Source organism: Symsagittifera roscoffensis, chromosome 1, assembly GCF_963678635.1.
Source record: "Symsagittifera roscoffensis chromosome 1, txSymRosc1.1, whole genome shotgun sequence".
Lineage (NCBI taxonomy): Eukaryota > Metazoa > Xenacoelomorpha > Acoela > Convolutidae > Symsagittifera > Symsagittifera roscoffensis.
The window spans coordinates 35820412-35964590 of record NC_087062.1 but is presented as its reverse complement, the minus strand read 5'-3'; the positions used below and the strand labels follow the sequence as shown (position 1 = coordinate 35964590).

The following is a 144179-nucleotide window of genomic DNA, read 5'->3' as shown; positions in this document are numbered from 1 at the left end:
CCATTCTCATGGCGGGAATACAGTCAACACGTTATAAATCCAAAAGGAGTGACCGCACTCTGACTGGAGCAACCTTAAAAATGGAAATACTCAGCCAATGTGGAGAGAGCACAATGAAAGACTTTAAGCCATCTCCCATGAATAACGGAAAGGGAAATGTCACAGGACAACTAGTACCCGTGGAATATAGCCGAATGACAGTATCAGAGGCTGTGTCGATAGATGAACCGGCAGGTGGATACATGGAAATGTTAAAGTACCGAAACTCGGCTAGAGGGTAAGTGATGGCTCTGGAAGACAAGAGTGCCATGGAGGGTTATCTAGAGACAATGTTGCAAGGCACCACCCTCAAGCAGAAGGCGTACGGGACTTTAGCGTCGTCTGAGATACAGGCAGAGACGATGGAGCAGTTGGTGAGCCTTCCATGGAAAGCAGTGGTATTAAGGTACTTCGAAGAAGAGATGAGGACTACGCCAAGAATACACGCTCTAATGGCAGTACCTTACGTAAGAACAGAGTTACAACTGAGGTTTGCCTGGTGCATGATGGGTTTGACTCGCGAGGAATATGATTCAGAAGAAAGGAAGAGGTCAAAAGAAGAGAAGGTTTCCCTTATGACGAACCTGAGGAATCTGATAGTCCAAGAGGGAGCAGCAGTAGCGTGTGCGAAGCGGAGAGACGCTCTCTGTTTCATTCGATTCAGGATAGAGCAGATTTCAGTACCTGCATTGAACACTTGTGTTAAGATGCTGAGGGAAGGCGATGAGCGAGCGAAAGCCTTACTCTCGCTAGCACTGCTGGATATGCAGCAAAGCAAACCGATGAGGGTGAATATGAAAGAACCCGAGGAGTTAGAGCCCATGAGAAAGATAGACGAAATCAGGAGATTCTCAAACAAGGAGCTGAGACTCACTAAAGAATCTATGGGGGCATTGCCGAAATCCAGTGAATACTGCGGACCGATCAAGAAGAAGTCGTACAGCTACGTGTCCGGAATCATAGGGATAGCGTACAACCCTTTCCTGAGTGAAGACATACGCGATTGCTTCTTCGACTACGAGCAGGCAGTGTTACTAAGATTCTGGACGTCGAAAATTGTAACAATTAAGAGCACTAATAATCCACAGACCAAATTGGGACTGGTCTTGGAAGAAGAGGTGACTGTACCTTCCGTACCAAAATCTGACAAAAGAGTGGAGTTTGGGTTGGGATTCTCAGATGAATTACTGAGAACGAGCTTGATGGCTGTGTGGGAATTGATGAGGCCATCATGGTGTCCTAGTCCCAACGCTGACTAGATATTACGGGCGACACAAGACGTGCAGAGGGAACTGAATGAAGACATCATATATAATATATATATATTAAATATTAACATCATATATAATGTGATGATAACGGCCTCTAGGAGCAACGGAGAAGATAAGGTGGAGTTGCCTGGCTGGGGACCAGAAGACTGGGTCAAACCTGGTAGCTGTCTGGCGGAAGTCTATGGACTGGAGGGTCACGTTTGTGGAGGTCTGGACTTTGTGAAGACCCTAGAGAAACAACACAGGCAATTGACGATATTGTTTGGAAACGTCGTGATGAAAGCAAGAACGCAAACGGAACTGATAGCGGATTGTCATGGAGGAACCGAGGTGAATCTAGTGACTGCACTAGGATTCTACAGCATGTTTGGTTCTTTAGAGTCACTATTGAATCTAGAACAGAAACATGAGATGGTCACAGCCATCAGTGTAGAAGTGTTCCCAGGAGTTCTGCAAACCGAGCAGAAATACATAGGAAAATGGAGGGAAGCGATCGAGACGGAAATGAACATCAGACACAGTGAGACTTATTGTAGACCATCAGGAGCACGATATTTGGTGGGCTCGACATTGGCTCCAATGTGCAAGAGCAGATACCCGGTACATTTTGTAAACGTGGATGTAAAGAGTACGCGAACGATCGTGGATCAAGCCTTCTCAGTGCTGAAATGTGTGAGACTGGCGAGAATGTCCAGAAATCTTACGAGTTGCTATGTAAGATGTTCTCAGCAGTTCCAGAGAACCAAAGAAGAGTTGGAATCGATACTAGGAAAGAAGTTCATGGGATACGTGAGCGGGAACTTCAGTGACTCTGAGAGGATCAACTGTTACAGATTATAATACAGTAGACGAGAATGATGAAGTCCACCGGGTGATGATGGAAGTGGAACCATTACTGGAAGCTTCGGGAAAACGTAACTGGAGGAGCATCATGTTGACACATGACGAGTTTCCCTGCCACTGCTTGCTGCAGACCTGGTGGTATCCCAAGCGTAGTAATCTGGTGTTGATCTGGGACTCTGGAGAGCTGCTCTCTATGGGTTTACCAGACTCATCACAGCCCATAACAATAGTGATAGTGGGAGCTATGATGGCGATACGATGGCTGGAAGCTGACGTAAGAGAGAACAATAGACAGGAAACGCCAACGAGAGAACAGTTGCGGAAATTGGATTGTCTAAAAGATTTAGATCTTTTTGAGACAATGTGCAAAATTCTAAACATTCCGATGGAAGTGAAGAAGATATGGGCAAGAAAACGATTGATGCCATGGTTCAGAGCTAACATGACTGCATGGTTGTACGAATATGCTAAAAACCATATGTCGAAGCACGGCAGAGTGTACAGTGAATATCAGCTGGACATTGGAGCAGGAGCTTTCAGGCGAGCTCTCGTGACTCAATGCAGTGACCACCGCTGTGAAGAGAATTCCCAGGACAAGTGAACGTAGTGGAAAGGAGAAGGAAGAGATGTTAAAGGAAGATTTGGAGAGAAACAGTTTCTGCAGGAACAGAGAATCTAACGTGGATCCCCTACCTTGTTGCAAACAGAGGGTAGAAGAGCAGAAGTGTTGGAGGACGGCTTCCAACAGCGTCAGGATAGCTAACGACGTGTTGCAGGACACAGAAACTGAAAGTGCAGAGTCAGTATCACAGGAGGAAGAGATGGAACATTGACGAATGGCCGAAAAACGAGATGCAAAAAGAGACGAAATTAGAAGAATTTAGAAGTTTTAGAACTTCTAAACGACGAAAAAAGAAGAAAACAAAGGAGTGATGAAGAAAAAGTTTTATTTGTGTGAAAAAACTCAAGTGAGAAACCAAGCAACCAAGTTGTTTTTTGAAAACTGAAACATTTAGTTGAGTTTTGAAATTGTTGCATTTATAAATTTGCATTTTGATTTTAATTAAGTGGTTTCAGAGACACTTACTTACTATTTATTTAGAAAAGCTTGAGTGAAGGAGTATATTTAAATATTCAGGCCTGCATGACTGTTTTTAATCAGCTAGGAGAACTGATCACTTTGTGGTGGCATGGAAGGCTTGGGTAATCTCTCGAAGAGGGAGATTGTTTCATTGTTCTTTCTAACCACCGAGTTTCTTAGTTTTAATATTCAGGACAATAACAAGCAAGATTTCCGAAGGGAAGAAGCATAGTAGGATAATTTTAGCTTGTTGGTTGGCAGGACCGTCCTGCAAACCAACACCTTTTAAATCTAGGAGAAAAGAAGTTTTAATCAGGACATTGACATTGGAAGTCAGAAAAGATGTTTTTATCTTAGGTCACATCCTCAATGTGCAGATTAATGAAAGAATTTGAAGGCTATAGTGATGTAGTATGATGCCATTTATATTCTGAAGTGAGTCGATATGACGTGGATAAAAGTAATTTCGTGCATTTTGTAAATTCTGTTCGATGACACTGTACCTATTTTACGAACGTTGCGAGATTCAATGAGGACATTGACCGGACTGTCCGGGGAGTATGTGACATTCGACCAGAATGGATCAAAATGCAGATTCAGCATATTCGAATTTTTAGCAGTGAACCTTCCGAGTTGGCGATTTTGAAGGAATAAGAGCATTATTGGAACGATTGGCCAAACGGTGAGGGCTAGAATATTCTGGTATTTTGAAATTTTAAAATTCGAATTATGACGTCATATTTCTGAGAAACGTCAGAAACGGCCATTTTGGGCAGAAAGTCGAAGAAAAAAAACAACGATAGTTGCGCTGACGATAACAACGAAAATTGTGATTGAGAAACAACAACAGATTGCAGGAATAGCAGAGACCGTTCCGAGTTGCAACTATTGTGTCGCTACAATAGTTGCAAGGCCGTTGCGAACAACGGTGAAGGGTGGAAAACCAGCCTTCAGGAAGGAAGATAAGAGCCTTATTTCCCCGGATTCAAGAATCCGGAGGGGTCTCGGGACTGAAACTTTTATCGACTTATATAAACTTTTAGCTTCCCTGATTTGAATTTAACTAACATCTGAATTAATTTTGCTAGGATGAGAAGCTAGGAGTTGGGGGAAAGGGTTGATCCATCTTCGATGGAGATGATGATTTTTATCTACTGAACAAAAACAATAATAATTCAATAAATAGTAGTAGCCCTGTTTTTAGGAGTGACCTCGTGGTCTGGGGATACTGAGACCCAGCCATGAGCTCACTATTTCTGCATGTAATCTAGTTAATTTGAGTGTTTTGACCGAAGCCGAAATGTGACATTCGACCAGAATGGCCAAAATGCAATTTGTGCAGACTTCGAATTTTAGCAGCGAGCCTTCCGGATTGGTGGTTATTAAGAATTAAGGACGTTATTGGAACGATCAGCCAGACGGTGAGGGCTGGAATATTCTAGTATTTTTAAATTTCAAAAATTCGAATTATGACGTCATATTTCTGAGAAACGTCAGAAACGGCCATTTTGGCAAAAACGAGAAAGAAAAACACAACAACTTTATCTGCGATAGCGAACAGGACGAAAATCGAGATTAAAAACGACAACGAACTACAGAATAGCAGAGGACGTTCCGAGTTGCAACTATTGTGCTGCTACAATAGTTGCAAGGCCGTTGCGAACAACGGTGAGGGGTAAGAAGACAGCCCTCCGGATTAGAAAGAAATCAAGATTAGCGAGCTTGATCCAGCGGATTCATCAATCCGGAAGGGTAAAGGAACCGAAACTTTTATCCTGTTGCATCAACTTTTAGCTTCCTGTCATGTCCTGACTTGAATTTAATTAATATCTAGATTCATTTTGATAAGGATGAGAAGCTAGGGGTTGGGGGAAAGGGTTGATCCATCTTCGATGGAGATGATGATTTTTATCTACTGAACAAAAACAATAGTAATATAATAAGTAGTAGCCCTGTTCTTAGGAGTGACCTCGTGGTCTGGGGATACTGAGACCCAGCCATGAGCTCACTATTTGCATGTAATTAAGTTAATTTGAGCGTTCTGGTCGAAGCCGGAGAACAGTAACGTTTTTGTCGACCCGATGTTGGAAAAGACCACCGAAAAGTACTGGCTTGGTAGAGACGGTGAAAAGCATGCAAAGCTCTGTTTAGACGCTAGCCAGTCGTCTTAAGACTTAGTTTTGTTTTCCGTCGATATGTATCTTCCGGGCGAATGTTACATACATGTTTTTATGGCGCTCCTGGGTGTTATTCTTTTTAACATCATGACCGGCAGAACCGTTAACGAGCACTCCGCGCCGAGCGGATGCTCACATTAACGCCCTTATTAGGCCTAAGCCGCCGGGGCGGAGGGGTGGTTCGGAGCGCGGAAGCCCTCCGGATTACCGTGAATAGCTTTTTAACTTAGTTAAGACCGAAAATTCACGAACCAGGAAGGGTGGGGGGATAGGCCATTCCCTCATCCCCTGAGTGGTTTGTGACCAAAAACACTTAAAGATATAAGTAAAACCAAACAAAAAGTAGTATAGTACCCAAGAAAAACAAAAAACATAAAAAATTGCCGAAAAAACCAAAAACAGTAAAAAAGTAAAAAATCAGTAGAAATCATCCCACCAGACAAGATGTGATCCGACCCCCCCGTTTGTTGTTGATAGATATATTGTTGTTACAGGCATTTATATCAGTCAGGATTGTTACGATCAGTTTTGTAGCCCGTTTGTGAGGCTTGTACTGTAGGGTAATTTGAGCATTTAAGCACGTTAATGATAAATTGCGCTCAATCCGGAAGGGTCAGCTGATTTGCGCTCAATTCGGAAGGGTCTTGGGTGAAGACCGATCCGGCAAGCAGTACAAGGAGCAACAAGAAGGGGCTCAACGACAACAACAATCGACTGTTGGGTATCGTTAACAAGTTTTGTATCCCTTTTGGTACAAAAAGTGAGATAGTAATCTGTGGGGGGCTCGACAGTGCTGCACTGTAGTGACCCTTCACCGAACTGCGAATATCCGAGTTAAGCACCTTAATTCGGATATTAAGGAAACCCGGAGGGGTATAGTATTACTAATATTATTATTTATATAGCCTATATTAATAGTCTTATATCGTTTTTCAGTGAAAAACAACGAAAACAGACCGGTTTTTAGGGTCAAAATAGCGATATTTTGATCACCCCACAAGTCGCGATTTTTGAGATATCGATATTTTTTCAAACGGAAAAAAGCGCTAAGTTAGTGTGTTACATCGTAACTGCACTACCACAATATATAGAACCGGTTAAGTTTAGTTCGGAAGTGGTTGGAACTATTTTGGAACCAAAAACCGAATTTTCCTGATTTTTGAGAAAACGAAACACTATAAATTTAGAAAATTTTTTGAAATTTTTGAGTTACAACAGTAAAAATAGTTGTTCGGACAACGTCCACTAGTGAATCTACAAGTTTTAAAACCCGCTACCCGAAAGCCTTCCGGGTTGCAGAGAAATCGGACATAACGTGTTTGATTTGGTGGATTCATCAATCCGGAGGGGTCCAGGTAGCACAGTTTTTCGCAAATTTTTTCTAAAAAAGCGTTTTAGATCGGGTCTTTTGCATTGAACTAGAAGAGTATAGGCCTTCTGAGCTCGGATCAATAAATTTCAGGTCGAAAGGACCAGATTTGCGGAAAAAGTTAGGTGGAACCTATAAATGAGAAATTTTTTGAGTTTGCAAGAAAGACGTTTTGGCTAATAACTTTTCGACAACTGGACAGTTCCGGTTAATCTTGGTACCATTAGATCAGAAATTAGCTGAATTTACTAGTAGGAAAAAGAATTACTCGAAAAAGCGAGCGAGAAAATTTTTGGAGATTGTTTTTAGCAAATTACACAAATCCGGAGGGGTACACCCTCATGTTTTATACATTTTTCTGAAAAACCCTTAGACCCCTACCAAAAAGTAATAGCGGTTGAATAAAGTAACTTTAGGCCATTCTAGACCAAAAGGGAGGGCTAAAGGCACAGCAAAAGCTTAATCGAGCCGAAGTTAGGCCAGCGATAAGACCCTTCACCGTTGGTGTGAATTGTCAAATAAGAAGCTTAACTTCAATCCGGAAGGGTCTAGGAAGGTAGCACATATCCTTCCCAGTTAATTGAAAGAGCATAATTGCATCGGAGAACGTATCAGGAGGGGTATAGGTTGAAAAAAGGAAATCTCCGAAAAGCTACTTTTTACAAAACCGGAGGGCTCCCAATCCGGAGGGGTCAAACATTTTCAAGTTAGGAGGGGTCCGAATCCGGAGGGGTCCGAATCCGGAGGGGTCTTATAGTTGCTAATTCGGAGGGGTCCAAATCCGGAGGGGTCTTCTATTAACCAACTCAGAGGGTCCAAATCCGGAGGGGTCTAGATTCTATCAATCCGGAAGGGTCCTATTTGTGCCAATCCGGAGGGGTATTATTTTATTAAGGACTTAGGTAGACGAAAGAAAGACTAAAAAGTGAGAGGTATTAGGTTATTAGCACACAGGCTAGGTATCAGTGACTGCACTGGTAACTTGCCTTTCAATAAGAACCAGACTAATACAGAACAGGTCCGAACTCGGATATTCGCGACACTAAGTCTAAATTAAAAAGAGCGTGATTCATTGGTGTGGATTGAAACATAATACGTTTTTGGGAAAAGTGACTGCCCTGAGGATTTTAGTAGGTCTAGCTCGGGCAGTCCGAAGGCAGATAGGTAACACAGTACTCGGTGGGTGCAATAGACGCCCACTTGAGAAAATTACTGCCTTCAAAGTTTTGTCTGTTTGGTGCGGCACCGAGCAGGGAAAGCTTTTTCTTTAAAAGACAGGTTCGACTATTGTACTGCGACCGACTAAGAGTACAAGACACATACGTTTTTTTTTATATATACATTCATATTGTGTCAAAATAAATTATTTGTTTTTGATTTTAAATCAACGTAAACTGTGCTTGATTGGGTAGTGAGTACACTATCTTTTAAATTGACTGATAACATCATATTGTGCTAATTTCGAATAAATTTTATACAAACTGTACTCTGACAACATACAGGGATTCGTGGTCACTATTTAATAGAATCTGGTGAAATTTATTGTGTTGTGTCATTATTATTGTTAATAAAACTATAAGGTCTCTAGCAATTGAGTCAAGAGTAGGCATTGGAAAGTGACAAATAGAGAATGAGTCTAGACAAGTCAAGGATACCAAAACGAGGTAATAGCTCTAGGAAATTCATACCTGAAAAGCAAAGAAAAACGATGACCGATCCTTTTGTGGATTGGATCAAGCGATCCCGGTCTGGCAAAAGGGGGACGGTTTCAGGCAGAATGGTTGAAACGAGAAGTCAGAAGACCTCAGAAGAGCGAAGAGAACTGTTAGAAGTGGAGGTCAATACGGACCAGACCATGAATGACAACCAGGAAGTAAATGGACTGGAAGGAAGAGGCAGAAGGCTGGCGAGTGAATCTACCCCGGTAGAACAAGGCCATGATTTTGCCACTTCCACCGGGACATTGGATCGGGAAGAGATGTCGGAACTGTCCGACATCTCAACTGAAGTAGCGGCAACGAGAAGATCTCCGACAGACAACACTATGATGGCAGGCGGAACTGGGAAACAAACAACGTCATCATCGTTCTCAGAAAGAATGAAGAACACCTTCGGAAACATCTTTCCATTCACCATGGGAGGAGGCGCGGGGAACGAAGTTGAAACCCAGGAGGAAGAGGATGAAGAGGAGCAAGGGGACTTTGGATCTCAAGTCAGCCTCAATAGTTCGATCCAGGAGAGTGAGACACACGTCGGAAGAGAGACTGGAACCATGGACAAATTTGGTGTAGTGACAACGATAAGCAAAGAGGCAAACACACCGGGCCAGTCAAAGGACTTCGCGATTAGGACAAGTTTGGAGCCACAACCTGGAGAGAGTAGAACCAGAGGGCTCGGCAACGCGTTAATGGATCCTGAAATAAATCATGAAAAGATGTTGAAGCAGAGAGTCAAGGCCCGGATCTCGACAAGCACGAAGTTACCTGGGACCGACAGGGTTACACCACCACTAGTGACGCCACTCATGGATAACGGGGCAGCACTAGAGGAAGCCTTAAACAACATAGTGGACAGCTTAGGAGAACAAAACGAGCAGATGTCAATAAGGATGAGTGAACTAGAAAGAGCAGTTCACATTGAAAGAGAAAGTCTGCGGGAAGAAATAAACCCCAACAGACAAGAAGTTGGCAGGAGCGAAAAACGCTTGAAAGAAAGAACGGACGAACATATGACGAGGAACTTGTCGCGAATGACAAGAGAGGCGGAACAGAGGGAGTTACGCTTTAGAGCCGACATGGAGAAGTTAAGAATTCAGCAAGAGCAGTCTCTTGGGACTCTTGACACAAAGATAGACGCGATGATGGAGAGGCGAACTCAGGCTATCATGGATAGGTTGGAAGGGCTACTAAGCAGCAAGAGTGGACCAAAAGAAGGAGAGCCGAACTCGGGAGGTCCCAGCAGGGAACCGAGGGTGAACTTCAATGAACATCAAAGGAGGAAGACGTATGAATCCACTAGAGGCAGGGGCAGTTCATCAGGCTATGCCACAAGGGGTAATGCAGCATGGGGCCCGAGCAGTAGAGCAAGTTCAACGGGGAACAGACAAACCTCTAACGAACGACCAACGCAAAGCACACATGCGACTGGGAGAAGTGATTCCGGCAACAGGGGGCGTGCAAGCCCAAGGAGGAGTCATGTGGGCCAAGCGGGAAGCGCTCACGGTGATTCGGATTGCAGGGATGCACCGCACACAGAGCCTTCGACGAGGTGTGAGGACACTCAAGCGGGACACTCAAGGGATGCTACGGCAATGGCCACAGCATTTGAACCCCTGAACAGGTCTTTGGAGACATTCCTGACGCGGTTATCTAGAACCAATGAACGCAGTGAGAAGTCCAGAAGAGTCTTTAAGAAGCCAAGATGCTACAAAGACGAATCTGATGGCTGTATTGATACCTGGATAGAGGTAATGAAGCTGCATTTCGAGGAAGAGGACTTGCCGGAGAGACAGGAATGCAGCGCGCTCACCAGCAACTTAGAAGGGACAGCCCTGAACTGTGTCATGGCCAAGAAGCAATATCAACGTGACACTGCTGAAAAAATCTTCGAAATCTTGTTAAACCGTTTCGGATCAGGGGTGCAGGGGCACCAGGCGATGATGCGCTTCGAGAAACGGAGGCAACGAGAGGATGAAACCATAGACAAGTTTCTCGATGATTTGGAAATGCTGAGACGACGCAGCCAACCGGATGAGTCAAACCGAAGGATGAACCTGGCCGTAGCCTCAAAATTCATCGATGGTGTGAAAAATGATGAACTTCGTACGATGCTAGCAACGCATTACACACCACTATCAACTAATGCGCCAACACCGGAGGAGTTGAGGCTCAAATCAAAAGAGTATCTTTTGTTGAAACCTCCTTCGAGATCTGGATATTACAAGAACAATTATGGAAATTTTAACAACGGACCAGCAAACCAAGGGAACAATTGGCACAAACCGAGGGATGATATGGACAAGAGACGTTCTTGTGCTAATTGCAGTTCAACAGACCATCATGTGTCAGCATGCCCAGCTTACACACAAGGCATGAAAGCAATAGGCTTTAGCCTCGAGGACGAAGATGCGTCAGAGTTGGACCATGAGGATTTCATGAGAGGAGTAATTGCGAAATTCGGCCCGAGATGTTTCTTTTGCAACTTGGAAGGTCATTTTAAATCAGATTGTCCGCAATTCTGGGATGCAGTGGCAGACATCAAGCATCCAAGAAATGAAGAAGCTTTGTCAGGAGTGAAAGCCAGCAAGGCTCGACTTTTGAGTGAAGCGGAGGCACGCAGAAAGGATAAACCTCAAGAGCTGGCGGCAAAGAAAATGCAAGCGGTAGCAGGGGAGACACGTGAGCCGGAACCGGCAACTGCGGCTGAGGACTTCAAGATCGATTATAAGGCAGCCGCAAGGGATGCTCTAAAAAGAGTACAACAGGAATTGGTGACGAAAGAGATCGAACAAAAAGTGAAACTTGAACTGGAAAATGAAAAGCTTCAGGAGCAATTGAATACCTTCGAAGCAACGGAGTTCGAGGAGACGAAAACACCAAGCAGTTTAGACATGAAACTTAAAGTGATCTCCGGTAGGAGGTTCGGCATGATGCCGCAAGGAGGCAAGATACAGTCGATAATCTCAGTGGCTGGACATCAGGTGATCAGAAATCTGAGTGAACCATCCGAGTTCACTTTGATGCATTTGGACACATATGCAGATTATCTGAGACAGGTGGAGCCACGCACCGAGTCGAGAGCTGTGCGAGCACTTCTAACGACGGGTGGCCCTCGCATGAAGAAACTTCATGGACGCTACCTAGAGGTCTATGGGCCGTATCAAGTAATGCTGAACGTGGATGGAATCAGTATCTACACCAGGACTTATGTAACAACAGATGATGACCAAATGGGGCAGATCTATTTGGGAGAAGAGGAACTCAAGGTCCGCAGGATAGGCCATGACGCCATGATGGAACAAGACGCAGTACACATTGGATATGAAGCAGATGTGACAGCACATCTGCTCGACACCAACGGAACAAAAATCGGAGTCACAGGGCTTCTGGACACAGGAGCGGTGGTGAGTGTGATGCCGATAAAAACCTGGGAAAAGATGGGCTTCACGCGGGAAGATCTGATTCCTACGAATCTCCGACTGGCCGCCGCAAATCGAGGAGCCATCTACGTAGCCGGAAGAACACCGATAACGGTCCTTCACATGGGAGGACGAGATCTTTGGATGAGCTTCCTGGTGGTAGAGAATCTGGACGACGCCGACCAATTCATCTTGGGCAGAGACTTTGTCAGGAATTTTGACGTGATGATTGACTTGAACAACGGTCTAATACGGATTAGAAACCCGGACCGAAAGTATGTTAAGAGACCAATCAATAGGATAATAACAGACGAAAATAAGGTACCAGTTTTTTTTGGATAGAAAAGTAAAATTACAACCAGGACAAGCTGTAGTAGCAATTTTTAGAATGAGAAATTTAAATTCGTTAAGTGATAGTAAACAGGTTTGCTTAGTACCGAATCCAAATAGTCAGAGTTCGGTGATTTTAGGCCGGAGCTTCTCGGTAACGCGAAACGGACTGTGTGTCAGTGTGTTGTTGAACACACTGATCACCACGGTTTCAATCCAGAGCGGAAAGAAGCTTCGCTACGCTTTGCCGATGAGGACCGACTATGAGGAGACACAAAACTTGAAGAAATATAGTGTGAAAGACTGTCCTTATCATGCAAATAAAGATAAAATTTTAAAGAGAATTAATGAATTAAAATCTATTCATAAATTGTTTTCAATGAAATCCGAAACGGACGACGGCTTATCAAGCTGCTCGAATTTTCCGGAACGCCCCTCGTCATATGAACTAGATTCTGACAAACCGGTTTTGCCAGAAATAGAACATTTAAAAGGGAAAATAGGTGAGGGAGATTTTGAAAAATTGCGGGACGTTTTATATCGGAACGCAGATGTATTTTCGAAACATAAAGCGGACATCGGTTGCTGTAACTTCGTAGAACACGAAATTGAGCTGGAAGTAGGTGCCGTTCCGCACAGAGAGGGCGCGAGACGAATGACGCCACACAAATCGGAAGCGTGCCGAGCGGAAATAGAAATGTTGCTTGAATACGACATGATAGAACCCTCGAAATCGCCATGGGCTTGCGGGGTAGTAATGGCGAAAAAGAAAGGGGCAGCTTAGATTTTGTTGCGACTTTTGTTACTTGAACGCGGTAACGATAAACGATGCGTACCCGATACCGCGAATAGACGAGAGCCTCTCTAAGCTTGGTGATGCCAAGTTCTTCACCACATTGGACTTGGGTTCTGCCTTCTGGCAGGTCCCTCTGCGGAAGAAGGATAGAGAGAAAACCGGATTCGCGTGTGAATTGGGATTGTACCAGTGGAAGAGGATGCCCTTCGGCTTGTGCAATGCAACGGCCACTTTACAAAAACTGATGGCTCAGGCTTTGACGAGAGTGACCAAGAAGTACGGGAATCTCGTGATGTGTTACGTGGATGACGTAGTCATAGCGACACCGACCCTGGAAGACCACATTGATAGGCTCGATGAGGTCTTTGGATGCATGAAAAGAGCAGGATTGAAGTGCAAACCATCGAAATGTGAAATCCTTAGGGATTCGATTAAGTACCTGGGAAGAATGGTGGACAGGCATGGTGTGAGGCCGGACCCGGAAGCAGTGGAAGCAGTGTTGACATGGAAAGCTCCCAGAACGGACACACAGCTCCTGAGCTTCCTAGGGTTTGCCAATTACTACCGGGAGTTCATAAAAGGATATGCGGACAAGGTGTATCCGATGCAAAAGCTGATGCGCAACAAAGGGAAAAAGTTCGAATGGAACGATGAGGCACAGGTTGCTTTCGAGAACATAAAGCGGGAACTGTGCGAAGCGCCAGTGCTGGGCATGCCTACAGAAAAGGGCATTTATGTTCTCGACACAGACGCATCGGTGGTGGCCATCTCAGGAATCTTGCATCAAGAGCAAGAATGGAACGGAAGAACGGTTCTCCGTCCCATTGCATACGTCAGCAAGGTCTTGAGTGACACAGAGATGAAATATGGAGCACCGAAAGCAGAAATGTTTGCAGTAGTCACCTTCGTGGAAAAGTACCGTGCATACTTGGGGAGCGCTCCCTTCAAGTTACGCGTGGACAACAGAACGTTATCCTGGTTGAAGACCTACTCGATGGATCAGAGTTATATTGGTAGATGGATAGTAAGATTGGATGGCTACCATATGATAATCGAGCACTGGATGCGTGATAAACACCAGAATGCTGACAGCCTCAGCAAGAAAACTGAGTTCTATGAAAGATTGGAGCAGAAGCAGGCCAATCAGGCGGAAATAAAGGAGGGATTCTCGTTTCTGGACAAAGAAACTTATGAAGCGCTTCCCTTGACGAGATGGTTGGATAAGTCTGGACATCCAATTCCAGGGCACCCTGAGCTACCTGTAGAGAAAGCAGCCGAGATAAAGATCCTGTCCAAGGAGGACCCGGTCCCCTTGGATTTGTTGCTGCGTTCGAACCTGGTCCAGCAAGAACTCTCTCGCATGAATATAAACAGCCTCTCATTATTGGATAAAACGGTGCAAGTCACACCACAAGTGATGCGGATGCTGGGTGGATTGTTAGAAAGAGAAGTGACCAGAGATGACCCCGAGTGGACAGCAGCAGTTACATCGCTAACAGTCAGTGAGAAGGTGAAGATCATGCCGTCCAGACGACAGCACGAAGAGAACGAAAGGGATTGTAGGACAATAGTTCAGCAACTAGTATCCTCAATACCCCAAGAGATTTTAACAAGTACTTCTTACGGACAGAAAGAACAGGGGAGCAGCAAGCGAAAGAAAACCGTCACTTTTGTGGACCGGGATTAAGAGGGTGAAGAGGTGGAACAAAATCTGCTGCAGGACCATTTGTCCGGGGAGACGGATGATGAAAAGAACCAGCGATCACAAGATCAATACCCGGGACAAGGAAATTTGTCCGGGGAGTCTGAGATAAACGAGAAAATTCCTGATGAGAAACAGGACCTAGAGAACAAGGTTTTGTCCGGGGAGTTCAGATGGATGCGAAGAAAGCACAGACAAGATCTGGAGGAGAGCGCAGTCTCCAGCACAACCTCTTCAACGGATGATGATTCCCGAAACTCAGGAATGGACACCTATTCAGACAGGAACTCGAGTTCGGGATCCGAACTGTCAGAACTAGCGATACACACGCTACTAGTGGAAACTCGGGCAAGGGACCTGGACAGAGAAGTGTACCAGGATCCTGACAGTGATCGCTACCTAATACCAAGCAAAAGAGTCTTTGACAACGCAGCGAATGACTTAGAAACGATAGCGGTATCGAAACGCTCGATAAGCCTGTTGCCGCAGAAAGAGGCAGTCAGGACTGATCTTCAACCGTTTCAGCAAGAAACACAACCGTTGGCGAAGATTTGGTGCGAAGATGGAAGAAGACACACATCAGCCCAACGAGCTGAATAGTCAGATGAGGGTCATGAAGACGTACTTGAAGGCGAGATACAGACTCTCGGACCTTCTAGGGGCGCAGAGAAATGATCGCATGACAAGCAACCTAAAAAGGTGGATAGAAAACGGTGCACCTGACAAAGGTGACCTGGAAGAAGACAGCTATAGGATCCTGAGACAATACTTCATGCAGAAGGAGGGGAGATTATATCTGAACAAGGACGGGATCGTGGCTTGCAGGAGAAGAGAAGAAGACAAGGTCTTATACAAATATAACGCGATAGTGTTGCCGCAACTCTATCAGACAGAACTATTATTCAGGTCGCATGATCAGATGGGCCATCAAGGGATCGACAAAGTGTATCAGAGGATCCTGAAGCGCTTTGAGTGGCCTGGAATGAAAAAGGCATGTGAGAAATGGGTAACAGCGTGCCTGTCATGCCAACAGGTCAAGGATCCAAGGAAATTACGATTTCCTTTACAATCGATTGAGTCGTCTGAATTCAACGAGGTGGTGCAGATAGATCACCAGAAGATATGCATGACAGACAGCGGTTATAACCAAGTCTTGGTCATGATAGATCACTTCACGAAGTATGCAGAGGCCGTGCCCTGCATAACTGCCTCGGCGGAAGAGACATGCGACCACCTGATCAACACGTGGATAGCAAGACATGGTTGTCCGATGACGTTTCAATCGGATAATGGAACAGCTTTCGTAGGAGAGCTTACGAAAGAGCTTATGAGACGCTCACAGGTCGCTCAGGCTCACTCCACGACATACCACCCTCAAACTAATGGCCTAGTGGAAAGACAGAATAGGACGTTAGTGTCGATGCTGAGGGTATATTGTTCCAGGTACATGACCGATTGGGACAGATACCTTCCACAGGTGATGGGAGCTTATAATAGCACGCAACACTCCACCACTGGAGTCAGTCCACACATGATGCTGACGGGACACGAGAAGTCTTTACCCTTGACATTCTTCTACCCAGAGTATGAGGGAAAGAAAACATCTCCACAGGTTTACGTAAGGGATGTGATCAGACGTCAACAGGAGTTGAACGATCTGTGCAGACGAAATACTCAGCAAGCACAAGCAAGGCAGATGAAAACATTCGACAAGAAAGCAGCTGGTGCAAAGGCCTACTCGGTGGGAGACTACGTATGGGTATTTCAGAACGTTATACCACCGAAAGGAACAAAGAAGCTTCTAAAAAAGTGGAGGGGACCCTTCATGATGACGGAGGTGCACCAGGAGGGACGTTTTTATAGACTGAGTACTGGCCGAGCCGCCCACTACGAGAACATCAAGCCACACAATCCATCGAAAGAAGACTGGTGTATACCTGCAGACATGGAAGAAGGGGATTATCTAATGAGGTCAATGAAAAAGGCACCAGGGAGAAGAACGATGGAAACGAAGTCGTAGAGGAAGGCACGGATTCACCATTGGACCTGGATCCAAACGAACAGATCGAAGCGGACGATGAAACCTTACCCTACGCAGAGGAAGATTGGCAGGATCCCGAACAGACAGAGATTCCCAAGAACTTGGAACCAGATCTTCCGTTCACGATGCAGACTCGTCAGAAGGACGGGACGAGACCAAGAAAGAAATACAATCCTTACGGTGACGACTTTGTAGTGGATAGGATAGATCTAAAGAATATAGTGGAGGAAGTAGTGGGTTTAGAGGAAATAACTGTGTCACAAGACATTGACATAGTCGATGATCACAACGATGAGTGGGTTGACGACTGGTCGAAACCCGAGGTAGAATTCGACGATGAGCAACAGCAGTCAAATGAACAAGACCTGACGAACCTGCGTGTCTTAGAGTGGCTGAACGAAATGACATCAGACCCTAAAGAGACCAGCGTTACGATTCAAGACGTAGATCGTGAAAGCGCGAAATACATTAAGACCGAACGAGATGATCCTTCCTGGGCTGCCCAGGAAGGATAACTTCTCATTCCAGCTTCTAACCTTGACTTGATATCAGGTATGCGATCGACGGGGACGCCGATGGATGTTTTTGTCCGGGGAGTGGGGGTAGGACTTACCCACACTGAAAACCTGATAATAAAAAAATTGAGAATAGCAAGAGAAACAGGAGAGTTAGAAGCAGAAACAGGCGAAGAACCTAAGAAACCTGACATAGGCAGGGTGGTTGAGTCATATTTTAACTTACCAAATGAATATTCAAGTAACATAATACTGACAGACAGTGATTTCATACTCACAAACAGACATGTGCGATAGCAATCACCGCAGACATGAGTTTTAGGACAGCGTTAGCGGCAGATTTTAAGAGAGAATACAAAAACGTGGAATTCCTTTGGAAGCAAAGACCAGGGATAGGGGGCGTAGCAGCCTTACCTCCGGCGCTGTCGCAGATACCGGGAAAGTACTTATGCTTCTTGGTAACGAGGGCGACGGAGAAGCAGCACGTGGACCCAGAAAACCTAGTCTTGTCTTTGACGAGGCTGAGAGACTTCCTTGTAGAAATGGACGTGAAGGAGCTCTCGCTTCCAGTGTACGATCCAAACAGAGGAAGACTGCATCCTCGGGAATTGTACGCGCTTGTACACGTGATATTCTCTGATACGAACATACAAGTATATCTACACAAGAAATATTACTTAAGTATAGGCTGAGTGATGTGCGAAAGAGTGTTAGGTCAAAGAATAAGTTGCATGTGATATGTGTGTTATGTTATGTTATTTGTTAGGTTATTAAGATCATGGGTAAGTAGGGGTTAGTGACCATGAACAACTAAATGACGATCTTGGGAATAGATCCAAAGTTTGGACTGTCCAATCTTAGGTCGAATTCCAAAAGTTTAGAAACCAATTGATTTTAATAAATTTTAGGATAAATATCTTTTTATCTGAACTGTCTTTAAGCAAATTTTAACAATATATGTTAAGGTGAAACTGACAAGTGTGACATTCGTGATTTCTTTTCTAGATCCTGATTGATCGTTTAAATTACTCACTCGAGTCAAATTATCAAATTGAATCAAATCAAACTTGGAAATAACAGTATGGACAATTTCAACCTGGATGAATTGATGGACCTGGCAGAGGCATATGTAGGACCGATGGTAGATGCGATCTATCGTCGGCTGATCGAACGAGACTTCGCTCTGGAGGACCCAGAGGTGGTCATGTTGCTGACCGCCCTGATCAACATCTTGGGGCACGACAACCGTGGGGACCGCCCCACGGAAGTCCTGTTGATGGCAGCATATGGAGAAAGAGGAGTACTAGACCGCCCGAACATGAGAATGATGAGGTGGAGAAACAAGGCTCTCTCAGGGAGTGACTTGGCGAATGAGCCTGGATTGGGAAGTTCTAGGACTTACCAACCAGGTGAGATGCCAATGCCCTCTAAGCCTAAACCTGGGTTGACGAGAATGCATCAGGAGATGAATAGCGAGGCGACCTCGTCTGGTTCACCACTGAGAGCAGCTGTGCCACCGAAAAGGGCGAGAGTAACACAGAAAGTTCAGACGAACCAAACCATACAAGATCTGGACGAGATGAACGATCAGCTGAGAAGTAGAAAGAGGACACATCGAGGTGTTTCCAAAGCTTTGGAATCTGAGACCCATTGACAAAACGAATGGTGAAATAACCAGAGTGCCTCGTCTCACTGCAGCATACCACAAGGTGAGAGAAGAAATGAAGGACTGGGGCGATTACAAGAAGCTACTGGAGGCAATCCCTGAATTCCCTATAATAAGAAGGATGTTGCTCGGAGCAGTCTCCGTGGTACAAACTCCTAGGTTGAGAGCATTCGAAACCAATGAAAGGAGAATAGGGAATTTCGTGGGAACGATGGATCCATACTTCGTAGGGAGAAATGCCGCCGTGTTACAGTACACACGATTTGCATACACGGATCAAGCGACGAGAAGGCGAATAAGCAACGCCGCTACTCCCAAGCCTGGAAGATTTGATGAGGAATGGAAAGGACTAGGCTTAGCTCCGATGAGAATGAGAGGCAGGACAGAATTGCCTGAAGCCTCATTAATCCTGACCAGTGTGAAAAAGGAGATGAAAGTGGGAGGAATATTGCAGACAAGAACCTTCCTAGCACCCTTCGGCTGTGAAGAAATCAAAGTGGTCCATGGAGAAGAGGAAGATAAATTGGCCGGTACATTGCTCATACCGAGATTCCAGGAAGAAGCCGACAATGACGAACAAGGACCATCGAGCTCGAACAAGGATAAGTCAGAAGGAGATGACGGACAGGGTGGAAGCCGTCAGACTGAAGAACCCATGCAACAAGATCAAGCTGGTGGGGAAGACGACAGGGCATCGACAGGAGGAACATCCAGCCTGGATTTCAATATCTTCAGTGATCTTGAGAATAATGCAGACACGTTGGAAACGACTGAGCCAGCGGATGAAGGCATCTCGACACTGGAACCTCCGTCAGCCTTTGAGGAAATGAAACGGAATTTGCCGGAGAGCAGCTCTACTGGCAATTCAAGAAATAACGACCAGAGAATCCTCATGGAATCACCACGGAGGAGAAGGATAGAGGCCTCAGCCAGAGTACCTTTCTTGGGAACGCTGCCCGAAGAGGAATGGGAAGTACATCACCGAGACCACGAGAGTAGGACGGGATGTAAGCTGGACAGAGTGGCGTTTATGGAAGAAGTCTGGACCGTGATTCAGAGCTATGGGACCCAGTCCATCCTCAAAACAGGTCTCAATCAACCCTTGATGAGAGAAGTACTTGACAAGCTTGATGAGTGTGAAGGGAGACTGAGTGAGTTATTGATCGACTCAGCCACTGATGAGAGTGAAGCGAAATCTCCCATCAAGATGACACCGCAGGACGATGAAGGAGAAGTGGTGTACCTGTCAAGAACCAGGAGAGGGACGATGCGATCGAAAATGGTGATTGATAAAATCAATGCGATGAAAATGAAGTTAGGCAGCAGAGTGATGCCGAGGAGAATTGGGAAGACGAAAGTGGATTCAGAAATATCGATGAAAGCTGGTAACTCAGCGAAAAGAAAACGAGTCGAGGAAGTCATGGATTTGGGACAAGGTGATTATCAATTGTCTGGCACAGGTAGAATATTAACTGATATAGCGATGGTGCCACCCATTCTCATGGCGGGGATAAAGTCAACCGGTTATAAATCCAAAAGGAGTGACCGCACTCTGACTGGAGCAACGTTAGAAATGGAAATACTCAGCCAATGTGGAGAGAGCAAAATGAGGGACTTCAAGCCATCTCCCATGAATCATGGAAAGGGAAGTGTTGCAGGACAACTAACACCAGTGGAATACAACCGACTAACCGTGTCGGAGACAGTGTCGATAGATGAACCCACTGGTGGATACATGGAGATGTTGGAATACCGGAACTCGGCTAGAGGGTATGTAATGGCCCTGGAAGAGGAAAAAGCCATGGAGGGTTATCTGGAAATGATGTTGCAAGGCACCACCCTCAAGCAGAAGGCGTATGGAACTTTGGCATCGTCTGACATACAGACGGAAACAATCGAGCAGTTAGTGAGCCTTCCATGGAAAGCAGTAGTATTGAGGTATTTCGAAGAAGAAATGAGGACTACGCCAAGAATACATGCTCTCGTGGCAGTACCTTACGTAAGAACAGAGTTACAACTCAGGTTCGCCTGGTGCATGATGGGATTGACTCGCGAAGAATATGATTCAGAAGAAAGGAAGAGATCAAAGGAGGAAAAAGTTTTCCTTGTGACAAATCTGAGGGATCTGATAGTCCAGGAGGGAGCAGCAGTAGCGTGTGCGAAACGGATGACGCTCTCTGTTTCATTCGATTCCTGATAGAGCAGATTTCAGTACCTGCATTAAACACTTGTGTTAAAATGTTGAGGGAAGGCGATGAGCGAACGAAAGCCTTATTCTTGCTAGCACTGTTGGATATGCAGCAAAGTAAACCGATGAGGGTAAACATGAAAGAACCTGAAGAGTTGGAACCCATGAAAAAGATAGACGAGATCAGGAGATTCTCAAACAAGGAGTTGAGACTCACTAAAGAATCTATGGGAGCATTGCCGAAATCCAGTGAATACTGTGGACCGATCAAGAAGAAGTCATATAGCTACGTATCCGGGATTATAGGGATAGCGTACAATCCTTTCGTGAGTGAAGACATACGCGATTGCTTCTTTGATTATGAGCAGGCGGTGTTACTAAGATTCTGGACGTCCAGAATTGTAACGATTAAGAGCGCTAACAATCCACAGGCCAAATTGGGATTGGTCTTGGAAGAAGAGGTGACTGCACCTTCAGTACCAAAATCCGACAAGAGAGTGGAGTTTGGGTTGGGATTCTCAGATGAATTACTGAGAACGAGCTTGATGGCAGTGTGGGAATTGATGAGGCCATCATGGTGTCCTAGTCCCAACGCTGACTCAATATTACGGGCGACACAAGACGTACAGAGGGAACTGAATGCAGACTGTAACCTGCGTGACCTCAACATCATATATAATGTGATGATAACAGCCTCTAAGAGCAACGGAGAAGATAAGGTGGAGTTGCCTGGCTGGGGACCAGAAGACTGGGTCAAACCTGGTAGCTGTCTGGCGGAAGTCTATGGATTGGAGGGTCACGTTTGTGGAGGTCTGGACTTTGTGAAGACCCTAGAGAAACAACACAGGCAATTGACGATATTGTTTGGAAACGTCGTGATGAAAGCAAGAACGCAAACGGAACTGATAGCGGATTGTCATGGAGGAACCGAGGTGAATCTAGTGACTGCACTAGGATTCTACAGCATGTTTGGTTCTTTAGAGTCACTATTGAATCTAGAACAGAAACATGAGATGGTCACAGCCATCAGCGTAGAAGTATTTCCAGGAGTTCTGCAGACTGAGCAGAAATATATGGAGGGAAGCAATCGAGACAGAAATGAACATCAGACACAGCGAAACTTATTGTAGACCATCAGGAGCACGATATTTGGTGGGTTCAACGTTGGCTCCAATGTGCAAGAGCAGGTATCGTGTACATTTCGTAGCTGTGGACGTGAAGAGTACAAGAACGATTGTGGATCAAGCCTTCTCAGTGCCGAAGTGTGTGAGATTGGCGAGAATGTCTGAAAAGTCTTACGAGTTACTATGTAAGATGTTCTCAGCAATTCCAGAGAGAACCAAAGAAGAGTTGGAGTCAATACTAGGAAAGAAGTTCATGGGATATGTGAGCGGGAACTTCAGTGACTTCGAAAAACAGAAACAGAGAGGATCAACTGTCACAGATTACAATGCAGTAGATGAGAATGATGAAATCCACAGAGTGATGATGGAAGTGGAACCATTGCTGGAAGCTTCGGGAAAACGTAATCGGAGGAGCATCATGTTGACGCATGACGAGTTTCCTTGCCACTGCTTGCTGCAGACCTGGTGGTATCCCAAGCGTAGTGGTATCCCATGGGTTTACCAGATTCATCACAGCCCGTAACAATAGTGATAGTGGGAGTTATGATGGCGATACGATGGCTGGAAGCTCATGTGAGAGAAAATAATAGACAGGAGGCGCCGACGAGAGAACAATTGCGGAAATTAGATTGTCTAAAAGATTTAGATCTTTTTGAGACAATGTGCAAAGTTCTAAACATTCCGATGGAAGTGAAGAAGATATGGGCGAGAAAACGATTGATGCCATGGTTCAGAGCTAACATGACTGCATGGTTGTACGAGTATGCGAAAAAACATATGTCGAAGCACGGCAGGGTGTACAGTGAATATCAGCTGGACATTGGAGCAGGAGCTTTCAAGCGAGCTCTCGTGACTCATCGGAATGCAGTGACCACCGCCGTGAAAAGAAATTCCAGGACGAGTGAGCGTAGTGGAAATGAGAAGGCAGAGATGCTGAAAGAAGATTTGGAGAGAAACGTGACGTTGTGTCTCCACAACAGTTTCTGCAGAAACAGAGAATCCAACGTGGATCCCCTACCTTGCTGTAAACAGAGGGTAGAAGAGCAGAGGACAGCTTCCAACAGCGTCAGGATAGCCAACGATGTGCTACAAGACACGGAAACCGAAAGTGCGGAGTCAGTATCACAGGAGGAAGAAATGGAACATTGATGAATGGTCGAGAAAACAAGAGGCAACAAAAAAGAAAATTAGAAGAATTTAGAAATTTTGGAACTTCTAAACGACGAAAAAAGAAGAGAACAAAAGAGTGATGAAGAAAAGTTAAAACTCAGAATTGTTTTATGTGTGTGAAAAACTCAAGTGAGAAACCAAGCAACCAAGTTGTAATTGAAAACTGAAACATTTAGTTGAGTTTTGAAATTGTTGCATTTGTAAATTTGCATTTTGATTTTAGCAGAAGTGGCTTTAGAGACACTTATTATTTATTTAGAAAGGCTTAAGGGAAGAGTATATTTAATTATTCCAGCCTGCATGACTGTTTTTAATCACTTAGGAAGACTGATCACTTTGTGGTGACGTGGAAGGCTTGAGTAATCTCTCGAAGAGGGAGATTGTTTCATTGTTCTTTCTAACCACAAAGTTTCTTAGTTTTAATATTCAGGACAATGGCAAGCAAGATTTCCGAAGGGAAGAAGCATAATAGGATAATTTTAGCTTGTTGGATGGCAGGACTGTCCTGCAAGCCAACAACTTTTAAATCTAAGAGAAAAAGTTTTAATCGGGACATTGACACTGGGAGTCAGAAAATATGTTTTATCTTAGGTTGTATCCTCAATGTGCAGATTAATGAGAGAATTTGAAGGCTATAATGATGTAGTATGATGCCATTTATATTCTGCAGTGAGTCGATGTGACGTGGATAAGAGTAATTTCGTGCATTTTGTAAATTCTGTTCGATGACACTGTAACCATTTTACGAACATTGCGCGATTCAATGAGGACATTGACCGGACTGTCCGGGGAGTATGTGACATTCGACCAGAATGGCCAAAATGCAATTTGTGCAGACTTCGAATTTTAGCAGCGAGCCTTCCGGATTGGTGGTTTTTAAGAATTAAGGACGTTATTGGAACGATCAGCCAGACGGTGAGGGCTGGAATATTCTAGTATTTTTAAATTTCAAAAATTCGAATTATGACGTCATATTTCTGAGAAACGTCAGAAACGGCCATTTTGGCAAAAACGAGAAAGAAAAACACAACAACTTTATCTGCGATAGCGAACAGGACGAAAATCGAGATTAAAAACGACAACGAACTACAGAATAGCAGAGGACGTTCCGAGTTGCAACTATTGTGCTGCTACAATAGTTGCAAGGCCGTTGCGAACAACGGTGAGGGGTAAGAAGACAGCCCTCCGGATTAGAAAGAAATCAAGATTAGTGAGCTTGATCCAGCGGATTCATCAATCCGGAAGGGTAAAGGAACCGAAACTTTTATCCTGTTGCATCAACTTTTAGCTTCCTGTCATGTCCTGACTTGAATTTAATTAATATCTAGGTTCATTGTGATAAGGATGAGAAGCTAGGAGTTGGGGGAAAGGGTTAATCCATCTTCGATAGAGATGATGATTTTTATCTACTGAACAAAAACAATAGTAATATAATAAGTAGTAGCCCTGTTTTTAGGAGTGACCTCGTGGTCTGGGGATACTGAGACCCAGCCATGAGCTCACTGTTTGCATGTAATTAAGTTAATTTGAGCGTTCTGGTCGACGCCGGAGAACAGTAACGTTTTTGTCGACCCGATGTTGGAAAAGACCACCGAAAAGTATTGGCTTGGTAGAGACGGTGAAAAGCATGCAAAGCTCTGTTTAGACGCTAGCCAGTCGTCTTAAGACTTAGTTTTGTTTTCCGTCGATATGTATCTTCCGGGCGAATGTTACAAAAGCAGTTACGTTCTTTGTCGACCCGATGTTAGAAGGACCACCGAAAGTACTGGCTTGGTAGAGACGGTTAAAAACATGTAAAGCTCTGTTTAGACGTTAGCCAGTCGTCTTAGGACTTAGTTTTATTTTCCGACGATATGTATTTTCCGGGCGAATGTTAAGTTCTGGTTAAATTGCGATGAGCATTTTTAGTCTCGTGTTTTCTAGCAAGTTTCTCGCACCTATCACTCGAATTTTCTGTGTGTCTTTTTCTCGTATATGCAGTTGTCGCGAGAAACTTGAGCATGATAGTCTCAATTCGAATATTTGAAAAATTACTTTTTCTCACCAAAAAGTAACGTTTAACGTTCAACTCAATGTCAAACTTCCAAATATGACCGATTGGCATACGGCTTACAGCTTCTTTTCGAGTCCTGCATCACCAGCCCGTTTACATACTGTGCCGCGATCTCTTGAAATGCATCTATCACCGATAGTTCTAAAATCGACAGAAAAATGAAGAATACACACAATTCACGGTATTCGAGAGAGGAACAAACAATGCGCGATATAATCACATAAAGAGATAAGTTTTTGTTCGAAAAAAATTGAAGAAAATGGGTCACACCTTTTACAAGGCATGATACCCGCACCGCGAGAAGGTAGTAACAGTCGCCCGACTCGTGAAAGAACCCCTTACTTGCTCCGCAAGATCTGCACGGAATCTTTCAAATATTGTTTTTAAATAGGTGCTCGTTTGTCACATTTTAACTCTTGTCGTTTTGTTACTATAGCACATTATTTTTAATTAAGGTTTCTTGTCTTTTGTTGTCTCTAGAGCTGTCTTTGCTTGACTTTCTCTGTCATCTTGAGTTTTGGGTTTTTCTGCCTAATTTTCTGTTTCGTTCCCCTTTTCTGTTTATTTCTCAATCTTAAGGCAACTACCTTAAAACTAATAGAACTGGGAGACTACCTTGTTGAAGTAGCAAAGCTGCTCGACTAATCCTCAGAGCGGGGTGAGCCCGTGAAGTGAGGCTCGGAAGAAAAAAAATTAAAACTAAGTTGAAAAAAAAATTTAATTAAAAAAGAGGTAAATTATAAAAGGGGCCTTCCGTTTAGATACGGTCGCGCACAAGCTGGATAGGGCCCATACCAGCATCATATAAATATATCAATGAACAATATTGCGTGAATTAAGTCAAGTCAGCTTTTAATGCATTGTATTTAAAAGTATTTTCTTCAACCGTCCCTCCATTACAACAGCACTAATTGAATTGTCTATGAATTGCGTCTTACGCAGCGATCTGCACCCCCGTATACAAAGGATAGTGCTCCTGATTAGCGCGAAGCTTATCTTAGTTCTTAAATAGTTTATTGTTTCTGAGTAGCTTTTATGCCTTTTTTCACTTCTGAGTAGCTTTCATGCCTTTTTTGACTTCTGAGTAGCTTTCATGCATTAAGTTGCAATATGAAATTAGCTTCAAATGTGCAAGTGTTAGTGAAATTAGTTTAGTTCAGCTAGTTAGTCCGTAACAAAAGCTGCCTTCCAACTTTGATTTTCTTTGCAACTGTTAATCATGATACGAGTCAAAATCTTAAATCAATCCAGTACTCCACAATTGTGCCAGTCGGTCATATTTGGAAGTTTGACCTTGAGAGAAGCAAAAAACACTTGATTTTGGAGTGAAATTTAATTTTTCAAAAATTCGAATGGAGACTGTCATGCACGATTTTCTCGCGATAACTGAAAGTCAAAAAAGAGAAGTCAGAACAATCGAGTGACAGTCGCGGGAAAGTTGCAAGATAAATCAGTAGGAAATTGCTATTCGCAATTTCCGTCACAGTAACAATCTAGAGTAGAGCTGTCCCATTCGAAACAGAAAGAAGCGTATTCCCACGAACTGGATTATTGTGACTTGACTGGAGTATTATTCTAAACTGGACTAGAGTGAACCTTCGGTGGAAAGGTGGACAGCTTGAGTGTCCCAATGGTTCACGAGAAACTATAGTCTAGAGTACAAACTTGTTCTTGTTGTTAAAACTGACAAACATTAAACTCATTTTAGTTACATTATTTAATTCTCGAGTTAATTACCGACTGAAGTACTTCCCTTTCTTGAGCGTGCTACAATGTGAGTACTAATTTAAATTTCTAGAGTGTGTTTTATGATTGTTATGTTGAGGTAAGGCGAGTTTTAGGTTGATCCATCTGAAATGGATCAAAGTTCCACTGTCTAAAAAAAAGTAACTTAACGGATTGTTCCGACCCGGTTTTTAACGGCGTTCATGTATTTTGGGTATCTAGAGACCTAAGTATGGGGACGTTCTTAATTCTAGAGTGGGGGGATATTTTAGTAGTAGCCTTTAAGCTGTAACGGGTCGTAGTCTCATGTCACAAACGAACCGAATTGGCTCCGACTGATTTGAGGTAGAAAAACACAAGAGATAGTGTCCCTGACTCTTGAGCCAATAGTTATAGGGCCTATTTTTCTTAAGCCTCATGTGTGACTGCAGTAGACGAATGTTACATAGTGTTTTTATGGCGCTCCTGGGTGTTTACGACATCAAGACTACGGAGTCGAACCCACTTGAGACAGCTTCGGGCTGAATGCCCATTCTAGAGTACCGGCGGTGCGGTTCGACAGGAACGTGCAAACCTTCCGGTTGTACCGTGATAGCTTTTTAAGTAAACTCGAGAAAACTTCCTGGTACGCTCTCCGAACGAGGCTTAGCTAACCGAGTAAAGGGGGGCAACTAGGGGGACAAAAACACGAGCAAAAAGACAATAAGCAAAACAAAAACCAAAAAAGAATAGAAAAAGGAACAAAAACAATAAAACGAAAAAAGACAGTGACTTTGACACCAGATTAGTTGGATCAAACCTTTATATTAATTAAATAGTATACCCATACTGTTTTACAAGTTCGATCGTTTCGATCAACCTAGTAATTTAATCCAGTAACCTTAATAAAGAGCCCAAGTGTGGGGCGTTGTCATGGGTTTTTAGATGGCTTGGAACTTAGCTGAACCAATAGGAGACTTGACTGGAAGAGGTGACCAGCCGAGTGGGAAAGTGGTTCAGGAGCACTTGAGCTGAACCAATAGGAGACTTGACTGGAAGAGGTGACCAGCCGAGTGGGAAAGTGGTTCAGGAGCACTTGAGCTGAACCAATAGGAGACTGGACTGGAAGAGGTGACCAGTCGAGTGGGAAAGCAGCCAAGAAGGATTTGGCAGTTCTCGAGTTCTCAAGTTGGGCAGAACGGGTATCGTTAAAATTCACATTACATTATAGGAAATAAGTGTAAAATTGGATAAGCGATATCCCCCGGTTTTGAGAAACGTTTTTACTTGAGCAGGCCTGGAGACAGGTATACGGTTTTCTCTTGAGAGGTTTAGCACCCGGCGCTTAAGGTAATTTTAGGCTTAAGAAGGGGGGCTAAAAAGGGGGGAGGTTAGAAGGGGGGCTGGTTAAGTTAGAGGTTGGCGGTTGTAAATTGTAAAAAGGGGGGAAATTAGAGTAACTAATTAGTCGACATCGTTGATTTAGTTACATTAGTCATTTACACGCGTTGGTCATAGGAAGCGGATATCCAAAATTGGAATAAGGTTAAGTTAGGTACCCTGGTCGGATCGGTAGGGGGGAACGGACATAGACAGTTTTTGTGTTACCCCATAAGATCGCTAGCAGGGGGGAAGGAAACGCGTGGCAATTAGGTACCAGACATTTTTTCGATAGAAGGTAGACATTTGTCACCTTTGAATTTTAGGTGGGCTCATCTTTCCGTTTTTATTACTTTTTCTAGCTTGGATTTTTGTTGCATTTTGGTGAGGATTTGTGTTTAGTTTTTATACGAACAGGTGATCACAAGATACCTGCGCACAGGTTTTGGTCTCAAGTTGCTTGGAATATTGAAAGAGAGGTAATTAAAATGAAATAAGAAAAAGGGGGGTCAGCATTTGGCTTTTAAGAGAGGGTTTTTGGGAAAATTTTACTAGAGCTTGAGTGGTGGTACAAGGTACAGTGAATCAAGAAGTCCCCATAACGAAGAAGAAAGAGGTCCCACCGCTCAGACACTTGTCAACAGTTTTGGGACAGTGCCAAAGAAGTCCTGGGACAGTGTTGGACCAGAACAGTCTTGATACAGTCTTGGGACAGTGGTCTTGGGACAGTGGTCTTGGGACAGTGGTCTTGGGACAGTGGTCTTGGGACAGTGGTCTTGGGACAAGGGTCTTGGGACAGGGTCTTGGAACAGTGGTCTTGGGACAGTGGTCTTGGGACAAGGGTCTTGGGACAGGGTCTTGGGACAGTGGCCTTGGGACAGTGGTCTTGGGACAGTGGTCTTGGGACAAGGGTCTTGGGACAGGGTCTTGGGACAGTGGTCTTGGGACAGTGGTCTTGGGACAAGGGTCTTGGGACAGGGTCTTGGGACAAGGGTCTTGGGACAGTGGTCTTGGGACAGTGGTCTTGGGACAAGGGTCTTGGGACAGGGTCTTGGGACAAGGGTCTTGGGACAGTGGTCTTGGGACAGTAGTCTTGGGACACTAGCCTTGGGACAGTAGTCTTGGGACACTAGCCTTGGGACACTAGCCTTGGGACAGTAGTCTTGGGACACTAGCCTTGGGACAGTAGTCTTGGGACACTGGTCTTGGGACACTAGTCTTGGGACACTGACGAAGTACTGGGACAATACCGAACAGTCTTGGGACAGTAGAAAGAAGCCTGGGACGGTACAAAGAAGAGTAGGGACGGTAACTGGAAGTCTTAGGACAGTATAAAAATTGAAGTAAAATTACAACAAGTTTTTTTAAGACAGAATTAAGACAGAACAAGACTAATTGGAACCCAGTACGGTTGGGACCACAAATAAAGAAAGTTGCTCGAAGATTTTAGAGAACTGGAACAAGGTTTTTATAACGTTGTATATTTTCTTTTAAGAATTTGTTTCCACAAAATTTTTTTTATTCTTAGAATAGAATTGTGTATATAATAATATTGTAAATAAGAGCAATTGTAAATAGAAATAATGAGACGGAGTAGGGTACCGGTGCTTGAAAAAAGGTCAAGTGGATCAAACACGAAATATAACTCGTCGCTGCGTGGAACGACATCAAGGGGCCCAAGCAAAACAAAAAATAACTTTTCAGTTAGCATGGTCAGCACGAGGAGTGGCACCGAGAGCAAGACGCGAGAAGATGCGAGGGAAAAACAGGTGGAGCCTACAATCGAAATCGACCTAGAGACACCAGACCAGAGCGTAGATGAACTGGAGAAAAAGACGACGGAGTCAACTCCAATGCTCAATGCAGAAGAACCAAACCCGAAACCCATAGAGTTCTCACCAATAGACAATGTGGAAGATGCAATAGGCAACACCGAAGAAACGGTGAAAGAAGACTCTCAAGTAAAAAAGACATCTTTTACAGAAAGGTTGGCGATGATGGTCGGAATAAAAACGAAAGAAAACATTACTGAAGAACCAAAAGCTGAAAGAGCACGAAGACATTTGGGACAGTGAGCACGAAGACGACAGAAGCCAATCCAAGAGAGGAACAAAATAAAGCAGAAGCTACGGCCGAAGACAGACCGACGGCTGACCATGAAGAGGCTACTATTGAGCTAGGTGACTTGATGGCGAAACTGAATCAGATCGACAAAAAACTGAAGCACAGCGAAGAGGACAGAGAAGTGATAAGAAAAAAATTAAGATACAACAAACACGAGTATCTGGATAGTTATTTTAACCTGGCTAAGGCAACAGATGAGAGACTCAAGGAGATGTCAGATAAGGTAGAAACCACCAATGAAGAACGAGATAAGAACATCAAAAAAGATATGCAACAGTTGAAAAACCGATATGATGATGTCAACAGCCAATTAGGTAGCCTGGAAAAGAGAATGGACACAATGAGCAAGAATCAGGCCGAAAGTTCATGTGCAATACAGACGAAATTGGATGCAATCTTGAGAAATTCTACCTCACAAGAAAGACCGGCAGCGGATCGCACGCAAGGCACCAGAGTTGACTTTGTGGAACCACAAAGGGGCAAACGGCAATCGACACCGTTGCCCTTAACCCGGGATACGGTGAGCATAGCACCAACAGCTGCTAAAACAATCATGAAGAATGGAACGTCAAGTACAACGATTTGCCCGGGGGACTCAACAGCTAACAGCAACGCAGGTCCTGATGCTATGACATGGGCAAGCACTTGGGAGATGATGAACAGGACTCTAGAGGCCTTCGCCACGAGGAACACTGACTCGAGCGATAGGAGGGACGGAAAATCAAGAAAAACTTTCAAGAAGCCAAAGGAATTCAAAGACGACTCCGATGGATGCATCGACACTTGGGTGGAAGTGATGAGATTACACCTAGAGCAAGATAACTTAAATGATGAAAGACAAGCATGCACAGCCATACTCAGCAACTTAGAAGGCACGGCATTAAAATGCGTGGTCGCAAAGAAAGAAGAAGAACGCGACACCGCGGACAAGATCTTCGAGATATTGCTGAATCGATTCGGGTCAGGCATGAAGGGTCACCAAGCGATGATGCGATTTGAAAAGAGAAGGCAGAGGGACGACGAGTCAATAGATCGGTTCCTAGATGATCTCGAGAGCTTGAGAAGAAGGAGTGACCCAGAGGAGTCGACAAACAGATGTTCATTGATGGGGTAAAAAGTGACGACCTAAGGACAATGTTAGCGACATACTACACATTGTCGAAAAACAGCGCACCAACCCCAGAAGAAATGAGACAGAAATCAAGGGAATACATGCTGATGAAGCCCAAGAAATACTCATATTCAGAAAACAGGAACACACAGGAGGGAGGCCAACCCCAGAGGTCATCATGGTACAAACCTAGAGATGATATGGACAAGCGCAGATCATGCGCGAACTGCGGGTCAGCGGACCACCACGTGGCTGACTGCACAACATACAAACAAGGCATGAAGAGCCTAGGATACGCACCGGATGAGGAGGACATGAGCCAGATGGAGGAACACGAGTACTATAGTGGCTTAATCATCAAGATAGGCGCAAGATGCTTCTTCTGTAACCAGGAGGGGCACTTCAGAATGGATTGTCCCTTGTTCTGGGAAGCGGTCAAGGACCAGAGTCACCCCAAACATAAGTTGGCATTAGCGGCAGTGCAGAATCAGCGGAATAGACAAAACGAGATTGAATCTAGGAACTTAGGAGCACCAAGCACGGAATTGCCGACGAAAACAGTGAAAGCTGTAACACATGTTAATGGTGCGATAGAGTCCGCTGCCAGGAACTCTCTAGAGATAAACTATGAGAAAGCGGCAACGGAAGCAATTGTCAAAGTGAAACAGGATCTCGCTGCGAAAGAAATAGAGCAACGACTGAAGCTGGAGATCGAAAGACAGAATTTCAATGAGGCATTAACCGGATCAAACCCAACACCAGAGGCTGTACCAGGCTCAACAAAGACCGGGAATTGTAACACTGTAAAAATGGTGACGGGAAAGCCATTCGGCATATCGAAAATCGGGGCTAGAATAATGTCGATAATCACAGTGGGCGGCCACGAGGTAACCAGAAACTTGAGCGAACCGAGCGACCAGACAATAATGCACATTGACGTGTACGCAGATTACTTGAGTTGTATAAGCCCACAAACGACTTCTAGAGCGCTGAGAGCACTACTCACGAGAGGGGGCAGCAAGTCGGTCCGTGTTGACAACAGGTATACTGAAGCTTATGGTCCACACGAGGTGATGCTAAATATAGATGGAAAAAACATCTATACCAAGACAATGATAACATGTGACGAAGACCTAATTGGGCAAATCTACGTAGGGAAAGAAGAGTTGAAAGTGAGATCGATTGGACACTGCGCTATGCTTGAAGAAGATGCGATGCACATCGGGACAGAGGCAGATGTGACAGGGCACGTGCTAGACATAAGTGGCAAAAAGACTCAACTACGTGGGCTACTTGATACGGGAGCAGTCTTGAGCGTCATACCAATCGAGACTTGGGAGCGGATGGGCTTTGACAAAGGTGATTTGATAGACTCGAGAATACGGCTGTCAGCAGCAAACAAAGGGGCCCTTCGGGTGCTGGGCAGGACGCCGATAATAGCCCTCAACTTGGGGGAACGTAACCTGTGGATGAGCTTTATCGTGGTAGAAAACCTAGATGAATCTGACCAATTCATTTTGGGCAGAGACTTCATCAGGAATTTCGACGTAACGATTGATCTAAATAACGCAATGTTCAGGATACGGAACCCGGATAGGAGGTACGCAATCAAACCGGTAAATTTAATAATGGCAAATGAAAACGAAGCACCGGTATTCTTGAGTAAGAGGGTGAGGCTAAAAGCGAATGAAGCGGCGATCGTAGGCTTGAGGCTGAAAAATTACAATGAACTAAGTGACAACAAGCAAGTGTGTGTAGTTCCGAACCCTAATAGTCAAAGTGCTGCTGTTTTAGGAAGATCCTTCTCGATAACGAAGAGCGGCCTCTGCGTCAGTGTCTTGTTGAATACCCTTGATATACCGATCACGATACAGAGAGGGAGGAAACTGGGATATGCTTCACCGGTTAAAACTCGATATGAAACGATCGAGAACTCAAAACAATATGAAGTTGTTGATTGTCCCAATCATAGGGACAAAATTTGTATCTTGAGACGATTGCAGAAAATAAAAGATACTTCAAGTCTTATTAAATCACTTAAATCAGAAACGGATGATGGGCTGTCGAGCTGTTCGAACTTTCCAGAGCGACCCACACTAGATAAAATGCAAAATGAAAAACCAGTTCTGCCGGAGATTGAACATTTGAGGGGCAAACTGAAAGATGAACAGCTCGAAGCCATCAAGGACGTACTAGAGCGGAACGAGGAAGTTTTTTCGAGGCATAAGGCGGATATCGGGTGTTGTAATTTCGTTGAGCATGAAATAGAACTTGAGGAAAACGCGGTACCACACAGGGAGGGGGCGAGGCGCATGACCCCACACAAATCGGACGCGTGTAGAAAAGAAATCGAGACGTTACTAGAGTATGACATGATAGAACCATCCAAGTCACCGTGGGCGTGTGGAGTAGTGATGGCCAAAAAGAAAGGCGACCAGTTGAGGTTTTGTTGTGATTTTCGATACCTGAACTCCGTCACGGTGAAGGATGCCTATCCCATACCTAGGATCGATGAGAGCCTCTCGAAGTTAGGTGATGCAAAATTTTTTACGACTCTTGATTTAGGCTCGGCCTTTTGGCAAGTACCACTAAGGAAGCAGGACAGGGACAAGACAGGGTTTGCCTGCGAGTTGGGTCTGTTTCAATGGAAACGGATGCCGTTTGGACTTTGCAATGCCACAGCCACGTTTCAGCGATTGATGGCACACGCGCTGATAGGCGTAACGAAGAAGTATGGCAACCTGGTAATGTGCTACGTGGATGACGTGGTAATAGCGACGCCAACACTGGAAGACCACATTGAGAGACTTGACGAAGTGTTTGCATGCATGAAGAGGTCGGGGCTAAAGTGTAAACCATCAAAGTGCGAGATACTCAAGGACTCAAAAAAATACTTGGGCAGGATGGTAGACAAGCACGGCATCAGACCTGATACGGACGCCGTGGAAGCAGTCCTGACCTGGAAATCACCGAAGACGGAGCACCAGTTGATGAGCTTCCTGGTTTTCGCTAACTATTATAGAGAGTTCATCAAAGGCTATGCAGACAAGGTATACCCGATGCAACAATTATTGAGACACAAGGGCAAGAAGTTCACGTGGAACAACGCAGCAGAAGAGTCATTCCAGAGAATAAAGAAAGAGCTATGTGAGGCACCAGTACTGGGTATGCCGACTGAGAAAGGGATGTACGTGCTGGACACGGATGCGTCGGTAGTCGCGATTTCTGGAATTCTCCACCAAGAACAAGAATGGAATGGGAAGACAGTCTTGAGACCAATAGCGTACGGGAGCAAAGTCCTGAGTGACACGGAAATGAAGTACGGAGCACCAAAAGCAGAGATGTTCGCGGTGGTTACCTTTGTCGAGAAATACAGGGCCTACATGGGCAGTGAGCCATTCAAGTTGCGAGTCGACAATCGAGCACTGAGCTGGCTGAAAACGTACTCAATGGACCAAAGTTACATTGGGAGGTGGATAGTTCGCCTGGACGGATACAACATGATAATTGAGCATAGAACACAAGATAAACATCAGAATGCCGACAGCTTGAGTAAGAAGACGGAGTTCTATGAGAGACAAGAGCAAAGAGAGGCAGACAGACCTGAAATCAAAGATGGCTTCTCATTCATGGACAAGGAAACGTACGACAGTCTTCCACTCACGAGATGGCTGGACAAGTCAGGCAAACCGATAGAAGATCATCCTGAATTGCCTAAAGAGCCTCCAGAGAAGACCATCTTGAAGAAGAGCAAGAGGATTCCGATTGAGATTATACTCAAGTCGAAGATCGTGTAGGAGACGCTCAAGGCAAAAGGCTATGATCTTAACCAGGTGGAAGCAGGAACTGCACAGATAGATGATGACTTAATGAGGTTGCTCGAGAAACTATCAGATGATAAGCCCGTGATCCAAGAGAAGGGTAAAGAGGAACCGGAAGTCACTATACTTCGGAGAAACGAGACAGTGAACGATACTAACTCATCAAGAGGAAGCGTCACTGACAGCAAAGATGTCGTGCGGTCACTAGTTGACAAAATCCCCGAAGACATTCTGGAGCAGACCAAGGTTAGGAAAAAGAAAGTGACGTTCAAAGAAGATACTGAACACCTGGGACTAGGTCAAGAGTCCGGGGAGTGTTCCAGGTTCACGGAAGAAGGAACCGGAGAAGGAAAATTGTCCGGGGAGCGTGAAGGATGGGATGAAGACTCGGATGAGAGCAGCGAAAACCAAGACAGTCTGTGCATGATATTGGCGGAAGAGAAGACAAGGCACCACGACAGGGAGTTACAGACGGATCCATCTTCAGGAACATACAACATGGACATACAGGAGATGCGAGGTGGTGAGGAACTTGAGAAAATTGCGGTTGCAAGGAAACCATTCAGGGAACTATCATGCAACTCAAACATCAGAACGAATCTGATGCCAGAAGATGATATGAAAATCGTGAAAAGGATGATATGCGTGAAACTGAGTGATGACATCCACAAGCCTGGTGAGATGAATGGACAGATCATGGCGCTAAAGGAGCATGTCAAGGCGAGATATAGGCTGTCAGACCTAATAAGAGCCCAGAAGAATGACAAAATGACAAGTAAACTCTCCAAATGGATCCAGTCGGGGGTCAAGGAGAAGGGGGAACTTGAGGAAGACAGCTACAAGATCTTGAGCCAGTTCTACAAAGAAAAGAAAGACTTACTTTATCACACAGCTGATGGGGTGGGAGCGTGCAAAAGGAGAGATGAGGAAAAGATATTACACAAACACAACCTCATCATACTACCACAATTGTACCAGACGGAGGTGCTCTTCAGATCACACGACCAGATGGGCCACCAGGGGATAGACAAAGTACAACAAAGGATACTTCACAGGTTTGATTGGCCAGGAATGAGAAAAGCTTGCGAGAGATGGGTGAATGCCTGCCTGGCATGTCTCCAGGTAAAAGACCCAAGGAAGATGAAGTTCCCCCTCAAGTCCGTTGAGAGCTCAGATTTCAATGAAGTGGTGCAGATAGACCATCAAAAAATCTGCATGACAGAGTCGGGATATAACCAGATACTGGTTATAATAGATCACTTCACAAAGTTGGCGGAAGCGGTTCCGTGCCAGACAGCCTCGGCCGAAGAGACATGTGATCATTTGATAACGCATTGGATATCGCGGTATGGTTGTCCAATGACTTTCCAGTCGGACAACGGCAAAGCTTTCGTGGGGGACTTGACAAAAGAATTGATGAAGAGATCGCACATTGCTCAAGCACACTCGACGACCTATCATCCACAGACCAATGGGTTGGTAGAGAGACAGAACAGGACACTGGTCAACATGTTAAGGGTGTACTGCTCAAGACACATGACGGACTGGGACAAATACCTGCCACAGGTAGTAGGAGCCTACAACAGTACACAGCACTCAACGACGGGCATCAGTCCTTTCATGATGATGACGGGCAGGGAGAGAGCAATGCCTCTGACATTCTTTTACCCGGAATACGAAGGGAAAAGGACGTCGCCTCAGGCATACGTGAAAGAAGCGATCAAAAGACAACAGGAGTTGAACGAGCTATGCAGGAGGAACACGGCGCAAGCGCAAATGAGGCAACGCAGGAAATACGACGAAAAAATATTACGAGCAAAGCCATATGAAGTGGGCCAATACGTGTGGGTCTTCCAAAATGTCATACCGCCCAAGGGAACAAAGAAACTACTCAAGAAGTGGAGGGGACCATTCATGATAACGGAGGTTCATCAACAAGGACGGTTCTATCGCTTGAGTACTGGGCGAGCGGCACATTATGAAAATCTGAAGCCTCACGTCCCGTCCCCAGAGGATTGGTGCATACCGAAGGACATGGAGGGTCTTGAATACCTGGTGGTAGAGCCAGCGTGTGAAGTGAATGAAAAAGGCACCAGAGAGAAAAATGATGGTAATGAGAACTTGAGTTTGGACGACAACGAAAAGATAGGAGGGGAGTCTGATGCAGAATCATTTGTAGAAGAAGACTGGAATCACCCGGAGCAAGATGAGGTGCCGATGTGGATGGAGCCGGATCGACCGACACCACCGGAAACCAGGACTGGCAATCGTAAACGCACCGGCATGAGGTACAACAGGTACGGGGATGACTTCTTGATCGATAAGATACAGCCAGACAAATTGGGCGAGGAACTACTGAGCGCAGGCGAACTGGAAGCCGGAGAGGAATGGCAGGTCATTGACGATGGTGGACACTACCCGCAGGAAGACCACTCGACGCCGGAATTAGAGACGGATCTCGAGCAGAGTGAGATAGACAGGAGGGAGAACACGAACTTGAGGATACTAGAGTGGATGCGCGATGTCAAAGACGAGAGCCACGAGGGACAAAGCATTCAACAAGTCGATGTATCAGCGGCAAATTACATGAAGACAGAGGACCCTCTTTTCGGATGGACGGCAACAGACAGGCCACTGGACATTCCTCAGGACAATTCAGACCCGACAACATCGACGGGGACGTCGATAAATATTTTTGTCCGGGGAGTGGGGGTAGGACTTACCCACACCGAAAATTTGATGATAAAGAAGCTCAAGGAAGTGAGAGAAACAAGCGAATTGGAACTGGAAGAAGAAGAGCCGGAGCCTACCATAGGTCGGAATTTCAAAACGAAATTTGAAATACCCAATGAGTACTCGGAGAACATCATGATAACGGATAGTGACTTCATCCTGTCAAACAGGACTAGCGCGATCTGCATCACGGCGGACATGAGTTTCAAATCAAGATTGGAAGCTGACTTCAGAAGAGAGTACCAGAACGTGGAGTTTCTGTTCAGACAGAGACCAGGACTAGGAGGGATGGCAGCGCTTCCACCATCAGTAGCACAAGTCCCGGGCAAATATCTGTGCTTCCTAGTGACGAGGGTCAATGACAGGAACACAATTGATCCCGAACACGTGATATTGGCATTAACAAGACTATGAGACTTCATGACTAAAAAGAGGAATAACGGAGGTCTCAATGCCGGTGTATGACCCAAACAGGGGCAAACTGAGCTCGAGGGAATTGTACGCTATCCTACATGTAGTCTTTGCGGAAACTGAGATAATGGTGTATCTGCACAAAAAATACTACTTGAGCATCGCCTGAGTTGGGGACACGGGGGTCTCGAGTTGGGTGTGAGGGAGGAGTCTTGAGTTAGGTACTTGGGTGCGGCACAGGTAAAGGGATCTTAAGACGTGATTGGCATGACAATTAAATTTTAAAAAGAATTAACGGTGCTAAAACATAAAATGAATCTGCATGTTTTTAAGGAAATTCCAATTGAATCGTTTTAAATAGAATGAAAATGATAAGATTTTAACCATACTGGTAAAAGGGGGGGTTTCTAGGTTAGGAGCATGACATGTTAGGTCATAATGTGGTTTCTGTTTTCAGATCAAGTTTGAAAAACAAAGTTGAAAATCCAACTACACTCAAGCGAGAGACAGAAAGAGAAAATCTTGATTGAACTCGCGATAATCGACACCTACAGCAAGTGTTTGCAAGGGAACATTTCTAGAGAATTCTTGAGTTGGGTAATACTTGAGTCGGTAAGGTAATTCTTGAGCTGGTTAACATATACCTGTATACATCCCGAAGTCACAAAGAATGGCAGACAGATTCTGGAAATCCATGCCCGCGGCCCTGAAGAAGCCTACTCTTGATGAGCTGTACAGACGCCTGAGGGACCTGGACTATACCCAGATAGACGAGAGAATGGCGGTAATGCTGAATGCCATCCTCCAGTTGGAAGACCAGGGTGAATGCAGGGAGTCTGCGACGGAGGCTGTCTTGATGATCGGCTACACCACCGAGGGTATATCAAACCAAGAACAGACCAGATGGTTGTCTTGGATTGTGGATGGAGGAGTAAGGGGCTTTGACTTGGCAAGGAATCCTGGCCTGAGTAACAAAACCGAATATGGCGCAGGGGAATTCCCACTAGCAACTAGGCCAACAGCAATATCTACAGGCCCAAGCTCGAGTAAGGTGATATCGATGATGCGAGCACAACAGACGACCGAGGCATACCCGGATCTTGGTGTTCTAAAGAAAGAGCTCGAGAAGACGCAGAAAGAAAGGAATAAGGCGAACCTCGATCGGGATCAGGCAAAGCTGGATCGGGAGAAGGTTCAGCTGGAAAGGGACCAGGCGGTCAACGAGCGAGATCAGACTCTGAGGTTGCTTGAGATGCTAAAGGCTGAAAATCAGCAGGAGCTAAGGGTGCGGGAGAATGCCGCGAATTGTGAACAACTGAAGTCGGAGTTGGAGAGAATAGAACAACGACAACGCGAACTTGACGCACAGAAGGGAGCCAAGCCCAAGGAGCGAGTGGTTACCAGCTCGAGACCAGAGTCACGCATGGAGGTGGATGAAGTCCCCAGAGCAAGAGCACGGTTCAACCTTGACCGCGAAGACCGGGAACACATGAGTGAAGGGTTGGAAGTCTGGATACCGAATGACGCAACGTCTTCCTTGCGTAGCCTAGAGACGCAACCCGTACGCCCGCTGATGGATGTGGTGCTGCCGGGATATACCCCAACCTCGACCTCGAGTGACAGTCAGGTGAGCGGCGGCTCATCGCGTCTGAAAGAGCTGGGCGAGAAATTACGGCAGAAAAGTCGTGAAAGTTCGGCAAGACCGGAGCTTCCCCCGACTTCGAGGGAACAGCCGGTCAGGAGCGTCGTGATCTCGAGTTATAAGAAAAATACAGAGAAGAGGTACCACAGGCACAATCGGCTGGATTGGAGTGCGGAAGAGAAAGCCAGGAGGGACTGCTTTCATGATGCAGCCTGGGTGGAGTATCTTGCGCCACCCCGTGTGCCAGAAGGTGCGGTCCACCTGATCATAGGGGACAGCCTGGTGCGGGTGTTGACCCGGATCCAGTCGCACTGGCAGACAGGAATCTTGAGTTTCGCTGGAGCTGCCACGCCACAGATGTTGGCGACGCTTGAGATGCTAGGGATGACTAAAGTGTACACGGTGACCTTGATGATCGGGACTAACGATGTATCAAGGGGAGAAGCGAGGAAAATAACGAGGCTGCAGGACAAGATGAGCTGCCTTCTTGAGGAGCTGAGGATCCAGATGGACCCCATCCTGTTGACGGTATGTACCGTCCCCTACAACATGATGTTTGACCAGCACGCCTTGGAGATGAACGAGAAGGTGCGGAACCTAAACAAGGTGATCCGAGATATCCACCGGAAAAGTGTACTCCCTGTCAGACTGTTGGACGTGGCGGAGCGCATGGAGAAAAAGGGATTCCCTGAAGACACCTCCAATGATGGAATCCATTTCGATAGACCAAGGGGAGCGGAGTGGCTGAACGATGTCTTCCAGGAACACATAAACACGCTAGAGGCGGACCTGCTAGAGACAGCCCAATTCACATTAGGACCACCCCCGAACCCACCATTCCTTGCCTCAAGAGCCTTGTCTGGTCGCTTGGGAACGAGAGTTGACACTAGAGACAGTTCGAGGAGCAACCAGACCAGATTGCAGAGTGTCACGCCAATGGAGTCGGAGGAGGTGACGTCATCAACACCTCCAGGCTCGGCGATATCCTCAGTGGTAGTGGCAGAGAACAAGCGGGAAAAGAGATCTATGGAGACCGCTCGCTTGAGATATCCTGAGAAGGTGAAAGAACTTGACCTAGAGGGTTTGGAATGCAGGCGAGAATTGGCGGAGACCCTGGGGATTGAACGAGTGTCGCACGAGGATTTAAACAGACATCATTGCGTGGACTGGTTGAAAGCTCATGAGGCACACTTCTCGAGAACGAAATTGATGGAGACCGCAGATCTGACCGGAATTCCCACAAAAGCGATCATGGGACCCATTAACTACAGACCTCTCAAGCTGTTGGGGAGTCCTGGACTCATAGTAGAACCCCCCAAACACCGAACAAGCATCGCCAGGATCAGATTGGCGACCCCGGCACAGTTGAAAGTGGTGGACAAGCTACTCAATCCGGGGGGAATGGAATTGCCAGATGCCGCTTACGAAGGCTCGAAGTTGGCGGAAGATCCCAGGTACGGGAAGCCCTGTGGCAGCAACCAGCTGGCCAAAACCCTGGCAGTTTATGATAGAGCAGATCCAGCTGCTGCAAGAGTAGTCATTGTGGCGGGGTCGGACTTCGAAGGAACGTCTCCTAAGTTGTTCTGGCCGGAGACTCTGATATACTTTTTGCCAGGAGCTGAATTAAACCAGATGTTAACTCTGGTGGTGGCAATAAAGTCGGAGATGCCCTGTGAGCCTGAGTTGCTATTGTTTGCAGGGATGAATGATCACCTGCACGCGATGGGACTTCTTGAGCAGCTAAAGGGCAATGAGATTCCGACATCGAGGAAGATATGGGAAGCCATTCAGGCGTTGTTTGCAGCGATGAATGAAGTGCAGGAGAATGTTGTCTCGAGATTTGGATCCAAGACGAAGGTGGTGTTCACCACATCCCCTGGATACGCGAATATGCCACCCGCCCTACAATTCGTGTACGCGGTCTTGATCCTAATGGCAGAGGGGATCGAATGGCGTATTCTAATGGCAGCCCCCAATCGGGAGTTGGAGCCATCGAACCTGAGGCTTCGCAAGTCAGAATTGGCGGCGGCATGGGCGGACATATCTCATGCACTGAGGGGCTTTTATGGACTAGCCGACATCCTGATCGTATTAGACGAGGTGCTCTTGCTAGAGATATCGAACTTTGCCAGGCAACTTAAGTTCAGCCCAGTCATCGGGGATGATCATCCGGCGATAAGCCAATTGACGGCCAGCTTGTGGTTTCGGAGCATAGATGTGAAGATCACAAATTCCACCAGCAAGTCTAGAGGTCCTAGTAACGAGAGAAGAAATGTGGCCGAGACGGAAAAGCAATCAGAATCGATGAAATATCGCTTGACGCAAGAGAATGGCTGGTGGCCATTTTTGACACCAAGGCTGGAGAACGCCAAGAATAAGACGAGGGAGGAAGCACCACCCCTCGTGAAACAAGTCTGGAGTTTTCTGGAGAAAAAACTGGAGCTGGCTGAAGTAAGAGACATGACGGTGGCTAGATTTGTCTCGGCCGCCAATGAAGTGACGATTGGAGGGTTTTGGAGAGAGCACGCCAAGGGTGAGCTGAGGACTAGGAGGGATCATGAGATTCTCAAGTTCTTGAGTCCTTGCTGGGAAAAGGTATTCATGGCAGGAATGTTCGGCACCACGGCGACTATCTTTGGAGCCTTCGTGCAGGAGATACTGGGCATGCCCATCAGCCTACTCTTGGCTTTGTACCTGGTCTACCCCCAGATACTTGTTCAACATGGGCCCAGCGTACATGTTTAGTCGAGGAGTAGAGACACTTCGAGTTGATGGGTATCTGGCTCTACTACTCTTGACCCATGGGGAATTGGTGTCGTTTCATCGATTGATGGAATATGGAGAGCCTCTGTCTATGGGGAGAGTCCATTCGAGCATTGAGACCTACTCCTACAAGTGTGCCGCAGGGTTGAAGACGTTGTTAGTGCAATACCTCATGATGCAGAATCGGCACATGACAGGTGAAGATGAGAATCCAACCTCGAAAGAAGAATGGAAGAAGATGAATAGGGGGATGCCTCTGTTGACGGACCTATGCCTGGCAATGAGGTCGGACCCTATGGGAATAATCCGGGGTCTAGAGGAGGTGGTGACCTGCATTTATGGTCCAGCAGTGACGTACGCATTCCCAGATCCCCTGGTGACAACGTATCGTCACTCTGTGACGCACTTGAGTCTTATCAGCATACTGGATGGGACGGCGCTCAATTGGTGTCAGCAGGAGGTGCTCAGAGCGCAAATGAGCAACACGGTACTCTTTGGAAAAGTGAAAGATGCCGAGCTGATAGTGTACAACTTCAGGGGGCAAATGCAATGTAGAATGGGAGGCAAGCGAGAGGGCCCCATCGAAACGTATCCCAAGTTTTGGAACTTGAACCCATTGACGGCAGACGGACGAGAGATCTTGAGGATTCCTGCTTGGAAGGAATGCTTTGCGCTGGTCAAGAGGGAGCTGAAGGCCATAATGGAGAAAGAGATCCTCCCAGCCACCATGCCTCAGTTCCCGATAGCCAGGAGGATGACCTTGGGAATGAACAGCCCCTTGGTAGTTCCCTCCATAATGGCGAGGATGACGACGGAGGAAATGCAGAAGTATTTCACTGATGGCTGGGACCCCCTGTTCATCGGCTACACGGCGGCGGTCTACTTCCATACTAGCGAGGCGAAGGTAAATTCGTGGACGACGCAAGCGAAAAAGATGAGAGGTTCGCAGCCCCCCGGATATGAGGTGCGAAAGGTCTTGAGAGCTCTTGAGCAGGAGGGACTTGAGAACATGCTACCCATATGGGATGATGGCAGGATGATCATGATGGAGGGGCACGTCGCATTGGTGGACGACATGAAATTTGCAACGAGAAAATACAGGGCACCCTATGGCTTAGAACAGGTGGAAGTGAGACAGGAGGGAAAAGAACTAGATGCAGCAGGTCAACTGCACGTAGCCCTGACGGAATACAAGAAATTGGACCCTACGGCACCATCACCACTGTCAGTGGACACGCCTGGAGACAAGATGAGTGGACCCGTTGAGGACCGGTTTAAAAGAATTCTCGAGAGAAGGAGACATGAGTCAGAAGAAGAGAGTATGGATGAAACTCTCAGTGAAGCCGGTGAAGACATGGAAGTGGGAAATACGCCTGAACCAGGGCCATCAGGGGAGGAGCTCACCACTCAAGAGCTGTTGAAAGACTTGAGCGAGGAGAATTGGGCAGATACTGCCACCCCACCTCTGAATCCGTCCCCCCGGAAGAATCTGGAATTGCCATTGGCAAATGAGACCTTCAATATGGGGATGATACTCTTGAGCTCGGAGGAAAGGGAAAAGAACACTTTCGAAGGGAACAGGGACATGTTCCTGGGGTCTCTGAAGGACGATGCTTGGCAGGAGTTCTTGGAAGAATTCAATCAAGAAGTGGGCAGCGAGACGACGCTGGACAAATTCAAGGAGGAACTGTGGGACACAGTCGTAAGATTTGGAGAACCGCTTCTGATAGGAACGGGCCTGGATGAGAAGGCGAGAAAAAATCTGCTGAGCAAGCTGGTAGAGCTGAAGAATTCACGATCGAAGACTAGAGAAGAAAAATGTGAGGACAGCTCTACTCTGAAACAAAAAACTGTAGATAGAATAGTTGATGATATAAAAAGGGATAAGGTTGGGACTAGTAATATGATTAAAAGTACTAATATCCTTAAGGCTCGAGCAGGGGGGAGGCAAGAGTTGGAAGGATTGGGGGTAGACAGAGAGGTCGAATCAGTGATGATAGCCACAACACCCTCAAGCAGAGATGTGAAGACTCGCAAGAGGAAGAGAGAAGTGGAGGGATTGGGTAGTCCTTCAGTGGATGCTGTTTCGGAAGGAAACTTGAGAGAGACGGCGCCCATGGTTTTGGCTCGATGCAAGACGGCGGCATACAAGAGCAGCTCGGAGCTCAGAAGACCACTTGAAGTAGAGAGGGAAATAGAGGTTTCCACCAGTTCGACATCGGAGGAAGACTTCAAGCCTCAGAAGATAAACGTAAAGAGAGGTTCAACGAACGGACAGACATGGGAAGTGGATGTCGGCAAAGAATGGATCTCGAAGGCACACCAGGCCATGGGCAAGCAAGTGACGAGTGATCCATTGGAGAGGAACAAGACGAGGAACACCTCCCGGACGTGGTGGGTGGCCCTCGAGACATTGAAGGAAATGGAGGACTGCTTGAAGAAATTGGACAGTGGAGTAGCTCGCAAGCGACGCAATTGGGCCACCCAGCAAAAATCCGAGGTTAATAAAATAGAAATGGCGAATCAGCTGAAGAGGTCCTGGCAGAACTTGTTGAAGGATCATTTTGAAGAGGCAATGAGGACATCCTCATCAGCACCACCATTAATGGCGAATCCCTTCGTTAGAACTGCAGGACAATTAATGTTCACCTGGAGTCTGGTGGGAATAGAGTTGGAGACATTGACCTCGTATGATAGGCTGAAGTTGGGAAGCAAAAAGCTAGATGTGTATCAAGCATTGATGCAACACGTGGCCAGGGACAATTCAGGCTTGAGCCTGGCTAGGAGGAAGGATGCCACATGTTTCTTGAGATGGATAATGTCAATGATGTCTGATAGTACCATCTTGGCATGCCACCAGAGAGCGAGCGGAAGTAAAACCGTGGAAAAAAGAGTCTCAACGATCATCTTAAACGTGTATCAGAGTACTGGTATAGAAAAAGAAGATGTTTCCAGATTATCCCTAGAGAACCACAGAAAGCTGGACGAGGTATGGAGATTTTATAATAAGAAGTTCGAAGAAGAGCATGATGTTCACCGTAACCTGGCCTCGTCAGAGCAGTACTCGAGACCCAGCGAGAAGGGGGAATACCAATACGTGTCAGGAGTGATGGGAATAGCCTACAACCCCTTCTTAGACTCAGAAACTGGAGGCGCTCACAGGAACCACGAGGTGGCGGAGCTACTGAAGTTTTGGACAGAAAGAATAATGGAAATAGAAACGGTAGAGAAAGAGGGGCCGAGCCTGGGCCTGATTCTTGAGAAAACACCAGAGGTGGTAAGCATACCGCGTTCGAACAAGAGAGTTGAAGTGAACATGGGCGATGGAAATGGCTTGTTAATCACGAACTTGGGAGTGGTATGGAAGCTATTAAGACCCTCCTGGTGTCCACATCCCCACGCGAGTCTGATCGAGGAAACCACCGAGCGAGTGAGGTTAGCACCAACGGAAGATGAAGATCTGGCAAAGTTGAGTGTGTTGCACAAGCTAATCTCACCTCAGACGCAGGAATCAGGCGAAAAGACGAGCAAGCTCGTGTCAGCAAAGAAGATGGAACCGGGTAGCTGTCTGGACTCGACGTGTGGGAACGGAGAGCACACCTGCGATGGACGGTCATGTGTCAGGATACTGTCCTTTCAAAAAGAAGACCTGGTCACTTGGTTTGAAGACATCACGGAAAGGGAGAAAAGTGAAGTGCAAATAGTAGCGGAGTGTTACGCGAGAACTACGGTGAACATAGCAACAGCTCTCGGATTCTTCTCGAGAATGTGTAGTCTGCAGTCACTGGAAAGACTAGAGTCTGAACACCATTTAGTGACGGCGTTGAGCGTAGAATCATGGCCTGGGGTGTTGCAGGTGACTCAAAAACACATCCGGAGCTGGAAGGTTGGTCTCGAGGCGGAAATGGGGTTTCCCATGAGCGAAGCTTATGGCCTGCCATTGAACGCAAAATCCTTGATAGGGTCAATGATGGCCAACTTGTGCGGAAGCCACTACCCACTGCACATAGCGATGGTGGAAGCATCCAGCCAGAGAGTACTGGTGGACAAGGCCTTCTCAGTGCCCAAGTGCGTGAGGTTGGCTCGGATATCGCATCACTCGCACAAATTGTTGAGAAAAATCAGAGGGACAGTACCAAGAGAATTGAGAGATGACTTGAGTGAAATCTGGGGAGAAGAACTTTTGAAGTTGGAGAGTGAGAACACAAGCGATCACGAGAGACAAAACGTGATCGGAAAACCTGTGGAAGGTACTCCAAACATGGAAGATAATGACACGATGCATGAGAAAATGATAGAGCTTGAGCCTCTCTTGGAAGCCTCGGGGGAGCGTAACCTCAGGAGCATTGAGATCACCCATGGAGAATGCCCATGCCACTGTTTGGCACAAACGGTGTGGTATCCAGATCACAAGAACCTTTGCCTGGTGTGGGATATGGAAGAAATTCGATCGATCGGACTACCGGATCACCGGCAGAAGGTGACGCTCTTAGTAGTGAGTACGATGTTGGCTCTGAGATGGATAGAAGAGAATATAACGAAGTATCGGGAAGCAACGACGCCAACGGCTGAGTCAATATACGCGATAGACTACAGCAGGAGACTCGAGTTGTTTGAGACTGCGTGCAAAGTATTCGCCATACCGACGGAAGTCAGACACATATGGAGCCGTTTGAGGTACTTTCCATGGTTTCGGGCGACACTGACGTCTTGGTTGTACATGACAACGAAAGATCACATGAGAAAGCATCAAAAAGAGTATCGACAGTTCCAGGCCGAGATTGGGCCAGAAGCTTTCAAGAGACCCCTGTTGACCCACCGAAATGCGATCACGACAGGATGGAAGAGAGTGGGTACGATGTCTAGAGACAATACCAAAGCGAGGGAATCGATACTAGAGGAGGACCTGGCGAAGAACGTGAGCTTGAGCCTGCACAACTCCTTTTGTTTGAACCGGGAATCTAGGGTGAAGGCACTACCGGGAAACGGACTTTATCCTCCACGGTTATTATCCTCCAGGCGATATCCTCCACCATTATCCTCCATTTCTCAAACAGGGACTTTTTCCTCCATTTTTATCCCCCAATTTTATGAATTTGGATGTTTTCCTCCAATTAGTAAATTCAGTCAAATTATTAGATTATATCCAATATTTGATCATTTCAGACAATAAATGGAACTTCCTGATCATTCCGCGTACGGGCAGCCCAATTATATGGAACAAGTTGACTTCGGAACATCTGAAGACGAGCTTTCCTGCAATGAAACAGTTTACTTTGAGGAATTTGAGGGTGAACCTAGAAGTTCCACGCCAATAATTGTTGATAGTGACGTTGAAGTACCCGAAACTCCAAGTACCATTCAACCCGACGAAGAGAATGACGTTTTTATCGACCTTCCTAGTCATGCTAAGAAAGGGGGCAATTTGGTAGCAGAAGTAACTGGATATGTCTATTTGCATAAGAAGTCTAATATTTGGACATGCACGGTTCGCACTAAGGAGGTTCGCTGCTACGCCGCCATTAAGAAGGTCGATGGGAAGTATCAAAAATTAGGCCACCATAAATGCGAGGCTAGGCCTGGTATAGTTAAGAAAAAGAGAATTGCTTTTGAGTCTAAGAAGCTAGCAAAGTCGCAGCCTTTCAAATCAACGAATGCAATAATTGACGATGTTCTTCTTGATTTAACCGATGAGACACCATCTGGAGCACTTGCTAAGAAAGACTCTATCAGGCGATGTGTTAGTCGAGTTCGCCAAGAAAACCGCCCGAAACATCCTTTTGATCTGACGTTTAAATTAGAACTTGACCACGTCCCGAGTAATTTTTTGCGTGGTGATATTCGTTCAGGCGATCGCCGACATCTCCTATTTGCAACAGAAAATCAAAAAAGTCACTTGAAAAATGCGAAAACGTGGTTCATAGATGCAACGTTTAAAGTCGTTAAGGAGCCATTCAAGCAACTATTCTCAATTCACACGTTCGTCACTAATAGTGCATCGCAAGAGAGGCAGCATGTACCTATATCGTTTGCAATAATGTCAGGAAGAAGCATGAATGATTATAAAAGAGTACTGCAAGAACAATTAGATGTCGCTGGACGATGCAAAGTGGAAGAGGTCGTTTGCGATTTTGAAGTGGCGCTTTGGAAAGCAATACAATCAGTCTTTCCTCAAACGTCGATTAGAGGCTGTTATTTCCATTGGACACAAGCGGTTTTTAAGCACATCACTGAGAATGGACTTAAAGATGCGTACTCTTCTGTTGAAACGATCCGCACATTCCTCCGGAAGGTATTGTCTCTACCGTTGCTTCCCAGTGAATTGATACGTCGGGCATTTAAACTTTTGAATCAAGAGGCAAAGACCTTCAACGACAATCGTCTCGTAACGTTCATGGAGTACGTCCGAAGGCAGTGGATTGACTCGAAAAGGTTTCCACCTGAGACCTGGTGCCAGTTCATGAAAGGTACTCGCACAAACAATGATCTTGAATCATGGCACCACCGCATCAACAAGCGCGCCATGAACCCGAATGTAAATTTTTATTTTCTCGTGCAGGTACTTTTCAATGAGGCACAGTTGGTTGAAATTAATTTGCGGATCCTGTCTGTACAGGAGAGCCGAAAAGGCTATGTGGAGAAGCAAAAGCTTCTTTTCGAGGTTTGGAATGCTTTCATTGAAGGCAACATCAGTGCCGGAACCATGCATGGTAGGTGCTCACGGCTTGTTGGATGTCCGAGTAATTTGTAATTTTGCTGTTGATTATTGCCCTCATTCTTCTGTTTTAACGATACTTTCTTCTAATACATTCCAATTTGGTAATATATTCTATCCCTTAATCTCATCATTTTAGACATTTTAGTACCAGATTCTGATCACTCACCTCACAAAAGCCTTTACAACCTATTTTCAAAAAAAAATTAGTTAAATTACCCTCAGTGGTCTGAAACTATGATTTTTAGATTCAGCGTCTTTATCCTCCAACATTTGGCGGATAAAGTCCCTCGGAGGACTTTATCCGCCATGGAGGATATCGCCTGGAGGATAATTACCGTGGAGGATAAAGTCCTGTACCCGGCACTACCCAACCAGGCAAAGAGGTTGCAGGAGCAAAGAGAATGGATGCGATCCTATGAACAGCTGAAGGCTTGGGAGGAAATCGTGATTAGCTCCGATGATGAAGAAGAACTGTTGAGACAGTTTGCCGTATCAAGTACTTCAGGGTGTGGCACCTCCAAGGCGAAGAGTGCGAGATGAGTGGATGGTTCGAATGGATCTTGAGTCTTGAGAGGGAAGGGGGGCTTGAGTGTGGATCCGGGTGAAATCTGGGTTCACAGAAAAAGAAATTTTAACGAATCAAATATTGTTATTAATATACTATATTTACTATATAAATGAAAATGCTGCGTGACGATTTCCTGTTTCGAACGGGACAAAAGAAATTTTAAATGATTGGCTTAAAAAGCAAGAATTCAAGGGTGCAGGTGTGTGCAGATTTTGATTGCTGTTTAGCGATAGTGTGAAAATTTTACATGGCCGTGAATTTTGGGGTGTAGATAAGCTTAAGTCTGCTGTAAACTTCTGTAAATGACCACTGGCACTGTACCTTGAGCAACACTCGGTTTTCGGGGACTCACTGGCAGACGACAGCACGCGATGAGGACATCGATCTCGAGTCCGGGGAGTATGTGCCAGTCGGTCATATTTAGAAGTTTGACCTTGAGAGAAGCAAAAAACACTTGATTTTGGAGTGAAATTGAATTTTTCAAAAATTCGAATGGAGACTGTCATGCACGATTTTCTCGCGATAACTGAAAGTCAAAAAAAGAGAAGTCAGAACAATCGAGTGACAGTCGCGGGAAAGTTGCAAGATAAATCAGTAGGAAATTGCTATTCGCAATTTCCGTCACAGTAACAATCTAGAGTAGAGCTGTCCCATTCGAAACAGAAAGAAGCGTATTCCCACGAACTGGATTATTGTGACTTGACTGGAGTATTATTCTAAACTGGACTAGAGTGAACCTTCGGTGGAAAGGTGGACAGCTTGAGTGTCCCAATGGTTCACGAGAAACTATAGTCTAGAGTACAAGCTTGTTCTTGTTGTTAAAACTGACAAACATTAAACTCATTTTAGTTACATTATTTAATTCTCGAGTTAATTACCGACTGAAGTACTTCCCTTTCTTGAGCGTGCTACAATGTGAGTACTAATTTAAATTTCTAGAGTGTGTTTTATGATTGTTATGTTGAGGTAAGGCGAGTTTTAGGTTGATCCATCTGAAATGGATCAAAGTTCCACTGTCTAATAAAAAGTAACTTAACGGATTGTTCCGACCCGGTTTTTAACGGCGTTCATGTATTTTGGGTATCTAGAGACCTAAGTATGGGGACGTTCTTAATTCTAGAGTGGGGTATATTTTAGTAGTAGCCTTTAAGCTGTAACGGGTCGTAGTCTCATGTCACAAACGAACCGAATTGGCTCCGACTGATTTGAGGTAGAAAAACACAAGAGATAGTGTCCCTGACTCTTGAGCCAATAGTTATAGGGCCTATTTTTCTTAAGCCTCATGTGTGACTGCAGTAGACGAATGTTACAAATCGGTTTTATTTGAAATTTGATGTTCTGAAAATACATTTTTCATTGATGATATTCTTCATCGTTTCAGTATTTTAGTGCTTCGAGGACAAACAGAAATGATGATATCTTTCAGAATCAATTGATAGTATATGTTTTCTTGGCTGAAATGAATACATCACTAGGGTTGCTGTCATCAATGAAAAAGGTTCGTGCTCCGAGGAAGCACTCATGTCCAGTAAGTACCCGTGGAGACAATTGATCCCGATGCTTTTTTATATGACCTTTTCTGCTGTCTGAAAGAAAACGTGTTTTGCTTTCAAACTGTTTGGGCTTGTGATACATCATGAAAGCAGGCGATGTATTTGTTGTCGCGGCTGCAATTCCTGTACAAATTGATGTAGTTGCACCAATTATTTTTAAACTAATGATGTCTAGCGTATGTATATTATGCAGCTCAGCAGCTGCTGAAACACCATGCCATTGTGCGATAGCAAGGATATTGTTATTGGGTACTAGACTTTATCCGGTAAACAACTTTGTCCACAGGACTCATTGAACTGGTTCATAATGAATTCAAAATTTATAGTGTTTATCTTCCACGCTTAGCATGGTGGTAACGTATACGCCTAGGCAACGAATAGTCCCAGGTTCGAATCTGAACAGGACCAATTTTTTTTTCAAACGGTAATTGTTCCGGTTCCAAAAAAAATTCGGCCTATCATTTGTCTTATGAACATTGATGTTTTCCCCAAGATCATATCATCTGTCTGCTTATGTTTTATTGGCTTAGTTGCCACATCTAAGAATCGTTTATTTTAGCTGTAAACAATTTTAACTGCAGTTGTTTTTAGCATTTTTTTGTCTTTTTATCGGCTTAATAATTTGCGGCCTAATTAATATCAACTTAGTGGCCTCTTATTGCGTCGTTTTGTCCGAAAAAAGTTTTTGTTCGCGTGTGTGTGCTCTGACGGAAAAAAGGACTTGACATTTATTTATAAGCCAAGAATTTTTCTGAATTTCTTTTCGGCACGAAGGGTTTCTGCTCAGGTTTTTTTGGCTTTGTTACCGCTTAGTAGTTATAAATTCAAATCCAATCAACCATCTGGCGTAGAGTTAAAACAACTGCTTTAGATGGCAATGATTTTAGCAAACACTTTTTTGGCTTTCTCGGATTATCATCCGTCTGATTATTTCTGTCGGCTTAGATCCCGTAGCTCGATGGTTCAGCTTTATTCCAAGTTGCTGTAACCCCCATACTTGAGACGACAAATCCAGCGAGTTCGATTCCCGCTGAGACTTTGTTTTTCTTCTAAATAGAAAATTTTGGCTAATTTAGATTACTGTCTGTCTGCTTAGTTCCGCAGAAAGGACTTTTTTGAATACTTGGTTTCTTTATAGCATTTTCAAAGCTCTTTGTAGAGTTTCTATTGGTGAAGGCAATTTTGTTTTGGATATTTTGGACTTTGTTGCAATTTTTATTGGCAAAAACGATTTTTTGATTTTTTTTCCGTTTGATTTTCATAACATTCATATTTGTATCGCAAGTGGTGCGAAGCTCAGCTTCGCCTCTGTGTTCAATTTTAGCTGTTAGAAAGTTTCGTTTGATAGAAAAATTAGACGGCTTTATTATTTACGCTCTAAATTAGACATGTTTGTAAATCGGTGGTCATAAGTCTTGGCATCGCTTCAATTTACTTGCCCCTAAATTTTTGTCCATATTTTTTTTCTGAACTAAGTAATCTCATAATGTTTGTGTAGATATTTGGATGCGAGGTGTCGTTTCCTTTCTCTTACAAATTAAAACGACATTTGAAGACTCATGAGAATTTCAAAGCTCATTTTGGAAAACAGCCGATTAAAACAGTGTTCCGCTTAAAACAACGTTATGAAGAGTTGCTGCGCAATCCAGAATACGTAAAGCAGAGAACAAAAAATACGCATGATAAACCGTTATTTGTGAGTGAAGACGACTCTAATATTTGGGTAATCGGTAGCGAAGAAACACATAATCTGCACCAGACAGTTTTTGAGTCACTTCAACAATCAGGCCACGATTACACGGCGGGAGAATCCGAATATGAGTTCAACAACGATATTATGTCAACCGATTTAGGACATGATTTGGATTATGGTTTGGAACCGGACCATTTTTTATACACAGAGAAATTGTTTCCAGATACTCATAACTATGCGCTGTGTTCAGATAATCACTCAGAGCCCGAAACTTTTTCTGAATCAATATCATCAAAAACAAGACAACAAGAGAAGGCTGCAAAAAAGAATGACCATTCAGGTTACAGCTCGTCAGTGCAATTATAGTATACTATTTGATAGTTTCTTCTTATAAGGCTAGTGATCGAGAAAGTATGTTGTAGCAAATATTTGTCTAAATAGAGTTTCGTAAGCTATGTTTTAAGTCTGCAATGTTTCAACTCTAAGCTATGTTATCACCTTGTGAAATATTGTTTTCTTTTCTGAAAAAAAACCCGCTTTACTTATTATTCCGACTAATTTCGGAGAAAATAACGGAGGATTTGTGCTCGGGGTGTTTTTTCTCCAGGCTTTTAAACTAGCAATTTTGTAGGCATGTCAAATTTCAAAACATGCTCAATTTCTTGAAAACTCAAATAAAACTACCGCATCTTGGTCGGTTCATTTTCTTTTTTAAAATATCATTTTTATTATCTGGTACTAGTTTTTATTGGCCTACTTTGTGAAGCATGGATTTTATTTTGATACAAAAATTCTGACAATAGATGAAGTTTCTGTAATTTGTCATTTTACGAAGTCTGGTTTTGAAATGTTTGTGTTTTCAATGTTTGTGTCAAAATCATTGATAGTGAGTTTGCTTTTGAAAGTCTCGCATTTGAAAGTAAGCTCATAATTAACGCTTGCGTTCAGAGTTGAAGTCAAAGTTTTCGGTCATAGAATTGTTCATAATTTTCTAGATTTCGTTTCTAGATGCCAATGGCTGATCAAAAAATATATGAAATCCGAATCTACAGATGCAAGCCAGATGAATTTCAATCTTTTATAAAGCTAGTCGATTCTCCCGAATATGCAGTGCGCCTGCAAATGTCGACGCCATACGGAATATGGCGAACTGAAATCGGGGAGTTAAATCAGCTGTTTCACATTTGGGGCTATGATAGTTTGCAAAACAGAGCAGACGCTCGGAAGAGTCTAAGTGAAAATGACAAATGGAAAAGTTTCATCCCCGAAATAGCGTCGAAGTGGACATCTCAAACAAGTCACGTTGCTAGAGCTTTTTCTCACGTCAGCCTGGAATCGAAGTTCCACAATGGGACTTATTTCTACATGTACACTGAAGATGAAAGCTACACGAATGTTACTATCGATGCTAAATTCCTGAATTCTATCGCACTTCTTGCTGCTTTCAAGGTGTTTTTAGGAGGCCCTTGTGGGGCGAGGTATTTCGTTCTAAATGCTCGAAGTGTAAATGACGTTGAAGAGTTTTTGGAAGATAATCACAAAGAGTTTGAGAAACACAAAGTTGTGGCGACTTTACTGAACGCACTGCCAGTATCACCCTTGCGATGAAGTATGAAAATGAAAACATAATTATGTAAATTGTTAATTGATTTCTTACTGAGATCGTAATTCGTATTCTTATTTCATGACCTAACAAATATTTGAACTTGAAAAATAGATTCTTTGGGGGTGGCCATGATCATTTTTGCGATATTATCTTTTTTAAGGGTCGATGATTCAAGTGAAACACGTATATAGGTCTTGTGGTTTTCTTTTGTTTTTCTAGGGAAAAGCTTAAAATTAGCTCAAATTTGAGTTTCAGTCAGAATAGATAAAATTGAAATTTTTGCGGGAAAAATTGAATGGTCGGACTTAAGGAGGTTGTCTGTTTATGTTTTGTCGGCTTAGTTATCACATCAACATTTTTTTATAGCGCTGTAAGCCATTTCATTGTATTTTCAAATGTTGATTTGATGATAAGTTTACTAACCCTGACCTAGTTTATTTTCCTTTTCTTTTTTGTTTAATCTTTATTCGGCCTAAATAATTTCGGCTCATATTTTCATCGGATTAGTAAAAATTTTTTTTGTCGTTTAAAAGAGTTTTTGTATTCAATTTTATCAAAAAAATTCGGGTCGGGTGTGGTTTAAAAGTTCAAAGCTTAAAAAGTTTTTAATGAAAACAATTTCTTATGACGTTTTTTGGGCTCACTAGGCATCTTAGTGGCCGCGCAGTACTCGCTAAAAGTTTTCTTTTATAATTGGTGGGTTTCAGTCTCATTTTTATTCTCTAGATTGCGATGCTAGATTGCGCTTGCGTTGTTTCGCAGGTGATGCGAAGCTTAGCTTCGCGTTTCAAGTTTACTTCAAATTCTTTGCGAAAAGGAAGGCACAAAAAAGATCACACAAGAGGTGTAAGTTTCTTACCGCTCTCATGGTTCGCTGCAAAATGAAAGTAGTGTAATGTTTTTTTTAGCATTTTGGTTTTTTGATTGGGGAGTTTGTCATAACTATCGCTATCTAAATGGGTGGTTTTTGAAAAAGTTTGAGGGTTTATTTGGGTCATCTACGTGTCAAATAACGTATCAAGGTAAATTACAGTAATTTTTTTGAAGCATTTTGAACTTTAGTTTGATCTAATTATCGTTATAATTTTGAGAGCTTTTCTGGGTCAACCGAGTTCTTTTTCATTAAGCTGATTTCGGAAGTTTTCGCACAGAAATGGCAATTTTGACGTCGTTCATTTAGCAAAACATCGAGAAAGATAGGGCGTCGTGCTAGCGCTACCCATCTGCGCATGCTTCCTTTGTATTGTAATGCAATTCAAGTAGTTCTGTCCAAACCTTTAAGATCTAGCCGTGTGCATTTTCAAGAAAGGTCTTAATTTGGTAAACGATAGCTCGCTTAGTAAAAAATATTTTAGATGACAGCTCTGAAGGCATGTTGTGCATGAACTGTATTTAAGATTATCTGTTGGGTTTTGCAGACGAGTAACTATTAAACCATGTCAACAAGGGCGTACCGCAGAGCACTAGCGGAGAAACAAGGCGATGGTCCAAGTGATGTTAGCAAATCAGACAACCAAGATGCGAATGCCGAATCATCGGGAGGAGAAAATTGTGATCTAATCGCAAAGCCTATTTCGAAGTTTTCGGCTGATATTCTTGATGATTATTTTGGCGGCGAAGACAGTGAACAAGAGGAACAGCATGAACCAAAAGAAATCGAGAAAGTCTGCGAGTCCAAAAATAGGTAAAATATAAAATCCTTCCTGAATGAAAAAAGATTGCCCTTTTTTAAGGCTGTACAAACCAGCCCACATTTTAAACGAAAATAGCCGTTTACTTTGCTGTGTAAGTAGCACAGAATATTCCGACCACACTGATTCCTCCTGTGAGTAGTTTGAAACTTTATATTATTTTCTTACTTTGTGTTTTTTTAATAATGTGCAGTTCAGTTAGTTGAACAAACAGTGTTGTTTTTTGGTAAAATAACGGAAACAGCACTAGATTTGGAATTGGGTATCCTCGAAATGTTAGTTGAATGTCATACCTTGTAAATGTGGTAAAATGCAGACAAGTTTTTTTCTCGACTTGGAGACAAGTTTTTTCAATATTGTTCAGAATCCAAATCACGAGCATTTTAGTTAGATACCAAAGACTGCTTCGAGGTTTCTTTAAAGTTGTTAGAATGCATTGAAAAAAAATCTGCGGCATAGTTCCTTTCCATTACGAAGTGGTCGAAGCAGCAAAGTTTTATTTCAAAATAATAATGAAAAAATTGTAAACTACCTTTGGTGTTGACAGCATTAAATTATTAAGCCAGCAAAAGTTGCCATCTAAAGCAGAACAACATGCAAGATGCTTACTGTCTTTGGATTTTGAACAGAACTGAGCTTGCCTTTAGCACAAATTTTCTGATCTTGCTCAAACGAAAAGGAGCAATCTATAGGTCTGTCTATCTATATCTATTTTAAATTTCAATGCGTGCGACACGGATCTCTTCATATTTAAGCAAAATATTTTTGCATGTTGAACGAAAGAACTTTTACACAGCTAGCATGATTGTCCTCTTTATGAATGCTAGGCCAATTGAAAGGCCCGAATCTACAGCTGTAGCTATGATGCCAGCATGGTAGGGGAGGAGGAGCGCAGCGCAGTGAAGTGTAATGTAAAGTTGAATTCATCCATCTATAAATTATATAACGAGCGTTTTTTGTTTCAGCGTTTATCTCACCAATTTCGAAATTGGTAACCCCATGAACGGGTGCTGTCAGGATTCTCTCGTAGTTGAAAAATTGGCTTCAAAATATGAAAACCGGAGTCTTTTAAGTTTCCGAGAAATGACGTTTTTTCAAATGTTTTGGAAAATTAAGTTTTCAGAATTATCCAAAATTTGAATTTCTCATATGTTCGGGCGCTGTCAGGCTTCTCTCTGGGTTTTCAAGTCTCTTTGCCAAGTTTGACTACTCAAAGCTTTATAGTTTCTAAAAAATGCCGTTTTTCTCGATTTTTTGAAAAATTCTCTTGTATCTTTGTTTGAAGCTTTCAGTTCTATGGTGGGTTGCTGTCAAATTAGTCTCAATATATAACTATCGCTATCTAAATGGGTGGTTTTTGAAAAAGTTTGAGGGATTATTTGGGTCATCTACGTGTCAAATAACGTATCAAGGTAAATTACAGTAATTTTTTTGAAGCATTTTGAACTTTAGTTTGATCTAATTATCGTTATAATTTTGAGAGCTTTTCTGGGTCAACCGAGTTTTTTTTCATTTAGCTGATTTTGGAAGTTTTCGCACAGAAATGGCAATTTTGACGTCGTTCATTTAGCAAAACATCGAGAAAGATAGGGCGTCGTGCTAGCGCTACCCATCTGCGCATGCTTCCTTTGTATTGTAATGCAATTCAAGTAGTTCTGTCCAAACCTTTAAGATCTAGCCGTGTGCAATTTCAAGAAAGGAAGGTCTTAATTTGGAAAACGATAGCTCGCTAAGTAAAAATATTTTAGATAACAGCTCTGAAGGCATGTTGTGCATGAACTGTATTTAAGATTATCTGTTGGGTTTTTCAGACGAGTAACTATTAAACCATGTCAACAAGGGCGTACCGCAGAGCACTAGCGGAGAAACAACGCGATGGTCCAAGTGATGTTAGCAAATCAGACAACCAAGATGCGAATGCCGAATCATCGGGAGGAGAAAATTGTGATCTAATCGCAAAGCCTATTTCGAAGTTTTCGGCTGATATTCTTGATGATTATTTTGGCGGCGAAGACAGTGAACAAGAGGAACAGCATGAACCAAAAGAAATCGAGAAAGTCTGCGAGTCCAAAAATAGATAAAATATAAAATCCTTCCTGAATGAAAAAAGATTGCCCTTTTTTAAGGCTGTACAAACCAGCCCACATTTTAAACGAAAATAGCCGTTTACTTTGCTGTGTAAGTAGCACAGAATATTCCGACCACACTGATTCCTCCTGTGAGTAGTTTGAAACTTTATATTATTTCCTACTTTGTGTTTTTTTAATAATGTGCAGTTCAGTTAGTTGAACAAACAGTGTTGTTTTTTGGTAAATTAACGGAAACAGCACTAGATTTGGAATTGGGTATCCTCGAAATATTAGTTGAATGTCATACCTTGTAAATGTGGTAAAATGCAGACAAGTTTTTTCTCGACTTGGAGACAAGTTTTTTCAATATTGTTCAGAATCCAAATCACGAGCATTTTAGTTAGATACCAAAGACTGCTTCGAGGTTTCTTTAAAGTTGTTAGAATGCATTGAAAAAAATCTGCTGCATAGTTCCTTTCCATTACGAAGTGGTCGAAGCAGCAAAGTTTTATTTCAAAATAATAATGAAAAAATTGTAAACTACCTTTGGTGTTGACAACATTAAATTATTAAGCCAGCAAAAGTTGCCACCTAAAGCAGAACAACATGCAAGATGCTTACTGTCTTTGGATTTTGATCAGAACTGAGCTTGCCTTTAGCACCAATTTTCTGATCTTGCTCAAACGAAAAGGAGCAATCTATAGGTCGGTCTAGCTATATCTATTTTAAATTTCAATGCGTGCGACTCGGATCTCTTCATATTTAAGCAAAATATTTTTGCATGTTGAACGAAAGAACTTTTACACAGCTAGCATGATTGTCCAGTTTATGAATGCTAGGCCAATTGAAAGGCCCGAATCTACAGCTGTAGCTATGATGCCAGCATGGAGGAGCGCAGCGCAGTGAAGTTTAATGTAAAGTTGAATTCATCCATCTATAAATTATATAACGAGCGTTTTTTGTTTCCGCATTTATCTCACCAATTTCGAAATTGGTAACCCCATGAACGGGTGCTGTCAATATTCTCTCGTAGTTGAAAAATTGGCTTCAAAATATGAAAACCTGAGTCTTAAGTTTCCGAGAAATGACGTTTTTTCAAATGTTTTGGAAAATTAAGTTTTCAGAATTATCCAAAATTTGAATTTCTCATATGTTCGGGCGCTGTCAGGCTTCTCTCTGGGGATTCAAGTCTCTTTGCCAAGTTTGACTACTCAAAGCTTTTTAGTTTCTAAAAAATGCAGTTTTTCTCGATTTTTTGAAAAGTTCTCTTGTATCTTTGTTTGAAGCTTTCAGTTCTATGGTGGGTTGCTGTCAAATTAGTCTCAGTTTATTTATATCTGGCATTCAATTTTGACTGCTCAACGCTTCTCAATTTTCATGAGACGACCCTTTTATTTTTCAAACCTTCGAAAAAGTTAAATTAAAAATATAATTTTCAAAGTTTGAAGTTCTCTACCCTGCTGGGGCGATGTCAGGGTTTCCTCAGCTGTTGTACATGGTTCATCTAAGCATCAATCCAAATATCCATACATCAATCCAACCATATATCCATCAAGCCATCTATCAATATAGCCATCGGTACAATGATACATCAGCCATCGTTCCATCCACCCATGAAGCGATCCAACCAGCCAATTTATCTTAATTCTGACCATTCTTTGAGCCATCTAGCCTTCCATTCGTCTCTCCAGAAATCCAGGTTTAGCAATCTATCAGGCCATCATCAAGCGATTCATCCACCCATTCATCCATGCAATCGGCCATCCATCAACTGTTTTATCCCTCCATGCAATAAGCTATCCATCTATCAATCCATCCAGTCATTGATCCTCTAAGAGCTTTCAAACCTTGTTCCATCCGTTCATCTAGCCATTCATCTATCCATCAGCTTAGCCATCCATCCATCTAGCAGGCCATCCATCCCACTATACGACCATTCAGTCATGCATTTAACTAATCAGTCATCCATCTATCCTGCCCTCCAACCCATTCATCCTATGAGCGATCCATCCCGCCATCCAAACTGCTATCCATTCATCAAGCAATCCGTCCAGTCAGACATTCAATCATTCGCCCATCCATCTAGCCATTCGTTGATCCTACCATCCTTTCGTCCTGCCATCCATCCATCTGTCCATTCATTCATCCAGTCATCTGTCTAACAAGCCATACATCTAGCCGTTAGTTCTTCCAGTTTTCCATTCATCCACGCACCCATTCATTTAATCATTTAACAATCCATCCATCCATTAAGTCATTCATCTAGCCATCCAGATATGTATACAGCCAACCGTTTATTTGACCATCTATCTACCCAAAAATTCATTTATCCCAGCATCCATCTATCAATTCAACCAATTTTCAAGCCACGCATTATACTCCAACCTGCCATCCATTCATTAATCTATCCGTGGACCCATTGATCCCTCTACCCGTCCAACCCATATCCATGCTTCTCACCAAACCGTTCATCCATCTAACCAACGATACATTCATCCGTGAACCCATCCATCGATCTAGCTATTCAGCCATCCATCTATCCATATAGCGATTCGCCTATCTCAGCCAGCCATCAATCATCCCGTAATTCATTCGGTAGTTCATCAATCTACCTATTCATCCATCTAGATATCTATCCGTCTCTCAATCCATCAAGCCATCCGTCCCTTCAGCCAGCCATCAGTCGATCTATCTAGCCATTCACCAAACCATTCATCCATCCATTCTCCCATCCATCCATGCTTTGATCAGTGTAACCTTCCATCCAACCCGTCATCCATACATCCAGCCAGTCATCCTTTAATCCAGCCATCACTAAAGCCATCCATCCATTAAACCATCGATGCAACGAGCCGTCTAACCATTCATCTAGACAGCCATCCATGCGTCAATCCAGCTATCCATTCATCCTGCCATCATTCCATCCATTTATTCGTCCAGGCATCGCTACAACCAGTTAACTATTCATCAATCCAAAATATTTTTCTGTTGAGGGTGAACCTTGCCATTTTGCTGGAGCAGCTTTAGCTGCAGTGGGTCTGCTAGTTTGATTGATTTTCAAAGGCTGCACAATTAGTGAAGTAGTTTTAGAAAGCCACTATTGAAGGGATGGCGACCCATAGCTCAACCTAACGTCTTATCATAAAGACAATTGTTTCATAATCAAAGTGCTAGTAAAAAGATTTTTTTAATCCGAGTTTTTGAAGCTGCGTCTTTATAGAAAATTGATATAGTTAGCTGAAATTCAGCTAGGTTCAAAGCAAACTAGATGAGGCACTGAAAAACTATAATTACTTTTAGTTTTCGTTTGCTGACATAAGGTTTTACATTTAGAATTAAATAATATTCCGAGAGGCCGCTAGAAAACGTCTGGGCTTATCAAGCGAACAAGAGAAACCTCAAAATTCGATCTGGTCTAATCTAAATTACTTAGGCTCTGAAAAAAAAGTACTGAGCCATTTTGCATTCGTATACTGGCATTAAGGTTTTCCTTCAGAATTGGTCGTTCTTTTTTGTACTGTTTATGATCACACAAGCTACCGGGCACCTTTTGCCAAAAATACTGAAAAAAATACCGCACCCATTGCCAAAAAGTAATGAAAAAAGTACCAAAAAGTGCTGACTCATTTTGCCTTCGTATACTGGCATTAAGGTTTTCCTTCAGAATTGGTCGTTCTTTTTTGAACTGTTTTTGATCACACAAGCTACCGGGCACCTTTTGCCAAAATACTGAAAAAAATACGGCACCCATTGCCAAAAAAAATGAAAAAAGTACCAAAAAGTGCTGACTCATTTTGCCTTCGTATACTGGCATTAAGTTTTTCCTCAGCATCGGTTGTTCTTTTTTGCACGGTTTATGGTCACACAAGCTACATACTGCTTTCACATATTGGGGGAGCCTCGCCGAACTGCTCCATCCCGCTAGTTCCAAAGCAAGCGAGCACCTTTTGCCAAAAATACTGAAAAAAATACGGCACCCATTGCCAAAAAAAATGAAAAAAGGACCAAAAAGTGCTGACTCATTTTGCCTTCGTATACTGGCATTAAGTTTTTCCTCAGCATCGGTTGTTCTTTTTTGTACGGTTTATGGTCACACAAGCTAAATACTGCTTTCACATATTGGGGGAGCCTCGCCGAACTGCTCCATCCCGCTAGTTCCAAAGCAAGCGAGCACCTTTTGCCAAAAATACTGAAAAAAATACGGCACCCATTGCCAAAAAAAATGAAAAAAGTACTCAAAAGTGCTGACTCATTTTGCCTTCGTATACTGGCATTAAGTTTTTCCTCAGCATCGGTTGTTCTTTTTTGTACGGTTTATGGTCACACAAGCTACATACTGCTTTCACATATTGGGGGAGCCTCGCCGAACTGCTCCATCCCGCTAGTTCCAAAGCAAGCGAGAGAACCAGGGTTTCTTCATTTATATTAATTGATTTGAATCATTTCAATCTGACGTTTTTTGATTTAAATCAAAGGTGTGAAAATTTAAATTTTCTCTGTTGGTCGCGTGTTTTTCCCGCCATTTACACGCCAACTTTTACTCGCCAGTTTTGCAAAACTGGTCTATAGCATGAAGGTTCTAAGCCAAAGCTGAACGTTGATCAAACTTTCACATAATACCCTTCATTTCAATAAATTTTTGTAACACTTTTGGTTTTTCTAAGATACTGTTTTTGAAAAAATCGATTTAAATAAAAAATCCGATTCGTTTGATTTTTCATGTAAATAGGATTTTTGTGCAACCCTGGAGAGAACAACAATTTCCAAAGGTTTGGTACCATTCTTTTAAGAGTAATGAACGTTGTGAGTATTCTTATATAGGTCTTGGTGATTTTTTTTTCAGGGAAAGTCTCAAAATTTGTTCAGGCTCAATTTTGATTTTTCGCGGTTTGACTTGTGATTTATATCAGTGCATTTCCGTTGAACAGCAAAAGTGTAAAGGTCGCGAAAAATGTGATGGACTTCTAATTTCGAAAATAGAAATTAATTATCAGATTTCCCGGGGAAATAAAAGTGTTATCTATTTATCAAGTTATCTCAGTTTTTTCAGTTTTCTTGCGTTCATCACTTTTTTCCAACTGTCAGTTTGCTATGTTTGTTGATAGAAGCAAAATTGAAGCACAGCTTGTCGTTTATTCTTTTTGCATAATTTTCAAATCTTTCGAACTTAAGGGAATGCATTTTTTTGAGGTAAAGGTAGTACGTACGATAGCATGTCTTCCCATTTTGTTGGTGAGAAAGGCTTGAAAGAAATATGTTTCAATGTAAGTAATACCAATGTGATTTGAATATAATGGTTGATTTGTGAACATGTCGTAGTTGCCGCACAAATCAATTCGGTCGTGATCATTATCAGTTGCCATTGGGGTTAGATCTTTCATTTATTTAACAAAGTTTTAAAGTCGAAGGGAATTGGCAGTATATTTATCATTCGCTGCTTGCGCGTTTGTGCAGATGTTTGAATTAGTTTGTTCACCATGAGGAAATTGAGTGCTAAATCTTGTGTTCCTGATAGAACGGCAGTGGCTACTGCAGCAGGTGGTGTAATTGTCTACTTGAGCTCTGTTTAGTGTTTTAGATGTTTCAAAACTCTTTCTTGACCCTTTCCTTTATCGGCGTCCACCTTCATGAGGTTAGCCCGGGTCCTCTGCAGCACCTCTCGCCTTGTAAGGTTAATTTTAGGGATCATTTTATTATATCCGTTGCATTTCTTGTATTCCGGTCGATATTTTGTTGAAAACTTGGCTGCAATGCAGGCTTTCAGGTGGTTCTTTAGGTTGGCTGACTGGTAGAATTTTCTGTCACATCCGATGCATTTGTCGTTAGCATTCTCTGCATGCATCTTTTAAGCGTGATTTGCCATCCTACCCCTCCTATGCATTTGTTGCCGCCTATTCGACAAATTCATGATTCATTTTTCTCGTGCTGTGTTATCTTAATTTCTGCGTCGTCTCGTCCATTCTGGTGATGTGTTTCCTGTCCTCTTGTTTCCTTCATTTTCTTCCGTCGATTTTGTCAATCTGAAAATTACTTCTCGTGCTGTTCTCGTTTCCGTACGGCATTCTTATTACGTGTCTTAACCTTGCAAGGCTCCTCTTTTCAATTTTCATTCGTATAATTTTAATTTTTAGACTGTTCCTGACGTTCCACGCGTTTTGATGCTTTTCTTCCATCTCTCTTAACGGCGGTTTGTTTTTCGTACTCCAAATATAGCGATAACAATTATCTACTGTTGTTTGCAAACGATTTATTTCTCCGACTCTCCATGATCTGGCATGACAGTTGTACAGCATTGTACTTTCCACAATCGCTTCCACAACTCTCGCTTGTGTTCTTTTGTTAATCGTGTATTTTTCAACCGTTTCTTCACTTTAAACCATGCTCTCGTCGCTCTTCTTACTCTTCTCTTTTAGTCTACAGCTTTCCCAAGCCATAATCATAAGAATCTCGTTACTTCTGCTTCGGCCGTTTCTAACGTAATGTTTTCTTCTTTCGTGTTTGTATTTTCTCCAAAGGTTCATGTTGTATTTACTTGTTCCTTTGTCTTTTTCCAATTCATCTGACGTTGCCAGAATTGTCATATCATCCGCAAATAAAACATTTCTCACTCTTACCCATAAACAGTCTTCACTATTCGTCTTTGTTCCATGCAGCAGATTCCGGGTAGCTATTTTATTTCGATTCCAGAATTTTCTCTTTCCATTTCTATTGCTCGTATCGGTACTTGGTGGTATATGTTGAACATGATTGATGAGCTCGGGCATCCCTCCATAATCCCCTTTGTGGTCTCCACTCCCTGCTGAGTTCCTTTCCGCTTCCTTCTTCTTTTCTTGTGTCCTTCAGTTTTTCCAAAACCTCTATAGTTTTCCAAAATTTTCCATATTGGACGGTTGATTCGATGATATATTTTTTTGGAATCCAACAAGCTAGCTAGCTTGTTCTTTAATGCTCCCTTCTAGTTCATTTGTTTGTACTTTACTGCTGTCTTGTATTCTTATCGTTATTTGAGATGAGTCTGCTGTCGATCTTCCTTGTCGGAATCTATCTTGATTGCCGTCGTAGAGACCAAATTTCTCCGCCGCCCAGTCTCTTAGTGTTAAGAGTCGCGCTAGAGTTCTTGTTGTCAATGACAGCAAGCATGTTTCTCGGTAGTTATTTACGTCAGCTTTTTCGCCTTTGTTCTTTTACAGTTGTATAACTTTACCTAATATCACTATATCTTCCCATTTGTCGGCTGATTGTTGAAAAATTTTTCTAATTATTTTGGCTATTATTCTTTTCGGGAGCTGCTTTAATCGATATTATTCGCACGTTATCTTTTGGTGCTTTCTCCCTAGTTTGTTCCCATGCCTCATATATTTCTCCGTCATTTGGAATTTCGTTCATTTTGATCGCGGCTAGTTTTTGCTCTTGTGTTGCAGATGTCAGTGTTTATCCTTCTTGCTTGAATCTTTTGCTGAAGCGTATTCTGGTCTCTCGTTTTCTTTAATTTCCAGAAATGTTCTTTGAATTGTTCTATCGGTATCAGGCTTCACGCGTTGTTTTCTGATTGCGTCTTTTTCTATAATTTCATTCCTTTTTCGCTCTCGTTCCCTTACCTTTCTTTTGATTTCTTTTTTTTCTTGAATTCGTCTACTTTTTTTTTTTTGCGACAACGCTTGATATACGGTCGATAGTTTTGTGTTGTTAAATGCCACCATCAGTACTCTTTCCTGGGTCCTTACTTGACTGCCTTGCTCCTTCCAAGCTCTATCCCAAAATCCTATCAGTACTCTGGCGCATCTTTTGCCTTGTATTACCACCTTATCTTCTTCGTACCACCATTGGGTGCTTTCTTCGTAAGATGATACTTTCGATAACAGAACAATTTTTCACTTCTTCGAGATTGTGTTGAATTCTCCCTCTTCCGTCTATAAGAATATTGCAGTTTCTTATATTCCATATTGCTATCCTCGTTTCTTCCTTTACTCCTTTTTTTGCTGTGATACATTGTTTCATCTGTCGTTTTCTTTTTTCCTCACTTTGGTCGTAAGGTTCTTTGCTATCTTTCCGTCTTTTCTATTTTGGTATTTCCATTTTTCTCGCCTCTTTTCTTTCCCTCTCTCTTTCCTTTTTTTCTTGTACATCTTCTTCATTTTTGTTGCAATCCATTCTTCGTTGCCCGGTCTTGGGTTCGGATGTATCGTCTCTAGTCTTCTCACTATAACTTTCCTCTTTTGTTCTCAACTTAGAGATACTGGCCTGAGGCCCCGTTTGTTTGCCTTCAGTTTGTTTAAGGAGAAGTGTGGCTCGGCTAAGCCTAGACCCCGGCCCTTCCCAAAAAGGGTATCCAGGTTCGCACGTGTTGAAGCCCTTTTCCCTCTTTGGGGCGATGTCCATTTTGCTGCAACACTGTCCACTACTTGTAGGTAGAACATCTTGAATAGCGAGTTTTTGACCCATTCGGTAAAATATGATCATCGTCTCAGTTTTCGATTATTCCGTCTGTAGTTGAAGTTGCGCTGCATTTTGATCTTTATGAACAATTCCAGAACAATGCAGTGTAGTTTGAGAACAGCAAAAAAAACGATTTGGTTAGAATTGAGTGAATAAATTTAGTTGCTATGATCATATCAAATAAAAACAGTTTAACTAAAAAAGCACTGACCAATTTTTAATTTCTGACCAATAGCTATGAGTAGCTGTTTATTTTTATACGGAAGAACTATGTTCTTTGTTTAGTACTTAAAATGGGTTGGAGGAAGATTTAAAGCTGAAGTTGAAGTTGAGTTTCCTTTGATTTAATTTTTAAAGCAGTTACATAGCTGGGAATTGAGATCTACATATAGTTTAACTCAAACGGAATGCTGTTAAAAAATAGAATGACCATAGGAAAACCAAAAGCCTGGTGGAAATATCTTAGTTTTTGAAATTTAGGCCTGAAGCAGCAGTAGTTAAAAAGAAGCGGAAGAAAAAAAAGAAGAACAAGAGCGGGTCTGGCGTTCTAAACGGAGACACAAAGAAGGAGACTGAGCTAGACACGGACGAAGAACTTGAAAAGATAATCAAAGAAAAAGAGCAACAGGCTGTATTGAATTCAGATTTCTCCGATGAAACCAAAACAAGTTTGCTGGATGATGCGAGACATTTGGGAACTACTACTCAAGCTCAATCATGCCTGTCAATTGATGCTCGATTTCTATTGGCCGAAAACGAAATGGTCAGGATGTTCGGCTCTGACGTGTTCAGAAATATGAACAAGCAAAAAAGGTAAATTAAAACTGGTGTCGTTTTGTTAAGACTGCACTCAAAAAATTAGATATCGGATACTTATAACGATTTCTAGAAAATAATGATTTTTGCAAAGCATGTAATTAGTTTTGAAAATCAGATTGAGCTAATAATTTAAAAAAAAAACGAAAATCTTTGATCGCAAAATGTTAATAAATTGAGCTCTGTGAAGATAGAGAAATTTTTTTCCAGTTTTTTGAGATTTTGGAAATCGTGATACACAATTGTGAGTTCTTCAGTGCTCTATCTTTTTTATGATAAACTCTGTTTGTTCAATTGTTTCAGATCTCACAAACATCCTCAGAGCCGAAACACTTTCAAATTAGCCAAATACCCTCCAAACTCACCCACAATTCCAAAGGTGGGTATATCAATGACCATGTTGAAGCATGAGGCCGATAGATACATTTTCAAATTCGAGCACTCGAAGGAGTACCAGAAAGCACAAATTGCTTTCTGGAGTGCAACACATGGTATGCAACACGAGGGCCTGATGCGATTGATGCAGCAAAACTGGTTCCACCTGGACACTTTGATACAGGCCAGCAATCTGTTTCGGATGAATGATGATAGTCAGAATGCGGCAACTCTGATTGAAAGAGCTTTGTGCATATCGGAGTCAGCGTAAGTTCAACTTAATGAGTTGATACTACCGCTACATTATTTTTGAACGGATCATTTTTCGCGCATGGGATCTTTTGGCACATAAGATCATATGGCTTATGGAATTCAGTTTCATGTTACCAGCCTTTTTCCGTCTGAGGCTTGTCACCGTCGTGAATGAAATGCATATGATAATTAGATCAGTTGCTTGCTATATATTGAAGCCAGTTTTGAAGCAAGTCGAGGTTGTTGGCTCAGTCGATAAAAAGACATCAGTATCCAAAATAGCAGTATCAGATATTAGCTCTGTGAGTTCGAATCCGATAAGTAGCCGAATTTCGACTAATTCGGGGCTAATTTCTTCTTTTTCGTTTTGCACTTTCTCGCTAGTGATTGCGAAGCGTAGCTTTGACTCTGTTCAAAAATGGACTTTATTGTTCCGATTTCTTGGCGTAGTTAAACATTATCTATCCGTCCATTTTTCTCTAAATGGTATATTTTTTCAAAAATGTCCCAATCATAAACAGCATTTGAAATTGAAACTGCTTCCTTGTGATAATTTTTTGTTCGAAAATATGTTGCAAATTTTTGGCAGAATTAAACATTATATATCCATCCAGTTTTCTGTAAATTGTACAATTTTACCAAAATGTCCTAATCATAAACAGTATTTGAAACTGAAACAGCTTCATTGTGATTATTTTTTTTGTTCGAAAATATGTTGCAAATTTTTGGCAGAATTAAACATTATATATCCATCCAGTTTTCTGTAAATAGTAAAATTTTACAAAAATGTCCGAATCCTAAACAGTATTTGAAACTGAAACAGCTTCCTTGTGATAATTTTATTTTTTCGAAAGCTTGTTGCGAATTTTTGGCGGAGGCAAAATTATCTACCCATCCAGTTTTCTGGATGCGTTGCGTTCGTTTGTTTTAAAAATGTCAATCATGAAAGATTCTTGAAATTCATGTTAAGGGTCGTGAGATCAATAACATATGTTTTAGTTTCCATCCCATGTTCTCGTTGACTTCTGGAAAATGCAGACTTCCGTACAAGTATCCTGAAAACAGAAGTCTATACATGGCCATGTTTCACCAGATCCACTTTCTAACCAAAAAGGGATGTCACAGAACGTCTCTGGAGTTCTGCAAACTTATTCTCAGTTTATCCCCTGACGATGACCCTTTGTCAATTCTTTTTCTTATAGACATATGTGCTATCATGTCTAAACAGTACAAGTGGCTGATCAATTTCTACAAAGTTTGGAACCCTCTGAAAAATCTGCACCAATTGCCTAATTTTGCATACTCGGTACCACTTGCTGAGTTTCTGCTCCATGATAGTGAAAACTCAAAATACGATGAAAAACAATTGGATAAGAAGTTACAAGAGGCTCTCATAGCGTTTCCCTCAGTTTTACCAGAATTGTTGAATTTGTGTAATATTGACGCTGACGCAAAAACGGAAAGAAATAGATACTTCGGAATGTCAGCTGACACTAATCAGTTGACAATAGTGACTCAAATGTGCAGGTTATATGCTCATAGAATATTTCATGTGTGGAAGCAACCCGAAGTCATGAAGTGGCTAGAAAGATGTACAAAGGTAGCAATAGAACGGGTAAAATCAAAAGACTCTATGGTCGCGAAATCACAAAATAACAGAAAGTCACTGTACAAGGGAACCCCGCGTAATGTATACAGACATTTTATACTCTCAGATGTGAAAGAGGTGCCCGCAAATTTACCAGTTGAGCTTCAATCAGCGCCTTTGTATTCTTATGATCCTCTGCCACCGCCGGATACTGAGACCAGTTACGAACGACCTCCATCGCCCACGAGCAGATCCAGGTACCCTATTGGCAATAACCTTCTGTCGACTTTTTTGGAAGCGTTGATGCCACTTTATGGCGTAGAACAAGAAGCTCTGAATCAGGCTGGGGTCCGAGGTATTCAGATGGAGAACCCTATCGAGGTTTTAGGTGAGGGTATACAGCAAGTACCTGGCGACAATATTGCTGGAGGACCGTTAGCCGATGTCCATCAACTCGAAAATAATGATGCAAATGGGGGAAATTTAGGCGGTCAAGGAGCTGTAGCTAATCGTGAAAATCTTTTAGCCATGTTGAGAAACTGGATGCAAGTTCGAAACGATGCACCATTTGACCTTGAAGAGCGGGCTAATAATGCTGAAAATGATGAAGAGGAAAGTTCTGAAGGCGCTATTGGCGGTCTTGTTGAAGATATGACCCAAATGCAAATGGATGAAAACCTAGCACTAGCACTGGCCGCTCAAAGTGAAGATGATGATGAAACGGGAAATAATTGACTTAATAGTTCTTTTGGCATTAACCAAACTGGTGCTTGAATATTATAAATAGCTGAATTTACATTGCCATAAATTTCTTCTGTAGACGCCAAGTTTAGATATAGTGACACATTGAATGTTTATTGAAGTTACGAGACAGATTATTAAATTACCACAATCTTGTTTTAGAACTGTGTTATGTGTTTGCCCTTAGATGAAACTAAGGAGAAAAGTTTGACTGAAAAATTTGAGTTTTTTTCGCCTGCCGAGACTATTTTCACGGTCGAACAATTGGTGTCGACTGCTGAAGAAACGGAAAATGGGGACAACCTAAGGATTACCATTGCTTCCGATCCGAGCGATGATTGCGCAACTGACAGTGGTGAAAATGATGACGTAACGAGAGAGAATTACGTCATATCGGTGTCGACAGATGAAACTTTTTCTATCCGTCTGTTCAATCGAATTTTGAGCTTGTCCGATGATTCAGTTGACATTGGAACCAAAAGATGTAAATTTGAAAATTGTGACCATGATATTTTACCGAGTGCTTCCTATTGTTTAAAACATTTCGCCGCAAATGATGCTGACCAGAAATTGTTTGAGTTTTGTCGGGCCAGGCATACGGATTTCTCGCTTTGCAAAGCAACGGTTCCTCTGATTAGCAACGTGTATCACAAAGCTAATATTCCTCTAAGCTTGAGTGCTAAACTGTGCGAGGAGCATTGCAAGATTGCTTCAGAGGCAGAAAAAGTTAGACTCAAAAGTCAGAAAAAAATGAATTATTTGGAAAGGTGTAGGGCCAAACGAGCTCGCAAATTGGCACGAGATGAATTGAGAGCAGCAAAGTTGGAAGCCATGAAAAAGAAGAGAGAGGCAGCCGAAATGAAAGGAGGTAAGTTTCCCAGGAAATAAACGCCATCTGAAATTTGTTACTGCAAGACATGTGTCTGCGTACAAAGTTATGACATATATTGCTACACAGTTTGATTACACTGTCGTCTTTTAATTTGATTTCGAGTAGATTCTTTTTTAATTATCGTTTGACAGTCTCGATAATGTTATTCTCGTTGCTTGCGAGGGTGAGAAAATTAATCAGCCTAGAAAAATATCTTAGATGCTTGTCCTTAGAATAAATAGGCAAAATAAGTCAGCGTAAAACATGAACAAATGAGTCCTACTCATGTCATTTCGGTAAAGGATGAGTGACTTTGATGTGTTATATAGGGGAGAAGAGAGCTCGAGTGAGTGCCACTGTGCGTATTTGGAAGAAAAGGAGGAGACGACAGCCGAGGATGATACAGACAGGCGGAAAGAGTCTGACCAATATCCTGAGCAGACCCTACCCGGACTACGAGTGGGAACTCAGCAACTCCCAATCAAGTAACTTCTTACTAACTAGGACGGTCCTAATTAGTGTTCTTGAAAAAGTTTTTTTTTGCATTGAATAGTAAATATTATCTTGCATGCTGGTGGGGTCATACGTCGTTCTTTGATGCTGAAAAACGAATTGAAATTGAATATACTTGCCTCATATAAACTTAGGAATAGAAATTTAGTACCTCATTTCAAAATGAGGGATCCTCGAACTTTCTTTCAATTCAGGTTCTTCCGAAAGCGCTTCGATTACTGGGGGTTTCTCAGAACCGGAGAACAACACAATCGGAACATTCTCAACTGCCAACCAGAACCATCACTCGGAACCATCTTCGCCACTAGAAGGGTCTCCGAGCTCCAAGCTTTTCGAAGATGCCAAGAGCGAAATATCTAACTTTGCCAGACCGCCTCCTGCTAGGCCTCAGGAACCTCTAACGCCAGAGCTTTCAGATGATTCTCTACAGGGATTGCAACTTCCGGGGTGCCTGGAATCGCCCAGCTTTTTCACTAGCTTTGACTCAAGGGATCCGGACATGAACCCAGAGTTCTGTTTTACAGAATCCTTGGATAAATTCATGAGTGGGGTTCTAGATGGCGTGTTGTCCCCGAATGAACCTGGAATTGAAGGATTGATGAGCTGTCCTAAAGAGACAGACGGGACATGCGAAGGTGCGCCTGGCGCCGAAGGAACTACTCGAGTTGATATTCCCAGCAAGGACGAAAGCATTCACTACTCATCTACTACAGCAAAAACGTTCGAAAAAAGTTATCCATGTTCAATCGGAGAACATTCCAAACGATTTGAAATTGAGGACACAACAAAACACGTGGAATTTGTTCCTTCTCATCAGAGTTCTGTTATCATGGCGGATCATGATTACTCAACGGTATCTGGTATCAAAACTTTGTCTGGCTGCCTTAACAGTTCCCTGAAAAGTGAGGGACAGTTGCACCCTAACAAGTGGTTGGATATCATACCTTCAACTATCCATTTACAGCCGAAAACCGCCCAAAATGCAACAACATCTGTGAAGGGAAAATTTGTCGATGAAAAAGATTTGAAAAAAGACCCAATCTTGTGTCAACCCAAAGCAGACGCACTTAAAGTTGTCCGAGTAAAGTTTCGAGCCCCGATCATTGAACGGGGAAAAGATCCTCATTTTGGATCGTCCGTGAAGACCAAAACTGTTGTTTGCAAAAAGTCAAGAAGAAAAGCGAATTTCATGTCAAATGTTAATCGTAGAGTCGGGAATCGTCTGGATATTGCGTAACAGTGGCTGGTATGCGTGGTGCTCATTTTTCATCTCATTTTATTTCTATTTTTTAGAATCTCGTTTAATCCTATCAGGATTGGCTAATTGTATTTATTGAGTTTAATTGTGACCATTCATTTATACGAGGAACTGAATTCCACCACTTCTCATTATTATTTTCGTTACTCTTATATTTTGGGTAACTTATTTTGACGTGTTGAAATAATTATGCTCATTGCACTGCTAAGTGTTTAACGCAGCATACTTAACTAAGTGTTATGATTGTAATTTGACTATAATGGGAATCCATAAATCCCGCGATCGATTTTCAAGCAGACGGAGACTAGTTGTTCATATATGGCTCCATGCGCTTGCAAAATCGTAGAGCCGTATGTGGCTTCAGAGTTTATTAAAAGAAAACCTTTTCGACATTCATATTCCACGGCGGGTGTTTCATTTTTTTTCATTCCGTTTGCAGTTTTATCCGAATTTATTTATTGATATGCGAAATTGTGTGCAGCCAAAAGTAATTTTAATGTGTTAATTAAATTTTCCCCTACTATGTTGATATTTTTCAGATTATCTACAAATTCTAATGCGAAATCTTAAAAGCAAATTCTATATTTGAAATTCAGTGTTTGAGAAAACAGTTTCAACCTTGATTGTACCGTCAGTTAAGCGTGGATCTAAATGAGAACCATAAAAGAACACGAAATGTAGTGAAGTGACAATTCGTAACATGCGAAAATTCGTAACAGTCGATGAAGCGTTGAACCCTGTTTCAGGCGCACATTAACAGTTTTGCCGAATAAAAGCGCAGTAAAGCCAGGAGTCGCTAATTGGATAGACATTGTTGTTCCGACTTTCGATACGAAAGTAACGGAATATTTGAGCTCGGGGTGGGTTTTTTTTCTTCAGACAAGTTTCGACTTTTTACCTAGCCATTTTTGACGGAATTTTTTTATATCATTCAGAAAGTATTGTTGTCTTGAGCTTAAATTTGAAAAGATATTTCACCTGTGATCATTTTTTGTAAAGTTATGGGGGTTTAAAGATTGCCAATTTGGGACAATTAACGCGCGATAAATTTCGCGCTATTAACGCGTAAGCGGAGATTTAATCCGTCTTAGAAATCGTTCCAAATTGGTTAAAAGACGCTTATTTGCTATAATTAATCTGTTACAAGGAGCGAAATCTATCCTTTTGTACTTAATATGGCGTGTGGTGAGATGATTTTTATAAAAAATTTCAAATTTCAGAAAAAAAGTTATCATTTTATTTTATTACCTTTAATTTGTTTATAGGTTATTACTGCTCCATAAACATTAAAAGGCAGTCGGAACATTCAGGGCTTCGCCCTGATACGAGCAGTTTTGTTTCGATTTGTCTCTTGTTCAAGCTCGCGATTAGCAAGCGTTATCAAATCGGAATATAGACTTTTTAGGGTTAACAACTATTTTAAACGAATCTCTTGGTTCATAAATTCAAATTTATGAATGTGCTTCTCTGGCACACTTAGTCTGGAGGTAACGAGTACGCCAAAGGTCCTGGGTATGAATCTGAGCAGGACCTTTTTGTTCCAAACGTATTGCGTTTCAAAGAATTGTCGGCTTATTTGTCTGCTTGTGTTTTGTCGGCTTAGTTGTCTGTCAAATTTTTTTGTTGTATGCAGTTTTCTTTGTAGTTGCTCTAAATGTTTTCATTTACTCCTGCAATTTGTAATTATACTAACCTTGGCTTCGTATATTTTCTTTTTTTTTTACTTTTTCGCTTAAAAAATTTTTTGCCTAAATGATTACGGCTTATATTTTATCGGCTTACTAACCAATTTTGGTTCCTTCGAGGGAACCATAATTTGTATGCTTTCCTCCGGGTCGCACAAAGCGTTAAAAATCTAAGAATAGAATTTAAAGTTCAAAGTTTTTCATGACAACAGTTTTCATTTTAAACGCTATCGCATGTGTTTCTGGACGTGTTTTCCGCAAATAACACTCGTTTTCTGTTTTCTTTGGACTTAGTGGCTCTCCTTTCCTTTCCCCTGTCTGCTAGTTTGCAATGCTATTTTTTAGTATCGCTTAGCCTCTGTGTTTTATATTGAACCCTAACATCTTTCAGGCTAATTACCAAATGGTCTAGGGATAGCAATTGAAAAAAAATTGGTTAAAATTGAATTGTCTGTTCATGTTCTGTAAGCTAAGTTGCCAATTCACGGATTTTGCTTATGATGTAAGCATCCTCAATTCAAGCATCAGGGGAGTATTGCTAGCTTTGTTCATTTTAGTATCAGGTGAGAACTTTTTCTTGGCAAATTTCTGTAAGCAAATTTCATTGTAGTTGCAAGTGCAAGTGTTGTTCATTGTAGTTTCGGGTGAGACGTAAAAGTTAAAGACTTTTTATAATCATATTTTTCTCGTATCAACTTTGTCAGCTCAAAAATGGTTGACTTTGTTGACACTTAGTAAATTTTGTCACGTACTAGTTTACTAGTCAAATTTCTGGGTTTTTGTGTGGAATGAGTTTTTTTAATCGCGACATCGAGAAATTTTAAAGATTTTTTTCGATTTATGTTTTTAAATTGTTTTTTCATAACTTTCTACGATTTTTTTCTACTTATGTTTTTTTATGTTTTTGTTGCATAACTAATGAACGTATTTTGTAACAATTTGATGAACTTTTGTTACAGCTAGTTCTACTTAATTACAATTGATAAAAGAGTAAAAAATAAAGAGTGATTTTGTCTCAAAGTTAAAACATTAAAAGTTTCTAATGACATTCTCTCCAACGGAGAGAATAAATAAGTGAATGCCAAATACGAAAGACCTGTTTACACAATTAAGACAATAATTTGAAGAAAAAAATGACAATCACCACACAAATGAAGTTATTTTCAGATCAGTACTGTCACCATGATTCCCGATCTCGTCAGAAAAGACGGGCAGTCGCTTCAGAAGTTTTTCGAAGATAACGAAACACTTGCGATGCTTGAAGATGTACGCAAGTGGCTCGCCTCTAGTGAAGTCTTCAGCAAGTATCTCTCATCCGAAGTAGTTTCAACAAAGTCTCTAGCTGGGCTCATAATTCAAATGCTCAACTGTTATGAGACATCTTTCGGTCGAAATGTTAGCAAACCTGTGATGACGAGACTTCCGGTGAAGCTTTTCTTGGACTTCAGACCAGGCGGAGCTCTGTGCTTGATTCTGGGAACTATGTACAGAGTAAAGAGTGAACGAAATTGGCGCCGATTCGATTTCACGTCGCCGAATAGACTGGACAGTGTTGCTGAAGCTCTTATGGCCATCGAGGAATGCTTGGTTCAAGCCAAATTGTTTTCAGTGCCTATAGTGTTCATAAGACCTGACGTGGATCCAAAACTTTCGGTGAAGTTGGTTGAAATACTGAAGCGACATAAAGGAAATGTGACGAGTAATTTTGAAGAGGCAACACATGTAATTTACCCCCCTGGGCCACCTCCACCCACGGACGAAGATTTTGTGCGACCTATTTACAATAACGGTACTAACTGTCTGGTGCATCTTTGGTTTTACCCGGACAGTTGTGTCTGCTTTTTACCGTCTCATTATGTGCCGACGATAGAATCCAAAATTGACATTCATGATCTTCAAATGCCAGCTGAAAAATATGAAGTAAATGCTCGATGGGTTTTGGACTTGGATGATTTCAATGAATGGATGTGTGAGGACGATTATGCGCTGAATACAGCCGAGGGGAAGAAATTCATGACGTCACCCGTGTATCGCAACACGATCACTCCTTGCATCCCCGTGAGTTCAATCAACGAACGGGTCTCTGGAAAACGGAAGAAGTCTCCGTCTCCAGTGGCGAATAACTCTGACAAGAAGAAACGGAAAACTGCTCCGAAAAAACGCCGGGCTGATGAAGACGAAAGCAGCAGTGATATCAACTTTGATCAGAATTCGATGACTTCGCCTAATAAAGTAGCGCCAGATTCGTCCTCAAGTGATATCCCGACTTTCACTCCAGATGATGCACCCAAAGAAGAAGCTCCTGTCTCGACAAAGCCAGTTGAATCAGAGGCAAGCACATCTTTTGTAACTGCAGCATCCACATCTCAACAGTCGAAGGAAACGAGTAGCGTTAAAGAAGCTCCACAGAAAGAGGCATCAACCAATTGTGCCGCGGAGAAAGCTAACCAAAGCAGCATTGACTTCACGAAGAATCAAGTGACCGTTTTGGAAACTGCGAATGCAGCTTTGAAAGATAGCAGCTCGAAACATAAAACGGCCACGGAACAAACTCATCATATTATAATGCCATCATATGCTGCTTGGTTTGACTATAATGCGATACATGCTATTGAAAAGAGAGCGCTACCGGAGTTTTTCAATGAGAAGAATAAATCCAAGACTCCCGAAATATATCTGTCGTACAGAAATTTCATGATCGATTCCTACCGGATCAATCCACAGGAATATTTATCGACCACGGCATTGCGGCGAAATCTTACCGGCGATGTGTGTGCGTTGATGCGTATCCAGTCTTTCCTGGAACAGTGGGGCTTAATAAACTTCCAAATTGACTTGATCGACAGACCCAAACCGATGGGACCACCTGCGACTTCCCATTTCCACGTCTTAGGTGACACACCTTCGGGACTGAAACCAATTCAACCGGTCCGTCCATCAAAGATTGTTGAACCCAAGAAAGAAGTTATAAGCGAGGCAAAAGATTCGGCAAAAACAACAGAAGGAGCATCTTCAGTTGTTGATGCATCGTCGATAGCTGCTGGTGCTGGGACAGTTTTGGCCAAAAACTTAGGCCTTAGGACCGACAAGTACACAAAAGTGAAGGATAAGCAATGGTCGGATAAAGAGCTGCTGTCTCTCCTGGAAGCAGTGGAGTTGTTCAAAGATGACTGGAATCGGGTGGCTGAGCATGTTGGAACCAGGACGCAACATCAGTGTATTATGCAGTTTCTTCAACTGCCCATTGAGGATCCATATGTGGATCCGTCGAAGCTAAATGGACTGGAAGAAATTTTACCCGTTCCGTATAGCCAACAAGGAAACCCTTTGATGACTACAGTTGCGTTTTTATCATCCGTCGTGGATCCGAGAATAGCTAAGATGGCAACTGAGTCGGCTCTGGAAAAGTTTGAGGAGATAAATGAGGAATTACCGAAAGCATTTGTAGAGGAAAAGATCAAAGAAGCTGAAAAACAAGGAGTGACCGAGGTAAAGGGAATTGTGAAGTTGAGTGACATTGCAGGATGTGACGAGGAAGAAATTGTGGCTGATAATGATGAGGACGGCAAAGAAGAATCGGAAGACGCCAAGAAAGACAAGAAAAGTGATAAAAAAGATGAAAAGATTGCGGAAACCGAATCAGAAGAAGGAAAAACTGAAGAAGCTATGGAAACTGATGTTGGAGGAGCGACTTCGTCCGAGACTTCTGCCGACTCTGATGCTACGATCGAAGCAATGGGATGTGTCGCTGGTGCTCCACAAGATGATGTTTCAGAAGCAAGCAAACCAGAAAGTAAAGTTGCCCAAAAGAGCGAAGAGTCCACCGAAGGTAAATTGAGTGAAGAGAAGATGGACGAAGATTCTGAGGTTACAGTGAAGAAAGAGTACGACCCTGAAGAAGCAAAGAAGAGTCTAACAGTCGCAGCGTCAACTGCATTGGCTGCCTCAGCTGTAAAAGCCAAGCATTTGCAAGGTCTAGAAGAGCGTAGAATTAAAAGTCTAGTGGCTATTGTGATTGAAACGCAGATGAAGAAACTTGATATGAAGATGAAGTATTTCGAAGAGCTCGAAAGCATGATCGAGAAAGAACGCGATACGCTTGAATGTCAGAAGACTGAGCTAATGAAAGAGCGCCAACAGTTTTACATGGAGCAGATTAAAACTACAGAAGAGAAACTTAAAGGTGTCGGCATGGCAGATATGGCGCTTGAAGCACTGACTGCCAAGAAAACTTCTACATCCAGCAGCGAATTAGTAATACCTGCCAGTGTAGTAACTGAGAAGCCCTCACATTCTCAGGTGGCTTCAACTGGCTTTCAAAATAGCCCTACTGCGCCTCCTGTATCCCAACATTATGGTCAACCTGGACCTTCTCAGCCATCGGGTTTTGTCGCGCCAACGCAACCCACTACTAGACCGCAAGGTCCAATGAGGGGCTCTCCGGGTCCTGCTAGTCACCCTTCATACGCAGCACATCCTATCTCAAGGCAAATGCAAACAGCGCCTGGGACTGCTCAATTGCCACCGGCTGGATCTGGACATCCTTATCATCCAGCTGGGCCTCATGGTCAGATGCATCTCAGACCAGCTATGGGAGCATACGGTTCTACGTACGCTCCAGCCCCTGGATCGCCGGCTTCTGCTAGCATGCAGTCTGCTCGTCCAGAAGCTCAACAGCCTCCTGTGCAACCTCGGCCAAATTCGAGAACTCCTCAAGCTCCGCCGCAATCTGAAACTTCTGCCCCTGCTTCTGTTGGTGTATCTATGGCTCACAATCAGCATCAGCCTTCCTATGCAACTTCTTCGCCGTCTTCTTCAGTTTCATCTGCTAGTGGATCCTCGGTGTCCGGTTCATCGGCAGCCAGCGTGCAAGACTCAGTAAAATCTGGAGTGTTTCCAATCAAACAAGTTGCGAACCCTTCTGCAGCTGTCTATCCTCCTGCTGCTCAAAATCCCGCTTCGGTCGGAGTTCCGTATCAGCATCCAAAATATCCCTCTAATCAGCCTGGATCAATGGTTCCATCTAGCCAATTGGCTGCAAGGGCTTCTAGCGGCTCAAACGTGTCGCAGTCATCTATTGCTTCCAGTGCAAGTTCTCAACCGCATGCTGCGACATATGCCGGTACTGTTCCAACTCCACAACCTGCAGGTCATGGAGCTCCTAGTGGACCACCGCCTTCCTCTGCTCCGCAATCGCAAACTGGACCATCTACCATGCATTATGGAAATGAAAGACCAGGATATCCCGGTCATCCCTCGAGTATGATGAACCCTTCTGGACCCTATGCAAATTCTGGGACATCGCATCACGGATACACAGGAAACGCGCCTCCGTCAGCTCATCAAATGCCAATGTATCCTCAACAATCTGCCTCTCAAATGCCTCACAGAGGATACCAAGCCCCATCAATGCAGCAAAGTGGGCATCCAGAGAACCCAAATTATCCTCCTCAACATCAGATGCAGCATCAAGGCTACCACGCATACCCAGGGCACTATCCCCATCCTCAAATGGGTCCGCCACCAACATCGCATGCTCAATATCCTCCTCCCCATATGATGGCCACTCATTCAACGGGAGGGCAGCCGGCTCCGCTGCCAAATTCTGCGACAGCAATGAGTCAATCTGGCGAGGTTGCAGCGCCCCCAATGGAGAGTGGGCAGATAGCCGATGCCGAATCAGGAGACAGTGAACGAAGCATGGACCAGGAGTGATCATTCGGCAAATTACGGTTTTGACTTCAAAAAAAGTTGATGATATCAATTTTTTTTTGTACACGAGTTCTATGAAAATCAGTTGAACTTGTTGAATACTTCGTACGAGTTTAAATGCTTGAAAGAAACTCCTTTTTGATTTATTCGTTTATTTCTGTTGCTTTTTTGCGTTTAAATTTTTACTCTTTTTAATTTATTTATTGTCTGTCGTTATGAAAGTGTTTATATATGTAATCTAGTTGTGCAATACATGTTATGTACGTTCGTTTTCCTACTGAGCTGTTTAATTGAAAGATCATTTCAAGACATCGAAAAGTGGAACCCATGATTAGCTTAAAAAAATTATGGAATGCATGAAAATAAAATTGCATCTATTTGATACTGTTTTTATTTTAAGCGGTGTATTTCATCAAAAAAAGCATAGACAATGGGAGCGGAAGAAAATATAATAATTCAAAGTTTGATGGATTACTTAGCATCGAATGTCCGGCTTGTTGCCTTTGGGGAAAGGAAGGTGTTTCAATTTTTATGAAAAAGAATAGATTGTCTGGCTTAAGTTGTCAATTAGGAACATTTGCGAAATGAATTAGCGCGACTTTCTTGCGCCTTCCGGCTGTTTGTTCAGTTAAGTTAAAAATTCAAATCAGAGAAGCTGCTCATGAATAAGACCACTGTTTCAAAGGGATTTCAGACCCCTGTAACTTCATGCAGACGCTGTCGAGGTCCTAATGCACCCAGGTAAGTCTGCAATCAATCGCAACCAATTCTAACTTTGAATGGGCATTGAAATCTTAGCGTTATTCTGCCGGTTTTGAAGCCGCATTTTTGTAGAACGGTTTGCATTTTTTGTTTTGTTTTTTGCTTATTTTGAGTTTTTGTTTGATGTTTTTGTGAAGTTTATTTTCGAATTTCGTGAAGTTTACTTTTCGTGAAGTTCGTGTTTCTTATTTTGCTGTTTGAAAGACCATCATCAGTCTACAAAGATTTTGAACTATAATGAGCAAACAATGTTATGAGTTTTGCACACTAAAAATCCAAATGATTGCCTTTTAGGGTATACTCATTCTTGAACAATTGTACGTTGGATGTTTGTCATTTTTGTTTCAATTTACGAAGAAAGTGGAGGAAGATTTATGCGCGGGCGGTGTTTTTTAGACTCTTTTTCTAAGAAACCATATTTGACAGAATTCTTATATCATCTGAAAGCAATTGAAGATTTGCGTTGCGCTCAAATTTAAATAGCTTTCTCACTTGCGACCATCCATCTATACATATTTAATTGGCGTTTCACTTGACACATGTTGAAGAAGTATCTACGTTTAAAATGTGTGTTGGAACAATTTTTCAGAATGCTCGGTACGAATGTTTAAGTACGTCATTTAGTTCAAACTAACAACAGAATGCTATGTTTTTTCATCTTACTTCTGTTAGACGGCAAATACCTTAACTCTTCTATTTATTTGCAACCCAGAGTTTGGAAATTTAAAATTAACAACTTTCTGGTGGGGAGCTGTCAGCGTTTTCCCAGGGACTGCAAATCGGGCCCAACATAAAAAAAAACTAAACAAAATCTGAAACTCACAGCAGGGCGCTATAAGGTAGTTTCAGCGGTTGCAATTTTGACCTCCAAATATCACTTCTTAAATCCTTTTTCTTTGTACAGTTGCGAGATCAATTGTCTTGTAATCTGGAACTAGACTTTTTTTTCTGTAGTAAAACTATCCTACACATACTTAATTGAAAATGATATTGCTATATTATCGAACCTTAGCAACTTCCAGGCCCAGAGGTTCGAGTCCCTGTCTGAGCTTGTTTTTTTAGTGTGTGAAATTGAAATTTTTTTTCGGGGAAGAACGGCTCCACTATCGAACAGCAAAAATGTAAAGACCTCGAAACACATGATCGACCTCTAGTTTCGAAAGTGGAATTGAAATATCAGATTGAAATATTCGATTTAAAAATTTTCCTATTGATCCAATTTTCTCAAATTGTGTTATTTTTATCAAAAATTAACCCCAAAAAACTAAACCAAATCTGAAACTCACGGCGGGGCGCTAGAAAGTTGTTTCCGCGGTTGCAATTTTGACCTCCAATTATCACTTTTTGTTTTCTTTTTCTTTGTACATTTGAGAGATCAATTGTCTTGTAATTTGGAACTAGACTTTTTTCCTGTGAAGAACTTTTCTTACACGATTGTAATAGAAATTGATATCGCTTTATTATCGAACCTTAGCAACTTCCAGGACTAGGGGTTCGAGTTCTGGCCTGAGCTTGTTTTTTTTCAGAGTCTGAAATCGAAGTTTTTTCGGGGAAAAATTAATTAGTCTGACTATAGATTGACGGCTGATGTTTTGTCGGCTTAGTTGCCAAACCACAATGTTTTGTGTACTGTATACCAGGGGCGGATTTAGGGGGAAGGAGGCGGACGCCCCCCCCCCCCCCTCAGGGATTCGACCCCCTGCCGACCCAAAGGGTCCCCCCTTTGATACTTTTTCAGAAATCCATTTTTGGCCGACCGACCCTAAAATTTTTCTGAAGGCGCATTTGGCGCCAATATATACTAACTTTGAGGAGGAGCGCGCGCCAAAAAAAACGCGATTTTTTTGTCAAAATTTTTCAAAAAGTGCCCAAAAATGGCTTTTTTTACTGTTTTTTCAAAAATTTGCCTGCGGCGCAGAAATTTTAGCCAAAATAGGGGCAAAACAGTGCTTTGGGAAAGCTCGAAAAATCAATTTGGTCGACCTAAAAAAAGGTCTAAATTTTGTTTTGAAAATCCGCCCCCCCTTCGAGAAAATCCTAGATCCGCCCCTGCTGTATACAGTGTTTTTTGCTGTCTCAATTGCCGGTCGGACATTGTTTTTCTATTTTCTAGCGCTCATTACTCTTTTCCAACTGTCAGTCGGCTGTTTTGCTCATTGAATAATTTCGCTGGGTTAAACGTCAGCAAATGATACACTTTTGGAATAAAAGTAAATTAAGTAAAAAAATTTAATAAGAATCTCTTATCGAAATTGATGGCTATTCAAAAAAACTAAAGTATAATAGTTTTTTATAGTTAAAAAGCTGCTATGCTTTCTGCCTTTGTGGGGGTCTGATTTCTTAGCTGAAACTGCGAAGATCCGACGCCCCGTGGTTTTACAGATACAGTGATAAAGAGATCTTTTAGGTTATTGAATGATTCCAGTAGCATTCCTGCACGTTACATAGAACCTAAAATGCACTGATGACAAAAATAATGGAAACTTCAATTATTGGAGTATATTTAAATTTGACAATCAATTTTCGAACTATTCGATGATTCGCATGAAAAAGATTTGTTCTCTTAAGTTTTTGAACAGTATAATCATTTGAAAAATATATTTTGATTTGTCGCGCTAAGTGAATGTGCCTAAACGCAAAAAAAATGAAAATTTCCAAGAGATACGAGTTATGAAAATTCAAGAGTACTGTTGATGATAAATTCGAAAATTTCACTTTTTTCGCTCAAAAATTTAGGATCTCAAATTTTTTCTGATATAATGTTCATAATGCTCAAATTAATATACTGTTCCTGATAAATACTTTTGCGCAACTTGCATAAATTTGTAAATAGTAAGACACTAAGAAAAATCTAGAATTAATTAGGCAGAAAGTTAGCAAAATATCTCATTCAGAAAAACACTACCGCACAAAAAAAAGAAAAAAAGTTGGATATTTGTAATCGCTCAAGTTCAGTTCGTTTTCCAAAATGACTCCACGGTAAGTGAAAACGTTGGTTTTTTCTTTTTTCCCACCAGCTAATCATAAGTTGGTCAATACACTGTTATGAAACACACCTATACATAGAGAATAAAGCGTTAATTTTTGTTGCTCTTCAATCATTATTACGCTCGTATGAAAGCTCAAAAAAGGTACTTTTTTGAGGGCTTACATTGTTGACAATCTGTGCAAGAATTGCTGCCGTTTTAAAGAAAAGCTGAGAGGGCAAAAACTAAACCTTGCAGCTCTCAGCAGATAAGTTTTAACGTCTTCAGTTTTTTTCACCTTTCTCATCAAACTGATCTCTCAGAAAAAAAGGCTTTTTTGACTAGCAATTAGTTTTGATCAACACAGTGAATCACTAATGTGAAAAAGAGCTTTTCAAATATCTGTCTGAAGGAAAAGTTTTCAAGCAAACTAATAACTTTGCAATTTTTGGGATTTTAGAAAAACACGTCACCAAGCAGTAGAACAGAATATGTTTATGATAGGTGTCCAGTTTAAACATACCATTGCTGAAAGCATCAGATCGTCTACTTGTTTGTTTGCAGGCACCAATCACTCAGTCTCATCTATATCAGCTAGATGCAGAACAGCTACCTAATTCGCCCAAAAAAAATTTGTTCAAATCAAACAGTAGCAGGCGAATTGCTTGTTCTTTCAACATTTCTTTGCAATCAAAGCTTTTAGAAGTTTAATTATTGAGGAAAAATTCTCATCAGTTCATCATGTTTTTGACTTCTTTAGGACTACAGCTTTAATTGAAATAATTTACAGCAATGGTGTTTTCTACCTTTTTTATTTGAAACATCTCGATAGCTACCTAGCTTTTCACTCATTTTCCAGCCAAAAATATATATATATATTTTCGAATTACAACAAACTTTATTGTAAAAAATATGAACAACTGCACGATGTGCTCAGACAATAAAGAAAGAAAGTAAAAGTTTGGATAGACTTTTTCAAGATTTTAATATCAAGCCTATGCAACCCAAGTTGAGAATAATAAAACAATTTTTTATACGAAAGTAACGGAATATTTGTGCTCGGGTGGGTTTTTTTTTCTTCAGACAAATTTCGACTTTTTAACTAGCCATATTTGACGGTATTTTTTTATATCATTCAAAAGGTATTGTTGACCTGAGCTTAAATTTGAAACGATATTTCACCTGTGATCATTTTTCGTTAAGTTATGGGGGTTTAAAGATTGCCTTTTTGGCCATTTTGACGATTTTGGGACAATTAACGCGCGATATACTTCGCGCTATTAACGCGTAAGCGGAGAGTTAATCCGTCTAAGAAATCGTTTCAAATTGGTTGAAAAGCTTATTTGCCATAATTGATTTGTTACAAGGAGCGAAATCTATTGTTTTCTACTTTATATGGCGTGTGGGGGATGATTTTTATAGAAAAATTTCAAATTTTGGAGAAAAAAAAATTTTATTTTATTTTATTTAATTTAATTTTTTTATGTTGTTTATGTTACTACTGCTCCATAAACGTTAAAAGGCAGTCGGAACTTTCAGGGCTTCGCCCTGATACGAGCAGTCTTGTTATTCATTTAAACTCAATCAAAACAGAATGATGGTTACTAATATTACACTTCAAAATAATACAAGACTGCTCGTATCTGGGTGAAGACCTGAATGTTCCGACTTGCTATTAAGGTTTATGGAGCAGTAATAACATTACAAAAACTTTTTAAAAAAATAAAACAAAATGAAATGTTTTTTTTTTCTAAAATTTGAAATTTTTATGAAAATCATCCCCCCACACGTCATACAAATACAAAAGGATAGATTTCGCTGCTTGTAACAAATCAATTATGGCAAATAAAATTCGTTAAACCAATTTGGAACAACTTCTAAGACGGATGAATTCTCGCTTACGCGTTAATAGCTCGAAATATATCGCGCGTTAATTGTCCGAAATTGGCCAAGTGGCAATCTTTAAACCCCCATAACTTTACGAAAAAATATCACAGATAAAATATTTTTTCGAACTTGAGCTCTTGGCAACAATACCTTTCGAATGATATAAAAAATTCTGTCAAAAATGACTAGTTAAAAAGTCGAAATTTGTCTGAAGAAAAAAAAACCCACCCCGAGCACAAATATTCCGTTACTTTTGTATCGAAAGTCAGAACGTTAATCAGCTTTGTTGAAAAAAAAATTGAATTGATGCATTCCTTACTGATGCATTCCTTACGCTTCTCGCATCAGTAGTTGGAATTGTTATTTGAATAGGAGCCAAAAATTCAATATGAAAATTTTGTGTTTTATTTTTCTGGCAGCAAGCATGTCAAGTTAAATGAACCAAATCCATATCTCTTTCCAAGTTTTTCTCTTTTAAAAAACTTTAAGAGGTCAAAATATTGTAAGGATGAGGAGTATTATAGATTTTACATATAATTTGAAACATATTGTTTGAACCTTTATTTCAAGCATAACGTTAACTTTTCTCTTGCTCGCCAATCAATAATACGCTTGTAAAGACAAAACTTGAACCTTGATATCTCTAAGAAAAACATAATTTCTCAACATGATATCTATCGGAACAATATTTGTTCACAAAATGAATCGTTTTTCTCTGAAGTTTCAATTCCTGTTGTTTTTCAATGAATCATCTAAACAAAATTCTCAATTTTTAACAAGCAACGCTATCTTAGTCTTTCCATTCTAAAGTAAGTTCTACGCATGTAGTCAGTCTTTTGTAGGTAGTCTTGAACAGTTCTGTAGGATGCTCGTTTTGCTTGCTTTAATTTTGCTAGATCAAAACAGTGAATCATTAAGAACCTCTTCAAGTGGTGTATAAAGTAACTTCAGTAATTTTCAAGGACCCAGGAAAAAAACCTACTTTGAAACCAAGCAATATGTTCTGATTTCAAATAGAAACAGAAACATGAATTATTTTATTGCGTTCACAAAATGTGACGCCGCCGCCACCACAAAAGAAATATGTTTTTATTCCCTTGCAAAAGGAAGGGAAATGCTATTGGAATAATTCGTATAACGTTTTAAGCATTGAGAATTGAAACGACTATTCTCATTCAATGCGAATATTAACGATTCCTCTCGTAAAATACGAGCATACGAAACCTTCTTCTCGTGAAATACGAATGTGCGAATAGAGAATACGAAGTTAAGAAGTAACTTCTCATTTGATACGAAAAGTGGTACGATTTCCCATCTGAGTATAAATAGAAGCTCAAAACTACGGGAATTCATTCCCAACAATATCTCTTCTAACACCAACACCACTCTCTTCAACCACCCCCAAGCAATCTCTAAAAGAATATCTACTCTCAGTAAAAATATCTCTAATCTCACCCTTAAAATAGATATTGAGTCAAAAGGCAACTTGCTGTAAATTCATAATAACTTCTTTTCTAATAAAATATTTCTCAGCGAATTTTAGATTTACTTTCTAAGATAGAAAGTAGAAAGGACCCTTTATTCCTAGCAAGCGTTTTGTCCGACGTATATAGTTTTGCTAGCGTAATAAATTGGTGCGACCAGTGAGGCTTACCTTCTAAAAATTCGCTAAAATTGCTAAAGTCTCAAAAAGAGATAAAAAGCAAAGATTTCAATTCTCAAACTGGAGAATTGTTGAAATATCTCTTACAAATAAAGAGAAGTAATAAATTTTCAAATCGGAAATTTAAGTTTTCTAAACAAATTCATAAATTTTTCTATCTTTCTTTTTAAAGTTTCAAACTAAATATAAAATGGCTGATACCCCAATATCCCATCCCAACTTGTCTTTAATGACATTTTCGGGAAACGATCCGAACCAAAATGCTACAGCATTTTGGAATTCAGTTGAAAACAAAATTCTTTTCTCATTAGGTCAAAGACCTGCTGATAATGATGCACGACGCAGCTATGATAGCAGACAACGATCCCTATTCGGATCATTGTTAACTGATACATCTCTTGAATGGTTCAATGATAATGTAACCAATGCTACCACATGGGAACAACTCAAAGATCTCTTCCTAAACAGATTCACTGACGGACGAGATCAATTCAAACATAGAATTGATGCTGAAAATGCAGCTCGCCAAGATGGCGAATTAATAAAAAATTACTTCCACAGAATTAAATCTTCTGTAGATAGAGGATGGCCCGAAAGTATTGATGATACCGTTCATGCTACTGAAGCTGCTCAAAATGCTGAGAGAACTATACAAACTAGACAAAGAAGTCAAAAGTATATTGATTTCCCAATTAAGGGACTAAGACCTCTAGCCCTTAAGCAAAAAGCTCATGAATACATGATAGAGCATCCAAATGCCCATTGGGATCAATTCACAAATCATGTAATCACTAAGGATCTAACATTCATTGTTGCTACTGATCCTGCTAATAAGTCAACAACGGATAAAATGACTTCATTAGAAACTCAAATTAAAGAACTAACTAAATTGATCAAGAATCAAGAAGTTAGTGCAATCAATGATCAGAATTCATTTCAACGACGTCACCCTGACATCAAGGGAAGACCTAATAGTACACGATTCTGCGAATATTGTAGAATGAATGGACATTCTATATCTAGATGTTCAAAAAAGCAAGTCCAGGACGAAGTAAATAAGTTGCGGAAAGAGCTCACAACAAAAAATGAACGAAGAGTTTCATTTGAAACTGATTATAAACGAAATCGAAGACCGAATAACTTCCCTAACCAGAGTAACCCTAACCCAAGTAACCGGTTCTGGGATAACCAAAACAGAACTACTAACAATTCAAATCCTAGCCAAAATAACTATGGCATTCGCCATAATTATAACTACAACGGAAACAATTTCCAAAATGCTAATGCACAATCGTCTTTCAATAACAATAGACCCCAAACCTATGATGATAGGTATCCCAGAGAAAACAAATTCAGAGAAAATGAACAAGTTGCTAAACAGTTCTACGACCAAGAAAATAGGCAATTCAATAGTAACCCTAGAGGTCGACCATATAACACTGGAAGCTATGATAGCAATAACAGTCGAGACTCAACGCGATCTCTTCCACCAAATTTTAGATCGAATCAAATACAGTCTGAAACTACCCACTGGGTTGAGGAAGAAGTCAATTACTGTGATGCGATCACTGATTTTTTTCCTTTAAACTATTAAAGTCTCCGAAACCAAGCGATGATAGTAATCCTAAATCAAGGATATATCTTAGCTTATATCATTTTGCCACCGGAGACAAAAATAATAATAGTGGACTTGAAATTGAATTCATGATTGATCCAGGATCAACTTGTAGTATCATAAACTACCCAATTTATCAGGAATTGGAAAAATTAGGTCAAAAAATGACAATTTACCGATCCAAAATTAAAGCAAAGACTTATAATGGATTTGATATACGTATGTTTGGCCATACATCTATTCAATCTTGTTTCGACACTGATGGAAAATACCCATCTAACCACAAAGTGTGGATAACTGAAGAAAAGACTGCTAATCTGTTAGGAGTAGACTTTTGTCATCTCTTCTTAAAAGCTCTCTACTTTGATATCCCTGCAGTTGAGCTCAAATCAAAAGAAGGTGTAATATCCTACGGGTTGATGAACAACGATAAAGAATATCCTAACGTTTCAAAAATTGTCTCAATTAATTTGAAAGAACCCTTGTTCATTCCAGCACGCTCTACATACTTATACAAACACTTGGCTGAACCAAATTCATACTTCGAAAAAGGGACTACATTCCTGCCTCATAAAAATACAACCAAAACCGAATTGGTTTTCATTAATACAGTTTGTACTCAAATTGAGCAAAGCCTACCTATCCTAATTGAGAATCAGAAAGATCATCCTGTCAAACTAAACAAGTGTGTACTAGGCTATGCAGTAACTGATATTCAAGGATACGAGGATAAAATATTTGCTATCCACGATTGTGATGAATTCACCACGAGAATTTTAAACGAAAGTTCGGAATTCGATAGCTGTTTCATGCTGAACACTCTTGTCAATACAACACAGAAAAGCAATACTCAATTATCCGGCCCCTGTCTACAATATGTAGACTTCAAAAAAAGGTCCATATTCGAATCGAATATGCCCATTGCCCATTCAATCTTTGCAGATAGAGCAATGAAAAAAGGATTTGCTGAATCAATTAGCAAAAGGTATCCTGAGCTACGACACTTTTGTAACTCAATACATGCTAACATTAACGATATTCTCATCTTCACTGATCCAAAATGTGGACAAATCATATATAACCTGATTACCAAACAAAGGTACTTTCAGAAACCCACTTACGACGCTATATTCAATACCTTGTCCGAAATGAAAGATCATGCTATAGCAAATAACATTCGATCTATCGCAATGCCCAAAATTGCTTGTGGCTTAGATAAAATGAATTGGGAAGAAGTTTCCAAAATCATTGTCGATGTGTTCCAACATTCTGGAATTACTATATTTGTCTATGTTTCAGGACAAGAAATCAAGGACATGCCTGCCCTTGAAGTGTTTGATACAGAGAATGTATCAGAAATATTTGAACAAATTGGTTCAGATATAGTCAAAGTATGCAAAAATGAAAACGAAATAGCAACCGACTTTTCTAATGATGCAAAGAACCTTTGCAGGCCTCCCTTGAAAGAACAATTTAAAAAGTTCCGAAATAAAGAACATAATGATCGGCTAATTGCCTTTCTAGTCAACGAAACGTTTACCCAATACTCCTCAATTGATAAGGACAATAGTAGTACTTTGGAAAAAATTGAAACTACTATTAAATTTTTATCTGACTTCGATTTCACACAAAGTGATATATCGGATGATGAATTTGCAGATCTAATTCAAATGCTGATAGAGGATCAAGATGTTTATTCTCATCACAAATATGATATTGGAAAAACGAAGCATAAATTCCATATACCACTCAAAAAAGACGCAACGTTTAAAAAGCAACGACCTAGTAAAATCCCAGTCCATCTAAGAGATAAATTGGACAAGTTAATGGATGAATTAATCCAAGCAGGCATAGTCAGAGAACTAAATGAAAAAGATGATATGAACTCATGGTTCGTAAATCCAGTCATCATTCTTCCAAAAAAAGACTACGTTAAGTTGGTCTTGGATGCTAGGTATCTAAACTCAATCACAGATACTAGCAATTGTAGTTGGCCATTAGAACCGCTACAAGTTCTCATGACCAGAATAAACGGATCATACTTCACAAGTAGTGATCTCTCTTGCGCCTACCATCAAGTACCTCTCACAGATGAGGCCCAGAAATTAACAAGCTTTATTGTAGGAGGTAGACAATATACCTACCAAGTTGGTTTTTATGGCTTGAAACCACTTCCAAATTTCTTCAGTAAACTAATGAGATATGCCTTCGGACCCCTCATTAAAGAAAAAAAAGCAATTACTTACATAGACGACACTCTGTTACAGAGTCAAAATAAAAATGAAATGTTTGGCACAATTCGAGAATATCATTCTCTTTTACGGAAGGCCAACTTAAAAGCTGCCCCTGACAAAACCTTTTTCTTCCTAAGAAAAGTTAAATTTTTAGGCCATGTTGTCTCTAAAGATGGTCTTTCTCCAATCGCTCCACGAATCGATGACATAAAAAAATTGAAATCCCCTGAATCAAAAACAGAAGGTCTAGGAGTATTAGGTGTCATGGGATTCTACAGCACATACATCATCAATTTTCATGTGGACGCAAAATGTCTATATGAACTAGCAAACAGTAGTGATAAGTTTCAATGGCTACCATGCCATGAAGAAGTTTTTCAAAAACTGAAAGACAAATTCTGTCATGATATTTCAAATGCCATACCTAATGTAAACTACCCATTCCACATTCACGCCGACTCCTCAAATGTCGGAACTGGGTGTATACTCATCCAAGACTTTCCTGAAGGGAAAAGAATTGTTTCTGCCAATTCTAGAGTCTTTGATAAAGCTGAGCAGAAAATGTCTACTCAACATCGTGAACTATGTGGAATAATATCTGCTTTGCAAACCTATGAGTTCTACATTATAGGTTCACCCTTTCCTCTATACCTATATTGTGATCACAGACCTATTCTCTTCTTATGGTCCAGAAAAGGACAATTTTCTCATAGATTTTTCAAATATCAAGTCGTATTGACAAAATTCAACAATTTGAAAATAATCTATACTCCAGGTTCAAACCTAGCCTTTCCTGACTTATTGAGCCGAAATGTGCCCATCGCCGATATCAAAAGATATCAACTAGAACACAAAACCATTCCAAATGATTTAAAGCTCATCCTAGACAATGGAGAACAAATATGTTATTCAGTACTCCACAAAGATGATAACATATTTCAAAACGATTGCTATCCAGTCATTGCTCAAGTGCAAGGCGGGAAAAAGAAATTAATCAACATAAGTGACAGAGGAGACTTCAGCATTGAAGATGCTCCAGAATATTTTGAAGAATCTTGTAGTGCGATTCAGAATATAACAGATTTCTTCCGATTTGGCAAACAAATTAACCAAATCAAACGACTATCTATACCAGATATAAACAATGAAAACATTTATGAAGAAATTCCAGATGAAGTATCTGAACTTGATGATCCTTTGGAAAATTCAGAATGGCTTGACTTATATGAAGGCAATGTTGAGAACAACCTTCTCAACGACCTGGTTAAAGCAAAAAATGATTTTGCAACCAAAACAAGATCTTTGAAGTTAATTGAACCCCTAAGTCTCCAATCTGAAGAGAATAAATCAGATTCTCTTGAACTGATAGCAAAAATGACCGACTTTGCTAAAGAAGCAAATTTAGACGTTGAAACAATTATGCAAGAGCAGTGTAACAATACTGTAATCATAGATATCAAAAATTGCGTAAAGCAAAACGAAAAGCCAGAAAGAAACAAAAAAAATCCTTATCGTGAAGAAAAAGGATTAAAAGCCTATATCAGGCAGTTTGAATTATTATTCATTGAAGACCAACATGATCTTCTATGTATTAATGAATATAATGATGACTATACTAAGAGTCCAAAAATTTGCTTACCCATCTCCCTAGTGCTAAATTGCTTTGAGTTAGCTCATAAGCATCCTCTTAGCAGTCATCACGGCGAAACAAAAACTTTGGAAATATTCAAAAGATATTTCTATTGGCCCGGACTCTATAAATGGGTCAACATGCTTCTTCATGATTGCCTAGAATGTCAGAAAAATAAGCCTAAACGAAAAGACCTGAATGAAGCTCCATTACAACAATGGGGACAATTAGAAACAATCCCAATGAAAACGATCCACATTGATTATAAAGGTCCACTTAGACCATCAAGTCACGGCAAAAACTTTTGCTTAGTTGTGATAGATGCCTTCTCTAGATTTCTTCAAGTCTATCCATGCACCCATGCAGACTCTAAGGAAACCATTAAGCTCTTAAAGAAATACATCACAACATTTGGTATTCCACAACAAATTATTCATGATAATGGAAGTGCATTCATGAGTAATGACTTTGCTCATTGGTCCTCTGAATTGGGAATAACCCTGAGGCCAAGAACTACTTACTCGCCTTGGACTAACGGAAAAGTTGAAGTCCAGAATAAACATTTAACCCAGTACTTTCGACATTTCTTGAGTACCTCAGGCTCAAACTGGTCTGAATTAACAAATAAATTTGCTTTTGTACATAACACCGCCATTAATTCAAGTACAGGTTACACTCCATATGAGATTGTCTTTGGCATAAAACCTCAGGTTCCCCTTAGCCTTAAATTAGGCCTCTACCGCGACCAAAACAAAAGATGTACCTCTGAATTTTGCGCTGGTCTCGAAAATCATGCTCATACCGAGCATAAGTCAAACAATGAGACCATAGATAGATTTCTAAAAAATCAAATTTCCGCCGAAATATTAAAAGGGAAAATGATTTTAAGTTGATTTATAGTAGCACCTATACCCATTGCCGCCGCATCACTAATAAGGCCCACATGTTCCGAAATCAATTTAAATTAGGACGGCCTATAAAAGAAGGCACAAAAGTGTTACTAGAAAATAGATCCAAACCACTATTGAAAAGTCAAAAGCTTTTGAATTTGAGATCTGGACCTTACACCGTAATTGAAAAAATCACGGAAGTAACATACGGAATTCAAAATGATTTCACTAACGAAAAAAAGATTGTCCACCGCAATCATATTGTTGAATAATTTCCTAAAGAACAACAAATGCCCAAACTACTACAAGAGTACTCTAGTGATTTATTTTCAAGTGATTTATATGATCATATAACAAATCATCAAATCGACTCTTTTAATAAATCTAAACAGGTTGAAAATCTACAATACCAAATTTGGCCAGTAGTCAACAATGGTTATCAGCAAATGACTGATCATAACCCTACAAATGAGGATCAAAATAAAACCATTGTACCAGAACAATCATTAGATTCAGGCAGAGAAACCATGCATCTAAGAACTTTGTTCGATGCGACTGCGATTGACCAGAATCTTAGACCTATTCGAAGTTCAACTCCCTATCCTATTGATAAAACCCCTAATCCTTCAACTAGTCAATCTAGTAGTTATGGCCACCGCCGCCTACCTAGCCGCAGTATAAGTCCTAATACTAGTCTCGCAAATGACTTTGGCCGCCGCCACCAAAATATAACAACACAATATAATACTCCCCGTCCTCCTGATATCCCTCGTTTATCTGAATCATCAGAAAGCTTTACTGATGGAACAAATATCCCTCATAGCTCTCAGGAAAGCTTCTATGAGAACACTCGATCCGCACCTGGATCACTTTCTGAATCCAAAAGACCTAAACGGACAAATCGTCCTACAAACTTTTATGGAACTACAATTCCATCCAGTATAATTGGCAAATTTAAAAAGAAATAATAAACACCAACTATTTATTTGGCCAAAACTAATAATTTTTAACATTCTTTTTTTATTGGCCTTTTTTTTCTCTTTTGTAAATATTTTGTTTGTAATAAAACCACAAAACACCAAAAATAAACATATTTACAAATAGATTTTAAAATAACTTTTGTAAAGATTAGACTTTATATCCGTGTAAGATTTGACTAGTTTAACAGTCGCCATCTTTTCCATAGAGTTTTCAGCGGCCCTACTCAGGCTCCTCACTGCAAACTGCAGCGCTGAATAAGGCCGCCACCAAGCTTGATATATTTCCTCCAACATGATATCCAGCTCTATCTTTTTTCTAAATTCTTCCTCTGTTGCTGGCTTTCTGAAGAATTCTACTTGAAACTAAAACAAATTTATATATGATTTCTATGTTGCCTTGCCACTTGAATAAAAAAAAATTATTATTTTAAAAATTGGGTGTATTGTAAAACAAACTTACATCCTCTCCAAAGAATAAGGACAAAAAGTCCATTGTTTCTTGTGAAACCACATGGTCTCCACTCCATGGGCTCCGTAATTTCTTGGCGAAGAGCCTACTCTGAATTGAGCCCAGCTCAAATAGTTCCTCGGTATTCAGTACCGGATACTTGAAGACATAACTCCGGTCCATAAAGATCATAAATTCCATAGGCGTTAAATTTGCCCCTTTCTCTACTAATCCGTCATAGATTGCCACCCTTCACTCGACTTCCTTGTCCTCCAGCAAGGCTTCATGTTTGAAATTTAGCTCATCCCGTAAGTTCAAAAACTTCTCCGGGAAGTCCACCAGATTATCTTCAGGATCGATAAAAATCATTTTGGACGAAGAAAATTTTTTTTTTGAGGATAAAATACAGATAGTTCAAACTAAACGGAAAGCAAACAAATGATGTTGCTTTTAGTCCTCATTTATGAAGAGATGTTTTTTTTTCATTTTCCTCCTCCAATAGGGAAGGGGAATGCAGTTGTTAAAAATTAACATCAGCATAAACGAATAAAAATCATTTCACTGCTAGATCTCAACAAATCAAAACTAAGTGGAAAAAACCACAACATTACAAAACGAATGGCGAAGGAATTACGACTTAAAAAGAGTCACTTCCGAAAGACGCCGAATAACAACGGCCAATCAGAGCTTAGATTTGCAAAAAAGCAAAAACAGCCTTTAAAAACTAACTGATATACAGTTGTTTTCATTCTTGCTCAATTCCACATCTTGCATACAAAACTTCTTCTCTCTCCAAAAAATAAATCTGCTGAATTCCTCAACAAAAACATAAAATCTAACTCAGATTTCCCATCACAAAAAATCCACAAAATGATAAATCCAAATAGTGAACTAGAGGAAGGTGAACTAATGGACCAAGATCTTGTTCTAACCAGTCTCGAGGAAATGCTTAAAGTAAGTACTTTTAAAAATTCTTTTGCTATCATTCACCACCAAAAAATAAATTTGCAAAAAAATTTATTTGGTTGGTCTTTTAACTCTAATAATACTTTCGAATCAAACCTCAGCATTTGATCCGAAAGAACAATTATATGCAAATACTGCAAATAATCTTCGGGTTGCTCATTATGATTGTCAACTAATGACTTCTAACAAAATGTTCTCTCTAAATAAAGTAGCACCTTGCAAAGTCCAACCAGAAAATATTAAAGTAACCCATACTTATGTTACTCTATATCAGAGACATTATCGCACAAAAGTAAATGCGACAATGTGTCGAATCAAACACCAATCAATGCGTTGGTTCTGCGATTCTTTTGATTCGAGTGGTATCGACGCTCGACAAAATATGATCACTACTGATCTCCATTTATCTGCCGATCAATGTAAATCGGCCGCCGACAGAGGCTATCTTAACCTAGGCTATGCTAGTATTGGAAATATTCCATTCAAATTTAATGATAAAACAGTAACTAATGCCCATGCTGGCAAAGTTGACGGCAAACATCATAACGAATGTGATGGCCGTTCTTGAATTAAATTGGACACCTTTGAAACTTACATGCAAAATGTAACTCTGACTGTTAACCTCAAAGATGGAACAGTCAATAATTGGCAAAACATTCCTTTGCCCTGTCCAGTGTCTACAAATGGATGTGAAACAACATCCCTAGACGCTTTTGCTTATACTTGGGAAGAACCCAACAATTGCATTTTCACTGTTTTAAACAGATTTCCGGCTAAAATGATTCAAAACGAAGAATCATACTATATAATTAAAGGCGATTCTAGCCCGTCTATTCATTCTACCCATACAAGGGATTCTCAAAAATTTATGCTACAGGTGATGAATAAACCGCAATCTCTTTGTGGTCATCCCAGAATAGTGTATACAACTTCATATGATTCACTTTTTATTGCATACACTGACGGTTTCAATATGGATAATGGAATCCAAGTTAAACCAACCCCAGAAATGGGAACTATTCATAATGCCGGCCAACCAAATTCTACTTTTCTCACATTAAGTGATGATTCGCCGCCACTCCAATTTTCAACTCATCAAATTGACTACGAAGCTCATATAGGAACCAAATTGGACTATATTCTTTTTTATAGCTTCTACATGCTCAGAACGGCCGAGTTAGCCCTTCTGCAAAATCAATGTGAGCTAGAACGCTCCTCAATATTAAATACTTTAATGCTTTCACTTGAAAGCCCATGTTTGGCTGGCTATATTTTAACTCTCTAAGAACCGCTCTATGTTCTTAGAGACCAATGGCAACGTTGCCTGGCTCTACCATTGTCCGAAATTTTATTCACCTTTGCAATTAATGGATGAATGCTATAATCGCATTCCCATTATGTATAAGGAAAATGTTCGATTTGTCGATCCAATTACGCGACAAACTTTTCAGTCGGCAGATCTACAAGACTGCTCCGACAAACATTCAAATCTCTTTCAACTAGATGTTGATGATGATAAGTCCTGGATTGAGTTAACCCCTCAAATTACAAGGGTTACAGGACCATATCTATTTAAACCAAAAGAGAAAATTCAAAAGATTAAGCATTCTTTAGCCTCTAGCCAAGGCGCTTCAATCTACACTTATGCTCAAATGCAAAAATTCTGGAATATGATTTCCGATAATTCAGAGATGAAAGGAATACTACAAAAAGTATCCAGATCCTTTCTAAATGCTAAAAAATTTCTTTTCACGGACTCATATAGCCCACTAGGCTCTTCCCAAACAATCTATTTGGACTATCTCATCTCTCCAAACTTTTGGAAAAACGAATACACCCGTATATTCGGGAAAGTACAATACTATTTAGAAAAATGCGGAATAGTTTTCGCCTCTTTTCTGTTTGTGAAATTCATACTAGATTGCCTAGTATTCATAATAAAGGCTTTGCATATTCACAAAATCACCGGCCGCTCACTACACTTTGGCAAAGTATTGCTTGCCGCTTCATATAATATACTTTTCACTTCCATAGTGACCTCAATTTTCACTCAAGATGAGCAAACTGAAAAAATAGAAAGAGAATGTGATCAAAAAATACAAGCTCCTCTTTTAGAGGAAATTGATAAAATAAACCAGGATCGCATGTATCCTCACATCCAATTAACAAGTTTTGAGAGAAGAACTCAAAGCTTGGATCACCCAACAAACCCAGTCTAATAAAAAAATTCTACTGTTCTAGGATATACCAATTGATTCAACTATGGACGCAACACTTGATGACGACTTGAGAGATTTTGAGGATCTTCTCTCACTCCTGCCACCAACCGATCCACTGGACTCGCAGATTTCAGCACTCACTCAACAACCAACTGTTTCTACTACTACAACACCCACTGCAAAGCCGACCTCAACACGATCCTTCGTTGAGCCACTACTTCAAACCAATTCAGCTGTCCCAATAACTACAGCATCAAAGCCACCACCCCTAAAAATTTCACCCCCTGATTTCAAAATACCCCTGGTTCCCTCGAAATCCAAAATTAAAAAACGGACCCAGATTGTAAGACCATATAAGATACTAACGGCAAATACGCCGGTATCAACTTCTCAATATCCAATGACCATTAGGCGACAGCCCTTACACCCCACTGAAATAAATACTAAAATACATATTCAGTTAGAAAGTGAACGATACATAAATTCTAACAGCAATCCCGGCTTCGATATGGATCTCAATTATGCTTTGAATCCATTAATCAATCGTTTTAAATTAGAAGCCTATCACCCTATAAAAAAAATGTACTCCATAACTAATTCCCTTCTTGAATATCAAAAAATCTATGTCCCAGCAAAATATCTGACAGCAAAATTACAAACCCCCCAGCTAGATGACTATACTGAACAAATTCAGCGCAGTCATATCCATGAAACGCATCAAATCCGGGAGCTGAAAAAGCAAATCCACTATTTGAAAACAAAAAATCACCAACTTATAGCGAAAATTAACGATTCCTCTCGTAAAATACGAGCATACGAAACCTTCTTCTCGTGAAATACGAATGTGCGAATAGAGAATACGAAGTTAAGAAGTAACTTCTCATTTGATACGAAAAGTGGTACGATTTCCCATCTGAGTATAAATAGAAGCTCAAAACTACGGGAATTCATTCCCAACAATATCTCTTCTAACACCAACACCACTCTCTTCAACCACCCCCAACCAATCCCTAAAATAATATCTACTCTCAGTAAAAATATCTCTAATCTCACCCTTAAAATAAACCAGGATCGCATGTATCCTCACATCCAATTAACAAGTTTTGAGAGAAGAACTCAAAGCTTGGATCACCCAACAAACCCAGTCTAATAAAAAAATTCTACTGTTCTAGGATATACCAATTGATTCAACTATGGACGCAACACTTGATGACGACTTGAGAGATTTTGAGGATCTTCTCTCACTCCTGCCACCAACCGATCCACTGGACTCGCAGATTTCAGCACTCACTCAACAACCAACTGTTTCTACTACTACAACACCCACTGCAAAGCCGACCTCAACACGATCCTTCGTTGAGCCACTACTTCAAACCAATTCAGCTGTCCCAATAACTACAGCATCAAAGCCACCACCCCTAAAAATTTCACCCCCTGATTTCAAAATACCCCTGGTTCCCTTGAAATCCAAAATTAAAAAACGGACCCAGATTGTAAGACCATATAAGATACTAACGGCAAATACGCCGGTATCAACTTCTCAATATCCAATGACCATTAGGCGACAGCCCTTACACCCCACTGAAATAAATACTAAAATACATATTCAGTTAGAAAGGGAATGATACATAAATTCTAACAGCAATCCCGGCTTCGATATGGATCTCAATTATGCTTTGAATCCATTAATCAATCGTTTTAAATTAGAAGCCTATCACCCTATAAAAAAAATGTACTCCATAACTAATTCCCTTCTTGAAGATCAAAAAATCTATGTCCCAGCAAAATATCTGACAGCAAAATTACAAACCCCCAGTTAGATGACTATACTGAACAAATTCAGCGCAGTCATATCCATGAAACGCATCAAATCCGGGAGCTGAAAAAGCAAATCCACTATTTGAAAACAAAAAATCACCAACTTATAGCCCGGTTGGAAGGAAAATTGTAAAAAAATTTATCCTTTCATTTAAACATTTATTCTTTCGTTTTATATAGCTATGTAGTATAGCTAATAATTTCCTTTCTCAACAATTTTGACATCTATAAAAAACAAAAAACACAAAAAATACCCCCTTTGTATGAACCAGTCCTCCCCTTATTACGCGTATGGACATCCACTTCACATACTTCAGGAAAAAAAGGAGACTTCGGAAAAAGATTGTTCAAGTAATAAAACTAGCCTTCAAACTTTTGAGAAAAAAATAATTTTGATGTAATTAATTTTATAGTTAAATCCCTTGGTTGTGTAAACTCTATTTTGATTTATAAATGTAACTGATGTATTTATATTCATTCAAGCCTGACTCAAAGCATCAGTTGTTCAAAAACATCTGCTACCTGTAATACCAACAAACTATTGAACCAACTTTATGAGATTGAAAGAAAAAGCTTCGTTCGATCAACAATTACCCCACTATTCAAGTGAAAGTAATAAAAATGAAAATTTCAGTTTTTTTTCTCTCCAAATAGGAGGATGGATATGTTCTGATTTCAAATAGAAACAGAAACGTGAATTATTTTATTGCGTTCACAAAATGTGACGCCGCCGCCACCACAAAAGAAATATGTTTTTATTCCCTTGCAAAAGGAAGGGAAATGCTATTGGAATAATTCGTATAACGTTTTAAGCATTGAGAATTGAAACGACTATTCTCATTCAATGCGAATATTAACGATTCCTCTCGTAAAATACGAGCATACGAAACCTTCTTCTCGTGAAATACGAATGTGCGAATAGAGAATACGAAGTTAAGAAGTAACTTCTCATTTGATACGAAAAGTGGTACGATTTCCCATCTGAGTATAAATAGAAGCTCAAAACTACGGGAATTCATTCCCAACAATATCTCTTCTAACACCAACACCACTCTCTTCAACCACCCCCAAGCAATCTCTAAAAGAATATCTACTCTCAGTAAAAATATCTCTAATCTCACCCTTAAAATAGATATTGAGTCAAAAGGCAACTTGCTGTAAATTCATAATAACTTCTTTTCTAATAAAATATTTCTCAGCGAATTTTAGATTTACTTTCTAAGATAGAAAGTAGAAAGGACCCTGTATTCCTAGCAAGCGTTTTGTCCGACGTATATAGTTTTGCTAGCGTAATAAATATACCAGAGAAAGTTAATGATAGGTGCCGAGCTCAATCGAACCAATGCTAAAATTTCAGTCTGATTTTTGCATACCAACAATCATTAGTTTAATTTCAGCATTATCAATTTGATGCAAACCAAATGAAACCCCATTAATCTGAGTCGAACTTTTGGATGTAGACCAACTAAATTTGACCTAAATTGACCAAGAAAGTTTTTGCTAAGTCCTATCAATGACAGACCAATTTCGTGCTTTTTTATACAATTTTACCAAAAACTCGAAGCATTTCTGCGATATCTACTCTTTTAAAAAATTTATTATTATCAAAATATATCCTATATCAACCTTTTGCGTTTTTGATATCTCTACGACTACGTTTTTTGTTGAACTGATTTACATAAATTGTGTTTTCTACCGTTTTTAATTCGAAACATTGCAAAAACCACCCAGCTTTTTCACATATGTTCTTTTTCACAGTCGAACTTTTTTTTCTCAGGTACAACAATTTTATGGTGTAAAAACGTCAAGAAAAACTGCACGATTTGTTGTAATAAGATTTGTTGCAGAGTTCAAATTAACTTTTTCAAGATTTTTTATCATCACGCAACGTCAACCCAAGACGAGAACAATAATTAAAAAATTATTCAATCAAAGTCAATCAAAACAGAATGATAGCTGCTGACATTGCATTTCAAATAATATTATCAACTTCTGTCGACCAATTATCGGCTTGATGCATATTTTACTGTTTTCTGTTACTCTTCTATCATCAGTAATTTGATTTGCCAATTTAGATAGAGCAAGAAAATCAAGAAAGTAAATTTTGTGCATCTTTTTTATGGCAGCACCCAGGATTACTTAAATTAATTTTAATGCACTTTTCTTTCAATGTTTTTTTTTGTTTTTCAAGAAAACTGAAAAATTCAAACAATTTGAAGAATGGGGGACGCAATTTAGACGACAACATTGTTTTGTTTGATGGCAACCACGAAGTGATCCAAAGAACTATCAATTATAAGCTTTTAAACGTTCACAGCTTCCAAGTTCCTTTTTCGTGTTTACAGGATCGTTTGAATTTGTTGCAATTGTATTTATGGTCGGAAAATTGTGGCATTTGCACAGCAAGCTTCTACCCTCATGATTTATTGTTCCGACTTTCGATACGAAAGTAACGGAATATTTGTGCTCGGGGTGGGTTTTTTTTTCTTCAGACAAATTTCGACTTTTTAACTAGCCATTTTTGACGGAATTTTTTATATCATTTGAAAGCTATTGTTGTCCTGAGCTCAAATTTGAAAAGATATTTCACCTGTGATCATTTTTCGTAAAGTTATGGGGGTTTAAAGATTGCCATTTTGGTCAATTTGGGACAATTAACGCGCGATATATTTCGCGCTATTAACGCGTAAGCGGAGATTTAATCCGTCTTAAAATCGTTCCAAATTGGTTGAAAGAAGCTTATTTGCCATAATTGATTTGTTACAAGGAGCTAAATCTATCTTTCTGTACTTTATATGGCGTGTGGGGGAATGATTTTCATACAAAATTTCAAATTTTAGAAAAAAAATTTTTTTCATTATATTTTAATACATTCAATTTTTTGATGTTAATACTGCTCCATAAAACCTTAAAAGGCAGTCGGAACATTCAGGGCTTCGCCCTGATACGAGCAGTCTTGTTCGTTTTCATTCTAAATTTTATCTACGCTTGACCTAGTCTTATGGCGCTCTCTCAAGTTACGTTTTTAAAAAGAATTCTTAACTGTAACTCCGTTCAGGTAAAGACTTCACTTTCAAACCATTGATTGTTCCGACTTTCAAAGAAATCAGAATATTCTTGCTTAGCGTGGTGTTTTTTTTTCAGTCAGTTTTCGGCGATTTATTTCGCTCCATTAACGCGTAAGCGGAGATTTAATCCGTCTTAGAAATCTTTCCATATTGGTAGAAGGAAGCTTATTTGCCATAATTAATTTGTCACTAGGAGCGAAATTTATCATTTTTTGAAATTTATGGCGTGTGGGGGGACGATTTCACAAAAAATCTCAGCTTAAAAAAAATTAATTTTTGTTCTTTTTTTTTACATCTTCACATTTTTTCTAGTTATCTTTAATTCATAGACCTTACATGGCAGTCGATACATTCTCGGCTTCGCCCTGATACAAGCAGTTTTGTTAAATTTCGATGTGTTTTTGAATTGAAACCTACTAAAGTAAACCAAAAAGTATCGTGACACAATTTCCAGATTTTATTAAGACCTTGGCTGCCATCTATGCTAATATATAATCGCAATATTTTGCCGTATTTTTTGAAGTTGTTTATAATTTTCGAATAAATTGCTGCTAGTTTAATTATTCCCGATGGAATTTGTTTTATCGCCAAAGCGATCGTTTATGAAAATTTTTGGTTTTAGGTTAATTTTTAAGTGCGGTTAAATTGATAATTTGCTGGCCGAATTGTTATTTTACAGTGAGTTGTTCCGATTTGGAGTGTGCTTTGTGGGTGTTCTGTTGTTGGTGATTGGCGTGGGTCTGTTTCTGGAGTGGTACAGGAAGCGATTTGGTCCACTGGTACTATCCATTGTTCTACGGGTTAGTACTATCGTTTATGCTAACTGTTCAAACAATTTAGTGTGAGCTCAGAATTTTTGGAAGTACAGACTTAAGAGAATTTCTTCAATTTCTCCCCTTTCATTGGGATATGTTTTGGTTTTATCTAGTTGATATACATGAAATGATCTGTCATTTCGAGCAGGGGCGGATCTAGGATTTTCTCGAGGGAGGTGATTTTTAAAAAATGTCGAAATTTTGTCGACCTTTTTTTAGGTCGACCGAATTGATTTCGGAGTCAGTTTTCGGCGATCGAAATAATAGTTTTTAATTTAAAAAACTTTTTGCCCCAATGAAGATATTGACTCCCTGAAATCAATTATTTATATTTTACCTTCGATCAGTTTTTGTTAAGTTTTGGGAGTTTGAAAACTGCCAATTTAGCCATGCTCAATACTAACTCATGCGTGCTTTGTAGATTTTATCCGATTAGTTTGCAGTATTTAGACAACCGCGTATTCATACTCGTCAGTAAGCAGACAAAGGCTATATTAACCAATCAGAATCGAGACAAGGAAGAACTTATTTAAAAATAATTATTTATTTCGTAAGGTTGCTTTCTCATTTCAATTCTGATTGGTTAAAGTAATAATTGTCTGCTTGCTGACGAGTATGAATACGCTGTTGTCTAAATACAGACCGCACTCCATTTATCCATATTCCTGAAAGCGTTACGCGAACTATTTATGCGTGGCGAAATGTCCCGCCAAACAAAATCGTTCCAAATTAAACAAGACTGCATTGATTTTATGGCTAAGCCCTGAATGTTCCGATTGCCCTTTTTTTCATATCGAATAGTTTTTGATTAAAAAAAAATATTGAAAACGTATAAATTTTGGAGAATATCAAAAAGTAAAATTTTGAGTCGTACGAAATAAATACGACCGATTAGCTAGCCCATGTTCAATTTGGAACAATTTTGTTGTGCAGGATAATTTGCCCCGCATAATTAATTTGAGGTTACACTCTCAGCATTAGGCTTTAATTCTTCATAGCACGCATAATTTAGTCCAGAACATGGCCAATTTGGCAACTTTCAAACCCCCAAAATTTTACAAAAAATAATCTGAGATAAAATATCTTTTTATATTTGAACTCAGGAAGTCGATATGTGCAATGCGGTACAAGTAGTTTTTGTTGAAAACTATCGATTGGCGACAATTGACCAAATAAAAAAAACCACAACCGAGCATAAATATTCCCTTTTCATCAAAAATTGGAGCAATTAAGGCTAGCTAATCGGTCGTATTAGTTTCGTACGACTCAAATTTTCACACTCAACCTTTGATATTGTATACGAGCAGTCTTGTTATTATTGTTCCGACTTTCGTAACGAAAGTAACGGAATTTTTGTGCTCGGGTGGGTTTTTTTTTCTTCAGACAATATTCGACTTTTTAACTAGCCATTTTTGACGAGCCTAAATTTGCTGTTTTGTTGTCTTGAGCTTAAATTTGAAAAGATACTTTACCTGTGATCTTTTTTCGTAATGTTATGGGGTTTAAAGATTGGCTTTTTGGTCAATTTGGGACAATTAACGAGCGATATATTTCGCTCCATTAACGCGTAAGCGGAGATTTAATCCGTCTTAGAAATCTTTCCATATTGGTAGAAGGAAGCTTATTTGCCATAATTAATTTGTCACTAGGAGCGAAATTTATCATTTTTTGAAATTTATGGCGTGTGGGGGGACGATTTCACAAAAAATCTCAGCTTAAAAAAAATTAATTTTTGTTCTTTTTTTTTACATCTTCACATTTTTTCTAGTTATCTTTAATTCATAGACCTTACATGGCAGTCGATACATTCTCGGCTTCGCCCTGATACAAGCAGTTTTGTTAAATTTCGATGTGTTTTTGAATTGAAACCTACTAAAGTAAACCAAAAAGTATCGTGACACAATTTCCAGATTTTATTAAGACCTTGGCTGCCATCTATGCTAATATATAATCGCAATATTTTGCCGTATTTTTTGAAGTTGTTTATAATTTTCGAATAAATTGCTGCTAGTTTAATTATTCCCGATGGAATTTGTTTTATCGCCAAAGCGATCGTTTATGAAAATTTTTGGTTTTAGGTTAATTTTTAAGTGCGGTTAAATTGATAATTTGCTGGCCGATTTTTAAAAAATGTCGAAGTTTTGTCGACCTTTTTTTAGGTCGACCGAATTGATTTCGGAGTCAGTTTTCGGCGATCGAAATAATAGTTTTTAATTTAAAAAACTTTTTGCCCCAATGAAGATATTGACTCCCTGAAATCAATTATTTACATTTTACCTTCGATCAGTTTTTGTTAAGTTTTGGGAGTTTGAAAACTGCCAATTTAGCCATGCTCTGGACTAACTCATGCGTGCTTTGTAGATTTTATCCGATTAGTTTGCAGTATTTAGACAACCGCGTATTCATACTCGTCAGTAAGCAGACAAAGGCTATATTAACCAATCAGAATCGAGACAAGGAAGAACTTATTTAAAAATAATTATTTATTTCGTAAGGTTGCTTTCTCATTTCAATTCTGATTGGTTAAAGTAATAATTGTCTGCTTGCTGACGAGTATGAATACGCTGTTGTCTAAATACAGACCGCACTCCATTTATCCATATTCCTGAAAGCGTTACGCGAACTATTTATGCGTGGCGAAATGTCCCGCCAAACAAAATCGTTCCAAATTAAACAAGACTGCATTGATTTTATGGCTAAGCCCTGAATGTTCCGATTGCCCTTTTTTTCATATCGAATAGTTTTTGATTAAAAAAAAATATTGAAAACGTATAAATTTTGGAGAATATCAAAAAGTAAAATTTTGAGTCGTACGAAATAAATACGACCGATTAGCTAGCCCATGTTCAATTTGGAACAATTTTGTTGTGCAGGATAATTTGCCCCGCATAATTAATTTGAGGTTACACTCTCAGCATTAGGCTTTAATTCTTCATAGCACGCATAATTTAGTCCAGAACATGGCCAATTTGGCAACTTTCAAACCCCCAAAATTTTACAAAAAATAATCTGAGATAAAATATCTTTTTATATTTGAACTCAGGAAGTCGATATGTGCAATGCGGTACAAGTAGTTTTTGTTGAAAACTATCGATTGGCGACAATTGACCAAATAAAAAAAACCACAACCGAGCATAAATATTCCCTTTTCATCAAAAATTGGAGCAATTAAGGCTAGCTAATCGGTCGTATTAGTTTCGTACGACTCAAATTTTCACACTCAACCTTTGATATTGTATACGAGCAGTCTTGTTATTATTGTTCCGACTTTCGTAACGAAAGTAACGGAATTTTTGTGCTCGGGTGGGTTTTTTTTTCTTCAGACAATATTCGACTTTTTAACTAGCCATTTTTGACGAGCCTAAATTTGCTGTTTTGTTGTCTTGAGCTTAAATTTGAAAAGATACTTTACCTGTGATCTTTTTTCGTAATGTTATGGGGTTTAAAGATTGGCTTTTTGGTCAATTTGGGACAATTAACCAGCGATATATTTCGCTCCATTAACGCGTAAGCGGAGATTTAATCCGTCTTAGAAATCTTTCCATATTGGTAGAAGGAAGCTTATTTGCCATAATTAATTTGTCACTAGGAGCGAAATTTATCATTTTTTGAAATTTATGGCGTGTGGGGGGACGATTTCACAAAAAATCTCAGCTTAAAAAAAAATTAATTTTTGTTCTTTTTTTTTTACATCTTCACATTTTTTCTAGTTATCTTTAATTCATAGACCTTACATGGCAGTCGATACATTCTCGGCTTCGCCCTGATACAAGCAGTTTTGTTAAATTTCGATGTGTTTTTGAATTGAAACCTACTAAAGTAAACCAAAAAGTATCGTGACACAATTTCCAGATTTTATTAAGACCTTGGCTGCCATCTATGCTAATATATAATCGCAATATTTTGCCGTATTTTTTGAAGTTGTTTATAATTTTCGAATAAATTGCTGCTAGTTTAATTATTCCCGATGGAATTTGTTTTATCGCCAAAGCGATCGTTTATGAAAATTTTTGGTTTTAGGTTAATTTTTAAGTGCGGTTAAATTGATAATTTGCTGGCCGAATTGTTATTTTACAGTGAGTTGTTCCGATTTGGAGTGTGCTTTGTGGGTGTTCTGTTGGTGGTGATTGGCGTGGGTCTGTTTCTGGAGTGGTACAGGAAGCGATTTGGTCCACTGGTACTATCCACTGTTCTACGGGTTAGTACTATCGTTTATGCTAACTGTTCAAACAATTTAGTGTGAGCTCAGAATTTTTGGAAGTACAGACTTAAGAGAATTTCTTCAATTTCTCCCCTTTCATTGGGATATGTTTTGGTTTTATCTAGTTGATATACATGAAATGATCTGTCATTTCGAGCAGGGGCGGATCTAGGATTTTCTCGAGGGGGGGGGGGGGGGGATTTTTAAAAAATGTCGAAATTTTGTCGACCTTTTTTTAGGTCGACCGAATTGATTTTTCAAGCTCTCCCTAAGCACGGTTTAGTCCCTGTTTTGGCCAAACTTTCTATGTCGCAGCCAAAATTTTGCAAAAAAAAAGACCAAAAAAGGCGTTTTTAGGCACTTTTTGGAAAATTTTGACCAAAAAATAGCGTTTTTTCGGCGCGTGATCCCCCCTCAAAAGTAATATATATTGGCGCCAAAGGCGCCTTTAGAAAGTTTTTAAGATCGGTCGGCCAAAAATGGATTTCTTAAAAAATACCAAAGGGGGGAACCTTTGGGTCGGCAGGGGGTCGAATCCCTGAGGAGGAAAAAGCGTACGCCCCCCCCCCTAAACCCGCCCCTGATTTCGAGGCCCAAGCTCGACACAACTTTTCAGTGATGATTTTATGAAGATAAGACGAGCTTTGAGGAAGACTACATACGTAACTATAGACAAAGCCGACTGTCATCGTATTATATTTCAGAGGCTGTGGAGATCGCCAGGTCAACCTCAATCAAGTCAGGTGAATTATGAGCTGCCGATCTTTTAATTCACAATGGTGAAACAATTGTAAGGTGGTTTCTACCTCACCTCGAAAAGCTTTGTTGATCGGCAAAAGCAGGTATTGCCTAAAAATTGAACCTAAAAACCGAACAAAGTCGGGCTGCGCTGAAAACGCGGCTGAAAATACCAAAGCTCTTCAAATGTGCCGATGCTTACTCTTGGTTCCCGACCATCATGATACCACTGTGATTTTTCACGTATCAGAACATGCGACTAATTAAGGTGTTTTAGCTAGTAAGCTTTGGGAAAGTTGCGTTTTCGTAGCCCAAAAAGATTAAGTGGAAAAGAAAAACAGCAAAGAATTATGTTCAGAGCGTTTCTTCTCAGTTCTGATGATAACCATTTCAAGTCGTGCATTGAATTCTGTTTTCAAGAATAGAGGTTGTGCACCTGTTGAGTTCACGTCACAAGACGTTGAACGCATGCTACACACGTATGAAAGCTCATCAGGCGCGGCCAAGGGAATCGAAAAAGAGCAGCTGGCTCATCGGCTGAACCGACTGGTTGCCAAGGAGAAACTTCTTAAAGATTCAATCGCAGCCATGCACAGACCAGCTCCGCCCGAGAAGTCGAAAAGCACGGTCGTGGAGCCCGTTCTTGAAGTGTGAAGCTTGGTGATGGATTTCAATAAGATAGACTCAATGTTTCGCCTTTTAAACCATTTTTTATATTAAAAAATTGCAGTGATAAATTGGAATCATTTGTTTTATTTTTAGTTTTTTTCGCAATCAGAGAAATAGTGTTCATTTACCGTTAACATTGAACCATAATCAAATTTTAAAATCATAAAAGCAAACTCTCGTTCTTCTTTTTTTTTTTCTAATTTAACCGCTTCCTTTTTCTTGAATAGAGTAATGTTCCAGTTACTGTTATGATTCAAATGACATTTCCTCCTCAGAAATGGCAGCTTTTTACCCAGTTTTCAATAGCGGTCTCAGTTTGGGCTCTGCAGTTGTAGATCCACCCGTACCAAGCGAAGAACCCCTGCACTCTGTAGATCAACTTGGCACAGTTGGTGGCATCTCTTATGTCATCAGTGAGCAGATCGGAGCATGGCATACTGCATTCGTTGTATCCAAAGCCACTGTCGCACCAGTAGTAGTTGTTTATCTAAACGAGTATAAATGAAGAGTAACCGAAAAAAAATCATAAACGATATCCGAAAAAAAAAGATGGTAAAAAATTGCGATGCTTGGAGGGGATAGAAAGGTCAGTTACTAGAAAAAGAAACACTTCATCGCAAAAATAAATTTTGAACAATTAATATCAAGCATGATGGTAGTCCAGAGATTTCTGAGATAGACTATCAGTTGACTTTTGTCTCTGCTAACAAGTTCTTCTGTTATCAACGAAATACTCAGAGTTGCTTCTCAGGTCTTACTTGATTCTGATTTAGAGAACCTCAAACAAAAACAATCAAAAGATGGTTCAAAACTTTGTTCGTTCTAGCCAACCAAACTGACATCTTTCTCACTGAGCAGATAGCAGGTATTGATCCAGCAAAATAATTGACTATTATAATCATAAGAAAAAAAACTAGTGAAAAATTTGAACAATCATTGAAAGTAGAAACCGCTAAAATAATGACCACGTTATTGGTTTTTAACAAAAGAAGCGACAAGACTGCTCGTATCAAGGCGAAGCCCTGAATGTTCCGACTGCCTTTTAAAGTTTTATGGAGCAATAATAACATTAAAAAATTAAATGTAATAAAATAAAAATAAAAAAAAATTTTAAATTTGAAATTTTTTATGAAAATCATCCCCCCACACGCCATTTAAACTACAAAAAGATAGATTTAGCTCCTTGTAACAAAACAATTATGGCTTCTTTCAACCAATTTGGAACGATTTTAAGATGGATTAACTCTCCGCTTACGCGTTAATAGCGCGAAATATATCGCGCGTTAATTGTCCCAAATTGTCCAAAATGGCAATCTTTAAACCCCCATAACTTTACGAAAAATGATCACAGGTGAAATATCTTTTCAAATTTGAGCTCAGGACAACAATATCTTTTGAATGATATCATAAAAGATCCGTCAAAAATGGCTAGTTAAAAAGTCGAAATTTGTCTGAAGAAAAAAAAACCCACCCGAGCACAATTATTCCGTTACTTTCGTATCAAAAATCGGAACAAAATGTCGCTAATTGAGAATATCTTGATATGTTTTTCAATCTGTGAGAATATTATTTCGAGAATTTATTATTTTTTGGAGGAGCAATAAAATTTATAATAAAAAGAATTATAAATTTTCTAAATAATACAGCGCCACAAAAGAGAGATAACTGTTAAACTACCGACCAGTTTCGATTCTTCAGTGAAAAAAAAATGCTTTAAAAGTTTTAAAAAATCAAGCAGAAAAACTAAATATTTATAAAAGCAAAAAACGTTGATGCCGAGTCTATTCGGATTTCATTCAAAAAATTCTCAAATAGACTCAACTTTGGATCTTTTTGAAATAACAACCTACTAAAGAACACTTTGTTTGTAAATTCTCAATTTGTCAAAGCATTTGGCTCTGTTGATCACTCAAATCTGCTTGCGAGTTGTTAACGCTATGATTCCGACATTCAATACATGTTAGTCTGAAGTCATACATTCAAAACCGATGGCACTCTGTTGATATTGAAAACATCATCTAAAAAGCGCTCGATAGTGTCCGGGGCGCCCCCATAATTGGTTCTCCGGACTAATTTTAGCGGACTGTAAAACAATGACTTTCAAAGTTTAGAAAATTCAATTTTTTTGTCTCCAATTAGGTGGATGCGAAGAAAACAACTTTTAATGGGCACTTTTTTCTTCTATAGCAATAGTTCAACTGAAAATTAGATCTAAAAATGATAACTTAATAAAGAAGATTTATTTCTGATTTACATGACCGACACCGTAATTTCATGGAAAAAAACTCAATTTTGATGGTAATAAAATGGAATTATTCAAAATATTGTCATTATAATTCATTATTTTTGCATTTTTACACCATGAAATACTGACATAGTAATCGATTTTTCTATACAAACAAAATCCATTATAATTGATTAAAACTCATTTGAGTTTCATTGTCACTAATTAGTATGGATTGTAATGTAATCTCAACAAGTTTTGCAAAGTTATTTGAACATTTTCTGCATTACTCACGGCCTAGTCGAAATCCATACCCGTTCGCATTTCACATTCAACCCCACTACTCCGCCCAAAGTCCAAAATCGATTTAGAGGAAAAAGGAAAATAGGAGTTTAGGGGAGGTTAAATCAGATGGAGGAGTGAACAAAACTCAACGAATTGCTAGAAACAAAAAATGAAAATTTCAGTTTTTTAGATTAAACAAATTTATCGTGAAGAGATAAAACAAAAAACAAGAATTCATTGATATACGCCGAATCTCAATCTCAAAACAAAGAGTACCGCCTAGTCGAAATCCATACCCGTTCGCATTTCACATTCAACCCCACTACTCCGCCCAAAGTCCAAAATCGATTTAGAGGATAAAGGAAAATAGGAGTTTATGGGAGGTTAAATCAGATGGAGGAGTGAACAAAACTCAACGAATTGCTAGAAACAAAAAATGAAAATTTCAGTTTTTTAGATTAAACAAATTTATAGTGAAGAGACTAAACAAAAAACAAGAATTCATTGATATACGCCGAATCTCAATCTCAAAACAAAGAGTACCGCCTAGTCGAAATCCATACCCGTTCGCATTTCACATTCAACCCCACTACTCCGCCCAAAGTCCAAAATCGATTTAGAGGAAAAAGGAAAATAGGAGTTTAGGGGAGGTTAAATCAGATGGAGGAGTGAACAAAACTCAACGAATTGCTAGAAACAAAAAATGAAAATTTCAGTTTTTTAGATTAAACAAATTTATCGTGAAGAGAATAAACAAAAAACAAGAATTCATTGATATACGCCGAATCTCAATCTCAAAACAAAGAGTACCGCCTAGTCGAAATCCATACCCATTCGCATTTCACATTCAACCCCACTACTCCGCCCAAAGTCCAAAATCGATTTCGAGGAAAAAGGAAAATAGGAGTTTATGGGAGGTTAAATCAGATGGAGGAGTGAACAAAACTCAACGAATTGCTAGAAACAAAAAATGAAAATTTCAGTTTTTTAGATTAAACAAATTTATAGTGAAGAGACTAAACAAAAAACAAGAATTCATTGATATACGCCGAATCTCAATCTCAAAACAAAGAGTACCGCCTAGTCGAAATCCATACCCGTTCGCATTTCACATTCAACCCCACTACTCCGCCCAAAGTCCAAAATTGATTTAGAGGAAAGATGAAAATAGGAGTTTAGGGGAGGTTAAATCAGATGGAGGAGTGAACAAAACTCAACGAATTGCTATAAACAAAAAATGAAAATTTCAGTTTTTTAGATTAAACAAATTTATCGTGAAGAGAATAAACAAAAAACAAGAATTCATTGATTTACGCCGAATCTCAATCTCAAAACAAAAAGTACCGCCTAGTCGAAATCCATACCCGTTCGCATTTCACATTCAACCCCACTACTCCGCCCAAAGTCCAAACTCGATTTAGAGGAAAAAGGAAAATAGGAGTTTAGGGGAGGTTAAATCATATGGAGGAGTGAACAAAACTCAACGAATTGCTAGAAACAAAAAATGAAAATTTCAGTTTTTTAGATTTAACAAATTTATCGTGAAGAGAATAAACAAAAAACAAGAATTCATTGATATACGCCGAATCTCAATCTCAAAACAAAGAGTACCGCCTAGTCGAAATCCATACCCGTTCGCATTTCACATTCAACCCCACTACTCCGCCCAAAGTCCAAAATCGATTTAGAGGAAAAAGGAAAATAGGAGTTTAGGGGAGGTTAAATCAGATGGAGGAGTGAACAAAACTCAACGAATTGCTAGAAACAAAAAATGAAAATTTCAGTTTTTTAGATTAAACAAATTTATCGTGAAGAGAATAAACAAAAAACAAGAATTCATTGATATACGCCAAATCTCAATCTCAAAACAAAGAGTACCGCCTAGTCGAAATCCATACCCATTCGCATTTCACATTCAACCCCACTTCTCCGCCCAAAGTCCAAAATCGATTTCGAGGAAAAAGGAAAATAGGAGTTTATGGGAGGTTAAATCAGATGGAGGAGTGAACAAAACTCAACGAATTGCTAGAAACAAAAAATGAAAATTTCAGTTTTTTAGATTAAACAAATTTATCGTGAAGAGAATAAACAAAAAACAAGAATTCATTGATATACGCCGAATCTCAATCTCAAAACAAAGAGTACCGTCAGTATACCGAGTTTGGTTTGAACTTTCAGCCTGGCTTATAAAGATTTTTTAAATCCATTGATTAGCTAAAATTAACCGATTATATCCAATAATATCAATTATATTGGACTGTTTGTTTTCTTAAAACTATAATCGATCATTAATCCATTATAGACATTTGTCTTAGAATTTTATAGGAATTGACAATGAAAATCAATTATAATCGATTATTGATACGACTTTCGTAACGAAAGTAACAGAATATTTGTGCTCGGGTGGTTTTTTCTTCGAAACTTATTTCACCTATGGTTGTTTTTCGTAGTTATGGGGTTTAAAGATTGCCATTTTAGCCAGTTTGGAACAATTAACGCACGATATATTTCGCGCCATTTATGCCTAGGCGGAGACTCAATCCGTCTTACTAATCGTTTCAAATTAGTTGAAAGAAGCTTATTTGCCAAAATTGATTTGTTTTTAGGAGCAAAATCTATCACTTCGTACTTTGTATGGCATGTGGGGTGATGAAATAACAAAAAATCTCAAATTAGAAAAAAAAGATTAAATTTATTAGTTTTTTATATTTAATTTTAAAATTTTATTGCTGCTCCATACACCTTAAAAGGCAGTCGCAACATTCAGGGCTTTGCCCTGATACGAGAAGTCTTGTTATCCATTTGCGGTCAAGCGTAAAAATTGATCTATGTCGTGAGTGCATTTGCTTGAGTATACTTGGAAACTAATTTACTAAGTCACTGGTTCAGCAGACGACAAATTTTGTTTTACTACAGCTAAAATCTGAAAAAATAGGAACTTCATTACGCAGAGGGACTTGATCAAAAATATTCACTTCTTGTTTTTAAAAGGAACGTGTACCTGAAAGATTCCGTAGTCGCGACTTCCGTTTGTGTTGTTATTGGTGGCCGCCGTGTTTAGAAGCGACTCATGATAAGCCAGACACACCCAGTTACCCAATTTGAACCGCAATTCCGGGTCGGATGAGCTGACAAGTCCATAGTCGATCAGTGTTTGTGCAAACTCACAGCTTGTGTAAATTTTGCTCTCTAAAAAGGTTTAAAAGGCTAAAAAGGCTGCTGATATCAGGGCCCAGCACCTGAAATGATTTTCAGTAGCCATAATACACTATAGTTAATGGTTGTAACCACTGATTATTTGGTAGTATACAAAACAGACGAGGTATCATAACCAGCTTCCATTTAAACATGATTAACAACACTGAGCAAAAGCATAAAAATCATCGAAAATTTAACATTTACGAAGAGCATGCAATATAAAACAAAGAAGGATATGGCCATTTGTTGTGCACTAAGCCCTCAGTGCCCGCACCATATTCATCTTTGCAGAGATAATCTATGAACGTTTTTAACTTTTTTTGTGAATTCGGTTTTACTTTTGAAAGGTGCTACATTAAAACACTTATTTTACTAGATATATTATAATTTACTTATGCAAACTTCTTTTATTGGCATAGTTGCAAGTTTTCAGGCAGATTTTTCTTGTTGCTGAAATTTTTCTGAAAATTGTTAAATTGTTTTTGAATCAGGACACGACTGAAAAGGCTTTTTTAAATATCAAGCTTGATATCTTGCACGCTCTCTATGAGCTGGTCAAAATTGTGTACACAAAACGGATCTACTTAACATTTATCACCCCTTCCAAGAAGTGGCGGTAATTGTTAAGTAGATTATGTGAGCCGATTTTTCTACCATCAGAATGCAGCAAAATTCGAATGATAAATACATCGCTCTCGCGGTAATTTACTGCTTTTTTAAGAGGCGGCCATTTCTTAGTAAATAGAAAAGTGGAGGGACCCGCACCGGAGTTCCATGGATCATAATCGATTATAATGAATTTTCGTGGTCTGTCTCAATAAATTTCGATAATAATCGATTATAATCGATTAAAAATGGATTATAATGAAACTATTTTTTAATCAATAAAATCCGAATATAATCGATTATAATCGATTATAATCGATTATTTTTGAAAGAAAATGAAACTTGTTTTCGAAGGAAAAATAATCCATTTTTAATCGATTATAATGGATTTTTTCGAGGGGTTATTCTTGAAATTTAAAATTTTGTTCAAAATTATCTCCTTTCCTGTTTAGTGCAGTTGCTACGAATTACGTTTCAAAAAATGTTACATTTCAGAATAAAATTTATATTTTTTTGTCTCTACTTTTTTTTATTCATCGCAGTTTAACTAACACTTCATTTCACTGTTTTTTTACCAAAACCCTAATAAAACTAAATTTTCAGGGGTTTGAATTAGATTTTCATAGCTTCCCCCACCGGAGTTCCATGGATAATAATTATAAGTTTTTTTAACCCAGTTTTTTTTAACCAACATACAATTAACCCTCCCCCAGTTTAGCAGTCCTCCATTTACCCTCCCCCAGCTTACCCGAATTTATTTACCCAACTCCCCCCCCCCCCAGTTTCTCTACCCCCCCCCCACAGCTTCCCCCCCCCCAAGCTTCCCCCCTCCCAGTAGTAAAAGACATGGCATAAATTCTGCAAATTTCTCGCAAAATTTGCAATATTTTGCAAAAAATAATTGAATTTAGTTCTAAAAATGAAATGGATTATAATGGATTTTTATTTCAAAATAATCGATTTTAGTGACAAAAATAATGGATTATAATCGATTATAATGGATTACAATGGATTTTTGTTTTTCAAAAAAAAATCGATTTTAATGACCACATAATCGATTACGTGGTCTAAATTTGCCACAATAATGGATTATAATGGATTATAATGGATTATAATGACAACATTTCAGACAACATTTTTCCAATATAATCGATTATTATCCATGGAACTCCGGTGCGGGGAGGCATTAGTTTTGTAGATTCGTAAAAACTAGCCTACGCCTTAGTTCCTCCCCGCCACTTCTTGATGTTGTAATGACTCAATTGTAGATGATTTTTATACTCTCCCGGGTTGACCAAAAATGCTAGTTATACAATTTTTATATATGGAAAAGAAAAATTAGCAAAATGTATGAAACTTGTATGATTAGTATTTTTTCATAGACTTGGTTTATGGAATTGTATGATTAGCATTTTTGGTCTATGGAGGTCAACCCGGGCTGCTTGCTTTCATTTCTCTAAAATTGTGGCTGGCTTATGCACACTCAAATTTTAGGCACTCAGTCTTTTGTAACATCAATTTGGGCGCCGGAAATCAAGCCAACGGGACTTCAAGCTGTACCGAGAATTTAATATATTCAAGTCCAACTCTTATTTATATCGATGCAATTCGATTGTTTTTGTCAGTGTCTATAAAAGTGAAAAATATTCGATTATAATTCACTAAAAAAAGATTATTTCAGTTTTGAGAGCAAGCGACGTCTGATCGGAAACTAGACTTTTTCTTAGTAAACAACTTTTCTCGCACTTTCTGCCAAAATGCTCATATCTAATATTTTCAAAAGCTGACATGCTCCATTGCTTGAAAAATCAAATGAACTCTTTTTCATTTCATGTGGGTTAATAATATTTTTTTCAAATTCGAATATTGAGAAAACGATTTTGTTTTCAGATTGTTTTTCAAATTTATGTTTTTCGTCCTAATTTTTGGCGGCTGATTCTTTATTATTTTCTTTCAAATGCAATTTGTAATACTTTATAAGCTTTTCAAGAGGTACTTTTTTATACATAATTTTTTTCTGAAATTTTGATTCAAATATTTTTTACTGTTGAAAGTTGGTTTGTCGTTTGTCAAAACGCGCAATCAAGGGTGAATTGGTTTCAATGCTTTTGCCTGTTCCAGGAGGGATGGGTCGTAGAAAACTTGAAAGAAACTTTGTATTTTGACCTATTGTCTATATTTTTGTTTTCAACTCATTGAGGTTGATCTTTTTTCGGATTGGTTTCTGCTCGTTTAGTGATGCTCTTTGCTTGCTAAGGCTGTTTTTGATCATCGTCCGAGACAAATGCATGAAATTTTTTCAGGCTATTTTTTCAGCTATTTGTTTCAATAAATTGTAATGCAATTTTTCCATTGTATCGAGTTCTTTTTTTTGAGGAAAACTCTTGTCGACTGTATCCAATTCACTAATGTTCTACGCATATGTAAAAAAATTTTATCACACCACGCTTTAAATGGAAAAAAAATAAAAAACTATTTTTAGTGTTTCTTGAAAAACGTCGCAAGATTCTGTGCCAGTTATCCTTGTTTTAAATTGACCAAGTTTCTTAAAATGAACAAGTAAAGCGTTTTCAAGTTTTTTTTGCACAACTGCCTAAGCTTGTTTTGCACCTATCTCAACAACTTGTATCGAGTACTCATTCTTAATGTTTTTGAAACAGTATTCAGCCATTCATACAAGATTTTTACATGGTTACAAACATTGGCTGTTGGGAAAACTGCATTTTTGACTAATCAGATTCAAGACGGAAAAAGCTTAAGCAAATACATTTTTTGCTGCTTCAATTCAGTGTGATGTTAAGATACTAATCACAGCAATTACGCTTTATAAAAGACTTGAAATGTGTCTTTCAAGCCATTTAGATTTTTCTTTGCAAGGTTTATAATGAACCTAAGTTTATAATATTATCTGTTATTTCATTTTAACTGCTTTTGTGAGCAAACACCGTTTTTTAATTGGGATTTTTTCCGTGTTAACAGAAAGTGGCGGACTATTATGGTTGGTTGTGGTTGTTTTTTTCTCCAGAAAATTTCCGACCTTTACTGTTAAACTACCTGTCGGCTTTTCATACCATCCGAAATATGTTGAAGTATGTATCTCAAAACTAAAAAAAACCCTCACCTGCAATTGTTTTTTTTCTTAAGTTATGAAGTATTCAACTTGGAACTTCTTAATGGGATGAATAACACAAAATATAGTTTGTTCTATTCAATCTTAATCTCCAACTTAAGTTATTCTAAGAAGAAATGAGGCCAAAACTGTAGAAAGGATTTTTAAAATTTTGTTCCAGATAATATCCCCCCGCACACCATGATAGAATTTTAATGAAAAATTGAAAAATTTTCAACAAAGTTTACACATTTACAACAACTTTTGAAACCAAAAATGTTCTCATCGGTTTTAAAAAGCAGTTGAAACAATCAAATAAGGTTATTCCTTTTTAAATCTAAACAACTCAACACCATACAGTTTCACACCCTACCTTTTGTTGCCCTAGCAATTTTGTATCGCTACTTTTTAAAACTATTTCTATGACTTAACACCGTTTTAATCCAAAATGAAAAGAAAACTTACTTCAAAGGGGACTTCGGTAAACATCAAAACATTGACAGAGAGAAATTTTTGCCATTTAAAGCCAGACAGTTTTGCGCTTCTTAATTCGCATAAGTTCTGACCAAAAATGACCTTTAAAATAAATTCAATATATCGTTTCAAACCAAAATGAAATGGCCTTGCCAATTTTTTTAATGAATCATTCCAAAATGAACCAAAAACTAGCAAAAATTCAAAAAACTTCAAAAGCCCGCAAATAACCAGACGTCCTTTGACTAATATGGTCTAATTTTTCAGACAACTTCAGCCGGTATGGAAATGGTTTAACCAATGCCAAAAGCCTAAAAATCATTATTTTTTAGAATCCTTCTCGAACTTAAACGTATAACTTGACCGCTTTGTCAGCTTTCTATGAACTGTTGGCAGATAAACGCAAAACTAAAGGGTTTGCCAGCCCGTAGTCACCACCTAGCATCCCGCAATTAAGGGCGGTTGTCTTGGGATTAAATTGCTATGGAACGAGTCAAGCTTTTGCGTCTAGTTACGTTTCCGGGAGTCTTTTCAAAAAAGCCGACAAAAGTTCAAGTTGGATTAAATATTGCATTTTATTAATACAAAAGAAACAAAAATAAGACAAACTGTACAATGGCCTAACACAAACTAGATAACGTTCTGAAAAAATACAATTCAGTTTTGTCTTCGTAAACTGACATTTAATACTCGATACTTTTTGTTTTTTTGTAAACTCATGGCCACTCGATGCACCAAAAAAAGTGAGTTTATGTACGGACGCGTCTTCTTGCAGGCTGCCCACTACTTTCCACATAATTGGGTGGGCTCCGCTGGAATAGGATTCAATTCCGAAATGCCATCCCTCGACAGCAATCCCATTCACGGCCGCATCTCGCTGGTTCCAAAGGAAGGGTGAGAATAAAACTTCACTGTTTGGCACAAAGTTTTTTATATAAGAAGAGCTGAAGTACAGACACAACTTTTCAATTTTCTCATTTTTTTTTTGGATTCTAAACAATTTTTGTCGCATAGAGTCTGAATTTTTTGAAAGATCATATAATAGGAATTGCCTCTCTTTTCTTCTTTTTTCAAATGCAAGGGATGGCAGCATTTTTAAAGCCAGCGCTAACTTGTGATTCGTTTTGTAGGTCACTTTCAGATCCTATTCATTACTTTTTCTCATGTTATTCTGGGGGAGATGGAAAAAACAACCCAATAAATGTGCTCCGGTGAATGTTTTTTGGAAGAGCAGCTTGATCGAAAATTAAAAAAAAAATTTTCAGCCCGGCTGTTAGGTGCTAAGTCAAATAAACCGTCCAAAAGCAATTGTAGGTTTTTTGATTTTCATGGGGAGGAAGAGGTAAAGGCAAGCTGGCGCAACGCCAGATACACTAACATGAATTGAATATAGCTGATAGAACATTTTTGGAGCAAATTTGAAAGTTCCATTGGCTAACCAGAAAGATGACTTCTCCAGAACTCTCAGCATTTCGGGGTCGCCGCACAAAAGGATTCGCTCGACGGGGATGGGCGGCATATTTACATCTAGCTGCCTACGTGTGCGCGCAGCGGCCCGGATCAGCTTGTCTTTACTTGGGAGGGCAAACCGTGCGGCCATATTGTTTGTAACTGGCAAAACCGCACTGGCAACTGCGAGAGTTGGGGTAAATCTCTCGCTGCTGAGAACTTTTAAATGCTTCATGACTTTTCGGTCATCCGAATTTCGCGCTGAAATGTCATGGTTATGCTCTCCACGCGTCTCGATTAATTCGGAGTTTTCTGTAATGGCAGTTGCTCGACATTTATGTGCTCAATTTTTTGAGCAAAACCAGTTTTCGGTAAACTTGTTTTTCCGCTGGAAATAAAATTGGTGGCCGGACGCTATAAGAATTGGCTTGTTTTTAGATGAAACTGTGAATTCAAAAGAAGGCTCAATCGTAATGTGTTAATTTTGTTTGCGATTGCTTATCACTTGAGTAAAGTATAAATTGACTATAAGAATTTAACTTTTGTCAGAAATCAAGTTTTTTAGTGATCATAATGGTTTAGCGAAAAGTCTAATTGAAAATAAATTACGAACTTGTCGATAAGAATCTTAAGTAATTTAGGAAGCCACTTTTTAGCATGTATAACTAAGATAAACCAAGTTTTTCATTCTGGTGCGTGCGTTAATTGCAGGATTAATTTTAGTGTGATAAGGTTTAAGATCAGAAATTCAAACAGCATTATTTTTAGTAGTGAAATGACTAGGTGTTAAAATGTGGGGGTGTTAAAATGGAAAATAGGAGTTAAATTGTTGTGGATTTAAATTGTTTAGTAGTGAAATGACTAGATGTTAAAATGTACGGTGTTAAATTGTATGGTATTAAATTGTAGGACACCCAAAATAATGCCCTGATACGATCAAATTCTTCAAATTTGAAAATCAATTGATTGAAAAACAGTGTCAAATATATAAATTTTCAAATCTAATTAATTGAAAAGTGCTGAGATCGTTGCATGCCTTGATGAAAAGCTGTTATGCCTTGACAACCAAATGCATTAAGAAATTTTTCAACCCATTTTCAATTTATCAAGCAACCCAATTATTGTTCAGAATACTTTGGGGTGGCTTAATACAATTTCGATTGGATTCGCAATTTTGTTTATAACTATAGTGCACCTAGTCTCAAAACATATATCAATTACTCCTTCTATATCATTCATGGAAGATTTTTCAGCACTTCAAAAAGGATTTTTTCTAAAATTTGGCTGAATAACACTGTTAAAAACAATAGAATTATTTAAAAATCTATATACTTCGACCTATTATGTCATAGCATGCCTTGGTTGAAGAAAAACTCTTTTTTATTCTATTAATTGAGGTCACGAAGTGGAGCTTGATAGAGTTTATTTTGTAGAATTAACCAAATAAAAGATTCTATGAGGTCCCGGTTGAACGCTAGCGTTCAAAACAAAAGGTTATCCCACATGGTAAACTGATAAACTGACGCATGCGCGGAAACAACTGAACGATATCTGTTTAATCATTTGTCTGAAAAACCACAACTTTCAATCGTGCAAACAGATAAATGAACATAAATCAAGGTCAGTGGACCAGTTTGAATAGATATAACATTGATTCCTAAGTTTGGGACAATCTTGAATTTTATAGTTCCCTTACGACTTAAATTTTTTAGTCCCCGTGGAACTTTCAATTTTTTTTTCAAAACAGTTTTCTGTTTGAGTTTTATTGCCGCAAGGATTTCACAAACGCTTAAATTTCCGATGATTTTTCGCTTATTAGAGTTTTGAATTGTTTCTTTGTTGCTTCTATGGTCGTCTTCCTTCGATCTTTTTGACAAAAAATGGGTTTCCCAGAGTTCCGCGAGGTTTCCTAGAGTTGTGGCTTCGATTGATAATTGGGGTGGTGACTGCTTTGTGTCTACACGTTTTGGGGATTGTGCCTTGTTTTCAGAGGTTGAAGACCAGTCCTCACTTGATGAAACTGTTGGTACCAATTTTGACTGTTTTCTGCGAATTTATTTTGGTGATCTTTTGGGAACTGGGGTTTTTGTATTGAATTATTTTTCGTTTGACGGTGTCTTTCGCATTTGTTTTTCCGCATATCCTTTTTTTGGTTTCTGTTGTAATTACTTTAACCCTTCACTCTGTTCTTTATCGGTAACTTTTTTGGAAGGCCTGATTTTTCATTCTCATTGCTAACCGCGTGCCTGGGTGCGTTCGACTTCCCAATGTATAAAAAACAAAAACATGGTCCCGTTCTCTATGCGCATTCATACGCAACATAAATATTCAGTCGCAAAGGCCTGCATGGTTCGTGCATGAAACAAAAGCAAATCCGCTGTTTCTTAGAGGGCGTGGATGTTTAATTAGTGTTTGTATCCCCAAGCTTTGTGAGGATTGAATGATAAAATTTTACTGTCTTTTGTTCTGTATTTTACTTTAAATGTTTTTGGGTTGTTTACTTTTCTTGCAATGCGTACGATTTTACTTACTTTATACGATTCCTTATGATTTTATCTTCGTATAATTGTACGTTTTTGTATACTAAACTTAATGGTTACCGTCCTTAAGATAAAGATGTCTACGTTTTACTCCTGTCCCTGGTGTTTTCTCTGTCCAAGTAGATGGTGTTGTAGTTCTGTTGGTCAGTTCTAGATTTTTCTTGGCTGTTCTTCTTTCTTTATCACAATTTATTGCTCTGACCGTTTTTGTAAGTCATGCATCACTTCCGCTGGCAGTGATGGGTTCAACAGGTTTTTTCTATCTAAACATGTGGGCTTTGCGTTTTTCCAATTCAAGTTGTTTAGTGAGCTTGTTGTTGCTTTGTTAGATATTGGGTTTTTTGTTTTCGACCCAATTGGGCTTGGACTTTTTTGTGACGTTTTTTGTTAGTACATGTATTGTATTCCACAGTGTTTCATTCTAGAGTCTCAGCTACACCTGATGCTAACTTAAAGGGCAATTTTAACAATGCGTTCGACTCCTAGTCTGCGTTTTGGTGTTTGATTCATTCGTTCAAACACTTCTATTAATTTATAATCTTCTGCTTTCGCTGTTGGATATTTTGACAATATACCTATTGCTACTAGATTATTTGCATTTTGGTCCGAATCATCAGGTAGCGGCCAGGCAAAATCTACTTGAAGCTTTTTATTAGGCTTGTTAGGGATTTCTCACGTATTGGTTATAAGTTTTTTTTCTAGTGCAATGACAACAATTCTGAGCCATCCATACTATCGACCGATGAATGAAGGAAACTAGAAGTGTCCGCATAAGTCAAGCATTGCGGTCGATTACGGATGCGTCAACTAAAAGATGTCGAGCATCATCTCATGCAGTTGTGTGGGCAGTACTGCTCTCTCGTCAATCAGAAAGCAGTCATCCCTCCAGAACAGTCGATTTGGTATGTTGTATCAATATACTCCATATGAGTATTTGAGTGCCTCACAGTTTCTGTTGCGGACGAAATTCACTGATTTTTTTTCATAATTCGCTGTGTTCGGGTTGCGATTGTTATGAAGCTCAAGCCCAATCTTTTTTTGAAAATTGTTTAGTGCGGCGTAATTTCTTCAATTTCTATTTCAAAGAATTTTTCCACTGTAGCAAATATGTTTGCTTTATTCATCTCACAGCTGAGTTCAAAATGGTGTGATTGTGTCACGTTTGTCGGTCTCAATGTTCGTAGTTTTTCGTTTGGCCGTGCTTCTTCAGTTCTTTTTTGTGCTGGATCTACTCTCCTTTCACAATATTCATATAGTTCAATCATCTCAATTGTCAATTCTGTTTGGGTTTCTATTTCCTGGACCATATCGGCTAATGCTTGAGTCGCTGATTTGTGATTTTTGTCAGGTAGCTTTGTTTGAATTGACTGTGCCGTGTTCTGAGTAAACATTCGAAGTGTTTGTTTGTTTGTTTGTGTTGTTTTGAATAATTGTCTTGCATCTTGGATTTCCGTTTTGATTGTCTTGCTCGATTGTTGTTGCTCTTTTGTAATGGTCTCTGCGTTCGATGAGGGAGATCTTCCAAACTTTTTTGTGGTGGTGTTGAGTCTGCGCCAACTGGGCACGTACAAGCTGTTCTCTCTGTCCGATTCGCCTGCCATCTGTTTTCCCTAGTGTCCTTTTCCGGTTTTTCGTTGTAATTACCCTTCTTGTCCTCGCGCTATTGGGTATCAACCCTTTGCAGTCGACCGGCTTAATTGGTTCAAATTGAACGGAATGTTGGTAACTTGATTAGTTTTTCAATTGCCTTCTCATTGTTCGGTCTTTTCCTTGCGCGTTTTATCAGTTGATTTGGTGGGCAATTCTGATTGACTAAGTTATTTAGGACTATGTTGCAAATCATTTTAACTGTCCTAGGGCTGCTCCAAGTCTGGATGTTGATGGTTTGCGGATCACGCTGGTCCCAAGTATCGGTCAAAATGTTTGTCCTCTGTTTTTTTTTTCAGATATGGTTTTTATTATGAATTTGAATGCAGTTGCTTACTCTGTTTTCCAAGCTGATGATTTGATGTTTTCTGTGTTTTCAGACGAGACTTTAGTGATGCGGCTGTTTGGGCTAAGTAAGCTACGTAACGTGTAAGGTGACGTTTTGAGTCCATGAAACTTTTCAGTTGCTTAAACATTTTAGGTGGTGTTAGATTTTCTATTGCCTCTGTTTATATAATCAGTGGTCTTTTGCTTTCGAGTTTTATGTTATGTTCCAGCCACCCTGCTTGTTTACATGCAAATTTTTATTTTTCTTGTGATTTTGTTGCGTATCTTCGTCTAATTGCTGTAAAATTATTCTTGGTGTTTCCTTGTGATCATAATTTCTACTATTCGTTACTATCAAGATGTCGTCTAAATATGCTTGAAGTTTTGCTGTTTCTTAGTTTTGGATCTGTTGGTTTTGTTTTTAAAGTTCCACTGGGATATCCCTGTAGCTGTATAATCCCTTCTGAAAATGGTACGTGCCAGTAGCCTTGTCTACGATAAGGCTGAAAATGCACTAAATTCTTGTTTTCTGATCCAGCGGAATTTGCGAACTTGCGTAACGAAAATCAATGTCGTTTCTCTTAATGATTTGTATGATTTTTTTCAATATTAACTCGATGTTTTTTTGCCGTAGTCAAGATTGGGCTTAAGAATTTTATCTGAGCCCTTATCCAATGCAATAATCCAACAGGAAATTAGTTTAAGAGCAAATGACATTGTTGATTTGACAGCTTTGTTGATGCGCTGATAAATCATTCTGTCTGTCTCTGTCTAATTTTGAGTTCAAACGTTCTTAAAAGACATCTGATTTCTTTAATCAGCTTTGCGTTTTTGTTTCCTAATGGTTTTAATGGGTAGCAAATGACAATACAAACAGGATGTTTTGCCGGTTTTTGAGTTATTTTATAAATGAATTTTCCTTTCTTTTTAAAACTATTCAGTGAACTATTTTAAAAATAGCTTGTCAACTACTATTTGATAATAGAAAAAAATAAATGTTAAATTTGGTTACAAAACTTAGCTTTTTAATGTTTTTTTTTGCAATTTATTAATTATATTCGGAATATTTGAAGTTCTGCCTGCACTGCTGCTGCGGGCACTCCCTTTGTTTTTTTCTCAGTTAGTTTCCTTAGCAATTTCTTTTGAAAAAAAAATTTTTTTCACACAAATTTTGTACCTAGAAGTTGTCGAATCAGTCCGTTTGAATCAATCACTATATAAAATTTAATTATCAAACTTACAGTTTTTTGGACTTTTTTTTCAGATGGATTCAGGTTTTTTAATACAATTAAATTTCAGTTTTGCTTAGCCTCTGTGTTCAGAAAATCAAAATCATATAATTCGTTTTTGTACTTGAAATGAATTAGAGCATCTCAAAATTTCAGCTTGAGTTTATCGGCCAAGGACTGCGCAGCTTTTTTTCATTGAAACCCTTCGGTGATAATATGCTTTTCTCGATGATGTTTCCGGTTCGGTCTATGTAATTTTAGGACCAATTAAACAATTTCCACCAAAACATAAATAAATTTTCCCTTTTCTTCGAAAGTCGAAACAATATATTATCGATTATTTTTGAAAGAAGTTGAAACTTGTTTTCGAGGCAAATTAACCCATTTTTAATAGATAATAATTGCGCATTTCTTGGACCAACTTTCAACTGTTTTACCAATGTCATTGTGTTAATTTATTCGAAATAACTTCTCTTTAACTTAATATTAATTTTAAAAAAATCACATTTGTTTTTTTTTTGAAATTTTTGATCAAATGTTCTTGAAATTGTGCGACATGCCCTAAATTGTGCGAAATGCCTTAAACATGACACAAATTATATTTGGATTTTCATAATATACGACCAATTAGAGGACCCTGTACCGTATCCTGGGTTAAATTTAAATAGATTAATTTCCGCCTACTTAATTAGTTTACTGCCACCTACTCCGACCTGGTCTCCGTATCGGAATTATTTATTTGAACTTATTAGTCGGGGCTGGCAGCTATTGTGATGAATGGTTTTCGCAAACAAAGAAGACTTGTTAAAGTCATAAGATTTGAATTCTGCTTTACTGGGGGGATTGAATTATGCATCCTGTAAAACGTGTGAAAAGTCTTTTTTGTTTGTTAAAACCATTTACCATTTTTTCTGCCCATCCCGACCAAGATGTTTTCAGCTGCATATCAATTTGCAGAGCTGAAGTTTTTGAATTTTCCGCGACGTGAAAAAGTTTTTGGAACCTAGGTTTCCGCTTCAATTTTTTTTAATCTTGTGAAAATTTTTGAAAATTCATCCTCCCACAAGATTGGATCGCGCCCCTCACCTCACGAGTAACGGCAAGATTGGTTTGCGCCCCCCCACGAGTAACGCTAAGCTTGGTTCGCTCTCCCATCCCACGCCAGTATAGTCTAGACTGGAGGGGGCTACAATTTTTTCTCTTTTATTTTCTTGTTATAAATTAAGTTTCCCATTTCAATATTTCCAGACACTACTACTATTACCATTTTCTGATTGTTTTTTGTTCGTTGTTAACATAAAATAGTTAATTAAAATTAACACGTGACCTAAGTGGGAGCCGAGTAGGAGAGGTCGTGAGCTCAGTGGGCGTCGGGTAAGAGAGGCAGTGACCTCAGTTGGGGTCGGGTAAGAGAGGCAGTGACCTCAGTGGGTATCGGGTAAGAGAGACAGCTCTAATTCATAATTATTTATCTCTCCATCCACCTGCCTCTTCTGGTTACTTAGCAGTTTTTAGACAACCGCGTATTCATACTCGTCAATATGCTGACAAATGCTGTATTAACCAGTGAGAATCGACACAAGGAAGAAATTAAAAAATACTAGTTATTTTTTTGCAGACAAATGCTGTTTTAACCAGTCAGAATCGAGACAAGGAAGAAAATAAAAAATAATAGTTATTTATTTCGTAAGTTTGCTTTCTAATCTCGATTCTGATTGGTTGATATAGTATTTGTCGGCTTACTGGCAAGTATGTGTACGCGATTGTCAAAATACAGACCGCACTCCGCCTCTTCTCTCGATGTTTTTGCAATTTACTTTTCCGGCCTTGTTCTGTTAACACTGTCGCCAACGCAGTGCTCGCTCAAACTAGGGTTGCGCCCTCGCTACTGTCTGGGTTGGGAGGAACCCAATGCTACGCAAGAGCAAAGATGATAAAACTAAATTCTATACAATCTGGTAATTTTCTTGCATCGGACAAAAATTACCGGTAGCAAAAATTGAGCAAGTTGTTTCAAACTGAGCTTTGAAAAATGATGGGTGCAATATTTTGTGTAACGTTCAAATAACGTCATGGGCTGTGATGCAGTAAAAAAAAAACGTGATTTGAGCGCACCTTTCTGATTTAAATCAGTATAATGAAGATTTCTTTACCTGAAAGAGTAGCAACAAAGATTATCAGTATCAAAACTTGCCCAAGAAACTTCATTTTCTAACGAGTAAGTGAGTGGTTTGACGAAATCTGAGTTTCAAAAGCTGTTTATCTTAAATCGCTAAATATACTAATCCTACCGTCATATGCCATGTCTGTCATATAGCAAACATTAAGTTTTCAGAAGGTCACAAACTTTGTTGAAACTTCTTCAAAACATGAGTTGTTCAATTGTTTTGTGAGTTACACGATTAATTGATCAAAAATTTTGAGAAAAGTGCCCTTTAATGTAATTTTAGTAGTATTAAAATCACTTGTACAATTTGAAAAACAATATTTTTTAATGAATGTTTAAAATTGACTTCCTTCAAAATAAAATCAGGCGTCGGATATTCAATTATGCACAAATTACACTAAATTTGTCAAAAATTGACTAATTACTATATTTGATCCATGGGACGTAACTAAATTAAATAGAAACCTATTCAAGTTTTAGTTAATATTTTTATTGAGTCAGAGCACCCAGAAGCCAGATGTTTTTTTATTTAACCAACCAACCTCCCTGCAAAAAGGATTGAAAAATACATAGACACATAGCAATTATTGTTCTGATTTCACAGAAAGTCATTAGGTAACAGTTTTGCCCGGTGTGGGTATTTTTTCTTTGAACGAAATTCAATTTTCAACTAGCAACTTTCGACGAGTTTAATTCATTTCAAGGCACTGAGCTCAAAATTAAAAAAAAGTAAGTTCGTCGTCGACCGTATTCAAAAATATGGGGGTTTGAGTCATGACAATGGCAATACGTTTTGGTTGATTAAGATTCCAATTTCAGATCGTAGTTTAGTTGTTTCTTTTTTAAATGATTTCTTTTTGATTTTTGAGTTTTGAGTCTTTCAGTTTACTAATTTGGCGGCATATTCATGTCAAAAATGTGGCAAAATTAGGTTCGGCAAAGAATAAAGTTCAAATGTCGTAGATTGCAAATTAGAAAATTGTTCGTTGAAGCTGATGGTACGTCGTCGTTGATTGTAATGGTCATCTAGTTGTTAGCTGTCGTTGATCATGTTGGTCATCTAGTTGTTACTGTGGTCCAATACTCGCGAGAGTTTGACTGCTGGTCGGTGTAGAATCCCCCTGCTAGTTTTAATTTCGCAGGAGCGAACGATTACGTCTGCACATGGGAAAGTACGAAGTACCCGTCCCAGGGGCCAAAGACCTCGAGGCGTTAGGTCTTCCAGTATCCAAAAAAGGTCTCCTTGCTGAAGATTTTCCACTTGCTTTGTCCATTTCGTTCGGGTCGTCAAGGTTGGCAAGTAGTCTTTGAGGTATCTGTTCCAGCGGACGAGAATTCATCATAGCTTCAACCTCGCACGTGAAGGTTGACAGAGTTTCGTCGTCCAGTGTCCGTGTTCCAATGACTTTGTAGAAGGCAATCTTAAATGTTTTTATGAGGCGTTCCCATGATCCACCAAAGTGAGGAGCTGCAGGTTATTCCAAGTATTTGGCATTGATTGTTGAAGTCGTTGCTGTGTTGAATCTCAGAAAAGCTTTCCTGTAATTCGTTGTCAGCTGCAACGAAGGCTTTTCCGTTGTCAGAGAAGATGATCCTGGGTTTACCGCATCTAGCGATGAAACGGCGTATGGCTTGTAGAGTTGAGTTTGTGTCGATTTGCTGGCATATTTCTGAATGAACTGCTTGCGTGACGAGGCAGGTGAAGAAGAGAACGTATCGCTTACTGTACTCGTCGTTGTTCCGCGTGGCAAAGGGTCCAAAGAAGTCAATTCCTGTTGAGTAGAAGGTGTAACTGTTTTCCGATTAAGGGAGTCGTTGTAGGGGTAAATCTGCCATCAGAGGCTTCACTGGTTCCTGTCGAAGGCGTCGGCAAGGTATGCATTGTCGAATAGTTTTCTTCAGATGCTTGCGTGATCTTATGATCCAAAAGTCCTGCTGAAGAATGCTTCGGGTGTGTTCCATTCCACAATGGGAATTTATTTCGTGTGTTTGCTTCATGAAGAGTTGTATTGGGTAGTTTTCTGCGTTCAGAATGACTGGATGTCGGCTGCAAAGTAGAAGCGGGGCTTTCTGTAGTCGTCCTTTGGCACGTAAGTATCCGTGATCGTCGATGAAGGGGCAAAGAGGTTGTAGAGGGCTGCGGGGTGGAATGTCAGTTTTCTTTGTCAGGCATGCTATTTCTTTGGGGAATGATTGATTCTGTGAGTGTTTAAGGATCCATGCGAATCCTAAGGTGAGGTGTTGAAGTGAGAGGCTCTGGCGTGTCTTCCTTTTGATGTTTTCTGCGAAGAGAAGAACATATGAAGTAACTCTGAGTGCTCTTGTCCAAGTGCTAAATCGGTTGAAGTCGGTTACTGATGTTGGCGGTTGTGGGTTGTTGTCTGTCAGATGAATATCAGCTGTAGGTTGTGTTGGCGGGTGATTAGGCTAATCTGATGATGGTCTTAACAAGAAGTCTGGTCCTTTGATCCATCGTGAATCGGTAGTCATGTCACATGCTTTGTAACCACGTGTTCCGTCGTCTGCAGGGTTGTCTTTGCTGGGCACGTATCTCCAGTCCAGTGAAGATGTTGAGTCCATGATGAAATTCAGGTGGTTGGCAATCAAGATCCGGTTTCGTTGATTCGGCGAGTTTATCCAATGAAGTGCTGTTGTACTATCTGTCCATAGTGTCGTACTGTCGATTCGTATGTCATGTTGTTCTTTGATGGAACGAGACAGTTTAGCTCCGTTAGTGGCGGCTTGAAGCTCGAGATTTGGAATTGTCATTCTGCTGATGGGTGCTACTCGGGCTTTTCCGATGACGAACTTGAGTTCCGTTGTGTCGTCATCGTATCTGATTCTGAGGTAAGCAACTGATGCTAAGGCAAGTTCGGAGGCGTCGCTGAATACATGGAGTTGGGTTTCCAGTATCTTCGTTTCTGGTTTGAAGTAAATCCGGGGCAGGCAGATGTCGTTGAATTGGCTTCGCTTGTCTATCCAATCGTTGAGGTCTGTTAAATGCCCAATGTTTAGAGGTTTGTCCCATTGAGGTCCAGGCAAGTTGAAGTGATTGTCGTAGTCGAATTGTCAGTGGCATCGTAATTCCAAGCGGGTCAAAGATTGAAGAAGCAAACTTCAATAGTTTGCGCTGCGTTAAGTCCTTCTTGTCAATGGCGTGAAACTTCTTTGCTTCCACAAGAAAGACGTCCGTGTCTGGTTTCCATTTCACTCCAAGAACTCTTTCGAGGGGTCATTCCTTCTTGGTGAGGCTGTCGCTGTTTTCCAAGTGGTTCTCGTTGACTGTTGTGAGGAATTGTTGAGAGTTTGAGGTCCATTTTGTGAGGTTGAAACCTCCAAGGCTGAACATCTTTTGAAGGTCGTTCATTAACTGTGTCGCTTCCGTCGGTGTTGAAACGGCTTTGTATAGGTCGTCCATGTATATTTTCTCCAAGGCTGGATATTTGTCGGCATTGTCCTTCGCACATTGTCAAGTGGCGTAGCAGGCAACACATGGTGAGTCGGTAGCTCCGAAGATGTGGCGGGTGTATTGGAAGGTTGCGGATTGGCCCGTGTTGTCCTTCCACAGAAATTGCAAATACGGCTGGTCCTCTGGGCTCACGAAGACCTGCATGAACATTGCTTCAATGTCGGCAGAAATAGCGATTTGGTCCTCGCGAAATCGCATAACGATTCCAGTAAGGTTTGTGAGGAGCTCTGGTCCAGTTAGTAGGTTGCTGTTGAGTGATACTCCTTTGTAGATGCTCGATGCATTAAGGACTCGGAGTACCTTGCCAGGTTTATTGATGTATTGATGTTTGTCACTGGATGATGAGGAAGGTACCATTTTCCTGTTGAGTTTTCATGGGAATCATCAACTTTGACTATGAAACCTTTCTGCAAGTCGGTGTCGATGGTCTCCTGATATTTCTGTGCCATCTCGGTGTTTCTCTTCAGTCGTTGGAGAAGGCTGTCGAGCTGCTTCTTGGCAAGCCATCTATTGTTTGGCAGTTGTTGTCCACGTTTCCAAAGCATTCCAACTTGGTAGTGTCCATTGGGCAAGCGGGTTGTTGAAGATTCCAAGATGCGGAGAGCTTCCTTGTCGTTTGTTGAGAGGCTGCGTTGGTCAGTTGAAATCCCTTCGGCGTCCATTTTCATCCATGTAGCTACGTGGCGAAACAATGTATCGTCTGTCGTGAAGTTGATTTTGTTGATGTCGCTGGGTGTCGTTGCATTGTCGCGTCCACAGAGAGACCATCCAAGTGGCGTTTTCCATCCAATAGGCACATTTTGTTTTGAATGGATTACTTCTGAAGGTGTCACGAGTTCAGCGAAATCGCGTCCAATGATGGTTCCGATTTCTTTCGAGGGCAGTGTAGCTATCCGAATGTGTTGAAGTGGCTCGTTCCTTTGGCTGATGGAGTTGACGAGTTCAGGGTTGAATTGGGAAAGGTTCCAATCCATTATGACGTCGATGTCATTTAGTTGAAATGGCTGCTTTTGCTGGTTTAGGGTCCAATCGCGATCGTCATCTTTGTAGAAGCTGTGTCTGATGATGTCAGTGCTTGGTTTAGCTGGATGGTGTCGTCTAATTGCAGATCTGGTTTGAGTTGGAGGGCGATTGATGATTTAAGCAATGTCAGTTTGCTGCCACAATCAAGCATTGCATAGGCATGAAATCTATGTTTGCCATGAGAGATCGTTATTGGCAGGGTCGGAATGTGGCGAGTCGAGTTCCTTCTGCTTATGCTGGTGCTGCAGTTGGTGATGTCGTCATGTTGTCTGGAGTTCCGGTTAGCTGTATCCCTCTGTGTCGTCGAGTTGTAGGTGCTGCTGTTGTTGTGGTTGCTGGGTTGTGCTGCAGGTTTGCGTTGATTGACAGTCGGCGAACTTGTGGGGGCTGAAGCAGTTGAAACATAGTTGCAGGTCCCTGGCATGCTGTAATCTGTCCTTTGGGTTCATTGCGATGAAGTGTTGGCATTTTCCAAGGTACTGGCAATTGCGTTTCTCCGGGCAAAAGTCTCGTCGTTGATCCTTTTGTCCAGATTTATGTTGCTGCTGGCTGCGTTGCTGGTTCCGGTTGTTCTGATTGGCGCGGTGATCCGATGGTCCATGTTGGTGGGTGTGACCGTTGGATGATGATCCTTGCTGCTGTTGTAGTTGTTGCTGCTGCTGCTGTTTCTGGTGTTGTTGTTGTTGCTGTTGCTCGGCAAATCGCTGCATGCTTCGACGTAGATGTTGAACCAATTGGTGAGGTCGATGAGTGATGGTTGTCTGATAATGCATTGCAGATTGTATCTATTCCATTCTAGTCGGCAAGGGGTAGGCAGTTTTGACAAAACTGTTTGGACATTTGTCGTAGAGTGTAGATCGTGCTGGAATCCAAGTGTCGTGAATGCATCGATCATTGTCTGTAGGAAATTGGCGAGGTCCTTGTAGCTTCTGGTATGTCGTAGATTGGGGCCGCTGATGGCGTCGAGTCGTCGAAGGAAGGATGTAACTATCTTCGTCGGGTTACCAAAGTCGTTTTCCAGTCGCTGAAGGGCTGCGTCATACATTGCTCCATTGCATCCATATCCTCGGATGAGAGATTTGGCATCTCCAGATACAAGTTTCTGCAGATGTGTCATCTTTTCCGAGTTTGTCATGTCGGTGCTGTTGATGGTTGCGTTGAACAGTCCTATCCAATCTAACCATTGTTCAGGTTCTCCGTCGGTTATGAATGGTTTGACAATGGGCACTGATTTCCTGAATGTCTTCGAGATCGTTTGATGATGGTTGTGGTCTGTCGGTGCTGTTCCAAGGTTGGTCGGAATCGGAAAATAAGTCGGCTGGTTCTGATGTGCTGCATGTTGATGTGCTGCATGTTGATGGACTGCATGTTGATGAGGGGGAGGTCTGTTGATATTTGGGTGAGTTGTTCCTGTTGGTCCCCTGCAGCCTGCATGAGTGAAGGCTGTTGTTGATGATGTCGGCATGTTCGTAGGGTTGTATGCTGTCGTGGTTCCCAGAAATCCTTCCTGGTACGATCGTATGGCAGGTTGTGTACATTGGTGAGTCAGGGTCGGCTGGCTGGAGGTCCAATTTGTTGCTGTTCGTTGATCTCCTTGGTTTGTTGGCAGTAGTGCTGGTTGTGCTGGTATCGGTACTCCGTTGATGTTTTTGATACCCTTAGCTGTCGTCTGGTGTCCGCTGAACACGTTGGTGGGGGGATGATTGGTTGAATTCTGATTTCCAATCGTCAAGATGGGTCTAAAGGCGCTATTCGGATTATGTGTCCTCTGTTGTTGGCTTGAAGGCTGGTTCTGTTGTTGGCTTGAAGGCCGGTATAGTCCATGTGGGGGGCTAGCTGTCTGGGGAGCAAGAATTGGGTGTGTGATTTTCTGTCCAATCAGTTGACTCTGAGCTGCTTTTGAAGTTGCTGTCGGAAGAAATTTTGGCGCTGAAACATTTCTTTGTCGGGTTGCTGGTGCGTTCATCTGCTGATTGAAAACTTGGATTTGATGAAGTTGAGCTTCTGAGCTTCTGAGTTCGGTCTTTGTCCCACTGTTGCTGTCAATTGCTGATTGTCGATTTGGAGTTGAGTTCTATTGTTCAATTCTATAGTCGTTCCTTGAAGTTGAGCTTCTGGGTGGTTCGGCTGAAGGTTTGAACTTTGTGACAAGTCGGCGTTCGGCTGCTGCAATGAGAGGTTTGACTGAGGATGGAGGTGAGTTCCATGGGCAGTTTGAGTTCCAAGAGTTTCTGTTTGTTGTTGATGAATGCGATGATCCAAGGTATTGGCGTCGCTGTTAGATCCGGGGCGAAGTAGGAGTCCTGAATTTTCCTGGGCGGAATTTGATCTGTGGTTTGAAGTAGCGTTTAAGATTGCTGGCAATCCAGAAAATTGTGGCAAATCGTCCGGGGTGTCCTGGTCCATGGTGACGTTTTGTGTAGTAGTACTACGGGTTAAACTTTCCGTTTGGCGTCGAAGGGGAAGATTTTTCAAGGCTTGTCGTATTATTGAAGGCGTCGAGACGTTGCTGGCTACTCGTGATGAGTTTAAAGAAGACGTGGCAGTGTTGTTAAGGGTATGCTCGTATCGTTTTGATCGTAGTTGGATCGTTCGGTACAAAACTTTCAAAGTTTTCAATCGTTCAATGATTGAGTCTTGCTGGTCCGTTCCGGTGCGTATTATCTTGACTGTTTCGTTATTGGCATCGTCAAGCAAGCTCTTCAATTCGGTTAAGAAATCGTTCATGATCTGTACTTCGTCGGAATCGCTTATGGCTTGGTTAATTGCTTTTGCTAAAATTTCTACGTCTGTTTCTATGACTTTAAAAACAGCATCATAGGTTGAATTCATTTTTAATTGACTATGTCTCCTAAACTTAATTCACGTTTTGACGTGTCAGACAAAATGTAAAATGGCCAATATGTAATTCCTTTGATTACATGGAACCCTCGTAATTGTATTGTAACAAAAAAAATGATTTTGAGTTTTTTTTCTTTGGAACTTACAATCCAAAAAAAAGGAAAAAAAGTAAACAATATGATTGGTTAGTATAAGGATGGGTTCGTTGATTTTTCAAACAAAAAAAACCTTGGTTTCTGTTTCTTTTTTAAAAAACTATTGTGGGCCAATGACAATGGCAATACGTTTTGGTTGATTAAGATTCCAATTTCAGATCGTAGTTTAGTTGTTTCTTTTTTAAATGATTTCTTTTTGATTTTTGAGTTTTGAGTCTTTCAGTTTACTAATTTGGCGGCATATTTATGTCAAAAATGTGGCAAAATTAGGTTCGGCAAAGAATAAAGTTCAAATGTCGTAGACAAGTCAAACCGTTTGACAATGAATTTTGTTTCGTTCTAATAACGTGATAGCAACTTAATCCGATTCAAAAGCCTTACCGAATTGAATTGAGGCAAGCTACTTGGTCATATTACTGTGCAAACAGATGCAAAACTTAAAACTTTTGCCATTTTGACTTTGTACACAAATACAGTTTTTTTGAGATTTTTATCAAAGTTTTAGTTAATCAATACTAATTTTTTGTGGCTGTCTAAGTTTTTGTTTCTCTATCGGCAATAATCACAAATTTGATTTTAAAATATTACATCAATTTAGCTGTTTTCTCAGAAAACTGGCACATGTAGATTGCGCTACCATAAAAATTCCACTAATTTTTTGTTCGTAAAAATGCGTAATTGGAACCAGTTCAAAATAAGTATTTTGTATATCCAGTTAAATTTTGATAACTATCCCTGTAAAAATACTTAGAACTAACCAATCATGATTCATGACTTAAACTAACAAAACTTGGTTAGACTGAAACTATTTATAGTTTCAGGCAGAGAAGAATAAATTGAGCTTAGAAAAAAGTTGCTCTTCCTCTCCTCTAACCTCGCAAGAATACCAGTATAAACTAGATCTATTGAGACTAAAAAAACATAAGTAAGATTAGGATCGTTATTAGACTAAGAAATTGCACGAATCTATCTGGCCGAAAAAAGGATAGAGTGACGAACAGACAGTGTACCTTGTCCGAAGTTACTTATGAGAAAGCCACACCGGACTTAAACTCAAAGTAGTGAATTTGATTCCTTTTGCGCTTAAGTCGACAAATGCTAATAGACAATTGCATGATAAGGATCCAATTGAAGCAAAACCTGGATACTCCGACTGCCGTCAAATTATTCTGATGTAGAAACTCGAAAAAAAATGAGGAAAAGTATTTTAACGTCTCTCGCCAAACAAAAAAAAACTTTAGTACAAAATGATGAATTTGTGTCTGTTCATGTAACATATCGTTAATACAAAAAGATATATCAGAACTAAATTGGAGAAAATCCATACTAATTTTTTTTTGCCGCTGGCACAGCGCTTTACTACGAATTTGGAAACTTTGCATTGTCCTTTTTTAAGCCCCATTTTTTTGCATGTTTTGCACTTCCACCTAAGGGTTTTTTCTCAATTAATAAAAAAAAAATTTGTCAAAAACTGCTTTTTGGAATTCTAACATGTCTAGCAAACCTCACCTAGCATGCACTTAGAGAAAACTTTAACGCATGATATAACCGGCGAAATTAATCGGCTCAAAACTCAATTCAAAATGAAATAATGAAAACTAGTTGATCTACATTTTTTGTTAAACGATTCAAAACTGAAAAATTTGTATTTGAAATTGCGTTTAGAGGGTTGACTTTTTTGATTGTCATATTTTTTTATTCGCAAAAAGCTGACTACAGGTGCATAAAAGGGCACAGGTGCATAAAAGTGCTTCTGGAATTTTCACGAGCTTGATACGAGAAAAAAAAAATTTTAAATGTGAATTTTTTTCCTTATAAAAAATTATGGAATCTGAGCAGAAGAAGTTACAAAAAATTAATATCTCTGTTTTAAGTCTTAAACGATTTTGTCTTTAGCACAGAAAGAACTTGCCAGCTGCTAGTTTTGTCGGGCAAGACGACCACGGTTTGCATATTTTTTTTCTATTATTTTGAAAGTTGACACGAAAGTACATATATTTGAGCCATTAGTTTTCACGGACAAATCCTAGGACATAAAGGAACAAAGACCATAAGAGAAAATTGTAATTCCCTAATTCCTTTTCAGTAGTCCAAAAAAGCTCGAAGTGATTTTTTTGCTATTCGTTTTTGGTAGTCCAAGAAAAATTAAGCGAGGTTTTATTACGATTTTGAAAAAATCTTTGAAAATAGTTTCTCATGAACCATCATTGTACCGTGAAAAGTAAAAAACAAATTTTTAAGAAAATTTTAATAAATATCAAGTTTTTAACTTGCAATTTTAGAAAACAGCTAAATTTATGTAATAATTTAAAATCAAATGTGTCATTTTTCGCGAGAGAGAAACAGAAACTTAGACAGCTACAACAAAATTTGAAAAGTAAGGTGATGTATTTTTGGAATTTTTGAACATGAAGCTGTGGTGAGGGTTGCGGTTTAGTGAACTATGAAAAAGTGTAAGTTTGTTTGAATTTAGTCTTTAACTTAACTTCATGAGAACAGTTACTATCTCGTTCTTTCAATGTAATGAATTTGAATATTAGTGCAAAGTGATCAAACTTACTGAAAAATGGTTCGCAAGCTTTTGTATTCCTTAATGCATGATCGATTATGTGATCGATTTTTTTATTAGTGCTATCGAGGTGAAAGATGTATTCAGACTTAATGAAAAACTTTTTTGGTTAATTGTGCGTTCACTGCTAGCTCAGTATCATACGGGTATTTATGGATCATGATTAGTTTTTACAGGGATAGTTTATCAAGATTATAATACGATATAGTAAATACTTGTTTTCAACTGGTTCCACCCATCCGCGGTTTAAAAAGCTTAAAGTTATAAGCTTGTTCTTCTGAGGGATGAATGAAAGAGTTTCTTGATTCTTTGGAGTAACCTCTTTTGACGCATTGAATGCGTGAAGAGAGGAAAGAAACAGTTGCTCATGTTGTGGGGTAGTTGTCTTCATAGAGCGAGAAGGAGTACAGTTGCTGGTATTTCAGAAGTGGGTTTCGAGTATCATGATTGAGTTGAGGTATTGGGTCTAGGTTGCAGTATTAAACAGTGACGTGTTGATTTCTTTAAGTAGAGCGACACTACGTGCATTCTCAACTATTCATCGAAAAGCGAGATAGGGTTTGACTTCTCTGTGTGAAGCGCCAAGTGACTAGGATTCGTATGATTCGATATCGATTTGGTCATTGTTCTTCTTCAACGGGTAACTTTGCTGCGATGCTGGCTCTATACTTTAAATCCTGAGAGGCTTCAGACTACGGCGAGAAACCAATAGATTTGCCATTCGAGAGTCGAAATGTCATCGAGTTTCATCCCCTATGCTGCTCGTTCCTTTTGCTCTGAGAAATCTTTTTACTTTGGATATTTATATCGGCACCACCTTTTAGTGAACTCAGTTATAGTTGTGATTGTTGTTAATTGTTTTCGGAAAAGCATTGTTATTAGTTTTGGTTATTTTAAAGAATTGCTTACACTAGAGTTACTCACGTCAAAAAAAATGGAGTGTATCATAAGCCTGGTTTAGCGCGGTTAATGAGGCCGGCTGCTATAAAGCATGCTCAAGACGTCTTTTACTGGTGGGTTAGGCCAGTTGTGGGAGTATTATTTTACCGTCTCTTCGAGCAGAGTTTTTTTATGCTCAACTTTTTGTTCTTTTTTATCAGGTGTTTTTCTTTTTTGTTTTTTAGTTGTGTCTTTTTTTTCAAAAACAGATTATTGTAGTTTATAAGGTTCTCTTAGTGTTTTTGTGTTGCAAGGGCTTTTAATAAAAGTTACAAGCGAGGTTCATCAGAAAAAATTTTTCAGTTTCAATCTGGGTTTTCACCTGGTTTGGGTACCTTGAGACTTTATCAGACATGCAAATGGTTTTAAGGCATTAGTTAGCTGCGTTGGTTAGTGTGAACTTTTTTTATAATTCGCTCTAACCGGATGAAAGAAAAGTTTTGAAAACGCGTGAAGGTAAGCTAAATTTTCATCAGTTTTTTTGTAAAACTAGAAATTTATTTCCTTATCAATTCAAAGGTGGTGAGGTACTCAATTTGCGTGGCAAGATTGGGTGAAGTGTGGGCAAAGGAAATTAGAAAATCAAAATTTACGAATGGGAGCACACATAAAAAAGTTGGTAACGTTTTTTTGTCAATCATTATCGATTTACTATTTCGTATTGTGAATCTGCAAAACTGTGATCATCGTTACTTTTTAAATTTATTTCGCTCATATAATTAATGACAAACACTTAGATAACAAGATTGAAAGTTTATATAAAATTTGATTTTTACTTTGGTTTTTGTTTTACTTTTTTCAGAGAAATGACTGGTGAAAACTTAAAAGCAAAGATGAAACACATGTAAAGAAATGCTGAATGTTTCCTTTATTTTAAATTAATACTATTTTGAGTTCATTCATATGAAGGGTCGGGTTCCAAAAAAAATCCATGTGGGAAGTTAGTTTTGATGGTGTCTGAGTTTATTAAAAGCTTAGCTAGCATTCAGGTTACGTTCTTAGTGCGTAAGAGTGGCCGAAGAACTCAAGCGCGCGGATGATATTACATTCTTTGGTGACTGCGGAAATTTCATGGTTAGAGTTTTGGATGAGGTCATATAATTTGTGATTGAACTTGAAATTGTGAATTGAACTTGAAACTTCAATGGGTTGGATATACTCATGCGGGATAAAATTGGGGCGGCAGTCTTCAAGTGGGAAGTTGTCTGTGAGGGGGCAAAAGATTTAAATTTTTCTTACTTGATTTATTTATGCCATAAAAGTTAGTTGATTTTTTTTCAATAAGTGAAAATTTGAAAGTAAGTTCATGTATATTTAGAGTAAATGAACATGAAGCGGTGGTGGGGATTGGGGTATGGTGAACTATGAAGAAAATGTCGTTGGATAAATTCAGATTAAGTGTAATTGTGTGAGCTTAGGTTTTAACAGAAGTTCATGAGAACAGTTAAAATCTTGTTTTTTCGATGTTAGAAAACTGAATCTTAGTGCAAAAAGATCAAACTTTCTGAAAATTGGTTCGTAAGCTTTTTTTTCCGTTAAATTTTTCCGTTAATTGTGCATTCACTGCAGGGTCAGTATCATACGGGCAGTTATGGATCATGATTGGTTAGTTCTAAGTACTAATCATAGATAGTTTATCAATAATATAACAGGATATAAAAAATAATTGTTTTGAACTGGTTCCATACGTTCAAACCTTTTTGCCAAATTTGAAGTAACTGATAATTATTCGTTCCGCAATGAACTCCTCAAACCAAATCCGTCTTAAGACTTAAAGACAACCAGTTTTTTGCTGTTATTAGATGACCCAATAACTCAGCTGCAAAAACAATAATCAGCTCTTGAGTAATCCCTATTGATGTTTCTACCTTCAAGAGCGCACTGATCACTAAGAAAGACACATAATGAAAATATTTTCAGCTATTGGACATTTTCAGTTTTTTTTCTACTATTTAAACTAAAGTCAGCATTTCTTGACGTCTGAACAAGGACACAATTTACTTCTTTAAATTGTTTCTTACTTCTTTAAACGTGAGAATTGATATTAATTCGGTGTTTCCATTTTTTCTTCCATTTTTCAGGTAATTGGATTGATCGAAACTATTTATTTTGCTCAATTTTTTACGCATCGTATCAATCACCTCATTTTTGTAGCTAGCGGCTTGCTGTAGGTAGATCCCAAAATTTTCCTTTTTCTACAAATATGATGAGAGAAGGAGTGATTTGGATTAATGGATCAAGCGTACAATACCTCCGAAATTTATATAGGGGTTAAAATATGGGTTTTTTTGGGCACAAAACCAAATGATCTAATTAGAGAAAAAGTTTTAACCAAAAAAAAATTGAATGAAACTTTGAGCAAACTTTTAACAGTTAGTTTGTAAAAATAGAAACTTATTAACTAAACAATTCAAAGGAGGCGAGTTACCCAATTTTTGTAAAAAGAGTGGGTGAAATGTGGGAGAATGAAATTAGAAAATCAAATTTTATGAATGGGAGCACATATAAAATTTAATATTAATTATTTATTATTCATTATCAGTTCACTAATTCGTTTTGTGAAACTCTAAAACTTTGATAATTTCATCGCTACTTATTAAATTTATTGCACACATATAAGTTATGACAAAAAGTTAGATTGCAAACTTGAATCTAACTTTAATTGAATCTAAGTTTAATTAGATTTTGATGTTAATTTTTGTTTTTTTTAAACTTTTTTTCAGAGAAATGACCAAAAGGAAAAGATGAAACCTACGTGTGTTTAATTCGTTTTTGATTAATAATTTTATGAAATCATATTTACGAAGGATCGGCTTCTGAGAAAAACCCATGTGGGAAATTAGTTTTGATGGTGTCTCATTTTTAAAATTGCTTAGCTTGCAATTGGATTACGTTTTTAGTGCGTAAGAGTGGCCAAAAAAATTCAAGCGCGCGGATGATTTTAAACTCTACAGTGACTGCGGAAAATTCGTGGTTAGAGTTTTGGATGAGGTTATATAACTTGTGATTGAACTTGAAATTTT

General features: G+C 39.9%; 7 protein-coding genes across 8 annotated transcripts; 4 read left to right on the top strand and 3 right to left on the bottom strand.

Moving 5' to 3' along the window:
* The first annotated feature begins 56730 nt into the window (after nucleotides 1-56730).
* On the top strand, nucleotides 56731-71297 carry LOC134843625 (ribosome quality control complex subunit TCF25-like). The gene is made up of 4 exons (XM_063859805.1): nucleotides 56731-57013; nucleotides 68006-68338; nucleotides 68645-68983; nucleotides 69968-71297. The coding sequence occupies exons 1-4, from the start codon at nucleotides 56766-56768 to the stop codon at nucleotides 71289-71291; spliced, it is 2244 nt and encodes a 747-aa protein (XP_063715875.1). The 5' UTR covers nucleotides 56731-56765; the 3' UTR covers nucleotides 71292-71297.
* A 155-nt stretch (nucleotides 71298-71452) lies between these two features.
* On the top strand, nucleotides 71453-74523 carry LOC134843631 (uncharacterized). Its single transcript, XM_063859817.1, has 3 exons — nucleotides 71453-72165; nucleotides 72498-72653; nucleotides 72876-74523. Exons 1-3 carry the CDS (start codon nucleotides 71469-71471, stop codon nucleotides 73916-73918), a joined length of 1896 nt encoding a protein of 631 aa, XP_063715887.1. The 5' UTR covers nucleotides 71453-71468; the 3' UTR covers nucleotides 73919-74523.
* A 2272-nt stretch (nucleotides 74524-76795) lies between these two features.
* On the top strand, nucleotides 76796-81605 carry LOC134843620 (SWI/SNF complex subunit SMARCC1-like). Its single transcript, XM_063859790.1, has one exon. It carries the CDS (start codon nucleotides 76807-76809, stop codon nucleotides 81337-81339), a length of 4533 nt encoding a protein of 1510 aa, XP_063715860.1. The 5' UTR covers nucleotides 76796-76806; the 3' UTR covers nucleotides 81340-81605.
* Nucleotides 81606-81925: 320 nt separating this feature from the next.
* On the top strand, nucleotides 81926-110907 carry LOC134856701 (uncharacterized). Of its 2 annotated transcripts, XM_063872972.1 has the most exons (4): nucleotides 81926-82077; nucleotides 109375-109495; nucleotides 110203-110241; nucleotides 110657-110907. In XM_063872972.1, exons 1-4 carry the CDS (start codon nucleotides 81998-82000, stop codon nucleotides 110888-110890), a joined length of 474 nt encoding a protein of 157 aa, XP_063729042.1. In that variant the 5' UTR covers nucleotides 81926-81997; the 3' UTR covers nucleotides 110891-110907. The 2 variants fall into 2 exon arrangements, 1 of the variants encoding a protein (XP_063729042.1); XR_010164837.1 differs by lacking the exons at nucleotides 109375-109495; nucleotides 110203-110241; nucleotides 110657-110907 and adding an exon at nucleotides 105162-105276.
* Nucleotides 110908-111025: 118 nt separating this feature from the next.
* Nucleotides 111026-130263, bottom strand: LOC134856702 (lysozyme c-1-like). The gene is made up of 3 exons (XM_063872973.1): nucleotides 130147-130263; nucleotides 116416-116603; nucleotides 111026-111392 (listed from the first exon to the last, which is right to left on the bottom strand). Exons 1-3 carry the CDS (start codon nucleotides 130199-130201, stop codon nucleotides 111177-111179), a joined length of 459 nt encoding a protein of 152 aa, XP_063729043.1. The 5' UTR covers nucleotides 130202-130263; the 3' UTR covers nucleotides 111026-111176.
* A 2324-nt stretch (nucleotides 130264-132587) lies between these two features.
* On the bottom strand, nucleotides 132588-133477 carry LOC134856983 (uncharacterized). The gene is made up of 2 exons (XM_063873304.1): nucleotides 133372-133477; nucleotides 132588-133153 (listed from the first exon to the last, which is right to left on the bottom strand). Exons 1-2 carry the CDS (start codon nucleotides 133475-133477, stop codon nucleotides 132588-132590), a joined length of 672 nt encoding a protein of 223 aa, XP_063729374.1.
* Nucleotides 133478-133629: 152 nt separating this feature from the next.
* Nucleotides 133630-134603, bottom strand: LOC134856976 (uncharacterized). The gene is made up of 2 exons (XM_063873291.1): nucleotides 133930-134603; nucleotides 133630-133876 (listed from the first exon to the last, which is right to left on the bottom strand). Exons 1-2 carry the CDS (start codon nucleotides 134601-134603, stop codon nucleotides 133630-133632), a joined length of 921 nt encoding a protein of 306 aa, XP_063729361.1.
* Nucleotides 134604-144179: the final 9576 nt, after the last annotated feature.

What these genes read in the sequence shown, in the direction of transcription:
- LOC134843625 (XM_063859805.1), top strand. Translation starts at nt 56,766, where the DNA reads ATGTCAACAAGGGCGTACCGCAGAGCACTAGCGGAGAAACAAGGCGAT. An exon ending in AATATGAACAAGCAAAAAAG is followed by an intron (nt 68,339 to 68,644) that starts GTAAATTAAAAC and finishes CAATTGTTTCAG; the next exon opens with ATCTCACAAACATCCTCAGA. An exon ending in TTGTGCATATCGGAGTCAGC is followed by an intron (nt 68,984 to 69,967) that starts GTAAGTTCAACT and finishes CATATGTTTTAG; the next exon opens with TTTCCATCCCATGTTCTCGT.
- LOC134843631 (XM_063859817.1), top strand. Translation starts at nt 71,469, where the DNA reads ATGTGTTTGCCCTTAGATGAAACTAAGGAGAAAAGTTTGACTGAAAAA. An exon ending in GGCAGCCGAAATGAAAGGAG is followed by an intron (nt 72,166 to 72,497) that starts GTAAGTTTCCCA and finishes TGTGTTATATAG; the next exon opens with GGGAGAAGAGAGCTCGAGTG. An exon ending in ACTCAGCAACTCCCAATCAA is followed by an intron (nt 72,654 to 72,875) that starts GTAACTTCTTAC and finishes CTTTCAATTCAG; the next exon opens with GTTCTTCCGAAAGCGCTTCG.
- LOC134843620 (XM_063859790.1), top strand. Translation starts at nt 76,807, where the DNA reads ATGATTCCCGATCTCGTCAGAAAAGACGGGCAGTCGCTTCAGAAGTTT.
- LOC134856701 (XM_063872972.1), top strand. Translation starts at nt 81,998, where the DNA reads ATGAATAAGACCACTGTTTCAAAGGGATTTCAGACCCCTGTAACTTCA. An exon ending in TACTATCCACTGTTCTACGG is followed by an intron (nt 109,496 to 110,202) that starts GTTAGTACTATC and finishes ATTATATTTCAG; the next exon opens with AGGCTGTGGAGATCGCCAGG. An exon ending in GTCAACCTCAATCAAGTCAG is followed by an intron (nt 110,242 to 110,656) that starts GTGAATTATGAG and finishes TCTGTTTTCAAG; the next exon opens with AATAGAGGTTGTGCACCTGT.
- LOC134856702 (XM_063872973.1), bottom strand. Translation starts at nt 130,201, where the DNA reads ATGAAGTTTCTTGGGCAAGTTTTGATACTGATAATCTTTGTTGCTACT. An exon ending in CTTTGTTGCTACTCTTTCAG is followed by an intron (nt 116,604 to 130,146) that starts GTAAAGAAATCT and finishes AAACCTTTTTAG; the next exon opens with AGAGCAAAATTTACACAAGC. An exon ending in GCGACTACGGAATCTTTCAG is followed by an intron (nt 111,393 to 116,415) that starts GTACACGTTCCT and finishes ATACTCGTTTAG; the next exon opens with ATAAACAACTACTACTGGTG.
- LOC134856983 (XM_063873304.1), bottom strand. Translation starts at nt 133,477, where the DNA reads ATGGACCTCAAACTCTCAACAATTCCTCACAACAGTCAACGAGAACCA. An exon ending in CCCTCGAAAGAGTTCTTGGA is followed by an intron (nt 133,154 to 133,371) that starts GTGAAATGGAAA and finishes GGCATTTAACAG; the next exon opens with ACCTCAACGATTGGATAGAC.
- LOC134856976 (XM_063873291.1), bottom strand. Translation starts at nt 134,603, where the DNA reads ATGGATTGGAACCTTTCCCAATTCAACCCTGAACTCGTCAACTCCATC. An exon ending in ACATCAATAAACCTGGCAAG is followed by an intron (nt 133,877 to 133,929) that starts GTACTCCGAGTC and finishes ATCACTCAACAG; the next exon opens with CAACCTACTAACTGGACCAG.